We start from the raw sequence: 127060 nt of genomic DNA, 5'->3' as shown, positions 1-127060 counted from the left end.
TTTGAAGACGTGCCAGAGCTTGTAAGCGGCCGTAAGGTTTATCTTCGACGTGGTGAAGCTTTTGTTCCCAGAGAGCAAGTAAGATTCCTGACAAAAGGCATTTAATTACTTTTATTTGTTGCAGCTAAGCTTTTTGGTTGTTGGCCAATTTCGGTCTCGCTTGTCCAAAGCTCTCGTTCTAACTAACCGGTAAGCATCGATATCTACAACACACTACTGATTTAATCTGCCTGAACGCAGAAAGTGGATTTCTTTCATTGCTGGAGAAGAGAAAGATCGACTGGCACCGGTAAAGTTCAGAGTGTTTTTTATGGTTGACTTCACGCAACATGGCATTTTTTAGATGGTTGAGGCTTTGAGTACACGATATCTAGGACCTGACTATACTCAGGTATTGATGTTTGTAAAGGCAGCTCAATTTACGTTCGTTCGCAGCCAAAATCATCGAATGAGATCGCTTTGCAAGATCTTGATCAACTGGCAAAGGCTTCATTTCCACTGTGCATGCGAAGTTTATTCTTTCAGGTTTGGCCTATCTAGCAATCAGTTAACGGCTTTATCTTCGTTGTTTCAGCTGCGTGATGACCATCATTTGAGGCACGGCGGCCGGCAGCAACTTGGACTCTTCTTAAAGGTGAGATGCTTGTCTTTCGTTTGCTTCTTTATACTAAAGTTTCTACGGTGCAGGGGATCGGTCTAAAGCTGGAAGATGCCTTGGCATTCTGGAGAGCCGAGTTTTCTCGAAAGGTGCGCAAAAACTTGAAAAGTTTCGAGTATCTAACGGGAGTAATTTATTAGGTGGGTGTTGAAAAGTTCGACAAAGAGTACGCGTATAACGTCCGTCACAACTATGGAAAAGAAGGAAAGCGAACGGTAAGTTTCTTTAAGGTTTGTGGAAACAATACTTACATGTGGCTCCTCGTGCAGGACTATACACCTTATTCATGTGTGAAACTGATCATGTCAACTCCTGGCGTTGGAGATCATCACGGATGTCCCTATCGCCACTTCAGGTGTGGTCTGTCCAGTTTCAAAAAGACGCTCCCATTCATTCGTTGCTAGTGACACGCAGCGAGGACAAATTGCGTGCTTCTTTAGGTGGTCTGGGATTAAATTCCAGGCAAGTATCTTCCGCGCTTGAAAAGACCCGAAGCCAGCATTACCAGGTTCGTTCCGGGGACAAAGGCTTTAAAGCTCAGCTGCTAACTTTTCCCGTCCTTGGCAGCTGGCCTGTGCCGAAGTTTTCGAAGCCGTGCACGGGTGTTCTAGCGATGGCATCAACCATCCAAATCAATACTTCGAGCAAAGCCGAGCTCTCTTGCAGCAACCAAAGGTGAAGCAAATGTGTTCTTTCTCATTTAATGACACAGTGGAATTCTTTTCACAGGAAGAACCAGCATCAGGTGGCGAGAACAATAATAACGATGCCAACGAAGAGAAAACAACGCTGATGATATCGTAATAAGCTTGCTAATTCAAAGCCACGGCAGATATATTATGGAGCAAAACAATCACATACAATCAATCTCCCAGGTAGAAAAAAATTTGCATTCTTCTTTTGCTCTGCCTCACTAAGTATCGTGTTGGCTTGTTCCTTGCGATACGCCCGTCTCAACAGTGCTTCCAGGGAAGGGTATAGAGCCACAGCGGTGGTAGTAACCATTCTCATCATACTTGAAACGCTCCGAGAGGTGTGCCTCCATGATTTGGTAGTCGCCCCAGGTCTCTTCTCCAAACTTCGCGAGGATATCCGTGGCATCGAATCCCTTGTTCCTGTATCGACTTTTGCTGCGAGCAGCACAGAGTCAACACCCACAATCACAAAAAGAAAGGAAAAAGAACATGACTGACAGTACCTCCTTCTGTGGCTTGTGTTCATAACTGTCGCGTGCAACTGTCAGAGAAAAGAGAGATACTTCGTTAGAAACAATTGCAAAGCGAAAAAGCGAGCAATTTTTAATCTACCTTTAGTTCTTGCTCGCCATCTTTTCCAAGCACTAGGCCGGCTTCAACGAAAGCGTCAATCATGACCTCTGTGGTGATGAGATGCTAAGGAAATGGAGCTAAGAGCTGTTAGATACGATCTAAAGTGAAGAAAAGGCAAAAAAGAAAGGATACGGCAAGCTTTTGAAAGTCGACTTCCACCATCAGCGTCCGCCACCTTTGCAAACAGCACACGCGTGTTTTTGGGACTTCCCCTCATGATCTCCTGCAATTGTTTTTGCAAAAATCAAAGTCGATATTCCAAAGCAAAACAAGGACGATATTCCATACCAATCCCTTCAAGGACACCGAGACCGGTCTTTTGTCCAAAGTTGCAGCTACATCTGGCAAGCATTTCTGGGAGAGAAGAAACGAGTTAAGAAAACCCCGAGAATTTACGTGCATGAACTTGATTACCTCCAAAACGCCACGGGCTTTCTCCACGCGCTCTTCATTCCAGAGCTTCAGCATTAAAACCGTCAAGTGAAATCTCGTAGGCTTGATAAAGATTGATTTCTCGACTCCAGAATCTATGAAACCGGCTACGGTTAGCTGAGAGAGGAAAAACAATCACAGACCTTTCTTCTTTTTTAGCGTTAGAGGCACGTCTTGCAGTGGCTCGGTTCCTTCCGCTTTCTCTTCAGGCAAATCTGCGGTTGTTTCCATTTCCACCCGCACTTCAGCAACAGCATTTTGCTGTTCCCGTTCCGTATCCTCATCAGCAGCTACGGTTTCCAGGGTTTCTGATGCGGCGGTGTTATCTGTTTCCGTTACCTCTTCAGCAACAGTTTCCTCGGTTTCAGTGGCCAGTGTTTCACCTTCTACGTGCAACTGACTTCCTGATTCTGTTTCTTCCTCGCCTACGGTTTCCGTGGCTGCTGGTTCTTCCTCGACTTGTATCTCCGAAAGTACAGTTCCTTGAGTAGCGGCATCAGTTTCATCTCCTTCATTTGGCTGTATACCCAACGAACCGAGGACAGACTGACGAAACGCGTCCTCTACTGGTGCTTCGACCGAGCGAGTATCATCCACATGTTCCTCCACTCCGGAAGTCACAGTTTCTGCTGCTGCAGCTGCTGCTTCCTCTTCTGGCGCCTCCTGTTCTGGTGTTTCCTCTGCATCAGCTGCTGCTGTTTGTTCTTCATCAACGAGAGGAATTCCCAGCGATACTAGTACGGATTCCTGAAAGGCCTCCAGTTTTTGGACCAGAGAAGGATGGACGCTAAGTGGCAGAGAAAGGAAATGAGAGTACTGAAATTTCGCGTCGTTCACACCCTGCAAAAATGTGTTAGCAGATGAACAAGAATATCGACTTACACTTACTTCCTCAACTATTCTTTGTATCTCCTCTAGCGCTTTATTTACCGAATCCTCGGAAGATCCCTCCACAACTAAAACAAAAGCTCATCAGGCGCTAGCGTGAAAATATCTTACAGATAACGAATAAGCATACCGACAGGGTTTCCGAAGCGTATGGTTGTGTTTGTGTCTTTTTCAATCCGTTGTTTGACTTCATTCCTGCGGAGTAACAATAAGATCAGCTTACGCAACTGCACAATGAACTCACTTGTGTCCTTTAACTAGACGTAGCAGCTTCTTGTCAACCTGTAAAAGTAGTAGCATCAACACCGGAAGAGCAGATGAAATGCAGTATACCTGTATAGAGCCAGAGACCATTTCGCTGTCGTTCTGTTCGACATCACTGACATCTTTACATTCATCTGCTACGGTGTGCATGGTTCTCACTGTTAGCACATAATGCGCACAATCAGCTTTTAGGAAAAAAAACAGAGAGAAAGAAATTGCCTGCTTTCGGCATCCATTGCAAACTCCCACTCGCTAATCGTTTTGTCGAAGCTAGAACAATCCATTTCCAAATTAAAAATAATAAATAACAAAGGCATTTACCTGGGTTCAGAGAAGAGCTCCTACTGCTAGCAGACTTTTCCGTAACTGACTCAGCTTTGGTGTCTTTCTGACAGTTTTCCATGAGACACAAAAATGAACTCGAAAGGTACTAATACCTTGTCTATCACCGGTTGTAAAAGCCTTGTAGCTTGCTGCACGGCTTCGTCCGACAGACCCTCAACAACTAAAATTGAGAAGTTTAAAAAGAATAAAAAGTTACCAAGGGAGTCATACTGACCTATGTAGAATCCTGATTTTTGCTTCGAAAATGTCAACGAGGTATTGGATTCCGCTTCAATTTTTCGCTTCATTTTGTTTCTGATATTCACGGATGTTCAAGGCATTTTTCGAATAGCGTAGTACCTTTTTGCTTTGATTGACTGAATAACCGCTTGATTCACCTGTAAGAGTCATCTACTTGAGAAAAAACATTCAGTTCTTGGCTCATACCTCTACAGAAGCCGAGAACTTGTTCTCTGGTTTGTTGCTCGTGACATCTTCAAAAACGGCTGTAAGTTGGTCCAAGGATCCCGTGCTGGTAACAACATTTGGTTCCAAAGTTCCAGCATCTTAAACAAATCAAAGCGAATATCAGATGACCGAAACTGTGCCAACTTACCGGAAGATACACATTGAGCTGTGACTTTGGGCCTCCAAAGCTGCATTCCATGGTGCTTCATCGTTTGTCCAGTCGGCACTGCAAATATCTCTATGCTTCAATCTGATAAACAAATCGCTTTGGAAAATCTCCGAGAAAGTCACGAAAGAAATACCTGCATTTTGTGTCCTTCTCATTCTCTTCTCGGCGCGTACCACACCCAATGCAGCTCTTAGATCCACTTCACGATTCATATCCTTCCTTGTCATTGCAATATGGATGAATCAGAGAAGGTAAAAACCCGATCGAGAAGGCATACTCTTGCTACCGAAGACAAAGCGCGGATCGAAATACTCCCTCGCACGATCCTGCACGAAATCACTGGAAATTCGTGGGACTTCTAGCAGCGCCAAGCTCACCTGGTCACTGACGATGCAAAATCGCAAGCGCAAGCTGATATCATCTCCCGTGCCGCCGATGCGGCTCCTCGCGCTCTCGTCGAAGAACCCTAAGCACTACTTACGAACGTGCCACTCACAAAAAGGCAGTAAAGTAAATACTCGAGCAACCTGGTAAGAAAATGGAAAGTGTTTTACTCCAATTATTTACAAGTGTCCAGGCTATAATGCCGATGGTTCTTAGAGAAAGCGTCAAAAGAACTTGGAGCTCTCCATTAGACGTAACTATGTAGTGATTTTTCATCATAGTAGTTCTATCTATACTCTTTGTAAGTGTCCAAAGACTGCAAGCGCTGGAAGAGGCTTTTGTCTTGCCACCTGAAAATCACACATCATCAACGATGGAAGAACAACGAAAAAAGAGAAAAAAATTCATGGCTCGATTCTTATGCGTACCAATCGCAGAGGTTGTTCTTCGTCTTCTCGATTTTCTTTACACTCGGCGCTTTGCTGCTCCATAGTACTCGTGGCCAAGGGCGGCTTGAGCTCTGTTGGATACATCTCCGCCAAGAGCTTGGGATCCGGGTTTAAGGACTGGAACAGCTTCAAGCCAAAATTTCCCTGTAAGTTTTGCGTCAGATAAGCGCGGGGAGAAACTATGAATTCGTTACCTCTGATGTTATAAGCTTGCAAGCCAGGCCATCGATGGCGGTCACTGCTAGCACAGTCTAGCAAAGACAAAGAAACACTCTTTAGAAAACAAAGATTAAATCTTCCTTGCCTGCATGTAAGCCTCTATCAAGTCATCTAGCCCGATCCCGACACGATTAAAATCTCTGCTGTCCATCAGAAGCAGTCGCTCCGTTTCAGTTCCCCAGGTCCCGTCAGGATTCTTATAAAAAAAGTAGAGAAGTTTCGGTCGTCGTCAGCTTTTTCATTAAAAAAGAAGTACCTTGACGGACAAATTCGTCCCGAGCATGTCCCACGAGTTCATTCCTCGTTCCAGCTTCTCGGACAGAGGGAGCCGTGCCCGTCGAGCATAAATCGCCACAGGGAAAAAGCCTTCCGGGGATGAGCCAACCATGAGCCGGAGATCAGCGGCATAAATGTTCCCTTTGAGATTTGGAATTGTTCCGACATGATAGAGACGTCCACCATGATTTAAGCTGCTCCAACCGTGATTGCCGATCAAAGCCTGCGAACATATAACACCGGTGAATTCAAGTTTTCGCAATTGAAAGCTCTTACCTGGACAATGAAGCGATCGTAGCGATGGTCCATTCCCATAAACTCCTGAAGCTCACCTTCGTGAGTGATAGTCCAGACGCCAATACCGGCATTCGCGTAAGGAATTTTCACGACGGCGAGTCCTCCCATCCTCCGGACCCAAAGCGGGATCTCGGTCTTGGAAACGTCCCATATAGTATCCGGAGTCAGGATGCTCAGGCCACTCGCAGCTATCTCGGCATTGTGGAGATCATAAGCTTTGGCAGCCAGCATCTTGTTCCTTCCACCAGCCAAGCACGCGAGGATTGGATTAAAGACGAGAGTCCGCGTGAGTGGTGGAATTCTGCTCCATGGACGTTGTGTCACATATCTCAGTGCCGCTCGGACAGGCTCCCACACGGGCTCTGGAACGAACAAGCTCTTATCACCACCACCACTGCCGTTTTCTTCGTGAGACCTCCACAAAAGCTTGGCGGTGTTGATCATGATAATACCATCTTCGCGGCACTTCATCAAAGGATCGGGATCGTCCTCGTAGCATGGAACCAGGAAAACTGGCTCGCCCGCGAGCTCGGCTAGCGTAGCAGCATAGCCGGACGACTCCATCCTGTTCTTGTCGTATAAAACCGCGAGCCTGCCCTCTGGAAGCTGGTGACCATTGTAGCTCCCAGCGCGAATGTATGGCATGAGAGATTTCTCGAGCAGCGTGCGGTAGCCAGCAAACTCGAGTTCTTCGTTGGCTAGCGGCATGGCTTTCTGGCCGGATGGACACGAGTTCGTCTCGACGACCACGAAACGCTTCTGCCCGTGCTCGGTAGTCGTGGAAAACAAATCCGCCCCTCCCCACTGGAAGAATCTGGGAAAGAATTCTTTAAGACGATCGCAAGAGTCTCTCTAGAGAAGCTACATTGACAACAAAGAAACGCTACCTGGTCGAGAAGCTCAAGGCCCTGGCCACGGCGTCATGGTTTGCCTCCGGATGGAGATGGCAGTAGCGTTTCTTGATGCGATCGTTGCCCAGGGCCATGAAAGACCGCACCAGGGGATGAATCTGCGCGTTGAGGACCCGCGGATAGAAATGCTCCGACGGCTCGAAGGATCCGGGCTCGAAAACCTCGACGACGTGCTTCTTGCTGCCGCAATCCTTGCTTGGCGACGCCGGGAGATCCATAATATCGCCCGCCGCGATGCCGCTGGCACTCCTGCGAGCAAGATTTGGAGAATCCCTCTTTACCGATCGTGGGAGCTCAAGAAGAGTGCTGGTACGAAGGGAGAGTACGATCGCCAAAAGCCACCGCATAAGCGATTCATCCCTAATAAATGTGATGAGCAGCTTCACTCCCCAGGATTAGCAACCGAAGGAAGGATACGCGAGCGCATATTCTCGAACATAGGAACTGTTGATGCGAATAATTATCAAGTGCTTAATCTTAAGCAAGGGCCTCTACCTGTTCACGGAATATGCCGTCTTACTCAGTGTGGGCATTTGCAAAACCCTTGTTCTTGCGCGATGGAGCGCTCGTTGTGGTGGCTATGGCGCGCATTCTGGGAATGGAGGGATTCTCTATAGCAGCATACAGGTAAGCGCGTCCCTCGCTCAAGAAATCTCGCTGCTTGGTTTACTAGATTTTTCTCCGTAGTGATAGTGGTGGAAATCGAGTGACTTAGAGCGGGGATTTCTCGTTTCTAGAGGAGCTAGCGTCGTGAAACGAAGGGATGACTGGAGCGTTTTCAGTGGAAGTCCTGTCCGAGAAGCTTATCAAGCTAAACGCTTCGCAGCAAAGTATTGAAAGTAAGTTCGTTTCCATGAAATTCGTTCGCTTTACGCGGGTTTTCGTTTGCAGCTCTGTCACACTGGTGCATCTATCATCGCAAGCGAGCAAAGCAGATCGCCAAGACCTGGGAGAAGGAGTTTTTCTCGGCACCGAAAGAGAAGCGCGTCTCGTTTCTGTATCTCGCGAACGACATCATACAGAACAGCCGGAGGAAAGGATCGGAGTTTGTGTCGGAGTTTTGGAAGGTGTTGAACGGGGCTCTCAAGGACGTGAAAGCAAATGGAGACGAGAATGGCCGCAACGCAGTCTCTCGACTTGTAAGTCATTAGTTTGCTTTGAGCCGGAGTTTTAACGTTGTTTCTACATTGTTTTTGCGCAGGTAAACATATGGGAGGAAAGAAAAGTCTTTGGCTCTCGTGCACAAAGCCTCAAAGAGACTCTGTTGGGAAATAATCCAGTTCCGGACTTCGAGATCCCGGATAAAGAAAAGGAGAAAGGGAAGGACAAACCAACCACTTCTTCGAGTTTTATAAAGATCGTAAGAGACTATTCCCGAGCTCAGCTTCTAAAATCATAGCTTTTGTTTTTCGCTTCTACGTGACAGAAACTAGACGGTAGCATCCTTGAGAAGGTGGCCAAAGCATTCCAGGATGTAAACGACGGTCTCTCTAATGAAGAAGCCACGATCGAAGAATGTAACTCTATTAAACGGCGAATAGAAGCGTTAGGCAAGGAGGCTGCCAGCCACGGTGAGGAATACTTGTGCTTTGTTTCTCATAGCATTTTCGCTATGATTTTGCAGGCCAGGAAAATGAAAATTCCACTGTGCGCGATGAGCTGCAACAGCAGCGAGGAAATCTCTCGCAGCTGGTCGAGCAGCTCGAAACCATCGAAAGGAGTCGGTCTAAACTTGTAACTTACTTAAGGGAAGCTCTTGAAGACCAGGTAACACTCTTTCTTTCTGCGCTTGTTCCTGTAACAAATACAAATTTTTACTCGCACAGGAGAGAAAGTTGGAGCTCGTTAGATGCCAGATAGAGGTGAGAAATGTGGTTTCTCTTTTGTTGTCCTATAAGCATAAATCTTCGTTCTTTCAGGAATTTTCTTCTCCAGCCAAGCCGGTGACGAGAACACAAGCTCTCCCATCCGTGACACCGAGCCCGCTTCCTCCAGTCGTCCAAAGCATGGCTTCCATAGACGACGGAAGCAAGAAAGTCAAGGAAACTCCTACAGCGGCGGAGGTTGCAGCAAAACTCGCTGCCTCGTCGTCCTCGGCAGCCATGCTCTCGTCAATTTTCTCGTCACTGACACCGGAAGAGTTCGGCTTCCAGCCGGACAACAAGAGGCCCAAGCTCGTCGACTCGAGCAGCAGCGGCGGCGGCGGCGGCAGCACGAATCAAGGCCTCGCACAGCAGTTTATCCATCCAGCGTTTTCGCAAGCGCCACCTCCGCAAGCTCAACCTTTCCACTCGCAAGCACCGCCGCAACCGCAAGCTCAAGTTCTTCACTCGCAAGCGCCGCCGCCACCACAAGCTCAAGTTCTTCACTCGAGTTTCCAGCCACAGCACTCACAGTTCTTGAGCACCGCTAACTTGAGAATGCCGTATCCATATCCAGGGATGGGACAACCTCCGCCGCCGCCACCGCCGCCACAGCAGCCGCCGCCTCAACTCCCGCCGCTCCCGCCAGGCCCTCCGCTACCACCGGTCTGTGCTCCAGCGCCGTCGTATCACTCGCTTCAAATCCCTCCAGGAATTAACTTCTATCCTCCAGCGCCTCAAGTTCCTCGCTAGAAAAACTTCTGTGGTTTGTGTTGTTAACTAAAATGTGTATTTTTGTACTACCAAACTCTTGAAGGTTAGTGGTCTAGCATTTATAAAATATCTCACTGCTTCAAGTTTTTTTTAATCAAAATGCATGTTTATTTATAAATATCTATCACAATAAGGAGGAACTTTCTGGGCCGCCGGATCCAGCCAATCACAGCCGTCTGATGGGGGGGTAACTGTAAAGGGGTTATTTCTTTAACTACGTGTTAGCGAATAATTGCGCTGATGTTTGCTCCCGGGAGGCGGCCAAGCCAAGTGGGGCAAGAGAAGAAGGTGTGGCAACACGTGGCACATGCAAAGTGTTGACCAGAATTGTGTCTTTCCTGAAATTGCTATCATCGTCCAAACTTACATACAGATTTTTCTTGAGATTTTTTGAATTTTAAATTTTCCTGCAAAAACCCTCCCAACATGAAGCACCACTGCTTTAGAGAAAGGGCAAGAGAGCGATGCACTCAAGTAAATGGCTAGTGAAGCTGCGGCTCCCAAATCTCCCAGGTAAAGATCCCACTCAATCGCCACAGCAATCCCTGCGGGAACAAGTGCTAGCAGCAGATCCGGAGCTTGATGGGATGCCTTTCTATAGTCTCGCCACCATTGCTCCTAGCATTCTCCACTAGTGCTTGAGGGAAAGGGCATAGTGCTAAAGGAGAGCGAGTAAATGGCTAGGTGTAACGCATGGGATCATGGGATGACTGTCACCATGGATTTTTGGAACTTTGGAAGATAAATGGGGATAAAATAACCACTAAGGGCTCTTTTATCAAGTAATTGCCCCTTTTTTAGTTGGTTTAATGGGAAAGAGATAAGGTGCGCTCCAGTTGGTATTGGAGCAAATGGCACGGGTCGATTCCCATTGATTAGTGACTACTTAAAAATATAATATATCCTTGAGCAAAGTATATTTTTACCCCTAAATTTGAAATCATACATATTGGGCATCCATGCGTATGTCCTTCCTCTTGTGTGGAGTATCTATCCATGTATATGTCTTTCCTCTTGTGTGGAGTATCCATCCATGCGTATGTCCTTCCATGCGTATGTCTTTCCTCTTGTGTGGAGTATCCATGAACGAATGTACTATGTCCTTCCTCTTGTGTGGAGTATCCATCCATGCATATGTCCTTCCTCTTGTGTGAAGTATTCATGAACGAATGTACTATCTCCTTCTTCTTGTGTGGAATATCCATCCATGCGTATGTCCTTCCTCTTGTGTGGAGTATCCATGAACGAATGTACACAATAGAAGGATTGGTAGATTTAGTGTGGAAATGGAGGTGTTGGTTCCCCTTGGCTCAGTAAGGGTTGTTAGTCAATAGTCAATAAGATTTAGATATACTGTCACCGTGGATCCTTGGAACCTTGGGGGATAAATGGGGATAAAATAGCCACTAAAGGCTCTCTCATCAAGCAATTGCTCTTTTTCCAGTTGGCTTAAGGGGAGAGAAATAAAATGCACTACATTAGTGAAATTGCGGCTCCCAATCCCTGCCAACAGCAGATTTGGAGCTGCGGGCTCTAGATCCACTCCCAAGCCCCTAGCGGCAGCAACGGCACCTCCGCCAATGACAACAGAAGTGAGCGTGGCCACTAGAGAAGAGCTCTCATATGTTTTTCTTCTTTGTAATGATTATTAATGATGTATTGATCGGGCAATTATAGTAATGACATGGGCATGAAACTTACATTTTAAACATGAGGTTAACAGTTACCATTAAACACCTTTATGAATATTTATTTTTAAGTGAACATTTTTAATGCTTTACTAATAAATTAATCAACTTTATCGCCAAGTGTATGGCTATGATGCCATATACTAATATTAGTGTAGTGGGATTTTGGTAGCGGTTGGATTGGTTTCAATCTGGACCAGTTGCTCTTGTATATAAGCTAGAGTTTTTAGGCTAATTGATATGCACATTTCTGTATTCCCTTTCCATATTCCATGCACTCACATTGGTGGAGATGAGGGGCATCTTTGATTGTCCTTGGAGAGTGCTTAGATTTGGGATTTCGGTTTAGATCTAACTTTTGCATTGTCTAGATCTAACTTTTTTCATTTCCTTTCTTTTGTTCTTTCCTTTCAGGATTTTGGTTTAGATTTAGTTTTTTGCATTGTCTAGATTTACCATTTCCTTCCAGCTTTTTGTCATTTCTCTTCTTTTGCTCTTTCTTTTTCATTCATCTTCATGGTAGATCAGCAATCTCCCCCTTTGACTTTAGAGCAGCAGTTGGTTCAATTGTTTGATGCTATATGCTTGCAATTGACCAACCAAACTCAATTAATGGCGGCATTCACAGCATGTGGTCCAACTTCTCTTGCTCTTGGTGCCAATCCTTGTGTTCGGCCAGACTTCTTTCATGGGAATCTTGGGGATGATGTGTACCATTGGTTCAATCACTTCACAGTGATTGCCACATATCATTTTTAGGATGATGCTCAATGTTTGCGTGAGTTCCCCATGTGTCTCCAAGGGACGGTGTTGCAGTGGTACAATGGATTGAGCGCAGCCACTTGTGGGGATTGGAGTGTTCTTCTGGACATCTTCAAATGCGCCTTCAGACATGCCGATGATTGTGATGATGCCTTCCAATAATTGCATCATCTTCGCCAAGGGCCATCTAAGTCAATGATGCAATTTGGCGTTCATTTCCGAAGTCTTTTGCTTCATACAGAGCCCAATATGTCGGAGTGGATCAAGCTAGGAATGTTATGGTCAGCACTTCGTCAAAATCTTGTCAGATTTATGCATGCACTTACTCCTGCCACCCTTGATGATGCTCTTCGCTTGGCACAACGTTATGAGACATCACCTCTTCCACTTTTCGCTACACGTCCTTCAGCTCCATTTCCTATGAGTGATGGTCCTGTTCCAATGGAGGTTGATGCTGCTGCTACTCGAGTCCAAGGATAAAGGCGAGGACGTGGTCGTGGCCATGATGTTCATTGCTAGGCATGTGATGAAGTTAGTCATACTTATCAATGTTGTCGGCGCTTTTTGGATTGGCAACCTCCATTTCCTGGGTGGAGACCTTGGCGTCAGCAACGTCTCGTTGGTGCTGCTGCAGTGGAAGGCTTGGACATCGAGGTGCATCCGGGAAATGGGGAGTCGTGCGAGTAACAAAGGGACCTTGTGCAAATAAGTTAGTGACCTCTCCATCTTTCTTTCGGGAGTATCATCAAGGGGTTCACTCGGCATTGGTTCATCCAGTGTTTACTTTCCAAGCTCGTTTTTATAACAAGAGGTCTCCTATTATTCTCTCCATGTTGGTTGATACAGGTTCGAGTTTATCTTCTATTGCTTGACCTATTGCCACACGTTGTTGTCTACACTTGTGTTGTGCGGCGGATTCAGTTTTCATTCTTTATGGCAACGGCCGTACACATGCATGTGCACAAGATGAGGTGGACTTGGTTGTGTGTGTGGACAATCTCGAGCTTGAGTTGCAATCGTTGCGGGTGGTGCCAAGTCAAGCTTTTGACCTCATTCTTAATATGGATTGATTGCAGCACAATCATGCCAAGTTTGACTTTGAGGCTTTTCCCCCTTGTCTCATACTTCTTTATGTTTCATCCATTCCTCTCACTTCCGTACCTCTTCGTCCCTGTATTTCTACCTCTGCTTCTATTACCTTTGTTCCCCCACTATTTCCTCCTGTGTTTCCATCTTATTCTGCTCTTCCCTTTTCCGATCCCTCTGATGATTTTTGTGTTGCAGCTGTTGACCAGCTTATCAAGGAGTATTCTGATCTCTTTGAATTTGACTTATCGTCTGGGGCCAAGATTGCCACACGTCATCCGATTTCCATCGGGGATGCTCGTCCAATCAAGATTCCTGTTCGTCGTCAGTCACCTATGGAGATCAAGATTTTACGTGCAAACGTCAAGGAAATGTTGGAGAAGGGTGTTATTCGAAAGTCGCGAAGTCCTTGGGCATGTGAACCTCATCTTGTGACAAAACCTGATGGGAGTATTCATTTCTGCATTGACTATTGTCAATTAAACGAAGTGACGATCCCGGATATGTACCCTCTTCCTCACACTGCTGATCTTTTGGATCGTCTGGGCCAAAGTCGTTGGTTCACTAAGCTAGATCTTGCTTCTGGGTACTGGCAAGTACCGATGGTTGAAGAAGATATTCTTAAGACTACTTTTTGTACATCGTTTGGTTTGTATGAGTTATTGGTGATGCCGTTTGGTTTGAACAATGCTGTAAGCTCCTGAGTTTGGACTTCCCGGGAGGTCACCCAGCCCAGTACTATTCAAACCCAAGGACGCTTAACCCCAAATATCCCAAGACCCTTAACTGATTGGAAAAGGGGGTGCACTCTTATTCATGGGCCCTTTCCCTCTATATTTGAACCTCATGGATCGTCTCTCAAGTCGTTCCCTTTAGTTGCTTACAATCCACCACGCTTCCCTGCAAGTTCACGCCCTCGTGAACGGAAGCTGAGAGCCGCAGCTCTCCCGAGAGCCCTGCTCTCTTGACACCCTACCCCTCGGGTCGAGCCTAGCGGGAGCAAACTGGACCAGCCAGATGTCAATCAACATATGGTGTGATTCCCTTAGCCAACCAACAGAGTCAGACCCGAGACTGCTCTGATACCAAATGTAAGCTTTTTGAGTTTAGACTTCCCGGGAGGTCACCCAGCCCAGTACTATTCAACCCCAATGACGCTTAACTCCAAGTATCCCAAGACCTTTAACCGATTGGAAAAGGGGGTGCACTCTTGTTCATAAACCCTTTCCCTCTATCTTTGAACCCTAACGGATCATCTTTCAAATCATTCCCTTTGGTTGTTTACAATCCACCACGCTTCCCTGCAAGTTCACGCCCTCGTGAACGGAAGCTGAGAGCCGCAGCTCTCCCGAGAGCCCCGCTCTCTTGACACCCTACCCCTCGGGTCGAGCCCAGCGGGAGCAAACTGGACCAGCCAGATGTCAATCAACATGTGGTGTGATTCCCTTAGCCAACCAACAGAGTCGGACCCGAGACCACTCCGATACCAAATGGACCAGCCAGATGTCAATCAATATGTGGTGTGATTCTCTTAGCCAACCAATAGAGTTGGACCCGAGACCGCTTCGATACCAAATGTAAGCTCATGAGTTTGGACTTCCCAGCAAGTCACCCAGCCTAGTACTATTCAAACCCAAGGACGCTTAACCCCAAATATCCCAAGACCCTTAACTGATTGGAAAAGAGGGTGCACTCTTATTCATGGGCCCTTTCCTTCTATATTTGAACCTCATGGATCGTCTCTCAAGTCGTTCCCTTTGGTTGCTTACAAATGCTCCAACAACTTTCTAGCGGATGATAGACGAAGTTCTTTGTGATATGCCAAAGGTGACTGCTGACTTCATTGATGATGTCTTGATTCACGAAAGGGACGTGAGAAGAGCATATTTGTGATGTGTGTAAAGTGTTGGATCGGCTACGCAACATTGGTTTAAAGCTGAAGCGGTCGAAGTGCGTGTTTGGGTCCAAGGATGCAACTTATCTTGGGTACCGTATTTCTCGTGAGGGTTTGCAAGTTGATCCTGACAATCTTGTGGTTGTTCTAAAGTTCCCTACTCCGAAGTGTGTGAATGATGTGCAGTGCTTCTTGGGCAAGGTGCAGTATCTCGGTCGTTTTGTGGATCATCTTTTTTATTGCACTGCACCATTGCAAGTGTTGCTGAAGTCATCAACATCATCTTTCATCTGGTCTCCAGGTTGTGAGCGGGCATTCGGGGATCTCAAAGAGCTATTGACAACTCCTCCCGTTTTGGCATATCCTGACTACACTCGACCTTTTATTTTACACATGGATGCTTCTGACTTTGGTCTTGGAGGTGTGTTGATGCAAGAGAGCTCAAATGTGCCTGGTTAGCACCATCCCATTGCGTATATAAGCCGTACATTACAATTAGCGGAAATGAACTACTCCACGATAGAGAAAGAGTGTTTAACAGCAGTTTGGGGTTTCGAGAAACTTCATGTATATCTATTCTCGAATGTTACTTGAAAGTGATTATGCTGTTGTTACTTCATTATTGAAGCAGGAGAACTTGGTTGATCGTTCTGCTCGATGGGTTTTGAAACTTCAGATATATGATTTTGATGTTGTTCATCATCTAGGGAATTCTATGGCTGATGCTGATGCCCTTTCTCGAGCTCCTTTTCCTTTTTCATTCTCTTCTCATGTTTCTGATAAGCCTATTGTTCCAACCTCTATGGATTTTCTAGACGAGGATTCTGTGCCATTGGCAGTTGCTGTACCTGACGTTTAGTGTCCACAAGGCGCAAAGCAAGATCTACCTTCTCTTGATGAGGTTTGCGAGGCTCAAAAGATTAAGCCATGGATTCGAAGGCTTCAAGATGGGTTTGAGAATCTTGCATCACTTGCTGATGACTTGCCTTTTCGGCATTTACATTCTCAATATCACCTTGAAGACGGCCTTCTTTATTTTGTGGGGATGGATCCTGATAATCATTTATGGCTGGTGGTGCCTTCTATCTTTATTCCGCAGTTTCTCCATGCCTACCATGATTCTCCTGTTCTAGGTGGGCATATGGGACATCGTTGTGTAACCGAGAAGCTGCGTAGGTCTTTTTATTGGCTGGAGATGCGATGTGATATTATTCAGTATGTGCGTAGTTGTGTTTGGTGCCAAGCTCGTACTACTCCCCCTCAAGCTGCGGAAGGACGGTTGGAGTCAATTGCAGTTTCCCGTCCATTTGAGTTGGTGGCGTTTAATCTTATGGGACCTTTCCCACGGTCAACTACTGATAATGAGTATGTTATTATTGCTTCTGACTACTTGACTCGTTAGGTGGAAATTGGTGCTTTTGCTAACACCTTTGCAACTGCTGTTAGATACTTCGTCCTTAATCGAGTGGTGTTCCAACATTCTTGTCCTAAATGGATTCTTTTGGATAATGGTCCTGGATTTATGGTTGAGGCATTTCATGTTTTGATGTCTTGGTTAGGGATATGCCACACTTTCACGAGTGTTTATCATCCACAATCAGACGGTCTGGTGGAACGGCTCGTTTGGACATTCAAGGGGATGATTGCGAAGTATGTGAACTTTTAGCATTCGAATTGGAATGGTTATTTGCCGTCTCTTCGGTATGGATATGTCACAAAGGTGTAGAGTTCTATAGGTGCTTCACCATATAAACTCCTATATGGTCATGATCCAATATTACCAATGGAGCGGGGTTTACCTTTGCGATTGCCACGACCTGCAGATGCTAGGTCATGGGATCAGTATTTGATGAGCATTCTTCCACTTGTCCGAACGGAGTCTGCCGAACACTTAGGCTGCGTACAAGTGGGACAACAATGGCGGTACAACTTTTATCATTGTCCACCTGCGGAGTACAATGTGAATGATTTGGTGTTAGTCTGTTTTCCCCATCTTATGGTATGTGGTTTATCTAAGGGGCTCCTTGCACAGTGGAAAGGACCATATCAAGTGTTGCAGCAAGTTAGACCACAAGTTTATAAGGTTTGGCATGATGTTCAGCAGGCTGATCCTCTAGAGATTGTGCATGTGCAGCGATTGAAACGTTTCATACAAAGGGATCATGAGCAGTTAATACCACCTACAGATCTGCCGATGCCTCCTCCTAATGTTCCTCCAGATCCCAACCCGTCTACAAGAGAACCCTAATAGTCTTCCATTATTCCGAGAGGAGGGGATGATGTGAGGGCCAAGTATACAGCTATGATGCCGTATATTAATATTAACATAGTGGGATTATGGTAGTTGTCAGATTGGTTTTAATTCGGACCACTCGCTTAGGGTTTTTGGGCTAATTGATATTCACATTTCTGTATTCCTTTTCCATATTCCATGCACTCACATATCTAAACTTATTCTATTTTATAAATTATTATAATCTTTGAATATTTTAGGTCACAATGAAATTTTATAATTTAAGTTAACAGTATTTGTAAATATAATAAGAAAACTGTATTCTAGGATAATCTTATTTTGTAAGAATAAACTAAAATATATTCGATAGCCTATTTAAATATCACTATAACATATTAAACCCAACACCAAATAATAGTATATCAAATGTGGGTTGACTTAGTTTTATAGATGTAGTTTTATAAATGTGTAGGATCATGATCAAAATTTCAAGCATCAACAATAGGAGTATATATTATATTTTTTTTATATAGCCCTAGCTACTTACAATCTAGCTCATTCAGAAAAACTAAGATAATGTATGCAACACTTGATTAAAGCTGTAATATTTTAAATTCTTATTCCTAACTGTAATGATAGTTTATTAGTACATAATACTATGGAATTACAATTTCTATAGCATATATATTTACAAAATATTTTGTTAGTAATTATTTTCTTGACTGGATATGGGTCATAATATATTAATGTAAACTTATTGTTTAAGTAAAAAGCATAATTAAGTAATGTCTTGCTAATAAAAATGAGTAATAATTATTCTTAGTAATTATTCTTTTCTGTTTGATAAAATCTTAATATAAGTTTATCCCAACTAGAAATAAAATTTACATATAACATATTTTTAATAATATAAATTTCATTTTTACTTTTTCTGGGTAGGGTATTTTTCCAAATATATTCATATTTCCAAATAATAATTTGTATCTAATATTTTTGTTAATGAATATTTATTCTTACTTATTTTGTTGTAAATATTTATATTATTAAGTTTACAAGAATTGATTTTTATATTCACCCAATTCTTCTTTCAAAGTGGAATACAATATTTGTTTTTTTGATACTATTCCAATTTCGTTTTTAATATATAAAAAGTATTTTGCTAACTAGGCAACATATGCTGGGCAAATGCTAGTAAATATATGAAACTGAGAATTAAATAGAAATAAAAATATTTCATTGAAAATGTTATAATATGCTTAGCTTCTTAATTACATTTTATACTTTGAAATTTATACTTTTTTAGTAGACTCTCAAAATAGACAGTAGATATCAAACAAACCCTTCAAAAGAAAAAGAAAGGTTACCTTTGAAAGTTGAGGCATGGTTCTTTCCTCATTCTAGGCCGTACAAAGAATATCTTATAGTATATACAACAAAAATCCTGGCCGTCCTTTCAAAACCAAATATTTTCAGATCGACGGCAGCGGTTTTGCAGTAAAGCCCTAACCCTAGAAGCCGCTCTCTAGGGCTTACTGCTTTCGAAAGCGCCGCGCAGGGAGGAGGAGGAGCCATGGGGTAAGCCAGCTCTAGAATCCATTGTTTGATCCGAGCTGTTCTTCAGGAAGACGCGCGGACAGGGAGCCGGTCGTAAGCTCAAGAACCACCGCCGGGCGCAATTGTGGGCGGACAAATCCTACAAGAAGCGCAACCTCGGCAACGAGTGGAAGAAGCCCTTCCAGGGCTCGTCCCACGCCAAGGGGATTGTCCTCGAGAAGATGTAAGCAAAGTCGCTTCTCGATTCGATTTCCCTCGATTGATCTGTTTTCGCGCAGTGGTATCGAGGCCAAGCAGCCCAACTCCGCCATTCGAAAATGCGCGAGAGTTCAGCTCATCAAAAACGGCAAGAAGATCGCGGCGTTCGTCCCCAACGATGGCTGCTTGAATTACATCGAAGAGAATGTAAGTTTCTTGCTCCAGATCCTCTTGATCTTCGCTCGCATCTCACCGGTTGGATCCAACTCCCCAGGACGAAGTGCTCATCGCTGGATTCGGGCGAAAGGGTCACGCAGTGGGAGATATCCCCGGAGTGAGATTCAAGGTCGTCAAGGTCTCTGGAGTCTCGCTTCTAGCGCTCTTCAAGGAGAAGAAGGAGAAGCCACGGTCTTAGAAGCCTCGAGCTCGAAAAGATTCGTTTTGATCCCCTCCAATGTTGTTCTTTTGTTAACGAGATTCCACAAACAAGGGCGTTTACTTTTTCTAGTAATAGCAAGACTGGGTTTACGTCCAAGCCTTTGACAGTGGAGTAGGGTTTTAGTGAAGAGCAGGGGCGGGCGCGCGCGCGCTATGATCCCGTCGCGGAGATCCATGGATCCGCGGCAGCAGCAGGCTTGCTCCTGCCACTCGTGCGCCACGAAGCACGAGTACAGGGGCAAATCGCACAAATTCTTTTGCGAGGCGGGAGGAGCGGCGGCGGAATCTGGGCACTGGAGTGGCTGCGGCGGTGGCGGGATGCTCTTCCCGGCCACGCCGCTCAAGCGGGAGATGACGCTGCGGAGGGATATCGCAGTGGAGTCTCCTCCTTGTAGTACTGGCGACAGGGCTTCTTTGTGGCGGTGGCCGTGCTCCATGCCGAGATATCGACCGGAGAACCAGGTTTGCTAGAGATCTTTGTTCTGGGAGATTTTGCTTGTTTGAGTGGGTTTGTTTAAGAAGAGAGGAGATAGGAGGGGTTCTAAAAAATTCCAGGTAGAGTTTGGTTGTGGAAAGCTCTGTCTTTTTTGTCGTCCGGTTTTCTCTTTGCTGGTTTTTGAGTTGTTCTATCGTTCTTTCCAGATCGTTCTGCACAAATGGTTTCTTATCAAGCTCGAAGAATCCGACACTACGTCCGGAAGGTTGCAAGTAGCCTTGGGTGGCTTTCAGTACGGGTAAGTTCTTCATTTGCTATCGGGATACTTGTTGAGCATTCTATGCTTTAGGATGGACTCGGAATTCGTAAAGACTGGCCCGATTGCCCAGCGCACTGACAAGAGCAGACTGAAAACTTGTGATGGAGTTGAGGTTCGTTTGATGGGGTCCATGGACGAGGAAACAACTATTGCCAATGGGTTTTCAGCCTGGGTAAGCTGGTCTAGTTTGGCTGTTCCTTCACTTGGTTCTTACTGCAAATTTCAGGTCGCTGATATATTCTATTCCGGTTTCCCGTGTACGTGGGAGAGAGTTCTCCAAGACGACACCGAAGTCTCGAGAATGACCAAGAAAGTCGGCGACACTAAGCGCTCGCTCGGGGGATCAAGTCCCTGTAGCAGCAAAGGGGCAGCTGCGAGTGAGAGTCAAGCCGCATCACCAACAACAGAAACACAAGTGGTCAGCAAAGAGCCAAGTGTGGAGACGAAGACTACCGTTGCTCATGGCGACACAGAACCTATTATAGTAGTGACTGAGGTCCAGAATGAGGTGGCTACTGTTGCAGAGATTACTTGCAAAGAACCGGTTGCCGAAGGTGAGGCTGATGTTGCTGCCGAAGCCATCGTGGAGGAACTTTTCGGGACAGAGCGAGAACAAGACGTGGGAACAGAAACTCGAGAACGTACAGTGGCAGAACTTACTCTGAAACAAGCAGGTGCCGGATCTCCGGAACATACCGTGGCTGCTGAAGTCCACGAACGGCCAGGTTCCGAGAAGCCGCCGAGCCCAAAGCCGAGAGATACCGTCGAGGCCCGGGCCGAGTCCGTGGTTGAAAACAACGACACCATTGCCGAGCAGCGGAAGAGCATAAAGCCATCACCGGCGAGGGGACGGAAGAGGCCCTTGTCGAAGCCGTCAGGAAAGCGTGGCCGGCCTAGGAAGAACAAGCTTCCACAGGAGGAAGCGGAAGCTCCGGCACCACCTCCAGTGGACTCGGGAGAGCCGAGCTCTATCGAGGAAGATAAAGAGGCTCGTGAGCAAACTGAGCAAGCAGGATCAGAGTTGCTTGCTACTCCTCAAGAAGTGGGACAGGATAGCATGAAACAGCAGGTGGTCTCTGGCACTAACAACCAGATTGAAGCCGGGGCGTCTACTGCCCAGTCGAAACGTACCAAGCGGAGACCAAAGCGCTCCTCCGTAAGTCCAATCTTTTCCTTGTGCATGTCCCTGACTTGATGTGTTCGCAGAATGTGCCCCCGCCGCTGCCAGCGTCCCGTGTGAAGCAAGACGAGGTGATCGAGGCTTATGGTTTGAAGACTTCCAGGAGTGGTAAGCACTTTCGAATAAAAGCTGGATCATTTCGGTGACGGCTCTAGAACATTTACAGGAAGGCTGCTTGTACCTCCACTGGCGTACTGGAGAAATCAGACCATAGCTCACGACAAGGTAAGGCTGCTTCTTGATCCTCTTGGTTCCCGAACCGGCTTCTCCTCTTCGTTGCAGGACGGAGGCATCATTGCAATCCTTGATGGTTTTAAGGAGACTCCCTCGGACACAGGTGATCACAGCAAAAGCTTGGAGATTCATCCATCTTGTTCTCACTCTTTTGTGGTTTGATGGCTTCCTTCCAGGCTGTTTCAACTTCAAGCCTCCCACGGAGAAGCGGCAATTGCAGCAGAAGCTGTGCTCTGCTGCTTGGGATGTCACGGAGAAGGGAAAGAAGAAGGCTCGAAAGTAGTATAACCAGAAGGCTCTTGACAGTGTACAAAGACTGCCACCCTCACAAACCTCTTACCTTCTCAACAAGTAGAATGCAGATAACACTAGGAGAAGAAGATCCTCGTTTGACAGATGCAATTTACATTTATAGTGTCCCTCTTGTGCCAAATGTAAGAAATGAAACATTGCTGCTGCAGCTAGGTACTGTAGGAAAAAACAATCAGATGACATCAAGAGCTTAGTCCACATCCCGCAAGCTATCATATTCCTCGCCACCCCCAGACCCAGACGCTTCACTCCCCAATAGCCATGGAGGCACTGGGACCCGATACGGATGGCCCCGGAGAAATTCTCGGCCCCTGCGACCACCTCCTCCGCCACTGCCAGCAGTCCCAGGCATCCGAGCTTGGTTATAATCTGCATCATCCGTCGCTAACTCAAACCGGCACACCGGACACGAGTTATGCTGCTTGAGCCAAGGAAGTATACAGTCCGGGTGGTACAAATGCTTGCACGGCATCTCGCGGACCTCTGTTCCCAACTCAAATTCGTCTTTGCAAACCGCACACGGAGCGGAATCCTGGGCCAGGTGCTCGTCTGTGATCTTCATAGTCGGCATGCCTTCCACTGCTGTCTTGGACGCGGGCGGAGTGCCGTAGCGGTTTAAATCATTCTCGGCAAGCTGTTGGAGAAGGTGATCATAATCTGCGCCAAAGAAGTAGTCCCCAAAGTTGCCAAACGTGCGGCGCGAGCCCGGGTTGGCGCCATTGTCGGCAACGAAACCCTGGTTGCCGACATGGTCCACAACGAACTCTACGTTCCCAACTCCACCACCTGGGAAGAGGCAAAGCAAAGAACAGCGTAAACAATGCATGGAAGAAAACCAAAAAAAAAAGATTGAAGAACCTTGCATCAAGGCTGTCAACGTTTGGATAAACATATGGCGCTGTGGAATAACTCTGGGTGGATACTCAGGCGCTGTGGATCCTGGCCCTGGCGGAGGAGGAGGAGGAGGAGGAGGAGGAGGAGCGGCGCTGCCAGGGGCGGAATTCGTGCTTGCGGCCACCGGAATTTCCTCATCGCTAGAGATTTCCTCCACAAAACCCCCCTGGCAAAACGGGCAGATCACATCGTCCGTGGTCACTGCGCGCACCGAGAGATTACACCCGTGGCAGAAATGCGTCACCGCCGGCTGATAAGACTCTGCGTATGCCGACATGGCTCCTTCCCTGCTCGAGAAACCCTAGAAATCGAAAAATGTAGAGCTGCCGCGTGAATCCACGCGCCGCCCGGATCCCTCGACTGCGCACTACCTACAAGAGGGATCGTTTCCCTCTTTACCCCTACTCAAGAACCCTAAAGGTAGCTCCTCTATAGGTAGCTCTCTGGAATCGAGCCGGAGACCCTTCTTTCCTTCCATTTTGACGGGCTGGTATACAAGCATGCGTTTGGCGTCACTCGCGAGAATCGTTCTTAAAGCTCGAATTCGCGAGAATGCGATACAGTTTTTAGGTCTGGGATCGCTGACTCGCGAGTCGCGAGCGCGCTTTGGGGCGGGGGAGGGATCGTATTGCCCTAGCTAGCTCCCATGGCGACGGGGCAGCTCTTCTCGCGGACGACGCAGGCGCTCTTCTACAACTACAAGCAGAGCCCCGTGCAGCGAATGCTCGACTACGATTTCTTGTGCGGTAATGTCAGGCGGCTCGAGAATTCTCTCCCTTGTCCATCGATCTCTCATTCGATTTCTTTCCAGGCCGCGAGATTCCTTCCGTGGCCGGCATTGTCAATCCCGGATCGGATGGATTCCAGAAGCTCTTCTTCGGGCAAGAAGAGATCGCTGTTCCTGTCTATGGGAGGTATGTAACTTTGGATTGGATGGATCACATTGTGGATTGGTTTCCTCGTTCTTTCTTCTAGTGTTCAAGCTGCGTGTAGAGCTCATCCAGTGGCGGATGTGTTCATCAATTTTGCATCGTTTAGAAGGTGATAGATCTGTTTTTTGGTTCCTTGGTTGGTCTTTACTTTCTCTTGGCCCTTGCAGTGCCTTTCAGTCGTCCATGGACGCTCTGAAGCAGTCTACAATTCGTGTGATCGTGATTATAGCGGAAGGAGTTCCGGAAGCTGACACAAAGAAGCTCATTGCGTTTGCTGCCTTAAATCACAAAGTAGTAACGAAAAATTCCTGTTTTTTACGTTTGTTTGTTTCTGATGGAATGAATTATACTCAGGTTGTGATTGGTCCTGCTACAGTGGGAGGCATCCAAGCCGGAGCTTTCAAAATCGGAGACACGGCTGGTACCTTAGAGAACATAATCCAGTCCAAACTCTACAGGCCCGGATCAGTTGGTTTCGTCTCAAAATCGGTAAAATGATTTGGAAAAATGGATCTTTCCTCTGATTGACAACGACTTTTCTTTTCACAGGGTGGCATGTCTAACGAGATGTACAATGTCATAGCGCGTGTAACTGATGGACTTTATGAAGGTATGTCTATCAAGCATTTGAGTTTGAGTTTGCATTGAGTTTGACGAAATCTAGTTTTTGTTCAGGAATCGCTATCGGTGGGGATGTTTATCCTGGGTCAACTCTCTCAGATCATGTACTACGATTTAACAACATCCCCCAGGTAAGCAGGCGATCATAAAGGTTGCTGTGTTTGTGTTTGATTTTGCTCCTTACAGATCAAGATGATCGTAGTGCTTGGAGAATTAGGCGGAAGGGACGAGTATTCTTTGGTTGAGGCATTGAAGCAAGGCAAAGTGACGAAACCTGTCGTCGCGTGGGTCAGTGGAACCTGTGCCAAACTCTTCAAGTCAGAAGTGCAATTTGGACATGCCGTAAGTGCTTCAAGACCGATTCTCGTTTACGTCACTGCCTTCTTTCGCGTTTGTAGGGTGCTAAAAGCGGTGGTGATATGGAATCAGCACAGGGAAAGAATAAGGCCCTTCAAGAGGCCGGTGCAATTGTGCCTACGTCATACGAAGGATTGGAAAGTGCTGTCAAAGGCGTATACGACAAACTGGTATTTCTCAAGTACTATTTCCGATTCCAAATCCTACGTATTGTTGTCCATATCTCAGGTTTCGAACCAGACAATTGTTCCCGCTCCCGAGCCAAAACCGCCAACCGTGCCGGAAGATCTTCACGTTGCTGTGAAGAACGGAAAAGTTCGAGCTCCGACGCACATTGTCTCTACAATCTGCGATGACAGAGGTTCGTTAGAAACTATGGAAGGCTAAAGAGCTAATAATTCGCCTGTTATTCCTGAAGGTGATGAACCAACTTACGCTGGTGTACAAATTTCCACAATCATTGAAAAGGACTATGGCCTTGGTGACGTAATATCGTTGCTCTGGTTCAAGAGAAGCCTTCCAAAATACTGCACAAAATTCATTGAGGCATGTATTGTCTTTGTAGACTCGCGTTTAAATCTTCGTTCAAATTTTGCAGATGTGTATCATCCTCTGTGCAGACCATGGTCCCTGCGTTTCTGGCGCGCACAATACGATTGTAACCTCCCGTGCTGGCAAGGATCTAGTATCATCTCTAGTCTCAGGTTCGTGTGACTCCATCGGTATTTTTACAACTATTTTCTTGTGCAGGCCTTCTTACAATAGGACCTCGTTTTGGCGGAGCTATTGATGATGCAGCCCGCTACTTCAAAGATGCTTACGACAAGGTGGAACCCTCTCTTCTTCTATTTTTTCGTCACAGTGCGTGTTCTACAGAACTTGACACCATATGACTTCGTGGAGTCCATGAAAAAGAAAGGAATTCGTGTACCAGGGATTGGTCACAGGTACTTGTCGTTGTGTTCTCGAAATATATGATCTCTTATACTTCATACCTGCAGAATTAAGAGAGGTGACAATCGTGACAAGAGGGTTGAGCTACTCCAGCACTATGGCCGAACTTTCTTTCCGTCGGTCAAGTACATGGAGTATGCAGTTCGTGTCGAGAGCTACACACTATCCAAGTCGAACACCTTGGTGCTCAACGTGGACGGTGCCATTGGCTCGCTCTTCTTAGATCTTCTCGCGAGCTGCGCAATGTTCAGCCAGCAGGAAATAGATGAGATCGTAGGAATCGGATACCTCAACGGACTTTTTGTTCTTGCTAGGACTATCGGCTTGATCGGGTATGGCTGATTCTTCTTTTCTTTCACATTTTTACAACGCGTGCTTTGCCAGGCATACCTTCGATCAAAAGAGATTAAAACAGCCACTCTACAGACATCCTTGGGAAGACGTGCTTTACGCAAAGTAAATTTTCTCTTCCACTAATATAATTAAGCTGGTAAGTGAATCACCACGCTTGAAGTTCTCAACTATTTCTTATTTCGATTTTCGGTTTATTTTCAGGAAAGCTGAGTACGTTGGCAGTTTGATTGTATGATTGTTATCTCACACTTTTCTGATAAGCTGAATTACTTCCTCAATTGACGCGAGCTTGGATCTCGTCTTGAGCAAATCTTTTGCAAAATTTAACGCGCGTCTTTCACATTGTGACCGCAACTCTGGGTTTTCGATCGATTCGAAATCCTCTACGTGTGCAATGCCCACGATTCTCCTGCTTGCACAAAGTTTACGTTAACAAAGATTTACAAAGCTTACGAAAGAACTTATTGTTGTTACCTTATCATCTTTGCCCCGGCAAAACCCAGCGCATCTTCGAACAAGTCCCTGAGATAAATCTTCTGGGCCAGTTTATGAGTCTCAAGCGACGTGTAAACGCCAGCCGGATATGCGTCGCCCATGCTCTGGGATTTGTCTGTCCACAAGAGAAGGAACTTCTCTTTGAATAAATTCCAGGTATCCTGTAGAACTTTCAATATCCATTCTTTGTATTCCTGAAGAAGCGGTGGACGTTTGCGTTAAAGGCCTTGCAAGTTTGAGCAGTGACTTACATCTCTATTGCTGTTGTCAGACGTATGACCGTCTTGTGAAAAGTACGCAAGAGCAAGGTTCCCGAGAAAGGCTCCAATGTCAAACCCCATTGGCCCGTAGAATGCGAACTCTGGATCAATCACTTGTGTCGACTCCTGAGTGACCATCACTGATCCCGTGTGTAAGTCTCCATGAATCAATGCTTGTGACTTTTCACAAAACCTGCAAACAACAGCAGAATGAATGTAGGTGCTGTGCAAAAGAAAGCACGAAAGGCTTACTTGGACTTCAGCGAGGCAATCTCGAGCTTTAAATAATCATCTTCGCGGATGGACTTAGCGTCCTCATCTAGCTGAGGTGTTGTCCAGTGATTGTTTGACGCGATCATATACGGCTCCGTGAAGACCACCTGTTCTGTCAATCTGCAAAGCTCGACGTTCCCACAGAACTTGGCGACTGCACATGACGACGTGATTCCAAGGTGAATGGAAAAAAAAAGAAAAGAAACGAGGATATAACCTGCCGCCTTGTGTTCAGTTGTAGAAGTTGCCAAAAGCGAAGTGTTGAACAACGTCCTGGCCATGTAGTCCGACATGTGTTCCGCCAGTAAGGGATACTTCGTTCCAGCGATTAGTCCTTTCCGCAAAATGATATGCGGCGGCGCTAGATAGCGCATTGCAAACAATGCCATCGGGTGGTCGAAGTGATACACTTCCGGGACGTGTTCTGGGCAGTGCTTTCCGTGCTCTTGCAAAGCCGTAACTTCAAAATAAGCACGCTCCAGTGACAATGGCCAGCTATCGCCAACACATCGTACATAAGGAAGGGCCTGTGGATGGAGAAAACAAGAGCCATTGTAATGGATGAATGCTGCGATAAATCTTACCTGTTTTAAGACGAAAGAGCCGCTTGCACCCGTAACAATGTAGACAAAGTTGAGATTGCCATCTCCAACTTCTTTAACCGCCCAGTCTTGTTTACTACCCCCAAGTCGCTTCGCAAGGTGCGAAACACTTTGCACGTAATCTGCCACAGTGTTCTCGCTCAGGGGACGAAAACTGGTGGCTTTTCCGGGAGCGGTTGTTGTTAAGCTCTTCACAAATGCAGGAATGTCAAAGGTGCCGGATTCATCAGCTTTCGTAATGACACCCTGCACGTAGAAAAACATCACTTTCGCTTTAGTTGCATGGCGGGTGACATGTACCTTATCAGTTATGATGGCGGAGATCAAGGCTGCTGGTGTTACATCAAACGCCGGATTCCACACCGATATTCCCTCGGCAGCAACTCGATGTCCTTGTCCACCCTGAGTATGAGTCAGTTCCAAAGCTGACCTCTCCTCGATAGAAATCTGGTCGCCGGACGAGATAGACAAATCCACCGAAGTCAATGGCGCTGCTACGAGAAACGGTATCCCGTGGCGCGAGGCAGACACAGCCAGACTGTACGTTCCAATCTTATTTGCGGTGTCACCTGAAGAAACAAAAAATCACGGAGATGAAACACAATGCTAGGCTTTACCATTCGCCGCAACTCTGTCAGCGCCAACTATGACAGCATCCACACGCCCGGAAGATTGAAGCGACGCTGCTGCAGAGTCTGCAACGAGCACGGCGGGGATATTGTCGTGCACCAGCTCAAAGGCTGTCAATCGCGATCCCTGCTAATTATCGATTACCACCAATACAAAGTTCTACGAGACGTCTTTCGCACCTGGTTGTACGGCCTTGTTTCTGTACAAAATGCCGTATGCAAGCGGTTCTGCGAGTGTAAAGCTCTAATGACTCCCAGAGCTGTCCCATACCCGGCAGTAGCAAGACTGCAGGAAAGTAAGAAAGTGTTACGTAAAACACGCAAAAGAGGTCGTTCTCACCTCCCAGTATTGCAATGCGTTAGAACAGCCAGCTTGCGAGACTCGTCAGCTCCATTGAGAAGAAACGCCGAGCCGTAGTCCCCAATCGCTTTGTTGGAAGAGACGTCTTCTTCGAGAAAAGCCTCCGCGGCTTCAATGTATGCCTGCATCCATGGATGGATCACAATGTGGATGGACAAAGTGCTCGAGTACCTGGAACACATCCTGTGCGCTAGCATTATCGGTACTAGCTGCCACTGAAGCCACTTTCTTAAGTTTCTCTGCGGCATCCGCGAGATTGACGGCTGTTGGTCGGCTACAAAAGAAAAAGAAGGATTCCAAAGTGGAAAAAAGGAAGGAACAATGAATCATACGTACCTCGAAACCAAATAGTCGAGACGCTTCTGCAAAAGGAGGAGAGCGTCTTGCGGAGTCGTGACCTTGCCAGGGCGAAGATTGTGGACCTCCACAGCCAAAGACAAGGCTGCGGCAATGGCAATCGCCGGAGCTCCACGAACAACCATATCTTTAATTGCTTTCCTGCCAAAATCACACCTCACTCAGAGATCCCTCGCGGAAAGAATCATCGATTCTAACCATCCAGTGCCGGAATCGTTCACATCGAGGTACACAATCTTGAAAGGGAGCTCCCTCTGCCAAGAAAACAGAGAATTTCGGGCTTAGTGTCGCTCGCATCCAATCCACACCTGGTCAAGAAGGCGCAAGCTGCCCCGATTGTAGACGATCGCTCGCAACGCGCCATCGCCTTCCATCGCGAGGAAGAACCCTAAATAAACCCAGTGTAGTGGTAGTGTCCTGGACACCATAAGACAGGAATGTAAGAAAGAACATGATATTTACACTAAAGAAGGACACGTCAGCAAGTAGCGAAAAAGGAGATTTCAACGGCTGCCCAAGAACCCTAGCAATGATGAGCAATGCGCGAGGATTTCTTCCAAGGTCTCTACCGCCCTAGCGCGCTGTGATTCCACCTCCATTCATCTCTCTCGCTGTATTTCTCCAGAGGATAATGATTCGCGAGGAAGATGCTCGGCGGCAACAGTGCGTTGATCGCTGGAGGCGGGGGCGACGCGCCTCCTCCACCGGATCAGAATGAGGCTGCCGCGGCGGTGCTAGTAGCGGCGCAGGGAGGGGCGGGATTGGGGAGCTCGGCGGCGCCGTCTGGATCGCCTGCTGAAGCTGATACCAGCGCCGCCAACAATTTGGCTGGTTCTAGCAGCAGCAGCAGCTTGATCAGGAGCAATCCATGGACGCCGCCTTCTCTGCCCGTTCCTATCGCGCCATATCCATCACATCCTCCTCTTCTCCCATTCCTTCCTCTTCCAGGTTTGTTCATTGGTCTCGATCGATAGAATAGATGCCATTCGTTCTATTTCTACTTTCGTTGCTTGGTAGAATAGTTCTTAGCTCTTGCTACTTTCGTTACCTGATAGAAGAGTTCTTGTTACTTGCATTGCTTGGTAGAATTGTTCTTAGCTCTTGCTACTTTCGTTCCCTGATAGAAGAGTTCTTGTTACTTTCATTGCTTGATAGAATAGTTATCGCTGTCTATAGCAGTTCTTACTGAATCATTGTTAGAATAGTGACCTGATGTAAATTCTTCCAGGTGCTCAAAGCCAGTTGATTTGCAGTGGCTGTAGAACACTTCTCATATATCCACATGGAGCAACCAACGTCCGGTGTGCTCTGTGTAGCTGCATCACGCCAGTTTCACCGCAAGGTATGTTCCACTTCCTCCTTTGGATTGCGGATGTCTGGGTTTCTAGTTGTGAACGTCCAGGACCAGAGATGGCACAACTTGTGTGTGGAGGATGTCGGACTTTGCTTCTCTACATCCGTGGAGCGACGAGCGTTCAGTGCTCGTGCTGCCACACAGTAAACGTTGCAATGGATGGTAAGTTAAGTTTGTAGATTTTTCCGGTCCTTGAGATATCTTTTCTCTTCCTCGCAGCGAACCAGATAGCGCACGTAAACTGTGGAGGATGCAGCACAACGCTTGTTTATGCGTTCGGGGCACAATCGGTGAAATGCGCTTTGTGCCAATACATCACACCAATCACTGTAAGGATCCTTTCCATCGGTGTGTTTTTCTCTGATCTCTCTCGCCAACAGATGAGCAATGTGAGGTTTCCTTTCCCGCCGCACACGCCTCCTCCATACATGCCGCTGCTCCAAACTCAGGAATTGGTAACTATTCCTTGCAGTTTCTGGAGAATGATTTGCTGTTCTTGTTGCTTGTGCAGCCGCAGCCTCGACCACAGCCTCAGACAGTCGTCGTTGAAAACCCGATGACGATTGACGAGAGTGGAAAACTGGTACGTCCGTGCGTTTTGATCCTGCGACCATGTAACGAGGATGCTTGATAACAGGTGAGCAACGTCGTCGTGGGCGTTGCAACGGAGAAGAAATGAAACAAATGTATATACAATCATCGAAAGAAATGATTACGGAAGAATCGTTAAATAGATTATAGCTTTGTCTTGTTCTTACTACATGGAATCCATTCTGCTATGTACATTTTACATGATAATGTATAATGTACATACAGTTTCTTTGTGTCTTGTTCTTACATAATCTTGCAAATAAAGTTCCTGGTAAACAGCTCGCTGGTGTTGTTCACGATCCAGGGGTGACCAAGCACTTGCTCCACCGTCAGCCTCCGGCTCGGATAAACCTCCAACATCCCCATGATCAAATCCTTTGCCTCGCTCGTCACATCACTCCAATCCAATGCAAACTCCACATTGTCCACGCTTTTCAGCAATAACTCCACATAATCAGAGTGGTACTCAGGGAACGCCACCCTTCCGCTAAGGAGCTCATATAGAATGAGTCCGAGCCCCCAAACGTCCACCGCTTGAGTGTAGTATTTCGGCCATCCGCCCTCACCAGCCCTGAGAACATCTGGCGACATATACCCAGGGGTGCCACAAAGGTGGTGCATCTCGTCGGCCCGGTCAGTCGCAACCCCAAAGTCAGACAGCTTCACCTCGTAAGGTTGCGCTGGATGCGTCAGCAAAACGTTTTCCAGCTTCATATCCCTGTGCACCACCCCAAGGTTGTGCATCTCCCTCAGCGTCTCGGCCAGGCTCTTGGTCACAAACGCCGCCTCGTCATCCGCCAGCCTCCCCACCATCTTGAGCCTGTCCCGGAGCGTGCACGAGCAGAGCTCCAAGATTAGGGATCCCCACCAGCGGCCCTTGCGCTCCTCCTCGACCATGTCGTAGATCTCTAGTGTACCATGGCAACCGTTGAGTTTGAGCATGATTTCCTTCTCTCTCTCACCCGACCTCTCGAAGCTCTTAGCCGCTAGCAACTTACCACCCATTCTAAAGCTTACAAGGTGTACAGTGCCTTGCCCTCCCTTTCCAAGCTCAAAACCCACATCGTACATCTTCCTCAACGACGAGAGCTCCTCGCTCACAACCAACTCACCAGTCTCGACCGCTCTCCACACAGTCATGGCGATTAAAGGATTGGTATGACCTAAAAGGCGGCTGCCTTTGAATCTTAAAAAGGCACATTGGATTATGATTCGAGCGTAAATATAGAGATTGAGATCTGGATCTTGTGATGCAATACAAGATCTTTAACGTTTCTGTTGGACCTCACACTCCCAAAGACAATATTCCTTGCCTCCGAATATGCCACTAAAAGCGTCGTCCAGGAGAACACATCCGGTTGTACCAACCGCATCTTCCAGCTGCCCGTTCTCGGCATATGCTGTTAACATAGCGTTCCAGGAGACCACATTGCGCTCTGGCATCTTTTCAAATATTTCCTTGCAGGATAAGGTAATGCAAAGCATGGATATCATACTTGAAGGGGCGAAGATATTCTTTTGATCATTAGGGACATCAACATGGTGTATCTTATTCTTGTCTCTGCATGGCGGCAATAGCAATAGTAAACAAAAATGGTATGTACTCATTTTTTATTAAAAGAATGGGCTTAGACTTAGGAAATTTACTCAAAACCTTGAAAGAATCAAACAGCAACTTAGCAGACGCAGACTTGCTTGTAGTGGCTGGGTCTACCATCTGGATATCTCATCAGCATCATTCTATAGCCTTCACGCTTGAGAAGCAACTGTTGACTCAACTGGAGTTGCTCACATGCCATTTCTCCAGCATGCACACTTGAACCTCGGATGACTTTGGAATGCAGCAGCATGAACTTGCCATCAGCCAGCTCCACCACCGCATTGTGCCATGGGGTTGGGATGTGGAAGTTCTTCTCCTCGGAGGATCGCTGTGCTGCCACTAGAGAAGAATGGATGATGTTGATGCCATACTTAGGGCCTCTGTTTGGATGTGGGTGGATGGAGATGCGCAGCTGCAACGGGAAGAGCCACTCCACCATGGCCGAGAAGGCACGGTTCCTAAGGATCATGAGGAAGGCAACCTGGCTACACAGCTTCTTCTTGGCCGACTTTGACGGAAGGTTCTTGCAGCTCTTGTGTTCGTACAAGTCCTCGAGCATGAATCTGGAGAAGCCACGATAAAGATTGCGAGTCTCCGGGTCATCCTTGATCTCCTTGGTGACAGTTGACTCGTCACATCCAAACAAGCACATGAGAGCTCGCCTGGCATTCTCTGCATTGGCGGTGAGCTCGGTAGCAACGGGATGTTCCACGGTGGTGTTGGATATAAGCTTCGTAATGCTGTCCTCGCTGTGGTTGTCCAGCAGAAACTCATCCAGGCGGAAGAAACTGACCAAGCCGGGATACAAGTTGTGTGCCATCTCCGAAAACATCTCGCCATAAGACTCCACAGCAGCATCGTCAGAGCCGACGAGATCGGAGAAGACATGGCCATCCGAGACGACGTTGTAGTGCACGCCTGGAGGGTATACTGCCTTGATGAGATCGGCCACGATCTTCATGGAATAAATGGCCAGCTCCTCGGCTTTGTCCGGGCACATTCCCAGTGTCTTGTCAGGATTACACGACTTGACTGGAAAAGCCGGCAAGATGAACTCGAGCGGAATGTTTCTTGCGACGTGGTAACTCAACTTGTCCGCAAACCTCTGCTTGCCCCCACTGGTGAACCACTGGTCGTGGTTTGGAAAGTGGATGTAATTCTTCTCGATGATGTCCACAACTTGGGAGGTGATGTCGTCCACCTCTTGAGGTGTGTGTGAAGTGAAGGGCTCCAGGAGACAATCCCTGGTCATGACGCTGTTTTCCAGCAGGAGAGAGGCCAGATAACTCATCTCGCTAGCCTCCTGGAGAGTACCCTGGCTGGGATCCTGGGTGAAAACCACACCCTCGAAACCATTGCCAATGTATCTCTCATAGACTGTGCCTTCCCAGGAAGTGCGGGAATCAGCTCCAATCATGGAAATGGTGTACCTGTTCATCTCCGGAGCAATGGAACGTGTGCCTTTCTTGACCTCCTCTAAATCTTCTGCACTGCTGCTTGCAACAATGGAAGAAAACGTGAAATCACTCCGGGTGCCGGTAACTGGGACATATTGCGATGCAGACTGTGACATGAAGGCAAGCTCGCCACTCTCTGTGTGGATATACAAGAAGGCAATCTTGTCCTTTGGATAGGCCATAGATACCATAGAATGGATAGATCGACGTAGCAGTGCTGTGAATTCGGTATTAACCCAAACTTGCAATATTGCTCGTGGTAGATCACTGAGAGCACTGGCTAAAGGGATTCTGGATTGCTATGCTGGATTTGCCTCGTCTTCTTCTTTATAGAAGGTCTGGCCGTCCAATTCTGACGAGGACGAGCATGGGGTCGCGTATGGCAGAATTGTTGTCTTGTATATATAAATCACGTCTATTTCGATTGAGACTTGCATCCAAAAAGGATAGCCTGGTATGCTAGTTTCCTAAACTTAACAAAGAAAAAAGACGTGTTATAATGTGTGATCAAGCGGAAGCATAAACGTAGAGTCAAGCAAAACGAGTAGCAAACATTCTTTGACCACATAATCTGGCTTGAGAATTGCAGAAGCCAACGTATGACATTGTCGTGCATTTACTGGTCAAGCACATCCTAAAATTCTCAAGACCAAGTCTAGTTCTTTATTGAGAAAAAACTCCAGTAGTGTTGAAAGAAATGCAATGCGAGGATCACTCAAACAAGGCATGCGAACGTGTTGGAATCTACTTGGAAACTTGCATGTTATTAGTCGCAATTTGGGACTATCATTGATGGGGAAATATCAGTCCACATTACAAGGAAGAACATTTGGAACTAGACAAAGCTTCCGCGGTGTTTTAAATTTTTTAAGGTTTGAACACTAAAAGCATGAGACCGAGCATAAGATTGATGGAGCTAACAGACAATAGCTTGACCATCTTTATCAAACGAGAATAATATCGTGTAAAACTTGATTATGAGCTCAAAAAAAGCCCAAAGCTCAGTTGCTGGTTGCTTCATCGTCTGATGATGCCATTGCCAAGGTGAATTCCCCCTCGCAAACCACATTCTTGCCAACGTACGCCTTGCCTTCCATCTTGACGATGCCAAATCGCTTCTGGAACTTGACGAGGTTCATCCTCATCACCAGAGTGTCACCGGCGATCACTGGCTTGCGGAACCGGACCTTGTCCACGCCCGCAAAGAAAAAAATCTCCTTGGAGCCGCCAGCTTCGGGCTTGAGCATCACGAGCCCACCAACTTGAGCCATTGCCTGGACAGAAATTTCAAAAGCATGAGAACTACGCAAGAAAATTCTCTGTCTCATCGTTTTCTACCTCAACCATGAGAACTCCAGGCATGATCGGTCTCTCCGGAAAGTGGCCGGGGAAGAAATTGTCATTGATCGTCACGTTTTTAATCCCTACTGCCGTGACACCGGGTTGATACTCGATCACTCTGTCTACTAGCAAAAATGGATATCTACGAGCAAAACAAGAGAGATCAAATGAAAAAACAAGAGCCAAACAAGAGAGATACAAATACCAAGGACAGTATAAACACTGTACCTGTGAGGAAGAATGTCCCGGATCTTGTTGATGTCTAGCACAGAAGGAAATTCTTCAAACCCTGATCCAAAGAGCATGAAATCAAGGACATGCAAAGGAAAATATCGAAAATCGAGAGGGAAAATCCACTCACTCTTCTCGATCGGCACTTGCTCGACGTCCACATTCGCCGCCTCTCCTGCGCTGCTACATTTGCCAATCCCAAGATCCCTGCGTCCGATCGACGACGAAGAAACGCTCAGCGATCCACCGATCCGCGCGCGCAGAGGAAACGCCACGGCCGAGGAGGAGGAGGAAGAAATTTGCGACGGCAATGCGGGCGCCGCTCGAGCGCCACGGAGATCGGCGCACAGCGACGATGGGGACGCCATAGCCAAAAGCTTGAAACAAAGAGAGGTTTAAGAAACAAATCCGACGGTCGGGATGGGCTTCACATCGGAGAAGCCGTCCACCGTCCGATAAAAAACCATTTTCCTATTTTCCTTTTAATTTGAAGGCAAACAATCCAACGGCCCAGATGCTTTCCTCGCTAAACTTGGAGGAGCTTCTCAAACTTGTCCATCTCCGCCGGCTCCAGCGCCAGGTACGCATTGAGCCCGCCATCCTGTTTACCATTGTGGAGCAGTAAAACAAATTCTACCCGGTCGTTTACCACGGGCCCCGCGTAGAGCGGCCGCCCCCACCCAAAGTCGAGCTCCTGGAAGGGGATCTTCCACCACGGGGAGATGAATATCCCACCGTGGAGCGCCGGCACGCCGCGATAGAGCTCCCCGTGGTCGATGGACGACCGTACGTACTCGTCGGTCACCGAGGCGATGGCCTCCTGGACCTTCCGTACGCAGTAGCCCAGCGAGTTCTCGCGGACGTCCCGCGCGAGAGTTTTCACGCAAGGCGCCGAGAGGACGCCATTCCCAGCGAATCCCTTTGGCAGCGGAGGATCTACCTTGTTGCGAATGTCCACTGCGAAGAAGAGCTTGGAGGGCGAGTCGGGATCCATCTCCACGGCCCGAGTTCTCGCCTGCCAGAGATGGGCGACGATCACCTCGAACGAAGAACACTTGTCGATCGTCGCGGTGGATTCATCGACGACGGCCTTCTTGAGCTGGGCGATCCGGTCGGGAGTGAAGGAGAAGCTCTTGTAGACGTGCTTTTGTGGGGCACGGGTGGTGGCGTTGGCGGAGTCCGGGGTGGTGAAGGCGGTGGCCTTGGCGGCGGCGGCGGCGGCCATGAGATCGCTGAGCTTCACGTACTCGGTGTGGTCGAAAGTTACTTGCGGTGGCGAGCGAGCGGCGAGCATCGTCCGGTCCGGCTTTGGGATGACTTGCATGCCATCGCCGCGGGCAACCGAGCAGTAGTTCATGAAGAACTCGAGCGCGCCGATGCCATCGAGCGATGCGTGGCTCATGTAAACGCCCATTGCGAAGCCACCGCACGAAAACTTGGTCACCTGGAGTGTGGAAAGAAAAAAAAATGGATTTTTTAGTCGAGATCGGTCAAGCACTGACGCAAAGTCCAAGAATTCACGTAAAAACGCGAAGGAAAGATCAAGAGTCACGACTAGAAAATTCACGAGTAAAGAATCCAAGCACGCTGATATTAAATGCGGTCCTGCAATGCAAAAGAGATGCCTGGCAAGAACAGAAAACCACCGCATAAAAAAGTGTAAAGCCAGCAACCAAACGATCATCATGCATTAACTGCATTTCAACACCCAAAGAAACCAAGCTCTATCCAAGGAAGAACCAAGAACAAACGCTAGAAAAACAAGGAACGAACCTGGATTGTGATGAGAGGAGCATCGTTGAGAGCCTTGCCTTCGTCCGGAAGGAGAACGAGATTGCGGAAGAGCGGATTTGGAACACTGATATCGCCCAGATCCGAGACTCGCAGCTCGCAGCTCGCGGCAGCAAAGGAGACTCCTTCGCGGTTGCATTCCAGCTCCATCCTCCCCAGCTTGGGATTGAGCTTGAATCTCCCAGCCAGGAAATGGTAGGGGACAAGAACTCTCCCAAGCGCCTCCTGGAGAAGTTCCACCGCGGCGTCACCCCCCTTGTCGTAGAAGTAGACCGTCTCGACGTAGTAAGCCAGTACCTGGTCGATGTTGGACATGAAGAGCGTGCATTGCTCGGTCTCTCCAGCTGGAACCACCGTCGAGATCTTGTGGACTTTCACTTTGAGATCGCTCAATCTTACTTCTCCCTGTAGACCCATGAGATCTCTTCCTGCTTGCCGCGTTTGCTCGAGAGAAAATCGAAAGACTCAAGAGAAAAAATGAGACCTTGAGTGTGGAGCTCTTCTCTCTCTTGTCTTTCCCTCTCGGAGTTTGTTGTTCGTCCTGGAAAGATGCTTTAAATGGCTGAATATGCAGTGGGATATTCGCACGGTAGATAAGGTAGCCGCGTTCCCTTATGAAGTTGGTGTAAAATTTTCTTCTAGCGGCGGCAGCAGCGGCAGCGCGGGATTTTTGAGGGCTCTGCGAATCCACCGCCAGATCGAGACTTCAAACCAAAGAAAACTCAAGTAAAGTTTGAGCAAAAGATCTTTAGTTACCTGGGCTGGATTGGATCTGATCGGATCTTAAAACGAGCTTTTCTAGCGGAGATTGTCGCTCTCGGAAGACACAACAATTGCCAATCTCGAGCAAACCTGGAAGAACACAAAAATGTGAGACGGACGAGATCACGGACCGAGAAGAACTTGCCTCGGGAAGGCAGGAAGAGATGGTCCCGGCCTGTGTAAAAGCAAAGTACGAAGCTTTTAGAGCGAGTTTGGCGAGAGCGTACCTGAGGTGACAGATGTTTTTGCTCCAGTTTTGTATCCATAGCGGTGTCATACCTGCGGATTGATCGATCGTTAAAGAGATTTTCGAGGAAGTATGAGATGAAAAGTACCAAGATTGAGGAAGTCCAGCTGCCTCTCTCGCTTTGTGGTTGAATGGACCTCTCAGCTCCACGTTCAAGCTCGTCATTAATTCTGATCGATCGTAACAAGGAAAACAAGGAAGAGATCAGATACGAAATCGAAGAAAAGATCTGTACTAGTTTATCCACCTTTAAACCTCGCCGCTGGATCGCACTCTAGTCTCCTGCAGACATCCAGGAACCACGAGACACCAACAGCGACATGCGCAAGCTCTTCCTGGGAGATTTGTTCCACAATATTGGCACTTCTATCATCACCGAGCTGCTTCAGTCTTTCCACCAGCCTCGGCCCAGCGTCCAAACCCCGAGCTTCCTGAAACAATAGAGAAACTCGAATAGAAAAGTTGGAGAACTAAAGAACAGAAAAAAACAAAAAAAACATATAGGCACCTGGACCATTGGAATAACTGCGAGACGAGCATCCACGCTTCCAGAAGTTTTCTGGCAATCCTTCCAGAGCAAATTGTGCGCTGGAACATCTCCATAACTATGATAAAGAAACGATAAATGAAGAGAAAACTACAAGTTTCTAAATACCTGGAACCAAGCTCGTTCAATCGCTGCTCGCACCAGCAGAAATGCCGGCTCTCGTCGTCCGCAACGTGAGCAAAATCCGCGAAAAACTGCGAATCGAGCTCGCCACCCGACGCCGAGAAGCGCACCACAGTGTCCCATGCAAGATCCACGGCGTTGAGCTCGATGTGTGCCAAGTTATGGATCATATGAACGCTGGGAGATATCCCCAGAACTTTGGCTGTTGGAACTCTCCTTGGATGCACCTATAGGCACAGCAAGAACAAACGAATGTCTAGAACTTCGAGAGAAAAGAAGAAGAATCTTACCAGCTGAGGCTTCTCTGGCCTTGCGGGAGAATCCATGGCGACCGCTACACCAATCGGAAGAGCACCACTGCACCAAAGCTTGTAAGCGTGGTGCGTCAAGTGGGATTTGGAGAGTGGACGAGGGGTGGCGAGGATCAAGGCGCCCCATTCCGCGAGGCTGCGAGGGGGAGGAGAGAAAGAACCAGCGTGATCTAAGGGAGTCGCCACCATCTCAGGGCCGGCATCCCCCCAGCGGCGCCGCTCATTGGGTGGCGCCGCCGGGGACCTCCACGACTGGAGCCCCGCCCACTCCTGGTGTTGCTGCATTGCCCACGAGCAGCTGCTAAAACCTTTAAACCCCCTCATCAAAATCTCCCAAGATTCATGCCACTATTTTTCTATGTATCTAAGAAATGGATGAGCATTAGCGACATCATCGTCCTCCATTTTCTTATCCATGCGGTCAATGAAGACATTGGCAGCCCCCTCTTAAGCTCTTTTCGCCATTGTCGGAGGCACCATAAGGTTTGAAGGAGCCACAGCACTGCTAGAGAAACGAGCAAAAAAACAAAAACAATCTCTGTAACAAAGGAAATTGTAAATCTATCACATTAAAAAACTAAGTCTGGAGCCATTTGCACCTGCTCTTTATTCTTGAAATGTGCTAAATTTAAGTGATGAATACATTTGCACTATGTTTTAAAATAAAGTAAATTACTTTACATTAAAATTTAGGATATTTTCTTAAAACATTTTGATTCGCACATAGTGTTAACTTTAACACAATGTTTTCACTTTTTAAAACATTCAGACCAATTTTAAAAGATGGGGGGAGGGTTCTTTTAGACTTAAAAATATTTTTAAAAGGAATCTCCAAAATTCCCCAAAGATTCCAGCACCCTGATTAGGGCATTTCAGATTTTTGCCATGAGCTGCGTGAGCGCTCAGGCATTTTATGGCGGGGGAGCCGACATCATCGCCCTAGGGTTAGATCCTGTTGGGGATTCAGTGGAGGAAGGAGGAGGAGCTGATTTTGGGGAAGGAGGAACTGTAGGGTTTGACGAGATGGTGCGGGTTTGGGGCAGTGGCATCCAGCGAGGAGGTGCTGCTCGTGGAGTGAGGAGCAATCGTGGTGGAGGAGCATTTGGGGCTGGAGGACGAGCACCAGGCCCAGCTGTTGCTCGAGGAGGCAGGCTGCCTCAGGGCCGAGGCCATGGAGATGCCGATCTCTCGAATTTTGGCCTCAATCAGGGCGGAGTTGGAGCTGGAGCGCAGGGAGCTATAGCACGGGGAGTTGGAGCACGAGGAGCTGTAGCACAGGGAGTTGGAGCCTCTCCCCCCACGGCTTCTAGAACTCAATTGTTCTCTGAATTCTCTTCTACGACAACCAACGAGGTAAGCTTCAAACCAAGTTTAGCTCAGATTCTAGGAGAGTGGTTTCGGGTTTAGGGTGGCGAAGTAAGTGACCTGAGTCACTAGGACAGCAGTATATGCAGTTCTGGTTTCATAACTTGGAGGAGCAGGATGTTGCCGTTGAACAGGAGGTGGAAGAAGATGATCGGGGTGATGAAGAGGAAGGCGATGACGACGAGGAAGGGGAGGCAGGTGTTCATGTCGTGAAGAAAGTGAGGAAGAAACGCAGGAAAAACTGGGGGGATGATGAGACGGCTTCCCTCATTGACTTCAAACGGGAAGATCATCTTGGAAAGATCGGGGCAATGCGGGGCAGCGAGGAGATGACGTTGACAGCAACTAATCGCTGGAAGAGGATTGCGAAGAAGATGCAGGCTGCTGGCATGCAGCGAGACTGGAAGGTTTGCCAGACTCGCTGGAACAACCTTTGCAACAACTACAAGTGCGTTTACAATTTCCAGAGGAAAACTGGGAACCCCGACTACTTTAATGAGGATGCGAAGCGACTTATGCTGGTGAAGTTGAACTTGAAGGTGTTCCCAGTCGAGTACTTCAACATCATGGATGAATTCCTAGCAAAGCAAGCATCAACATCTCCAACATTTCTTGCTGATTCAGATGCTCCGGAAGAGGAAGCTTACGAGGAGGATCCCGCAGATGGTGTTGATCCTCCTGGAGATGCTACACAGGTGCCAGGGAGTTCAGGAAAGCGGAAGAACCCGAAGAAGGCCGAGAAAAGAATGACAACTTTGCTCGCTGAGGGGAATGCTCTTGCTGCTGCTCGAAATGAGCAGAATCTAGCGTGGCAAAAAGAGAGCATTGTTTGCATGAAGGAGAATAGCCTGGCTGAGAAGGAAAAGGCTGCAACTGCAACAGTTTTAGCTGGAGCCATCTCCAACCTTGCAAGCTCCATCTTCAACTTCTTGAACGGGGCTACATCCAGGAGTTAGCCGTATTGTTTTCGGGATTTTAGGGGGACGTTAATTATTAATATTAAACTAAACTATGTTTAGGCTATGATATTTTAGATTTTTTCTAACCATTTTTTTTTTCAGGATCTTGCAACAGTTCAACCTGAGGAAACAGAAGATGCTTCCGGGGAAAACAAAAGAGATGCTTAGGAGGAACATGGCTCTTTCAACAATCAAGCAGCAGTCATCGATGCCTTATTGAGGAACAAGGTAATCTTGCTTATTTTGCAAGTTTTGTTTCTCACTATGGAGGCTTTTCAATCCATTATCGATGACAAGACCCCAGTGGCACAAACTCTTCCGGACGAGGAGGAGGACGAAGACAAGCTTCAAGCAGTCTTGTCCAAGCGACTTGACACCGGTCTCTAGTGGGTGAAGCCGCGGTGTATGACAACATGGAGCAAGTTCTTCATGGAGTTGTATGACCCTGGTCGATGGAAGCGGAAGCTGAGGATGGAGAAGAAGACATTCTTCGGGCTTTGTGACACTCTAGAGGCTGAAATCTGCAAGCAGGATACAAAGTTTAGAAGAGCGGTGCCAGTGGATGTTCGTTTGGGGGTCACCTTGTACAAGTTGTTCAAGAACACCGACTACTCCGACCTGTCTAACAAGTTTGGGATCGGGGAAGCCACTGCACATGACATTGTGGTGCAGACAACTGCTGCAATCGTCAAGTGCCTCAGGTACAAGATTCGATTCCCAAAGACAGCAGCGGAGGTTAGAGCTGTGGCGGCAGATTTTCAGCAAATCACCAAGACCCGTCTCCCTAATGTGGCTGGGGCGATTGACTGTACACATTTCAAGATTATTCCACCAGTTGGCCCGAATGGTGAGGGCTACTTTGATCGAAAGCAACGGTACTCGGTGATCTTGTGATGCTCAGAAAAGGTTCTTGAGTATCTATGCAAGTTGGCCAGGTAATTACTTTTAATTTTTTTCTTCTATACATCTAATTGGTTTTTTTTTCCCAAGGAGTGTTCATGACATGAGGGTTTTTCAAAACTCCAGGCTATGCCACAAGATTCAAGCGAGGGAATTACTCACAGTTCCTCAGGAGTTTGCTTTTGATGAGTGGATTGAGCCATACCTAGTGGGAGACAAAGGCTATCAGCTACAACAGCACTTGATGATCCCTCACTTAGATAAGCTGTTTGTTTTTTTTTTTTTTCTCAATTATTCATTTGAAACAAGTTCCTGGTTGATGGTGACTGAGGCGGAGTACAACCAGCAACACCATCTGGCCCGGATTGTTATTGAACAAGCATTTGGACTCTTGAAAATGAAATTCAAATGCTTGGATAAAAAAAAAAGGATCAAGCCGAAGTACCTGCCGAACATCATCAAAAGTTGTTGCATCTTGCACAACTTATTGATTGATGTTGGTGAGACAAACATCAATGCCGAGATCAAAGCATGGGAGAAACACATTCAAGCCTTGAAAGAAGCAGAGATTTTCGAAGATTACGGGGATTCTATTGTGGCTGAGAGAGAACCACAGCAAGACTTGCGTGGGCCGGAGGATGCACAAAAGGTCCAAGAGAACTTAACAGACTTCCTATGTTTGCGGCGTCGTAGAACTGCGTGATTGCTATGTTCAAGTTTAATATTTGAAATTTGAAATTTGAAATTGAAATTTAGGGTTAGCATTTCGAATTTGAAATTTTAAAATATTTTAAAACATGTTCGAATGCTATTTTGAAGACATTTTAAAGTAAGTCAAGTGCAAAGTCACTAGTGTTTTACGTTAAAGTTTTACTACAAAAACTTATGCAGGTGGGAATGAAAATGTTTTAAAATGCATACTTAAAGCTTAAAACAACTTAAAAACTACTGAAGTGCGAATGCAACAGTCACAAAAATTAAAATATACGTTTTAAAATATTTTTATATAAAGCACAGGTGCCAATGGCTCCTCTTTTATCTATATAAAGTGTACCCATACGTATTAGCAGCAAAGCTGATAAATAAAATGACAGGAGTGGCTCTCAGAGGAATCCTCATCCCTTGGAACAGCTTTTTCACGTAGTAACCAACGATTAAAACTAAAGACGCACCCATTATTGACCACGATGCCTTCGTTGCGCTGATGTCATAGACAACATACAGGAGGCTGAAGAGGAGTGGCACCAGCATCGTAGACAAGCTCACAAACAAGATCATCGAAAGAGAGGACATGAGATTGTCGAGCTCCTGAGCATTTCTTTCCTTGTTATCAACAATTGCTATCATACACCCTGCCATTCCAAATACGGAGATGGTTGCAGCCATAAAGAGGTGGAAACAACGCCCCTTCTGCGCGGGCGTTGCACTGTGGTCGATGAGGGAGATTCCCGACTGGAGACATGTGGAAGCCACAAAAGTGAAAGGTGTAATCAGCAATTTGGCCAGCTTCAATGATTCTTTCCCGTTAGCCTCATTAGAATTAGCAACCGTTGCCCCTTCTGCCATGAACTTAAACGTAAAAAAATTGAAGCAGAACGCACACAACAGTCGAGGATAATTTGTTCAGTCTCTCAAGTATAGAACTGTGCATTCCATATATAGTCCCAGCTGCACCACACAGGGCATATCAAAAAATGTGTGGACTACAAAAAATTGAATTCCCATATAAAGGAAAAAAAACAGGAATGACATCAGACACGAGCAATACTAGTTATCTTTATCTACCTTTAAACCTCGCAGCTGGATCGTACTCTAGTCTCCTACAAACATCCAAGAACCACGAGAAAACAACGACGAGCTCTTCCTGCCAAGTTTTGTTCCACAATCTCGTCGTCACCGACCTTCTTCAGCCTCGGCCCAGCGTTAATGGATCGATGCGCTCACGTATTTCACGTGTACTCTGGTATCTATCTATTTATCTATGATATGGAGAGTGCTAGGCTAGAGCATTCTACACATTGGGGCAAATGGCCTCCTCTGGAATTGGGATCTTCTTGATCATCCTGGCATTAGCGACATCAACATCGTCCTCCAAGGTATAGACTCCATTTTCTTATCCATGCTTTGCATTGCTAGTCAAGATCTTAAGAATTTCTACCATCTGGATCTTGTGAAACAGTGCAAGACCTACACCTTCCAAGGCCAGTCCCTGTTTACGGACACGGGGATCAACCAAAACGAGTTCTACGTTCTTCCCAAAGACAACGCTGGTAGACCCGGATCAATGCAGACATTCGCAACAAGGAAAGCAAGGAAGAGATCAGACACGAAATCGAAGAAAAGATCTGTACTAGTTTATCCACCTTTAAACCTCGCGGCTGGATCGCACTCTAGTCTCCTGCAAACATCCAGGAACCACGAGACACCAACAGCGACATGCGCAAGCTCTTCCTGAGAGATTTGTTCCACAATCTTGGCACTTCTATCATCACCGAGCTGCTTCAGTCTTTCCACCAGCCTCGGCCCAGCGTCCAAACCCCGAGCTTCCTGAAACAGTAGAGAAACTCGAATAGAAAAGTTGGAGAACTAAAGAACAGAAAAAAAAAAACATATAGGCACCTGGACCATTGGAATAACTGCGACACGAGCATCCACGCTTCCAGAAGTTTTCTGGCAATCCTTCCAGAGCAAATTGTGCGCTGGAACATCTCCATAACTAATGTAAAGAAGGACACGGGGATCAACCAAAACAAGTTCTACGTTCTTCCCAAAGACAACGCTGGTAGACCCGGATCAATGCAGACATTCGCAGCCCCATTCTCGGTCTCCACCAAGGGCTATACCAGGTTATCCATGGGGACATACATGGGAATCCTCGCAAACACCGGCCTGGGGAGCTTCCAGTCCTCGCATTGCTCCTTTGCTGATGGTAGCAGCCTCGAGTTTCAAGGCGAGGCCGGGAGCTCGACCGCTGGATCTCAAGCTCTTTTCGCCATCGTTGGTGGCACCGGAAGATTTGAAGGAGCCACGGGCACAGCGAAAGAAACGAGCAAAGGAAACAATCTCTATGTCGTGGAATTCACCGCAAAGGTCTGCAAGTCTTGATCATAACTCAATCTGGTTTGATCAAGACTTAAAGGCAGTTCCCTTTAGGTCACGCTAACAATCGTTGTTTAATCTCGCCATGACTGTGTGGAGAGCGGTCGAGACTGGTGAGTTGGTTGTGAGCGAGGAGCTGTCGTCGTTGAGGAAGATGTACGATGTGGGTTTTGAGCTTGGAAAGGGAGGGCAAGGCACTGTACACCTTGTAAGCTTTAGAATGGGTGGTAAGTTGCTAGCGGCTAAGAGCTTCGAGAGGTCGGGTGAGAGAGAGAAGGAAATCATGCTCAAACTCAATGGCTGCCATGGTACACTAGAGATCTACGACATGGTCGAGGAGGAGCGCAAGGGCCGCTGGTGGGGATCCCTAATCTTGGAGCTCTGCTCGTGCACTCTCCGGGACAGGCTCAAGATGGTGGGGAGGCTGGCGGATGACGAGGCGGCGTTTGTGACCAAGAGCCTGGCCGAGACGCTGAGGGAGATGCACAACCTTGGGGTGGTGCACAGGGATATGAAGCTGGAAAACGTTTTGCTGACGCATCCAGCGCAACCTTACGAGGTGAAGCTGTCTGACTTTGGGGTTGCAACTGACCGGGCCGACGAGATGCACCACCTTTGTGGCACCCCTGGGTATATGTCGCCAGACGTTCTCAGGGCTGGTGAGGGCGGATGGCCGAAATACTACACTCAAGCGGTGGACGTTTGGGGGCTCGGACTCATTCTATATGAGCTCCTTAGCGGAAGGGTGGCGTTCCCTGAATACCACTCTGATTATGTGGAGTTATTGCTGAAAAGCGTGGACAATGTGGAGTTTGCATTGGATTGGAGTGATGTGTCGAGCGAGGCAAAGGATTTGATCATGGGGATGTTGGAGGTTTATCCGAGCCGGAGGCTGACAGTGGAGCAAGTGCTTGGTCACCCCTGGATCGTGAACAACACCAGCGAGCTGTTTACCAGGAACTTGATTTGCAAGATTATGTAAGAACAAGACAAAAAGAAACTGTTTGTAGGTTATTGGATGTAAAATCAAGTGACACTTGCCGGTTTGCAGCGATTTGTTTCCCTTAATGCTATTCATGTAGCAAAATGCCAGAATCAGTTTGACTTGTAAGAAAAAAACAAAGAAACGTATACATATGATTATTTGTGGCAAGTCGTGGCAAGTCGCTTATCGTGCGGCAAATACCGATTCAAGGCATTCCACGGAATCTAAAGAATATATAATGTGTTTTGCTGGTCGATCAAGGCCATGTGATCCAGATTAGCACTTCATCATCCCGCTCAACAAAATCGGCAGCTTGCAGGGGAAGGACTTTGAGTTTAATGGAAGAAGCGGGAAAGATTGCAGAAGCTAATGCTGCCCCCAACAAAGAAGCATTGAAGTTTGCCAAATTGCTGATTACGCCTTTCACTTTTGTGGCTTCGACATGCCTCCAGTCAGGGATCTCCCTCATCAAAAAGGATGCCACACCAGTGGAAAAGGGGCGTTGCTTCCACTTTCTTCTCGCTTCAATCATCTCGGCATTTGGATTGGCAGGGTGTCTAATAGCATTTCTTGATAACGATCAGGGAAAAGCTCTAGAGGCCAAAAAGCTCATGCTCTCTATGTCGATGATCTTCTTTACGAGCTTGTCCGTGATGATGACACCACTCTTTTTCAGCTTCTTCTATGTTGCCTACGACTTTAGCGAAGCGAAGGCATCGTGGTCGACCATGGGTGCGTGTTTTCTCGTCGGCATTCTAATCCTCGTTGGTTCCTACGTGAAAAAGCTGATCAAAATTCCTCTGAGGGGCACTTATATCACGCTCCTGATCATCATCGCTGCTAATTCGTATGGTTCCACCCTATACAACAAGTGAAGAAAGAACACAAGAATTTCATTTCGTGTGGTAAATCGCCTACAAAAAATAAATCCAAAAGCCTTTGTTTGTTGTAACTTGTGAGAGCTAGCAAGCAGACTAGCCCTTCGTTGTCTCTCCCTGCGCTGGAGGAGGCTTCTTATTCTTCTTGCTCTTCGATTTCTTGTCCTTGGCTCGCCGCTTCTTCTCGTTCACGTCCACCCAGGTGTAGTCACTGGGGATGAGAAACGGATCCACCAAGTCGGGCCCGTGATCGTCCGACACCGCCGACGAGCTTGCCTGGCTGTGAGGTCGCATCCACGAAAACCATGAACTCGCCGATGATGCCTGTGCTTGCGGAGCATCGCCCTCCTTGGCTTTTGCGTCTTGGAAGTGGCGAGGACTCGAGAGTGGCGTGGAAAACTCCTCCGACGGCGCGCGGATCTCGTCAAAGCGAGTGAAAGTCACGACGACTCTGATGGTGGGCACTACTGGTATGGCCAGCTGAGACGAAGCAAAAAACAAACAAAGTTTGGTCACCGAAGAACTGGAGAAACGAGAAAAGAAAATAAACTTACCTTGACTGGAAACGTTCCAGTCGGTAGCTTGGTTGTCAAGAGCTCACGTAGCCTCCGAATCGCTTTCACTTTGTTGGACAGGATGTCCAGCAGCGGCACAAACTCCTCAGTGCTCAGAGGAAAATCCGGCGTGAGCCACAGCACCGGCCTCAATCCCTTCTGGTACTCGTTTTCAGCGCCAGCCTTTCCAGGCTTGTGAATCGACTCCCTGCTTACGCTCTTCCTGGCAGGCTTGTCCATGTATCCCTTCTTGAGCTCGAATGTGTCCTCCGCTCTATAATTCGATGGTCGCCTGTCGAAAGACCTCTGCTGTTATTCCTGCCACCCCGCTCTACTTCTACGCTGAGAGACTTCCTTGCCGGCTCCACCTTCTTTGCGTTTTCATGCTTGACGCTCTTCTTCCCCCAGCTAAACCAGCTCTTCCTGTCCTCCCTGTGGATATCCGAGCCAGACGAAGCACCACCTACGCTCATATCATCGTCGAGCAATCCGTCCAATATAATATCATCCCCCCCGTTCTCCAAGCGCCTGCGAAGCTTGCTGTTGTCCTTGCCACCCTTGTCAAATCCCTTCTCGATAAACTCGCCATTCTCGGCCTTGAGCGCCGAGTCCAGTTGCTGCTTCTCCTCCTCGGTTAGAAGATCGGTGTAGTCTTCGTCGTCCTCTCCCTCGGCCTCTTCTGAAGCGAACAGCTCCTCGTCTGTCATGGCTCCTGGAACCCTTCGCGACCGGACACTGACAGTCACATGATGCATGTCGTATATCTTCGCCTTCCACGAGCCCACCATCTCGGTTTTCTCTTGCCTCCTCCACGTCAAATGCGGCTGGAGCTCGGCCTGTGTGACATCGATCCCCGGCCTGTAGATATTGGTTTGTGACAAAACCGCCACCTCTTGCGCGATCTCGGACTCCGTGGGCTGGACTCCGGCACCGTCCAAAGCGTTCATGATCTCCTTCTCTTTGTGGCTGAGAACACAGAGGGTCCCGGAAGGGAGCTTGCTGTCGTCGCTTCCATCGCCCAAAAAGGGAACGCTCTGGTCCGACCTCTGGATCCTGAAACCATCGAAGCCCGCGAGTGTCATGTCCGCCCTGAGATTGGCAAGAATGGGGCTGCGAATATCTGCATTGATCCGGGTCTACCAGTGTTGTCTTTGGGAAGAACGTAGAACTCGTTTTGGTTGATCCCCGTTTTGCCATTCCTTCTATTTCTACTTTCGTTGCTTGGTAGAATAGTTCTTAGCTCTTCAAGTGGAAGCGTATAGGCACCTGGACCATTGGAATAACTGCGAGACGAGCATCCACGCTTCCAGAAGTTTTCTGGCAATCCTTCCAGAGCAAATTGTGCGCCGGAACATCTCCGTAACTATGGTAAAGAAACGATAAATGAAGAGAAAACTACAAGTTTCTAAATACCTGGAACCAAGCTCCTTCAATCGCTGCTCGCACCAGCAGAAATGCCGGCTCTCGTCGTCCGCAACGTGAGCAAAATCCGCGAAAAACTGCGAATCGAGCTCGCCACCCGACGCCGAGAAGCGCACCACAGTGTCCCATGCAAGATCCACGGCGTTGAGCTCGATGTGTGCCAAGTTATGGATCATATGAACGCTGGGAGATATCCCCAGAACTTTGGCTGTTGGAACTCTCCTTGGATGCACCTATAGGCACAGCAAGAACAAACGAATGTCTAGAACTTCGAGAGAAAAGAAGAAGAATCTTACCAGCTGAGGCTTCTCTGGCCTTGCGGGAGAATCCATGGCGACCGCTACACCAATCGGAAGAGCACCACTGCACCAAAGCTTGTAAGCGTGGTGCGTCAAGTGGGATTTGGAGAGTGGACGAGGGGTGGCGAGGATCAAGGCGCCCCATTCCGCGAGGCTGCGAGGGGGAGGAGAGAAAGAACCAGCGTGATCTAAGGGAGTCGCCACCATCTCAGGGCCGGCATCCCCCCAGCGGCGCCGCTCATTGGGTGGCGCCGCCGGGGACCTCCACGACTGGAGCCCCGCCCACTCCTGGTGTTGCTGCATTGCCCACGAGCAGCTGCTAAAACCTTTAAACCCCCTCATCAAAATCTCCCAAGATTCATGCCACTATTTTTCTATGTATCTAAGAAATGGATGAGCATTAGCGACATCATCGTCCTCCATTTTCTTATCCATGCGGTCAATGAAGACATTGGCAGCCCCCTCTTAAGCTCTTTTCGGCATTGTCGGAAGCACCATAAGGTTTGAAGGAGCCACGGCACTGCGAGAGAAACGAGCAAGTAAACAAAAACAATCTCTGTAACAAAGGAAATTGTAAATCTATCACGTTATAAAATTAAGTCTTTTATTTATATAAAGTGTACCCATACTCATTAGCAGCACTGATGATAAATTAAATGACAGGAGTGCCTCTCAGAGGAATCCTCATCCTTTGGAACAGCTTTTTCACGTAGGAACCAGTGAAGACTACAACGACCAAAACTAAATACGCACCCATTATTGACCACGATGCCTTCGTTTCGCTGATGTCGTAGACAACATACAGGAGGCTGTAGAGGAGCGACAACAGCATCGTAGACAAGCTCGCAAAGAAGATCACCCAAAGAGAGGACGTGAGATTGTCGAGCTCCTGAGCTTTTCTTTCCTTGTTATCAACAATTGCTATCATACACCCTGCCAATCCAAATACGGAGATGGTTGCAGCCATAAAGAGGTGGAAGGAACGCCCCTTCTCTGCGGGCGTTGCATTCTCTCTGATGAGGGAGATTCCCGACTGGAGTCATGTGGAAGCCACAAAAGTGAAAGGTGTAATCAGCAATTTGGCCAGCTTCAATGATTCTTTCCCGTTAGCCTCATTAGAATTAGCAATCGTTGCTCCTTCTGCCATGAACTTAAACGTGAAAAAATTGAAGCAGAACCCTGGTTCTTGGATGTTTGTAGGAGACTAAAGTACGATCCAGATGCGAGGTTTAAAGGTAGATAACTAGTATAGGATCTCATTCCTTTTTTTTTTTTCCTTGTTATCGTTCCAATTTTATCTGGTGTCTCCGAAGAGACTTTTTCCTTGTTATGTCTTTTTGAGATTATATGGGAATTCAAATTTTTGTAGTCCACACATTTTGATATGCCCTGTGTGGTGCAGCTGGGACTAATATGAAATGCACAGTTCTATACTTGAGAGATCGAACAAATTATCCTCAACTGTTGTGTCGAGAAACCAACGGCGACATGCACGAGCTCTTCCTGCCAAGTTTTGTTTCACAATCTCGTCCTTCTTCAGCCTCGGCCCAGTGTTAATGGATCGACGCTCACGTATTTCACGTGTACTCTGGTATCTTTCTATTTATCTAAGATATGGAGAGCTCTAGGCTAGAGCATTCTACATAATAGGCCAAATGGCCTCCTCTGGAATTGGGATCTTCTTAATCATCCTGGCATTAGCGACATCAGCATCGTCCATCAAGGTATAGACTCCATTTTCTTATCCATGCTTTGCATTGCTAGTCAAGATCTTAAGAATTTCTACCATCTGGATCTTGTGAAACAGTGCAAGACCTACACCTTCCAAGGCCAGTCCCTGTTTACGGACACGGGGATCAACCAAAACGAGTTCTACGTTCTTCCCAAAGACAACGCTGGTAGACCCGGATCAATGCAGACATTCGCAGCCCCATTCTTGGTCTCCACCAAGGGCTATACCAGGTTATGCATGGGGACATACATGGGAATCCTCGCAAACACCGGCCTGGGGAGCTTCCAGTCCTCGCATTGCTCCTTTGCTGATGGTAGCAGCCTCGAGTTTCAAGGCGAGGCCGGGAGCTCGACCGCTGGATCTCAAGCTCTTTTCGCCATCGTTGGTGGCACCGGAAGATTTGAAGGAGCCACGGGCACAGCGAAAGAAACGAGCAAAGGAAACAATCTCTATGTCGTGGAATTCACCGCAAAGGTCTGCAAGTCTTGATCATAACTCAATCTGGTTTGATCAAGACTTAAAGGCAGTTCCCTTTAGGTCACGCTAACAATCGTTGTTTAATCTCGCCATGACTGTGTGGAGAGCGGTCGAGACTGGTGAGTTGGTTGTGAGCGAGGAGCTGTCGTCGTTGAGGAAGATGTACGATGTGGGTTTTGAGCTTGGAAAGGGAGGGCAAGGCACTGTACACCTTGTAAGCTTTAGAATGGGTGGTAAGTTGCTAGCGGCTAAGAGCTTCGAGAGGTCGGGTGAGAGAGAGAAGGAAATCATGCTCAAACTCAATGGCTGCCATGGTACACTAGAGATCTACGACATGGTCGAGGAGGAGCGCAAGGGCCGCTGGTGGGGATCCCTAATCTTGGAGCTCTGCTCGTGCACTCTCCGGGACAGGCTCAAGATGGTGGGGAGGCTGGCGGATGACGAGGCGGCGTTTGTGACCAAGAGCCTGGCCGAGACGCTGAGGGAGATGCACAACCTTGGGGTGGTGCACAGGGATATGAAGCTGGAAAACGTTTTGCTGACGCATCCAGCGCAACCTTACGAGGTGAAGCTGTCTGACTTTGGGGTTGCGACTGACCGGGCAGACGAGATGCACCACCTTTGTGGCACCCCTGGGTATATGTCGCCAGATGTTCTCAGGGCTGGTGAGGGCGGATGGCCGAAATACTACACTCAAGCGGTGGACGTTTGGGGGCTCGGACTCATTCTATATGAGCTCGTTAGCGGAAGGGTGGCGTTCCCTGAGTACCACTCTGATTATGTGGAGTCATTGCTGAAAAGCGTGGACAATGTGGAGTTTGCACTGGATTGGAGTGATGTGTCGAGCGAGGCAAAGGATTTGATCATGGGGATGTTGGAGGTTTATCCGAGCCGGAGGCTGACGGTGGAGCAAGTTCTTGGTCACCCCTGGATCGTGAACAACACCAGCGAGCTGTTTACCAGGAACTTGATTTGCAAGATTATGTAAGAACAAGACACAAAGAAGCTGTTTGTAGGTTATCGGATCCCCATGTAAAATCAAGTGACACTTGCCATGTTGCAGAGATTTGTTTCTCGTTGCTGCTCATGTAGCAAAATGCCAGAATCAGTTTGACTTGTAAGAACAAAACAAAGAAAAGTATACATGTTATTATTTATAGAAAAGTATACATGTTATTATTTATTGTGGCAAGTCGCTTATCGTGCGGCAAATACCGATTCAAGGCATTCCACGGAATCTAAAGAATATATAGTGTGTTTTGCTGGTCGATCAAGGCCATGTGATCCATCTTAGCACTCTCATCATCCCGCTCAACAAAATCAGCAGCTTGCAGGGAAAGGACTTTGAGTTTAATGGAAGAAGCGGGAAAGATTGCAGAAGCTAATGCTGTCCCCAACAAAGAAGCATTGAAGTTTGCCAAATTGCGGATTACACCTTTCACTTTTGTGGCTTCTACATGCCTCCAGTCAGGAATCTCCCTCATCAAAGAGAATGCAACGCCCGTGGAGAAGGGGCGTTGCTTCCACCTCTTTATGGCTCCAACCATCTCCGTATTTGGATTAGCAGGGTGTATGATAGCAATTGTTGATAACAAGGAAAGAAAAGCTCAGGAGCTCGACAATCTCATGTCCTCTCTTTGGGTGATCTTCTTTGCGAGCTTGTCTACAATGATGCTACCACTCGTCTTCAGCCTCCTGTATGTTGTCTACGGCTTCAGCAGAACAAAGGCATCGTGGTCAATAATGGGTGCATATTTAGTTTTGGTCGTTGTAGTCTTCACTGGTTCCTATGTGAAAAAGCTGTTCCAAAGGATGAGGATTCCTCTGAGAGGCACTCTTGTCATTTTACTTATCATCTTTGCTGCTAATACGTATGGGTACACTTTATATAAAAAATGACTTTGATAAATTTACAGTTTCTTTGTGTTATAGTGAGTTTTCGAACTTTATAGAGCTTTTTTTTTTTGTGTTTGCTCGTTTCTGTCGCAGTGCTGTGGTTCAAACCTTACGGTGCCTCCGACAATGGCAATCGTCGACGAAGAAACGACGCAGAGGAAAGCCCACGACGGCAATGCGGGTGCCGCTTGAGCTCCACGGAGATCGGCTCACAGCGACCATAGCCAAAAGCTTAAAGGAAAAGAGGTTTAAGCGACGAATCCAACGGTCGGGATGGGCTTCACATCGGACGCCGTCCACCGTCCGATAAAAAACCATTTTCCTATTTTCCTAGGGAAAACAATCCAACAGCCAAACTTGGAGGTCTCTGCCGGCTCCTGTTTACCATTATAGTAAAACAAATTCTACCCGGTCGTTTACCACGGGCCCCGCGTAGAGCGGCAGCTCCTGGAAGCGGATCTTCCACCACGGAGAGATGAATTCCCACGGTGGAGCGCAGACGACCGTACGTACTCGTCGGCGATGGTCTCAGAGAATCCCTTTGGCAGCGGAGCAACCATACGATCCTCATGCATTCCAACACCCAAAGAAACCAAGCTCTCTCCAAGGAAGAACGAAGAACAAACGCTAGAAAAACAAGGAACGAACCTGGATTATGATGAGAGGAGCATCGTTGAGAGCCTTGCCTTCGTACGGAAGGAGAACGAGATTGCGGAAGAGCTGATTTGGAACACTGGTATCGCCCAGATAAGAGATCCCTTCGAGGTTGCATTCCAGCTCCATCCTCCCCAGCTTGGGATTGAGCTTGAATCTCCCAGCCAAGAAATGGTAGGTGTCTCGACATAGTAAGCCAGTACCTGGTCGATGTTGGACATGAAGAGCGTGCATTGCTCGGTCTCTCCGGCTGGAACCACCGTCGAGATCTTGTGGACTTTCACTTTGAGACCGCTCAATCTTACTTCTCCCTGTAGACCCATGAGATCTCTTCCCTGCTTGCTGCGTTTGTTCGAGAGGAAATCAAAAGAATCAAGACTAAAAATGAGACCTTGAGTGTCTCTCTCTCGTCTTTCCCTCTCGGAGTTTGTTGTTTGTCCCGGAAATATGCTTTAAATGGCTGAACATGCAGTGGGTAGTCGCATTACCTTATGAAAGTTGGTGTAAAATTTTCTTCTAGTGGCATTGTTAATAGTGGCGCGATTGGCCAAATTGCTGATTACACCTTTCACTTTTGTGGCTTCCACATGTCTCCAGTTGGGAATCTCCCTCATCGGGGAGGACTCTCCCGGGCCCAAAGCACGTGGAGAAGGCGCAGGCTGAGCCTCAGCCTGGGAGGGGGCCGCCTGCCACGTGGCACAGAAGATCAGAGAGAATGCAACACCCGCGGATAAGGGGCGTTGCTTCCACCTCTTTATGGCTGCAACTATCTCCATATTTGGGTGTATGATAGCAATTGTTGATAACAAGGAAAGAAAAGCTCAGGAGCTCGACAATCTCATGTCTTCTCTTTGGGTGATCTTCTTTTCAAGCTTGTCTACGATGATGTTGCCGCTCCTCTTCAGCCTCCTGTATGTGGTATACGATTTCATCGGAACCAAGGCATCGTGGTCAATATTGAGTGCATATTTAGCTTTGGTCGTTGTAGTCTTCACTGGTTCCTACGTGAAAAAGCTGTTCCAAAGGATGAGGATTCCTCTGAAAGGCACTCCTGTCATTTTACTTATCATCTTTGCTGCTAACACGTATAGGTACACTTTAAATAAAAGACTTAATTTTTAACGTAATAGATTTACAATTTCTTTGTTACAGAGATTGTTTTTGTTTTTTTGCTCGTTTCTCTCGCAGTGCTGTGGCTCCTTCAAACCTTATGGTGCCTCTGACAAAAGAGCTTAAGAGGGGCTGCCAATGTCTTCATTGATCGCATAGATAAGAAAATGGAGGATGATGATGTCGCTAATGCTCATCCATTTCTTAGATACATGGAAAAATAGTGGTATGAATCTTGGAAGATTTTGATGAGGGGGTTTTAAATGCTCGTGGGCCAGCTTCGTCCCGTTAGCCTCATTAGAATTAGCAATTGTTGCCCCTTCTGCCATGAACTTAAACGTGAAAAAAGTGAAGCAGAACCTGGTTCTTGGATTTTGTAGGAGACTAAAGTGTGATCCAGCTGCGAGGTTTAAAGGTAGATAACTAGTATAGGATCTCATTCCTTTTTTTTCCTTGTTATGTCTTTTTGAGATTATATGGGAATTCAAATTTTTGTAGTCCACACATTTTGATATGCCCTGTATGGTGCAGCTGGGACTAATATAAAATGCACAGTTCTATACTTGAGAGATTGAACAAATTATCCTTGACTGTTGTGTCGAGAAACCAACGGCGACATGCACGAGCTCTTCCTGCCAAGTTTTGTTTCACAATCTCGTCCTTCTTCAGCCTCGGCCCAGTGTTAATGGATCGACGCTCACGTATTTCACGTGTACTCTGGTATCTATCTATTTATCTAAGATATGGAGAGCTCTAGGCTAGAGCATTCTACACAATGGGGCAAATGGCCTCCTCTGGAATTGGGATCTTTTTGATCATCCTGGCATTAGCGACATCAGCATCGTCCTCCAAGGTATAAATTCCATTTTCTTATCGATGCTTTGCAGATCTTAAGGATTTCTACCATCTGAATCTTGTGAAGTTGTGAAACAGTGCAAGACCTACACCTTCCAAGGCCAGTCCCTATTTTACGGACACGGGGATCAACGAAACCGAGTTCTACGTTCTTCCCAAAGACAACGCTGGTAGACCCGGATCAATGCAGACATTCGCAGCCCCATTCTCGGTCTCCACCAAGGGCTATACCAGGTTATCCATGGGGACATACATGGGAATCCTTGCAAACACCGGCCTGGGGAGCTTCCAGTCCTCGCATTGCTCCTTTGCTGATGGTAGCAGCCTCGAGTTTCAAGGCGAGGCCGGGAGCTCGACCGCTGGATCTCAAGCTCTCTTCGCCATCGTTGGTGGCACCAGAAGACTTGAAGGAGCCACGGGCACAGCGAAAGAAACAAGCAAAGGAAACAATCTCTATGTCGTGGAATTCACCGCAAAGGTCTGCAAGTCTTGATCATAACTCAATCTGGTTTGATCAAGACTTAAAGGCAGTTCCCTTTAGGTCACGCTAATAATCGTTGTTTAATCTCGCCATGACTGTGTGGAGAGCGGTCGAGACTGGTGAGTTGGTTGTGAGCGAAGAGCTGTCGTCGTTGAGGAAGATGTACGATGTGGGTTTTGAGCTTGGAAAGGGAGGGCAAGGCACTGTACACCTTGTAAGCTTTAGAATGGGTGGTAAGTTGCTAGCGGCTAAGAGCTTCGAGAGGTCGGGTGAGAGAGAGAAGGAAATCATGCTCAAACTCAATGGCTGCCATGGTACACTAGAGATCTACGACATGGTCGAGGAGGAGCGCAAGGGCCGCTGGTGGGGATCCCTAATCTTGGAGCTCTGCTCGTGCACTCTCCGGGACAGGCTCAAGATGGTGGGGAGGCTGGCGGATGACGAGGCGGCGTTTGTGACCAAGAGCCTGGCCGAGACGCTGAGGGAGATGCACAACCTTGGGGTGGTGCACAGGGATATGAAGCTGGAAAACGTTTTGCTGACGCATCCAGCACAACCTTACGAGGTGAAGCTGTCTGACTTTGGGGTTGCGACTGACCGGGCAGACGAGATGCACCACCTTTGTGGCACCCCTGGGTATATGTCGCCAGATGTTCTCAGGGCTGGTGAGGGCGGATGGCCGAAATACTACACTCAAGCGGTGGACGTTTGGGGGCTCGGACTCATTCTATATGAGCTCGTTAGCGGAAGGGTGGCGTTCCCTGAATACCACTCTGATTATGTGGAGTTATTGCTGAAAAGCGTGGACAATGTGGAGTTTGCATTGGATTGGAGTGATCTGTCGAGCGAGGCAAAGGATTTGATCATGGGGATGTTGGAGGTTTATCCGAGCCGGAGGCTGACGGTGGAGCAAGTGCTTGGTCACCCCTGGATCGTGAACAACACCAGCGAGCTGTTTACCAGGAACTTGATTTGCAAGATTATGTAAGAACAAGACACAAAGAAACTGTTTGTAGGTTATCGGATCCCCATGTAAAATCAAGTGACACTTGCCATTTTGCAGAGATTTGTTTCCGGTTGCTATTCATGTAGCAAAATGCCAGAATCAGTTTGACTTGTAAGAACAAAACAAAGAAACGTATACATATGATTATTTGTGGCAAGTCGTGGCAAGTCGCTTATCGTGCGGCAAATACCGATTCAAGGCATTCCACGGAATCTAAAGAATATATAGTGTGTTTTGCTGGTCGATCAAGGCCATGTGATCCAGATTAGCACTCTCATCATCCCGCTCAACAAAATCGGCAGCTTGCAGGGGAAGGACTTTGAGTTTAATGGAAGAAGTGGGAAAGATTGGAGAAGCTAATGCTGCCCCCACAAAGAAGCATTGAAGTTTGCCAAATTGCTGATTACGCCTTTCACTTTTGTGGCTTCTACATGCCTCCAGTCAGGGATCTCCCTCATCAAAGAGAATGCCACACCAGTGGAAAAGGGGCGTTGCTTCCACTTCCTTCTCGCTTCAACCATCTCGGCATTTGGATTGGCATGGTGTCTAATAGCATTTCTTGATAACGGTCAGGGAAAAGCTCTAGAGGCCAAAAAGCTCATGCTCTCTATGTGGATGATCTTCTTTGCGAGCTTGTCCGTGATGATGACACCACTCCTTTTCAGCCTCCTCTATGTTGTCTACGACTTTAGCGACGCGAAGGCATCGTGGTCGACCATGGGTGCGTGTTTTCTCGTCGGCATTCTAATCCTCGTTGGTTCCTACGTGAAAAAGCTGATGAGAATTCCTGTGAGGGGCAATTATATCACGCTCCTGATCATCCTCGCTGCTAATTTGTATGGTTACACCCTATACAAGAAGTGAAGAAAGAACACAAGAATTTCATTTCGTGTGGTAAATCGCCTACAAAAAAAAAATCCAAAAGCCTTTGTTTGTTGTAACTTGTGAGAGCTAGCAAGCAGACTAGCCCTTCGTTGTCTCTCCCTGCGCTGGAGGAGGCTTCTTATTCTTCTTGCTCTTCGATTTCTTGTCCTTGGCTCGCCGCTTCTTCTCGTTCACGTCCACCCAGGTGTAGTCACTGGGGATGAGAAACGGATCCACCAAGTCGGGCCCGTGATCGTCCGACACCGCCGACGAGCTTGCCTGGCTGTGAGGTCGCATCCACGAAAACCATGAACTCGCCGATGATGCCTGTGCTTGCGGAGCATCCCCCTCCTTGGCTTTTGCGTCTTGGAAGTGGCGAGGACTCGAGAGTGGCGTGGAAAACTCCTCCGACGGCGCGCGGATCTCGTCAAAGCGAGTGAAAGTCACGACGACTCTGATGGTAGGGACTACTGGTATGGCCAGCTGAGACGAAGGAAAAAAGAAACAAACTTTGGTCACCGAAGAACTGGAGAAACGAGAAAAGAAAATAAACTTACCTTGACTGGAAACGTTCCAGTCGGTAGCTTGGTTGTCAAGAGCTCACGTAGCCTCCGGATCGCTTTCACTTTGTTGGACAGGATGTCCAGCAGCGGCACAAACTCCTCAGTGCTCAGAGGAAAATCCGGCGTGAGCCAGAGCACCGGCCTCAATCCCTTCTGGTACTCGTTTTCGGCGCCAGCCTTTCCAGGCTTGTGAATCGACTCCCTGCTTACGCTCTTCCTGGCAGGCTTGTCCATGTATCCTTTCTTGAGCTCGAATGTGTCCTCCGCTCTATAATTCGATGGTCGCCTGTCGAAAGACTTTCTGCTGTTATTCCTGCCACCCCGCTCTACTTCTACGCTGAGAGACTTCCTTGCCGGCTCCACCTTCTTTGCGTTTTCATGCTTGACGCTCTTCTTCCCCCAGCTAAACCAGCTTTTCCTGTCCTCCCTGTGGATATCCGAGCCAGACGAAGCACCCCCTACGCTCATATCATCGTCGAGCAATCCGTCCAATATAATATCATCCCCCCCGTTCTCCAAGCGCCTGCGAAGCTTGCTGTTGTCCTTGCCACCCTTGTCAAATCCCTTCTCGATAAACTCGCCATTCTCGGCCTTGAGCGCCGAGTCCAGTTGCTGCTTCTCCTCCTCGGTTAGAAGATCGGTGTAGTCTTCGTCGTCCTCTCCCTCGGCCTCTTCTGAAGCGAACAGCTCCTCGTCTGTCATGGCTCCTGGAACCCTTCGCGACCGGACACTGACAGTCACATGATGCATGTCGTATATCTTCGCCTTCCACGAGCCCACCATCTCGGTTTTCTCTTGCCTCCTCCACGTCAAATGCGGCTGGAGCTCGGCCTGTGTGACATCGATCCCCGGCCTGTAGATATTGGTTTGTGACAAAACCGCCACCTCTTGCGCGATCTCGGACTCCGTGGGCTGGACTCCGGCACCGTCCAAAGCGTTCATGATCTCCTTCTCTTTGTGGCTGAGAACACAGAGGGTCCCGGAAGGGAGCTTGCCGTCGTCGCTTCCATCGCCCAAAAAGAGAAAGCTCTGGTCCGACCTCTGGATCCTGAAACCATCGAAGCCCGCGAGTGTCATGTCCGCCCTGAGATTGGCAAGAATGGGGCTGCGAATGTCTGCATTGATCCGGGTCTACCAGTGTTGTCTTTGGGAAGAACGTAGAACTCGTTTTGGTTGATCCCCGTTTTGCCATTCCTTCTATTTCTACTTTCGTTGCTTGGTAGAATAGTTCTTAGCTCTTCAAGTGGAAGCGTATAGGCACCTGGACCATTGGCATAACTGCGAGACGAGCATCCACGCTTCCAGAAGTTTTCTGGCAATCCTTCCAGAGCAAATTGTGCGCCGGAACATCTCCGTAACTATGGTAAAGAAACGAAAAATGAAGAGAAAACTACAAGTTTCTAAATACCTGGAACCAAGCTCCTTCAATCGCTGCTCGCACCAGCAGAAATGCCGGCTCTCGTCGTCCGCAACGTGAGCAAAATCCGCGAAAAACTGCGAATCGAGCTCGCCACCCGACGCCGAGAAGCGCACCACAGTGTCCCATGCAAGATCCACGGCGTTGAGCTCGATGTGTGCCAAGTTATGGATCATATGAACGCTGGGAGATATCCCCAGAACTTTGGAGAATCTTACCAGCTGAGGCTGCTCTGGCCTTGCGGGAGAATCCATGGCGGCCGCTACACCAATCGGAAGAGCACCACTGCACCAAAGCTTGTAAGCGTGGTGCGTCAAGTGGGCTTTGGAGAGTGGACGAGGGGTGGCGAGGATCAAGGCGCCCCGTTCCGCGAGGCTGCGAGGGGGAGGAGAGAAAGAACCAGCGTGATCTAAGGGAGTCGCCACCATCTCAGGGCCGGCATCCCCCCAGCGGCGCCGCTCATTGGGTGGCGCCGCCGGGGACCTCCACGACCGGAGCCCCGCCCACTCGTGGTGTTGCTGCATTGCCCACGAGCAGCTACTAAAACCTTTAAACCCCCTCATCAAAATCTCCCAAGATTCATGCCACTATTTTTCTATGTATCTAAGAAATGGATGAGCATTAGCGACATCATCGTCCTCCATTTTCTTATCCATGCGGTCAATGAAGACATTGGCAGCCCCCTCTTAAGCTCTTTTCGCCATTGTCGGAGGCACCATAAGGTTTGAAGGAGCCACAGCACTGCGAGAGAAACGAGCAAACAAACAAAAACAATCTCTGTAACAAAGGAAATTGTAAATCTATCCATATGTATTAGCAGCAAAGATGATAAGTAAAATGACAGGAGTGCCTCTCAGAGGAATCCTCATCCTTTGGAATAGCTTTTTCACGTGGGAACCAGTAAAGACTACAACGACCAAAACTAAATACGCACCCATTATTGACCACGATGCCTTCGTTTCGCTGATGTCGTAGACAACATACAGGAGGCTGAAGAGGAGCAGCAACATCATCATAGACAAGCTTGCAAAGAAGATCACCTAAAGAAAGGACATGAGATTGTCGAGCTCCTGAGCTTTTCTTTCCTTGTTATCAACAATTGCTATCATACACCCTGCCAATCCAAATACGGAGATGGTTGGAGCCATAAAGAGGTGGAAGCAACGCCCCTTCTCTGCGGGCGTTGCATTCTCTCTGATAAGGGAGATTCCCGACTGGAGTCATGTGGAAGCCACAAAAGTGAAAGGTGTAATCAGCAATTTGGCCAGCTTCAATGATTCTTTCCCGTTAGCCTCATTAGAATTAGCAATCGTTGCCCCTTCTGCCATGAACTTAAACGTGAAAAAATTGAAGCAGAACCATGGTTCTTGGATGTTTGTAGGAGACTAAAGTACGATCCAGATGCGAGGTTTAAAGGTAGATAACTAGTATAGGATCTCATTCCTTTTTTTTTTCCTTGTTATCGTTCCAATTTTATCTGGTGTCTCCGAAGAGACTTTTTCCTTGTTATTTCTTTTTGAGATTATATGGGAATTCAAATTTTTGTAGTCCACACATTTTGATATGCCCTGTGTGGTGCAGCTGGGACTAATATGAAATGCACAGTTCTATACTTGAGAGATCGAACAAATTATCCTCAACTGTTGTGTCGAGAAACCAACGGCGACATGCACGAGCTCTTCCTGCCAAGTTTTGTTTCACAATCTCGTCCTTCTTCAGCCTCGGCCCAGTGTTAATGGATCGACGCTCACGTATTTCACGTGTACTCTGGTATCTTTCTATTTATCTAAGATATGGAGAGCTCTAGGCTAGAGAATTCTACATAATAGGCCAAATGGCCTCCTCTGGAATTGGGATCTTCTTAATCATCCTGGCATTAGCGACATCAGCATCGTCCATCAAGGTATAGACTCCATTTTCTTATCCATGCTTTGCATTGCTAGTCAAGATCTTAAGAATTTCTACCATCTGGATCTTGTGAAACAGTGCAAGACCTACACCTTCCAAGGCCAGTCCCTGTTTACGGACACGGGGATCAACCAAAACGAGTTCTACGTTCTTCCCAAAGACAACGCTGGTAGACCCGGATCAATGCAGACATTCGCAGCCCCATTCTTGGTCTCCACCAAGGGCTATACCAGGTTATGCATGGACACATACATGGGAATCCTCGCAAACACCGGCCTGGGGAGCTTCCAGTCCTCGCATTGCTCCTTTGCTGATGGTAGCAGCCTCGAGTTTCAAGACGAGGCCGGGAGCTCGACCGCTGGATCTCAAGCTCTTTTCGCCATCGTTGGTGGCACCGGAAGATTTGAAGGAGCCACGGGCACAGCGAAAGAAACGAGCAAAGGAAACAATCTCTATGTCGTGGAATTCACCGCAAAGGTCTGCAAGTCTTGATCATAACTCAATCTGGTTTGATCAAGACTTAAAGGCAGTTCCCTTTAGGTCACGCTAATAATCGTTGTTTAATCTCGCCATGACTGTGTGGAGAGCGGTCGAGACTGGTGAGTTGGTTGTGAGCGAGGAGCTGTCGTCGTTGAGGAAGATGTACGATGTGGGTTTTGAGCTTGGAAAGGGAGGGCAAGGTACTGTACACCTTGTAAGCTTTAGAATGGGTGGTAAGTTGCTAGCGGCTAAGAGCTTCGAGAGGTCGGGTGAGAGAGAGAAGGAAATCATGCTCAAACTCAATGGCTGCCATGGTACACTAGAGATCTACGACATGGTCGAGGAGGAGCGCAAGGGCCGCTGGTGGGGATCCCTAATCTTGGAGCTCTGCTCGTGCACTCTCCGGGACAGGCTCAAGATGGTGGGGAGGCTGGCGGATGACGAGGCGGCGTTTGTGACCAAGAGCCTGGCCGAGACGCTGAGGGAGATGCACAACCTTGGGGTGGTGCACAGGGATATGAAGCTGGAAAACGTTTTGCTGACGCATCCAGCGCAACCTTACGAGGTGAAGCTGTCTGACTTTGGGGTTGCGACTGACCGGGCAGACGAGATGCACCACCTTTGTGGCACCCCTGGGTATATGTCGCCAGATGTTCTCAGGGCTGGTGAGGGCGGATGGCCGAAATACTACACTCAAGCGGTGGACGTTTGGGGGCTCGGACTCATTCTATATGAGCTCGTTAGCGGAAGGGTGGCGTTCCCTGAATACCACTCTGATTATGTGGAGTTATTGCTGAAAAGCGTGGACAATGTGGAGTTTGCACTGGATTGGAGTGATGTGTCGAGCGAGGCAAAGGATTTGATCATGGGGATGTTGGAGGTTTATCCGAGCCGGAGGCTGACGGTGGAGCAAGTGCTTGGTCACCCCTGGATCGTGAACAACACCAGCGAGCTGTTTACCAGGAACTTGATTTGCAAGATTATGTAAGAACAAGACACAAAGAAACAGTTTGTAGGTTATCGGATCCCCATGTAAAATCAAGTGACACTTGCCATTTTGCAGAGATTTGTTTCACGTTGCTATTCATGTAGCAAAATGCCAGATTCAGTTTGACTTGTAAGAACAAAACAAAGAAACGTATACATATGATTATTTGTGGCAAGTCGCTTATCGTGCGGCAAATACCGATTCAAGGCATTCCACGGAATCTAAAGAATATATAGTGTGTTTTGCTGGTCGATCAAGGCCATGTGATCCATCTTAGCACTCCCATCATCCCGCTCAACAAAATCAGCAGCTTGCAGGGAAAGGACTTTGAGTTTAATGGAAGAAGTGGGAAAGATTGCAGAAGCTAATGCTGCCCCCAACAAAGAAGCATTGAAGTTTGCCAAATTGCTGATTACGCCTTTCACTTTTGTGGCTTCTACATGCCTCCAGTCAGGAATCTCCCTCATCAAAGAGAATGCCACACCAGTGGAAAAGGGGCGTTGCTTCCACTTCCTTCTTGCTTCAACCATCTCAGCATTTGGATTGGCAAGGTGTCTAATAGCGATCGGTGAGAACGAACAAGGAAACGCTTCTGAGGTGAAAAAGCTATTTGGATGATCTTCTTTTCAAGCTTGTCTACGATGATGTTGCCGCTCCTCTTCAGCCTTCTGTATGTGGTCTACGATTTCATCGGAACCAAGGCATCGTGGTCAATAATGGGTGCGTATTTAGTTTTGGTCGTTGTAGTCTTCACTGGTTCCTACGTGAAAAAGCTGTTCCAAAGGATGAGGATTCCTCTGAAAGGCACTCCTGTCATTTTACTTATCATTTACAATTTCTTTGTTACAGAGATTGGTTTTGTTTTTTTGCTCGTTTCTCTCGCAGTGCTGTGGCTCCTTCAAACCTTATGGTGCCTCTGACAATGGCGAAAAGAGCTTAAGAGGGGGCTGCCAATGTCTTCATTGATCGCATAGATAAGAAAATGGAGGATGATGATGTCGCTAATGCTCATCCATTTCTTAGATACATGAAAAAATAGTGGCATGAATCTTGGAAGATTTTGATGAGGGGTTTTAAAGGTTTTAGTAGCTGCTCGTGGGCCAGCTTCGATGATTCTTTCCCGTTAGCCTCATTAAAATTAGCAATTGTTGCCCCTTCTGCCATGAACTTAAACGTGAAAAAAGTGAAGCAGAACCTGGTTCTTGGATTTTGTAGGAGACTAAAGTGTGATCCAGCTGCGAGGTTTAAAGGTAGATAACTAGTATAGGATCTCATTCCTTTTTTTTCCTTGTTATAGATTATATGGGAATTCAAATTTTTGTAGTCTATGCCCTGTATGGTGCAGCTGGGACTAATATGAAATGCACAGTTCTATACTTGAGAGATTGAACAAATTATCCTTGACTGTTGTGTCGAGAAACCAACGGCGACATGCACGAGCTCTTCCTGCCAAGTTTTGTTTCACAATCTCGTCCTTCTTCAGCCTCGGCCCAGTGTTAATGGATCGACGCTCACGTATTTCACGTGTACTCTGGTATCTATCTATTTATCTAAGATATGGAGAGCTCTAGGCTAGAGCATTCTACACAATGGGGCCAATGGCCTCCTCTAGAATTGGGATCTTCTTGATCATTGGCATTAGCGACATCAGCATCGTCCTCCAAGGTATAGATTCCATTTTCTTATCGATGCTTTGAATCTTGTGAAGTTGTGAAACAGTGAAAGACCTACACCTTCCAAGGCCAGTCCCTATTTACGGACACGGGGATCAACCAAACCGAGTTCTACGTTCTTCCCAAAGACAACGCTGGTAGACCGGATCAATGCAGACATTCGCAGCCCCATTCTCGGTCTCCACCAAGGGCTATACCAGGTTATCCATGGGACATACATGGGAATCCTTGCAAACACCGGCCTGGGAGCTTCCAGTCCTCGCATTGCTCCTTTGCTGATGGTAGCAGCCTCGAGTTTCAAGGCGAGGCCGGGAGCTCGACCGCTGGATCTCAAGCTCTCTTCGCCATCGTTGGTGGCACCAGAAGATTTGAAGGAGCCACGGGCACAGCGAAAGAAACAAGCAAAGGAAACAATCTCTATGTCGTGGAATTCACCGCAAAGGTCTGCAAGTCTTGATCATAATTCAATCTGGTTTGATCAAGACTTAAAGGCAGCTCCCTTTAGGTCACGCTAACACTCGTTGTTTAATCGCCATGACTGTGTGGAGAGCGGTCGAGAGTGGTGAGTTGGTGGTGAGCGAGGAGCTCTCGTCCTTGAGAAAGATGTATGATGTGGGTTTTGAGCTTGGAAAGGGAGGGCAAGGCACTGTACACCTTGTAAGCTTTAGAATGGGTGGTAAGTTGCTAGCGGCTAAGAGCTTCGAGAGATCGGGTGAGAGAGAGAAGGAAATCATGCTCAAACTCAATGGCTGCCATGGTACACTAGAGATCTACGACATGGTCGAGGAGGAGCGCAAGGGCCGCTGGTGGGGATCCCTAATCTTGGAGCTCTGCTCGTGCACTCTCCGGGACAGGCTCAAGATGGTGGGGAGGCTGGCGGATGACGAGGCGGCGTTTGTGACCAAGAGCCTGGCCGAGACGCTGAGGGAGATGCACAACCTTGGGGTGGTGCACAGGGATATGAAGCTGGAAAACGTTTTGCTGACGCATCCAGCGCAACCTTACGAGGTGAAGCTGTCTGACTTTGGGGTTGCGACTGACCGGGCAGACGAGATGCACCACCTTTGTGGCACCCCTGGGTATATGTCGCCAGATGTTCTCAGGGCTGGTGAGGGCGGATGGCCGAAATACTACACTCAAGCGGTGGACGTTTGGGGGCTCGGACTCATTCTATATGAGCTCGTTAGCGGAAGGGTGGCGTTCCCTGAATACCACTCTGATTATGTGGAGTTATTGCTGAAAAGCGTGGACAATGTGGAGTTTGCATTGGATTGGAGTGATGTGTTGAGCGAGGCAAAGGATTTGATCATGGGGATGTTGGAGGTTTATCCGAGCCGGAGGCTGACGGTGGAGCAAGTTCTTGGTCACCCCTGGATCGTGAACAACACCAGCGAGCTGTTTACCAGGAACTTGATTTGCAAGATTATGTAAACAAGACACAAAGAAACTGTTTGTAGGTTATTGGATTCCCATGTAAAATCAAGTGACACTTGGAGATTTGTTTCGCTTAATGCTATTCATGTAGCAAAATGCCAGAATCAGTTTGACTTGTAAGAACAAAACAAAGAAACGTATACATATGATTATTTGTGGCAAGTCGCTTATCGTGCGGCAAATACCGATTCAAGGCATTCCACGGAATCTAAAGAATATATAGTGTGTTTTGCTGGTCGATCAAGGCCATGTGATCCAGATTAGCACTCTCATCATCCCGCTCAACAAAATCGGCAGCTTGCAGGGGAAGGACTTTGAGTTTAATGGAAGAAGCGGGAAAGATTGCAGAAGCTAATGCTGCCCCCAACAAAGAAGCATTGAAGTTTGCCAAATTGCTGATTACGCCTTTCACTTTTGTGGCTTCTACATGCCTCCAGTCAGGGATCTCCCTCATCAAAGAGAATGCCACACCAGTGGAAAAGGGGCGTTGCTTCCACTTCCTTCTCGCTTCAACCATCTCGGCATTTGGATTGGCATGGTGTCTAATAGCATTTCTTGATAACGGTCAGGGAAAAGCTCTAGAGGCCAAAAAGCTCATGCTCTCTATGTGGATGATCTTCTTTGTGAGCTTGTCCGTGATGATGACACCACTCTTTTTCAGCCTCCTCTATGTTGTCTACGACTTTAACGACGCGAAGGCATCGTGGTCGACCATGGGTACGTGTTTTCTCGTCGGCATTCTAATCCTCGTTGGTTCCTACGTGAAAAAGCTGATGAAAATTCCTCTGAGGGGCACTTATATCACGCTCCTGATCATCATCGCTGCTAATTCGTATGGTTCCACCCTATACAACAAGTGAAGAAAGAACACAAGAATTTCATTTCGTGTGGTAAATCGCCTACAAAAAATAAATCCAAAAGCCTTTGTTTGTTGTAACTTGTGAGAGCTAGCAAGCAGACTAGCCCTTCGTTGTCTCTCCCTGCGCTGGAGGAGGCTTCTTATTCTTCTTGCTCTTCGATTTCTTGTCCTTGGCTCGCCGCTTCTTCTCGTTTACGTCCACCCAGGTGTAGTCACTGGGGATGAGAAACGGATCCACCAAGTCGGGCCCGTGATCGTCCGACACCGCCGACGAGCTTGCCTGGCTGTGAGGTCGCATCCACGAAAACCATGAACTCGCCGATGATGCCTGTGCTTGCGGAGCATCGCCCTCCTTGGCTTTGGCGTCTTGGAAGTGGCGAGGACTCGAGAGTGGCGTGGAAAACTCCTCCGACGGCGCGCGGATCTCGTCAAAGCGAGTGAAAGTCACGACGACTCTGATGGTGGGCACTACTGGTATGGCCAGCTGAGACGAAGGAAAAAACAAACAAACTTTGGTCACCGAAGAACTGGAGAAACGAGAAAAGAAAATAAACTTACCTTGACTGGAAACGTTCCAGTCGGTAGCTTGGTTGTCAAGAGCTCCCGTAGCCTCCGGATCGCTTTCACTTTGTTGGACAGAATGTCCAGTAGCGGCACAAACTCCTCAGTGCTCAGAGGAAAATCCGGTGTGAGCCACAGCACCGGCCTCAATCCCTTCTGGTACTCGTTTTCGGCGCCAGCCTTTCCAGGCTTGTGAATCGACTCCCTGCTTACGCTCTTCCTGGCAGGCTTGTCCATGTATCCTTTCTTGAGCTCGAATGTGTCCTCCGCTCTATAATTCGATGGTCGCCTGTCGAAAGACTTTCTGCTGTTATTCCTGCCACCCCGCTCTACTTCTACGCTGAGAGACTTCCTTGCCGGCTCCACCTTCTTTGCGTTTTCATGCTTGACGCTCTTCTTCCCCCAGCTAAACCAGCTCTTCCTGTCCTCCCTGTGGATATCCGAGCCAGACGAAGCACCCCCTACGCTCATATCATCGTCGAGCAATCCGTCCAATATAATATCATCCCCCCCGTTCTCCAAGCGCCTGCGAAGCTTGCTGTTGTCCTTGCCACCCTTGTCAAATCCCTTCTCGATAAACTCGCCATTCTCGGCCTTGAGCGCCGAGTCCAGTTGCTGCTTCTCCTCCTCGGTTAGAAGATCGGTGTAGTCTTCGTCGTCCTCTCCCTCGGCCTCTTCTGAAGCGAACAGCTCCTCGTCTGTCATGGCTCCTGGAACCCTTCGCGACCGGACACTGACAGTCACATGATGCATGTCGTATATCTTCGCCTTCCACGAGCCCACCATCTCGGTTTTCTCTTGCCTCCTCCACGTCAAATGCGGCTGGAGCTCGGCCTGTGTGACATCGATCCCCGGCCTGTAGATATTGGTTTGTGACAAAACCGCCACCTCTTGCGCGATCTCGGACTCCGTGGGCTGGACTCCGGCACCGTCCAAAGCGTTCATGATCTCCTTCTCTTTGTGGCTGAGAACACAGAGGGTCCCGGAAGGGAGCTTGCCGTCGTCGCTTCCATCGCCCAAAAAGAGAAAGCTCTGGTCCGACCTCTGGATCCTGAAACCATCGAAGCCCGCGAGTGTCATGTCCGCCCTGAGATTGGCACCCTTCTTCCATATCCTGTAAGTGTCGCTGGGAGCAATCCTGGAGATGAAAGGAATGACCGAGCTCTCGAAGTGAAACGTGAGCTCCATGTAGAAGTCTCTCATCCGCCGCATTGTTCCCACCACTCTCGGCAGCCGCCGGAGCCACTTCGCCCAAGCCATGGGCTGATAGTACCTCGTGATGATCATGGCTATGCCTTCCTCTCGCGCGCACACCGCCTCCTGGAGGGCGCTCCATCCCTGCGCGTTCTGGAGGCTCCAATCCGCCCCGGCTTGCATGAGCATCTCCACCGACGTCTCGTCGCCCATCTTGACCGCCAAATGCAGTGGCGTCTCCCGGTTGGGCACATCTCGGCGATCTATCACCGCCGCGATGGCATCGGCCTTGACCTCCGCCTGGATCGACTCGATCTCCGTGCGAACCTCGCCAGGCTTGGCGAGGCGGGGAAGGCCACTGAGAATCCGCTTGAGCGCCGCGTAATCGCCCCTGGCAACGGCCCAGTGGACGGGGCTGTGGGCGTACTGGTTAATCTCCTGCCCCATCGTCTTGCTCATCTCATACTACCCCGCAAGAACCAGGGCTTTCGGGAGATCTAGCCCACGGATCAGCTGGATCCTGGGGAGAAGATCACAATGCCTTGCAAACCTGGTACGCGATTACGCCATGGTCGAAATCCAGCAGCACGGGAGGGAAGAATGCGCACAGCCGCGCAGAGAAACCAGCTGGGGTAGGAGAGAATGCGAAACCCTAGCAAGAAGGCTACCCTGGCTCGCCTTCTTTCTTCGTTGGCTATGGCGGACTGGGCACCAAAACGAGCAGCGAATCTCGGCCGTGCAAACGGCATCACTCTTTGCCTGCCGGACGAATATTCCGTTATTTTCGAGAATAGAATAATTTCCGCTCAACGACGACTCGACGGCGCGGGGTAAAGTTTTGGCAGTAACTGTCAGGTAATTTTCTCATAATTTTGGCACGTACGTACTACTGCTATCTTTGATTCATGTGTGATCCTCAAATTCTAAGAATTTTTTTACCGGATGGAGGTAAGATATTTGTAGCATTAGAAAGAGCTATGGCTATTTTTCTATGATCGCCAAGAACAAACAAAACTACGTGAGTTACAAACCTTAGAAAATAGTTTCTTCGCAGTGATCACAGTGATTTTCCTCACAAGAACCAAAAGCTGGATTCCAGATGGGCCATGTGCAATCAAAAACCTTAACTTACAAGCCCCATTTCTGTGAAAGTGCGAGCTCATCTTTACATTACAAGCCCCGAGGAGACAAGCGTCCCGGTGTTGAATTCCACAAAAATTCTCCCCCTCTCTCGGGAAGAACAAAAGGAATCTGCTAGATGAAGGAAAATCGATGAAGTTATAGCAGCTCTCGAGCGATGGATTCACGAACCACCAGTGTCAGAGGTGGTGGTGTGCGTGCTTTCCCTGTCACTGTGCTTGACGAGAAATTAAAACCATATATGTGAGTGATAGAAGGTAGATATCACCTCGTCACCACCGTAGCTCTAGCCATTTTGAAGCCTTCTCGTAAACGACGAATGTGATGGCAGCGGCTGGCGCAGCTTTTATAACTGACGGATAAGTCCCCTTGTAGAGCCCGGCCAGGCCTTCTTGCTGTACAATCCGGCGGATCGCGTCGACCATGCTTTTGTAGGCCTTGAGTTCTATTCTAGCACCGTAGCGTGGGTGACGAGCTAGGCCTTCCACCTGGGTGATTGAAAACAAGAGAAAACAAGGGTGTTTTTACACCGGAAGAAGATGAAAAACGAAAGCGATTGACAGAGACTTCGCACCTGGAATCGCTTCTTGACAACGTCTAGTGGATGGCAGCACGTCTTGGAGAACGTACCCGCAGCTAGACCACACCAAAAGTGTTGCATGCCTGAAAGCTCCGGGCGGTCTACACCCCTCCACTGATCCAGACGCTGCACAACGAATGAGAGAGAGAGAGAGAGATAAACTTTAAGTGACACCAAAGACAAGTCTTCTTACATGTGCCCATCGCTTGAAGGTGTCATACGAGCCGAATTGGAGCCCGGCATAAGGTATGATTTCAACCAGGGAAGGAGTTAGTCCGGCGTAGAGGCCTCGAAATCCTCTTGTTTGTAGTATATCTACGAATGCGTGTCTCATAGAACGATAAATCTGAAGAACATATACATCTTTCAGCGGCAAAACACGGGAAAGAAAATATTCACCTTTGGTTCACCTTGCGAAGCGAGAATCGTACGTAGAAGATCAAAAGGATAGGATCCAATAGTTGCAGCACACCCCGCAGCAGCTCCACTCACGTACGACAGGACGGGACTAACATCACCTGCACACAAACCGCTAAAACTTAGGATCAAACTCCAATGGTGATAAAAAATCGATGCTGGAGAGGCACGTAGTAAAAGAGACGAAAGAAGAGGATGCTCTATGCAAAGTTCTAGAGAAGATGCCGACCTCCCTTGGAGAAAGTGGATCGAAATCCTTGCAGCGCGACGAACTGTATAGCAGTGTACGGCATGACTAACAACAAAGCTGGAACATTTCCCCTCCATAGGCCCTATCACATGCAACGCGATCTATCTTCTATCCCTTTGTTAGAAAGAAAAAGGATTTTTTCTCTTACCGGGATCCCTTCCTCGCGGAAAATGTCTCGCATAGCCTGTGCGATGCCCGTGTATTTCGAGACACCGCCTGGAAAGGATGAAGATCCTTGGCTCAATCGCCGGCTCGTCGGCTCTAGCTGGACCTGGGAAGCGAGAAGACGATGCGATTGAGCCTGTGAGCGAGGAAATCGCCTTACCTGGAACCGGATTTTGATCACATCGAGCGGCGCCACGATCGTCCTGGAGATTCCTCCAGCTACAGCGCCTGCGACAGCATCGATCGTCGCTCGCTTCACGGATCCTCCCATGTCCGCCCCGCCCATTTCCCTCAAGCCCTATAATATTTCTCCAGTGGCTTTAAGTAGTGGAAAGAGGGAAAAGGGAGTAAAAGGGGAGGGAGCGGCATTCTAGGTTATTTGCTGGGGAGCGATGGCGAGGCGCCGGAAATCTCCCTCTCCTTCGTCCGAGGAGGAGGAGGAGGAGGAGGAAGAAGAGGTAGTGCCACAGAATGACGAGGAGGAGGAGGAGGAACTCGAGGAGATCGAAGAAGCAGCGCGGCCAGAAGATGTGGAAGCTGAGGACGTCGAGTCAGCTGGCGAGGAGGAAGAATCCATGGCGGACGAGGCCGACGGGGACGACGATTCCGACGACGAGGTCTGTTCTAGACTAGTCAGAGTGTTCTTCCGTACAAAAATGTAGCTATGTTTATCGGTTCGAGCTTTCTCTCTGCGTAGCTTGGCTCGCCTTCCAAGCGCGAGATTGCGAGGAGGGAGAAGGAGAGGCTCAAGGAGCTCAAGGAGAAGAAGAAGAAAGAAGTGGACAAGTTTCTCAAGAAGCAAAACTCCCTCGTTGATGCGGACATGGCAAGTTTCCGTTGTTCTTTGGATGCTTTGAAACGAATAACGTTTTTTTCTTCTTGTTCAGAAAACGAAGGCGAAAGGCCGGCTCAAGTTTCTGTTGGAGCAGACGGAGATTTTTGCTCACTTTGCACAGGGAGCCGAGAAAGCCAAAGCGAAAAAAGCTGGCGGCAAGTAAGGTTCATGAGATTTTTCGTGAGCATTTTTTCACGACTGTTTTGCTCGTTAGGGGTAGACATGCGTCGAAGATGACAGAAGAAGAGGAGGACGCTGAGTATTTGAAGGAAGAAGAAATTGCTTTGGGTGATGGAGCAGGGGGTTCCGGAGGTACAAGGCTTGTCGCACAACCAGCTTGTAAGTGCTTCCTTTGCTGTTTACGATTCACTAACTATTGCTTCAGGCATTATTGGAAAAATGCGGGACTATCAACTTGCGGGTCTTAACTGGTTGATAAGGCTTTACGAAAACGGGATAAATGGAATTCTCGCCGACGAAATGGTAGCAAATGTTCTGTTAGTTCTCTCAAACTCTTTTCTCTGTGACTGCAGGGGCTTGGCAAAACGTTGCAGACGATATCTCTTCTGGCTTACCTCCACGAGTCCAGAGGCATTTCAGGTCCACATATGGTGGTTGCACCGAAATCAACTCTAGGCAACTGGATGAATGAGATACGGAGGTTCTGTCCCGTGCTACGGGCTTTCAAATTTCATGGAACACAAGACGAAAGGGTAATAATAAAACTCGATTTATTTTGTTTTGTGCGCTCAACAGCTGTCTACTTGTATTGCAGGCACAACAAAGGGATTATCAGCTTGTTGCTGGCAAGTTCGATGTTTGTGTAACAAGCTTTGAAATGGCAATAAAAGAAAGGGCGGCCTTAAAGAAATTCAGTTGGCGCTACATCATCATCGACGAAGCTCATCGCATCAAGAATGAAAACTCTCTGCTTGCGAAAACCATGCGTTTATTCTCCACAAACTATAGGCTTCTTATTACTGGAACACCGCTTCAGGTACAAGATAGTTGTGAACGTGCTTATTTATTTTACCCTTTTTCCTTGTTTTCCCATTTTTATACCACAGAACAACCTGCACGAGCTGTGGGCGCTCTTGAATTTTCTCCTGCCCGAAATCTTTAGCTCTGCTGAGACCTTTGACGAGTGGTTTCAGATTTCTGGAGAAAATGATCAGCAGGAGGTCATTCAGCAACTTCACAAGGTACTTATCCAGCATTTATAAATCAACCATGAGTAACACTTTTTCTCAGGTCTTACGCCCATTTCTCTTAAGACGTCTCAAGTCGGATGTTGAAAGAGGATTACCCCCAAAGAAGGAGACAATCCTCAAAGTTGGGATGTCTCAGATGCAAAGAAATTACTACAAGGCTTTACTTCAGAAAGACATCGACGCTATTAATACAGGCGGAGAGCGTAGACGGTTATTAAACATAGCCATGCAATTACGTAAATGTTGCAACCATCCATACCTCTTCCAGGGTGCCGAACCTGGGCCTCCGTATTTCACTGGGGAGCATCTTGTGGAAAACTCTGGTATGCCGAATTTGCATGACTGAAGGTTTACAAAACGAACTTCTGCAGGCAAGATGGTACTTCTAGACAAGCTTCTCCCAAAACTCAAGCAGCGAAGTTCTCGCGTACTAATATTTTCTCAGGTATGAGCTGAGCTTGATGTGCTCCAATGCTTGACACACTACACATTTCTAGATGACGCGTCTTCTAGATATTCTAGAAGACTACTGTATCTTTCGAGGATATCCATCTTGCCGAATCGATGGTGGAACTAGCGGTGAGGACCGGGAGTTTGCCATTGAGGCTTTCAACAGAGAAGGAAGTGAGAAGTTTATATTCTTGCTTTCGACCCGAGCCGGCGGTCTTGGTATCAATTTGGCTACTGCCGATATCGTTATTCTCTATGACAGTGACTGGTAATAATAATGATTTGTTCTGAGTGGCATGTTTTTAGAAATTATGCTGCAGGAATCCTCAAGTCGATTTGCAAGCGCAAGATCGAGCACATCGGATTGGACAGAAAAAAGAAGTTCAAGTTTTCCGATTTTGCACGCAGGTAAAAGGATGACTTGTGTGTTATTTCTTTGCTGACTCGTTTTCTGTTTCTCAGTATACTATTGAAGAGAAAGTCATTGAACGCGCGTACAAAAAGCTTGCACTGGATGCTTTGGTGATCCAACAGGGTCGACTAGCTGAACAGAGAGGTTCCTCAAACTCTGTTTGAAACTCTGTAATCATTCCGTTTCGCTGCAGCTGTCAACAAAGATGAGCTCTTGCAGATGGTAAGATTTGGCGCGGAGATGGTATTTAGCGCCAATGACAGCACTATCACGGAGGAAGATATTGATCGCATCATTGCAAAAGGAGAAGAAGCCACTGCTGAACTTGATGCCAAGATGAAGAAATTTACGGAGGACGCCATCAAATTTAAGATGGACGACAGTAAGTTCTAGTGCGTTTTTGTGTTCTCCTTATCTAGCGTTTCGTTTAACAGCTGCCGAATTTTACGACTTTGATGGCAACGATGACAAGGTTAGAGTATCGCGTTGTGCCTAGTAGAAAATAATCAAATTGCCTGTGTGTGCAGGAGGAAGGTAAAGTTGACTTTAAAAAACTAGTTGCCGATAATTGGATTGAGCCACCTAAGCGAGAAAGGAAACGCAAGTGAGTCTTTCTTCGAATAAACAACCTTTTCTCTAATGCTCTTGACTATTGTAGCTACTCTGAATCCGATTATTTCAAGCAAGCAATGAGAACCGGTGGATCGAGCAAATCTAAAGAGCCACGAATTCCTCGAATGCCTCAACTGTATCCTTTACGTAAAATGCTGTTGCTTTACTTGGGGGCCTTAATGTTACATAGACACGATTTTCAATTTTTCAACATTCACCGGCTGACAGAACTGTACGAGAAAGAAGTCAAGTTTCGCTTGGTAATTTTCATGCGATTTGTGAAAGTTCTAGCTCTGACTGATATTTGATCAGAAAACTCAAAAAGAAGGAAACGCCGAGACAGAAGAGATTGAAGGTTGGTCTTTTGAATTGAACGAGTCCTCTCTTAGCATTTTTTAGCAGATGGAGAGCCTCTCACGGCAGAAGAGCAAGAAGAAAAGGAGCAACTGCTTCAGGAGGTACTGCCACTGGATGTGGTTCATGAAGTTTAACCATTCTGCATTGTCAGGGATTTTGTACTTGGACACGTCGAGATTTCAATGCTTTTGTAAGAGGTTGCGAGAAGTATGGGAGATTCGACTTTGCAAGCATTGCAAATGAAATGGAAGGAAAAACCGAAGAGGAAGTCGAACGATACTGTAGGGTATTTCAAGAACGCTACAAAGAGCTCAATGGTAAGCTTTTCCTTGTCAAGAAACATATTGTTTAAGCTGTTCTGCTACTGTAATTTAGACTACGACAGAATTTTGCGAGCCATTGAACGCGGGGAGGCTCGCATCGCAAGAAAAGATGAAATCATGAGAACTATTGGGAAGAAGCTGGACCGATACAAAAATCCGTGGCAAGAGCTGAAAATCCAGTACGGTCAGAACAAGGGTAAACTATACAATGAAGAATGTGACAGGTTTTTGGTAAGCTTGTTTGGTTTTGATACCACAAACCGTACCGATCGTTTTCTCCAGATCTGCATGACGAATAAACTCGGATACGGCAACTGGGACGAGATCAAAACCGCCATTCGCATGTCACCCATTTTCAGATTCGACTGGTTCATCAAGTCGAGAACCCCGGGAGAGCTCGCAAGGCGGTGCGACACGCTGATCCGCTTGATCGAGAGGGAGATTCAGGAACTAGACAGACATACAAGGAAAGACCAGAAGCTCGTCAAGGTAAAACAATACTATTCCTCTTTTCTGTTAACACGTTCTTACACATGCATCAAACACGTTCCAGAATGCGTCTCCAGCAAGGAGATCATGGCCAAAGCTCTCTGGCAGCGATGGTGAAGACGAGCCACCGCCAACGAAGAAAAAGAAGCAATCGGCAGCAGTGGATGCTGCGTACACACCTCATCCTGTAAGTTCTTGCAAGTTTCGTTTTTCTAGTTCTTCGCGAGTTCACTCACTTGTTTTTGTTTCCTTGCGGTGCAGAAGAAGAAACGAAGGTAGCAAAGCAGCAGTGTTTCTGAATGGTAACGATAATGTAATGTAAGTTTGAAGAAATGAAGCTTTCTTCTTTAAAGAGTTACTGCCTTTATAGGGATTTTGTGGCTTCGTTTTAATTCTGGCTATGGCGGCATTGTTGCTCCTCCCCTCGTTGTTCACAGGCGTAGATTGTCTCAGGTCTGTGAGCCAGCGCCGGAATGGCAGGCCCATTGCCATTGGCAGGAGGGAACCGAGGAAGCGGGAAACTGTGGCATTTGCTTCAGGGAATGGGAGCGCTGGAAAGCGAGCCGTGGACGACATGGAACAATACTTGGAAGATTTGTCGCTGGAATACGAGAGCGTTTGGGATACAAAGCCTGCCTGGTACGTCTTGAAAGCTCCTTCTTTGTTCTACTCTTGCTACTTGCTTCCAGGTGCCAGCCTTGGAGCATTGTAGCCACAGGAATGCTGACGATTGGAGCGTCTTGGCCAGTTTTCCACTCCATTCCGGTTACTTCTTTCGTCACCTTGGTGATCGCAGCATGGTGGTTTGTGTTCCTCTACTCGTATCCACAGGTAAACTTTCAGAAGTTTTTCTAGTTCTATCTTTGTTTGTAGCACTCACTGTTCTTCCCGCGCAGGCATACACACAGATGATCGCGGAGAGGCGAAAGAAAGTCGAGGATGGCGACGAGGATACATTCGGCAATCCACAGGTGCTTGGCCAGAATTCTACGTGCTGAAAAACACTTAGCTCTGTTTTCTTTTGTTCCTTCCAGTGACTTTACAAAGGCTTCATACTGTTTCCTTGGCGGTCTCACCGTCTTTAGCGCTACTCTCGGCTGTAAGTGGTGCATCTCCTGCACAGGAGTCCTTGACGTCTTTCATTATAAGCATTAGCAGAGGGATGCTGAGCACCAAGAGTCCCCAGTTGACGAGCAGCTGGACTAAAAACCTGACCTTGTGTGCGTCCAGTTGCCATGCCACCGCTGCTCCAGCACTTTGCACTCCCTTGTAGAAGCCAGCATAGCGACTGAGCGCTAGAGCATCGTCAGTGAGAGCTCCCATCGTCCAGTAGCACAGCGTCTGGTACATAGCGTCGAGCAGTCCATAGCAGACGAACAGGATAAACGGTCCGGCATACTCAGGTCCGCTCTTAAAGTCGAGCTCGGGAGGGAGATCATACCGCGAGTACTCCAGCTGCTTGGCAAGGCCGCCACCCCAGGTAACCATCCCAAACACTGCCACCACAGCGATTCCGACGAATCCTCTAACTTTCCTCCTCGGGTGGCAGGCGTCGAGGAGAAATCCAAGAACAGTGGCTCCCAGCATCTGAGCTCCCCAGTAGAAGACACCGTTGAAGCCGCGGGTTCTCACGTTGAAGAGCGACGCATTGAAGCCGTTGAACTGGTACGTGTAGAAGAAATTGCTAGCGACGCAAGCAGGGGCCAGGAGCAGCAGCTTGGGTGTTAGAAACAGCTTGAGGATCTCCCATCCCTCGGTGAAAGGATTGGAGTAGCGGATGGCAGTGACTCGGCTTCCATCGTCTCGGACAACTCGGTCGGGCGTGAGCAGGGCCAGCGTGAGCAGCGAGCCGAAGGACATGATCACCATGAAGCCGATGTAGGTGGCGTCGTTCACGGACTGGGCATTCGGCCGGTTGTAGTTGAGGCCGAAGGGGAGGAAGCCACCGATCATAGCTCCCAGGTTGAAGATGCTCCAGAAGATGGATATGTAGCGGCCTTTGAGCCTCTCGGGGGGGTAGGACATCATGATCGCTCCCTGGCCAGCCCAGAGTAGCCCGGCTCCCATGCCGAGGAGAGCTCCGGCGGTGATGTTGAAGGCGTCACCTTTGGCGTCTTGGTGGTGATTGTAGAAGAGATACGAGCCGGCGAAGAGCACGTAGAAGCTGGAGCCGAAGAGGAGAGTGAAGCGGGGGCCGAGGAGATTGTAGATCCCGCCGCCCAAGACTCCGAACACCGCGAAGGTTGCGTAGAGGGCGGTGTTGGCGTTGTTGGAGGCGGTCTTGGAGACTTGGCCTCCGCCTCCCATGCTGTTCAAGGCATTGAACATCCCGGGGCAGCAGAAGCAGACGAAGCCGATGAGGATCACCTGGACAAGAGGGCTGTTGTAGCGGAGGCGTGGCGCCGCTCGTTTCTCCGACTCCGCTGCTACTGCCACACCCATGGCTTTTGACTTTGGAGCTGCTCGAGTGGAGGAGAGGAACTCGAAAACTCAAGGTGGGAGGAGATATATTCTTGGGGCTGCTGTTCTACTGTTCTTCCAGCAACTTACTCAATCATCGCAGGAGCTGTTTCGCCGGCGTAGCCATCGAAGAACAAAACGTCAAGATAGGTTTGTTTTTACTCTGGATGATATTTTTCTCTTCCTCTCTCCCTTGAAGAGCTATGGCGCAGATGGTCCACAGCGTGAAACAAGACATGCAGTGCCTGGCGGCGATGTGGTTTGGGAGGATCACTGGTGACACTCACAAGGAGCGGCTCCAGGCATTCTACAGCTCGCAGGCACAGGCATGTAAGTATCCTCTTTCGTTTGTCTGCTTCTTTTCTCTTGAGAGAGAGGAAGGACTGAGATGATGGTTAACTGCAGACGACGCTTTTCGTGCCGGCTTTCTCCACGGGAGAGAACAAATGCTGGTTGAGTGTGCGTCACGGCTCCAGGGACGATCCGGGATGGTGTGGGTCGATTTGGGAGGGGGCACCGCCGAGAACGTGAGAATGCTATCCAGGTGCCTGGACCTCTCGGCTTTCCAGAATATTTACGTGGTTGATCTTTGCTCCGCCTTGTGCGATGTGGCTGCCGCAAAGGTGGAGGGATTCGGATGGACCAACGTCGAGGTGATTGAAGAGGACGCTTGCGAGTTTCGGCCTCCGGCTCCCGCAACTCTCGTTACATTCTCGTACTCCCTGTCAAGTAAGCGAGAGCAGACTCTTTCACATTTGTTTTGTTTCCGAGCTCGCCGTGACACTCAAGTTTTGCTTCGTCGTCGTTCATGACAGTGATACCGCAGTTTATCAAGGTGATAGACCGGGCTCTGTCCTATCTCGACGTGGATGGAATCGTGGGAGTGGCCGATTTCACGACGTCTGCAAAGTTTGACAAGCCCGAGCGGCAGCACTCTTGGCTCCGTCGTTGGTTTTGGAGGGCCGTGTTTGATTTGGATTGTATTGACTTGGGACCTGAACGACGACAATATCTCGAGCATCGACTTGCAACTGGTAAAGTCTTTTCTTTCCAATGGCTAACAATCTTTCTTCAGTCTACGAGGATAACAGCTTTGGCAAAATCCCATACGTTCCTATTCTGAAGGTGCCGTATTACATTTGGATTGGCAAAGTGTGATTGGTAGTTACTTTTGGAATATTAGAAATACTCTTTAGATATTTTCCCCGGCTAGATACGGGGGAATAAGATGGATTTTATGTGTATTGTTAAAGCATAACTTAACTTCAATTTGAGATTTTTGAGATTTTGAGGTTTAAATCAAGAGTTTACATTTGGTATAACAAGTGATTTTATTTATTAGCTTGAAAATTATATTATATATTGAGATTAACATTTAGCAATCTAATCTGGTTTGGTTGACATTTGGCAATTTAGTTTGGTTTGGTTAATTTGACCCAAAGGGTAGAGTGACAAAAGAATAATGCTTTCAAAGTTTTTAAATTTCATTCACAAAAGCATAAACTTGCAAAGAAGTATAATAAATTAGAAAAAACTAAAGAAAATAACTCAAAAAGCAATTTGTAAAGGACCAAATATAGAGGAACTTTCCTCCTATTTGAAATCCACCAATATAAATTTTGAGATTTGTGATGGTAGGTTTTGGTAGGAGTAACTCAGGTGGGCAGCCTTGTAAAAAAATGTAAAAGTTTGTAAGATATATAAAATTAACACAAATTTGTATTTGAATTGTTATACACATATATGTCAACACAATGATTTTTCTATAGATAGAATATAGTCATCAGCTTTTTTGACACATCAACAATAGGGTTTAGACTTTGTAGGCATAACATTTTTCAGTATACAAGCTAAATTTTAAACACAAGTTGAGTTTGCCATCACAGGGCATTGAGGGTAATAAAAAACACTTTGTAATTGAATGGTTTTGTAACAAATAAAGAAGTTTTTGTATGGTGAGTGTTAAATTGAGGGATGGATTGATGCACATTGCATTGGTATCTTAAAATTATAGGTTGGGAAGAGATGTATCCTCTCAAGAGTGTTTCTATGGTTCACTTGAGGAGCTTTTCTTATAATGTGTGATATGGGGGATTATGGGCAAACAAATATACACAGGATATAAAATGGATTAGAGAGTGATAAGAGTTGCATTAACTCATAGTTGCCTAGAGTGATTTTTGCAAAGTTGATTCCCCATATGGTTTCAGCATGCAGTCATCTATGAAACTCTAATGTATTGACAGTAAATTTCCCTTAGCACATTGAATATATGGTCTTGACATAATTTTTTTACACTGTATTGCAAGCTAAAGTATTAGGGCATCTACTTACACAGCATCATTGACACCAATAAGTGTCTAAAGAGTGGTCAAATAATACCATATACTTGGTGAGCCACACTGTCACAATTATGAAACTCTTTATAAATATTATTGCAAGATAATTGGCCATATATGTATGTATGTATATGTATATACATATTTATATTTATATAAAGGATTTAAGTAAATAATATTAAAATCATTTTAAATGAAATTCTATCATATCTAAACTATAATTTTTATGGATCTTCTAGAGACACAATAGAAACATTTTCATTTATAAAAGGCATATATATATATATATATATATATATATATATATATATATATATATATATATATAAAATTGCTCTAGATGTCTCATAGGACATTTCCATTTTTTCTGGATATTACATCAATTTTGTATAAAATAGAATATTAATGAATAAAAAATTTGAAAATAAATTTTAATTATTTTTTAGTTTTAAATATGAGAGCTAGTTTTTAAAATAGAGGGAAAACACTACAAACCCAATAATTAATTTTTAAATTCCTTTAACATATGGGGGCTTAGAGAGCCAAGTCTCCAGGGAGTTAGAATTAATTAAATCAACTATAAAGTTCATAGCAAAATCAGTCTTATACTTTTTATTTTTGATTTTATAATCTAATTTAGAATCTTATTATTTTGCAAAAACATTAAAGGCCTTTGTCATAGATGTCATGTGGTTACCTTTGCAACATGAAAGACCTTCTCTCCTCATAAAACCATTATAACTAAAGACATAGAGAATTGTTTGACTTTACTGATTCTATTAGTAACATTTTTATTAGATTATAAACCCAAAATACTGCCTTTAATCTCAGCCCTTAAAATAATATAAATTCAACATTAAAGCAATTTCACCCACTAGGTTTACCAGTCAAGGTTTTACTGCCGGCTTTGTGAATCTGTGCTGCACTGCACAGCTTGCATGGCCATGGCACAACTTCACCTGTTTAGAGCAGTTTGCTGTTTCCACAGCTTCATAGTGACAAAGGTGGTGAAAGCAAGTGTTTCGGCTGACTCTCAGATCTCCAAGACTCTTTGCACCATCTCCTACACTGCATGGGTAAGGGATCTCAACTTAGAGTTTTCCACTCAGCTTGCAACCCTTACAACACAGCTTTCGGCTTTGTGTGACCTAAACATCACAGAGTTTAGAATATTGGTGCAAGTTCCTGACTTTGGCATCTAGAATGACAGAAGACATCCAGCATGTCTTGTGTTAGAGCTTCCAGCCCTCTACATCCTCATGACACATCATCTCACTGCCATCTCTACTGCAATGACTTCTTCCCCACTTTCTTTTCTCTTTTTTTTTTCTCTTTCTTTGTCTTACTTTCAAATCTGAAGTCATAGGTTCATTGTGAAGCAATCTCTTGTTTAGGTAATCTTGATCATCTAAAAGCTCAAGTTTTCCCAAGTTTTGCTACATTCATCAATTTTTTTCACATCTCTTTCAACCCTCTCTTTTCACCATCTACACACTTTTCACAGTCCTATTTTTCTTCATTATTCATTCTCCACAACATTGCTTATTCGTCCAACTGTTCCATCTTTCATCTTTCTCTTTGGTATTATGAGGACTTTCTCCAATGCAATACACTTTATTTATTGTAGAGTTTTAGTGTTTTGGCATAATTCAACTATTGGTTTCCATATGTCCCCCACCTGGAAATTTCTCCACCCTAGAAAAAAAAACTCCCCTCTTCTAAAATCTTAAGGTTATATGTAACCCACCCTTGAAAATGCCACATGATAATATAGTTTTTGCCAACTCAGCTAAATTCATTTTGTCTTTTCTAAGTAATGATTATTATTTTTACACGTAGCACTATTTTATTGACTTGTTCTACCAGGTTCCAGGCACCTGGAGAAATTTTCAAAGAGGACACCCAATTGCCCCCTTCCTCCCATTTCCACTACCATGTCACTGGTGGGGTGCATGGAACAAGGGGTTAAAAGTTTCCCCCCTTAAAAAACTTCCTCTAGAGGGACACATGGAACCAAGCCTTATGACTTTTGGCATTTAATTTTCCATCCACTTCTCTCAATCATCCCACTTTGTTGCACTTATTACCACTATAGAGAAGCTTTTCAGGGTACTTCTTGGAGGTTTGAAGTGATCCAGATATGAGAGTCTTAAACCTTACTATGATACATGTATAGAAGCATAGAAGAAAGTTAAAGGTATGTTTGTAAGTCTATCCAGAAAGTTAGTAAAATTGTAATGTTTTACTTCTAATTCTTAATAAGAATATTTAACAATTTAATTACAGAGTTAAATATGGTAAATAGAGAAAATTAGTGAAAAATTGAGTAGAAAAGAATTAGAGAAAAGAATGTACTTATATATTCTAGGAAAATTTTACACCCAAGAAAACCAAAAGTAAATAAAAGTCATTATTAAGTTTATTGATAGCTTAAAACAAATTTACTGTTAATTTAAACATCCAGTTTAATCAATTATATTGGTAGTCCACCAAACGTTTCTACTATGTATTATATAAGATACCAAATTACAATTATCTTCCAATTTAATATAAGTAAATAAAAAACAATTTGGACTACTAGAACAGTATTGATTAATAGACCACATTACTCTATTTGTTTTTGTATATAGTACAAGATTACCATCAATCTGAAGTTTTAGAAAGCACAAACCATAGTAAGTTTCTTTATTATTTGATCTCCATAAAGTATTTTTTCCAGAATATAATGAAACTTTACAATTTGATTCAATTAATAATATGTTTTTTCCATTTGTAGATCTTAAAAATTGCCCTGTATAAAGAATATTATTTTCAAATCCAGCATTTAAGGTTGTTAGGCATTTATCTTTTATAGCTATTTTATTATCAAATAAGTCTGAGTTTAATAAATTTTTATAAAAAAAGAAAGAGTATCGAATTTGATATGTATAACCATTAATTTGACAAGAATTTGAACGAGTATTTATTATATCATTCTTATATATATTTAATAAATTATGTAAACTTCTAGAAAGTGAGGCTCCATTTACAAAATTTGTATTTCTAATTAAACAATGTTGATAATTATTTGGTATACGTTCAATTTGTGTAACAATAACACCTCATAAAAAATCAAAAGATAAAGAATTTTCATAATCATGTGGATAGTATCTTGTTGTTATTATTTCTGATATAAGATTATTTATTTGAGTTAAAACATTTTCAATTTCTTCTTCATTTAAAGTGTTATTTCTGCCCCATAAAACAGTTCCTTTAGGAATAAAACAATATATACTATATAAGATATTTACACTAAATATAAAGATGGTTAAGATTTTCATGTTTAATGACGTTTTAGATAAATTCATAACTATTGAAACTATATATTTTAGCTTCTTTAATTGAAACTTTCTACTAAGGTTTCTAGTCTTAAAATATTATAATTATAAGGAAGTTTATAAAATATTTAAAAGCTAAAAAAAGTTAGTACTTTATATAAAGAAATTATTTTTCTTTACTATTCCTTGTTAATTGCTATATAAAAAATTAATAAACATAAAAATATAAAACATGTAATCACTTTTAGTTTAGTTTAATTCTGTACTAATTAAAGATGTATATCTATGTAATATGTCCTAGTGCACTAGGATAATCCTAATTGTATTTGTTATCCTTATATATCTATATCTATACACCATATAATAGTTGTGTTTATACATATGTATATATATCTTATAACATCAAAGGTGTGCTATTTAAGAATGAGTAAATTATATATTCCAAATATTATACCATAGATTTTTACTGATCTTCAGTAAATATGTAAATATAATGTATTCACCTTTCTGTGCTTGTAACAAAATTTGAATCCCATACAAATCAAATGTTGACAGAAGCACAGTAGAGAAAGGGTATGTTATATACTAAGTCTGTAGTCGCATCAATAAACCTCTTAGAAAAGTCTACAGAACAACAGCAACAAGGAAAAGAATGGATGGATCATTGCGAACATTCTATAATAGAAAAGAAGTTCGTTGTCAGAAAAAAATGGATATCCTCTCACAGTTGAGATCTAAGATGCGAGCCGACTACCCAGAGTCCAGCGATCTTAGATGCTCAATTACAGTTCCACTCATGTCGCTCACGCATTGACCCCTCCATAGTAAGTGTTGGCAAGCAGCACGTAGACAGATCCATTGCTGGGGTCGGACTCCACAGCTCGGCTTGTCATCCTGGCTCCTCTCTCAAGATCGTTGTAACTCTTGCAGGCCGCAAGCAAGCATGTCCACTCCAAAACCTTTGGAACAAAAGGCATACTTGTGATAAGATCCTCGGCCTCGTGAAGGTATCCGGCTCTCGCAATCACGTCCAGAAGACAGCAGTAGTGCTGCTTCAAAGCTCTTATTCTAAAATCATATACCATGGAAACGAAGCGAGTCCTTGCGTCATAAACTTTCCCAGCTCTGCTTGTTGCGATCAGCACAAGAATAAAGCAAATCTCATCCGGTATGGTTTCTACTTTCATGCTATCAAACAATTGAAAAGCCTCGCGGGTATGCCCGTTCTGGGCATACGCAGCCAATACTGAGCTCCACGATATCACATTTCGTTCAGGCATTGCATTGAAAAGTTTCCACGCACATTCCAGGTGACCGGCCTGTGAGTATGCGAACACCATTGTATTCCAAGACACGGAATCACGCTGTGGCATCCCGTGGAATAACTGAAGTGCATACTCCAAATGCCGTGACTGGGAATATGCCGCAAGCATTGCGTTCCACGACACTTGGTCCCTTTGAGGCATCGTATCGAAGATGTACTTGGCCTCTTCTACATGCCCATGCTGTACAAAGACAGCCAACATGGCGGTGTACGACACCACATCTTGTTGAGGCATTTTTACAAAAATGCCTCTAGCCTCTTCAAGATGCCCGTTTGCGGCATATGCGCACAGCATTGCGTTCCACGATACAAGGTCCTGCCTGGGCATATACTCAAACACGCGCTTGGCATCTTCAAGATGCCCGTAATGGGCATATGCCGACAGCATCGCGTTGCACGCCACAAGGCTCTGCTGTGGCATTTTCTTGAATATCCCCTCCGCCTTGGCCACGTCACCAGAAGCGGCGTATGCGCCGAGCATCGTGCTCCAGGACACGGCATCGCCACACGGCATCTGGTCAAGCATATTCTGTGCATCTTTGAGGTGCCCATTTTGGGCATATGCCGAGACCATGGCGTTCCAAGATACTCGGTCCCTGACTGGCATCTCATCAAACATTTCCTTTGCTCTTGCAAGATGCCGGTTATGGGCATATGCTGCGAGCATTGCAGTCCAGGCAACGGAATCACGCTGTGGCATCAAATCAAACAGTCTCTTTGTGGCTTCCAGGTCGCCGCTCTGAGAAAACCCGCCCAATAGAGCCGTGCACGAGATTAGATCGTGTTCTGGCATTCGATCAAAGGCATCTCTCGCACGCTCAATATGCCCAGTTTGGGCATGCGCTGTAATCATTGCATTCCAAGAGATTATGTCTCTTTGCGGCATCGCTAGGAAGACTTTCTCAGCCTCACCCGTTTCGCCACCTTGCGCAAATCCAGTTAACAAAGCATTCCAGGAGATCAAGTCCTGAAGTGGCATTGCCTCGAAAACTTTCTTAGCTTTAGAGGGATGCCCGCTATGGGCATATGCTGCCAGGATGGAGTTGCAAGACACGAGATTGGGTGAAGGAATGCGATCGAAAAGAGCCTCGGTTTCGTCGAGATTCCCGTTCTGGGTGTAGGCAGCGAGGATGGCGTTCCAGGAAACGATGTCTTTGCACGGCATGGAGTCGAAGATCTCTTGGGCTCTGCGGAAATGCCCACTTTGGGCATACCCCGAGAGCATGGTGTTCCAGGTCGCTAGCTCCGGTTCCGGCATCGCGTCGAAGAGGTCTTGCGCTTCCTCCAGGCGGCCATTTCGGGCGTAGGCGGAGAGCATGAGATTCCAGGAGAAGGCCCGCTTGGTTGAGAGGCTGTCGAAGATCTCGCGGGCCTGCCTCACTGTGCCGCAGCGCGTGTGCATCTGGATGAGCTTGTTGCACAGAAAATAATCGGTGGAGCGAATCGAGTTGCGCAGTTTTTTGTGGAGCTCCTGCGCTGCGGTGAAGCTCTTGCAACTCTCGATGAGCTCCACGCATTGGCTTCTTTCCATGAAGATGCATGAGATCCACCTTATAATCCAAAAAAAAGCTAGAGCTCTGTATAGTATTCGGGAGTGCCTCTTGAGAAAAATAGCTGTGTCAAATAGCACAGCTCTCATAAGATAAAACATCTATAGAGGAAATGATCCAAACCTTCACAAACTTCGTCTTCTCGCGCTTCTCCTACTTAGTGATCCTCAGGGCTGTAAATCTCCGCTACGAGCCTATACACATAGGATGGATTGTGGCCACCACTGCACAAAAAAAGTAATGTGTGACTCAAATCAGTTCACAGATCAAACAACTCATGGAAACTTACGAGTCGGTGATGAACAGGCTGATGAGTTCTGGCGGCACGTAGTCGAACATGGGATTCACCACATGAACTGGAGAGCCGTCGGTGCCATCCAGGCAGTCGGACATCTCTCCGAAATCCAAAACTTGCGAAGGCGACTTTAGCTCGTTCAGTACAACCGATGGATTGTGTGGGTACAATGGACAGAGCTGGATCGCGTAGGCAGACCGTTAGGATATACATGTAGTGAGTTTCTCGCTCACCTTGTGGAGACCTGTGAGAACCACGAAAGGAACCGCGTGACGACGAGCTGCGAGAGCCACCATATGCATGCCAACCGGGGCGACTATCCCACCATTGGCCATAACAGCATGAGCGCCTACAATAACCTTCCAGAGAAAATTCTCAGCTTCCAGTATCTACAGGATACGCTCCAACGTTTACCATATTGACGCGAGAGATCAATGCAAACACAGCAGAGTCTGTGATAACTGTTGTTTGTAGCTCCATTGCAGCAAGCTCTTTGGCGAATTTATGTCCTTGGTACCTGCCTCTGGAATCAGTAAATGTAGAATGTAGATTAAGTTACCTTGGAGCTCCTTCAGCTACAAAAACCTGAAACGATCTTTTCTTCTTCGCCTCTCGAAAAAAGTGAAGCAGTGACCTTGATCGTCCAAGCGTGAGGATCACCTCGCTGTAACGGACGAGCAGAGAACATTTACACGTCAAGGCCAGAGAAAGTAAGGACTTGCTTTTGGTGTATATGCTCCAGCGCTTGCTCTGAAATCTCCGAATGATAGTTCTCGATTTCGCCAAGAAGGAGACCAATGGCGTCGATTACACCGTGCTTCAGCTTCCAGCTCTTAGAGTTCTTGTCACTCGCTGCACAAAAACTACAAATATCAGCAGCGATTGCAAGTGAAATAAAAACACTTACATCTGCTTTTGGTATCGGACTCGGGCACAGGTTCCACGTTAGCTCCGGCAGAAGTTGGAAGTGATTCCAGCAGATTGTGAAGCGAAGGAGCTCTCAGAGCAGTTCTATTTGCAGCTGCCAGAGCAACAGCCGAAAGTCCAGGAACACCATCGACGTCCGCATCGTCATCACTGTCGGACACGGGAGTAACTCCAACTTGAGCCGCAACAATCGTGGCTTCTTCTTCGCGAATTATGTGTAGAACTCGACGAACCATGTTACCGACAGCAAGCTCTGCAAGAAAAAAAAAAAAAAATCTGAGGAAAAGAGAAGAGGGAGAAAACAACACACTGACCCATGGAGTTGGCTGCTATCAAGCGCGATCCCACAGACTTGACAGCATCAATCAGGCTCGAAGCTGGGCCGGACGAGGGAATTCTTTGGTGCGAAACCACTTGCCTAAGTAGAAGCACAGTCGATTTTGCGGTGGCCAGAGACCCCTCCACTTGTCTGATCATCGAAGAGAAAAATCAGGTGAGCGAGAAGCATTTGCGCCAGCCATTAAAATCCACAAGCCATCAGGATTCCACCAGGAAATACCGATCTAGAAGATCGAATCAAACGAAAGAAAGGAGGATTCTCACACCTGCGTTTGAGCTTGATGACGAAATCGTCGACCGCAGCTTGAAGATCCGGCATTGCTGCCGCGACCATCGCCCTTCGTGGCGCTCCAAAAACCCTAGCCCTAGAGACAAAAAACGTATATTACAACTCAAATGTCCCGCCAAAATGCTGCGCGACAACGTAAGTTTGGTTTGCATGTCGATATCTACGTCGCCCTCCATTAATCGTGTGCCATGCTTTCTCTAGTGTCATAGACTCGTAGATGAATAGATAGATGGAGATAGAAAGATCTATGCTCAAAAGGAGATGCTATAGTCGATAGAAGTAAAAAAAGAGGGGAAAAAAAGAGAGGAGAGAAGCAAACATGATGCAAGATTCTCTGTGTGGAACAAAGGCGCTCATCGATCCAAAAGCCGAGATCTTCGAGCTGGATGATGCTTGTCTCCTCCAGTCCCCGGATTCGTCATGGATGGATCTCATGGACGATCTTCTCGAGCCCGAGAGCCTCCACCAGATTCTCCCAGAGAGAAGTTTCGAGCAGCTTGGCTTTGACGAGGAGGTGATCAAGCCGCCACCATCGTCCGGAGATGATCTAGCATCGATCGTCGGAAGAACAGCCACACCACCACCATTGCCACCGAAGTATGATCGCATCTCTGCTGCTGGATCGTCCAGTTCCTCGCCATCGCAAGAACACTTTGGTAATTACAGCGCGGAATTCGAGCCTTTGTTCCGCGAGCCCATGTTTAGCAGCGACTCGGGGCTGCTCCATAAAGTTCCCAGTGCTCCTCACTTGGAGAGTTTCCAACATACCTCTTCTTCTTCTCCTTCTTCTCTCGCGACCACCAAGAACCTATCGAAGACCAAGTCGTTTTGTTCTTCAAATACTACGAGCATCGCCGTAGCTCCTCGATCCCTGCCAACTTCTCTAAACCACTCGACGTCGCCTCTAAATCACCACCACTCTCCGGGAGGAACTTCCAGCAAGAAAATGGCTGCTCCACTTCCAGCTCCTCCATCTCCATCTTCACTCACAAGCCCACTGCAGGGACTGTTGGACCAGGATCCTTCGACACTGCTGCGAGCTCAGGTAAACACCTCCTCCAATCCTCTCGGAAGAATGCAAAAACCAGATTTTGGCTTGCTAAATCCTCTCTACAGACTGTTCACGTCGGTGGGCTTCAGCTGATCCACATGCTGCTCGGCTGCGGCGAGAAAATCGACCAAGAAGACTACATCTACGCTGGAAACCTCCTCCACCAACTCAAGCAGCTCGCCTCTCCAACCGGCGATTCCATCCACCGAGTCGCAACTCACTTCACGGACGCTCTTTACGCTCGTCTCAACGGAACCGGCTATCGATCCTACACTGCCCTGCGAGCCTACGATCCAGCATCCCTGGAAGAAATCCTGGGAGCTTACCACATCCTCTACCAAGTCTGCCCCTACATCAAGTTCGCGCACTTCACCTCAAACCAGGCGATCTTCGAAGCTTTCGAGGGCGAGCAAAGCGTCCATATCATCGACCTGGAGATCTTGCAGGGTTATCAGTGGCCAGCCTTCATGCAAGCACTCGCAGCCAGGCAAGGAGGAGCTCCACACTTGAGAATCACGGGCGTGGGAATGCCGCTCGAGGCCGTCCAAGAAACTGGGAAGCGACTAGCCGACTTAGCCGCGACTCTACGCGTCCCGTTCGAGTATCACGCCGTCGGGGAGAGGCTCGAGGACTTGCAGTCTCATATGTTACACCGGAGACACGGCGAGGCACTGGCAGTGAACTGCATCGATCGATTCCACAGGCTTTTCACCGACGACCATCTAGTCGTGAATCCGGTGGTGCGAATCCTCAGCATGATACGCGAGCAAGCGCCGAGGATCGTGACGCTGGTCGAGCAGGAGGCGAGCCACAACACGAACTCGTTCCTCAAGAGGTTTCTCGAGGCGATGCATTACTACTCGGCGATCTTCGACTCGCTCGAGGCGACGCTGCCGCAGGTGAGCCCCGAGAGAGCCAAGGTGGAGCAAGTGGTGTTCTCGTCCGAGATCATGAACATTGTGGCTTGCGAGGGGAGCCAGAGGATCGTGAGGCACGAGAAGGTGGACAAGTGGTGTAAGATCATGGAGAGCATTGGCTTCTACAACGTAGCACTCAGTCCCAGTGCTGTTCATCAGTCCAAGCTTCTGCTCAGGCTCTACCAGACGGATGGATACACGCTTGTGGAGGACAAGGGCTGCTTGTTACTCGGGTGGCAAGACCGAGCGATCATTGGAGCGTCGGCATGGAGGTGCTAGAGAGGTGCTAGAGAGGTGCTAGATCAGAGAAAGAACCAAGCAAAAACGAGAAAACACAGCCTTAGAACCATTCTTAGTGGATGTTCAATCGAAAACACCCACACTAGAGATAGAGAGGCATTTGGATCGAGCATTCAATCCCAGACCATGAAAAACTTCATGAAAAAACGAAAAAATAAAGCGAGAAAAAAAGTTATAGGAAGAACAGTTATGGTTTTGGGAAAGAAAAGAACGAACGAAGGGCGCGACAAAAGAACTAGCTCGGCCGTTACATAGCAAGTAGTGAGAAAAATTAAGCTGCCTGGTTTGATACGCTCACCGGTTTGTTGCTATCAAATGCGTCAATCGGTGCTTTCGCCTTGCCCCGGTCGCCAAATGCATATTCCACTTTCTTTAGGGCAGCTTTTGAGGGGCTTACGGGGGTAATGGCGACAGGTATGTTTCCACCGCTTTCCAGCGAGATTGATTGATCTTGGAGTGTCTAGATCCAGCTGCGACGCTGCTGTGCGAGTTTCTGGAAGCCGCCGTCCATCTACTGCTCTCGATTCGTGGATTATACTCTCCAGGTGAGAAGCATTTGAGATTCGCAATGGTTTGGATCTTTGTGGCGGCTCTATTCATCTGCATTTTCGTTTCTTCGCGCGTTTGAATCTTCCGCATTAGAATCACTTCCTGCGTGCTTTACTAGTTGTGATTCCAAAGATCTCATGGCGTGCTCATTACAGAAGTTTTCGAGCGGCGGCGCTACATGAATTGTCTCATTCACTGGGCTCGCCATCCCGGGCTTCAGCAATACATCCATGACGTTGTGTATAGTTTGCACACTTGGATCACACAGGTATCTCAGTATATCGCATTGTTTTCCTTTCTTCACTCATGCCTTGAACAGGGTGTCGTCGACAAAATAGCTCTCGTGGTGCATAATAAGGAGAACGTAGCAGTGGAAAAGTTCATCTTTAAACTGCAAGTGGATCTTTCTTTCGAGGGGGAGTTTCGGTTAAATGACTTGGAGCCGGATCTGCGAGCGTTTTTTATGAAGATTGGCGCTTCTCGTCATTTGTTGCTACCTCTACCTCCAGGTCCTACTCCCTGCGTTTTTTTTTTTTGTTTCTTTTGCTTGTTCTTTTGTTCTGTCTCACTTACAACTATCTCTACAGATTGCTCTTGGGAGCTAGTTGCGTATTCAAAGCAGATGCAAACTACTGAAAGCAGCGGTGATCTTGCCTGGATTCCCACGGAAATTGGGGCTTGGGCGCATCCACCCCTCATCACGCCCATCAAATCGATGAAAAGTCAGTTTCTCAACGTACAACTCTATGTAGAACAACCGAAAGTGTGAGCGGAATACTTCTACACAAGCTCCTTTAACTCGCGACACGTTGTAGTCATGAACAGGTATGAAGTCTCCTTGTCTCGTGTTCCTGTTTTAATTGGCACGTTGTTTGTGGAAATCCTGCGTGTTTAGAAACAACAGCTGCTTAGGATGGTGCCTTGACTTTCTTGTCAACACGCAAGGTAAACAGATCAGCAAGAGCACTTTGGATTGGCATGTTTTTAATTGTTTCCAGGAAGTCGAAGAACAAGCTGAAGCAATGGCGCTTCGTATCCAAGGCTGGAACCCGGCGGCTCACTTTCCCGTGAAGAGCCATCTTGCGAGATTTCAACGAAGCAAAAAATTGTTTCTCCCGTGCGAGAAGAGGGAAAAATCCCCGCAAGAGTACCTCAAACAGGTGGATCGTGTTATAAGGATCACATTCCAGGAGCCTGCTCGTGCGCAGCACATTGAAGGATCACTCTGGCGAGCTCGGTTGATAACTGTTTCAGTTTTTTCTATGTCAGCTACACCCGTCTGTGATTTCAAGTAAGCTCTTCTTTGTTTTTGTTTTCCACAGGGATCTAATCATGGTTCTCGACTCTTGATTGACACGCGCAGGGTGGATTTTGACGAAGCCTTGCAACTTCTTAAGATCCAGTCGCAACAGTTGTACGTCAAGCTCCATGGAGGCCCCGATCTCGACATAAACTTCTCGCTTCAAGGAGAGCTCCGCGTAGTAAAACAGCGCCAAAGGTATGGAGCTTTACTTCCCAGGACAGATGAAGGAGAAGAGCCACATTCTTTTGAGGGATTTCTAACACTGGCTCTGGCGATTGACTTGCCGTCGATCCTCCCGCATCAAGCAGTGAAGCTCGCCGGCGATGTGGCAATGGAGACAATCCTGGCAAGCCTGGAGCGAGATCTATCCAAAGGAATCGTCCAAGACTATAACTCTTGGTGCCACGAAGAAGATGATGTAATAAGAAAGCTTTAACCGCCAATAAACCCGGTACCGCATCTGACACTGTTGGATTATCTAGCTTCGTGCCGATCCAACGGCTCACGATTTCTTCTTTACTAGGTATCTAGGGTTCTCAGTTAGGTCGTCGTTTGTTCGTGCGTCGGAGAAGCGCCATGAGGTCTGTTCTTTGTGAATCTGTGGCGCCTGGAGAGAAAATCTGATGGTTTTGTGAGCAGGCATCCAGAGATTGTGTGGGCGCAGCATTCAGAGCGCGTGTTTCTCACCATTGAACTGCCCGATGCCAAGTCTCCGGTTGTGAAGATTGAGCCGCAAGGGAAGCTCAAGTTCTCCGCGACGGCTGGAGCTAGCGATGAGAAATACGAAGTGGAGCTGGAGCTGTTCAAGGAAATTAACGTGGAGGTGAGCTCTCCTTTCCCTCATTTTCTTCCTCTTCCTTGTGTTATTAACAATAGGGTGTTCTTCACTTGCAGGCGAGTAAGATTAGCACTGGCGCGCGGCAGATTTTCGTTGTCATTGAAAAAGCAGAGAAGATGTGGTGGCCGAGGCTAATCAAAAGTGAGGGAAGAGCTCCTCCTTACTTGAAAGTGGACTGGAACAAATGGGTTGATGAAGATGAGGAGAACGAGGTTGGAGGTGGTGGTGGTGGTGGTGAGTGATCTTTTTTCCCTTTTCTCTTCTGTCCTTTCCAGTCTTGATCTAACTTCTTCTCGGATAGCGGAAGATTTCGAACTAGGCGGGCTTGGTGATCTCTCGGTATGCTTGTTTCTCGCATTCGCTCGTCTTGAATCTTACGTTTCTTTTGCTTCCGTGTTTAGAACTTCGACATGGGTGGAAATGAAGCCGATAGCGACGATGAAGGTTTGTTTTCTCCTAGTGTAGTCTTCTCTCTAGTTTCCTCATTTCATGGTTTTGCTAGATCCAGAGACTCTTCCGGACGCCTCGAAAAAAACCGACACAGCGACGACGCTGGAGAAAACAGCTGGTACTCTCAGAAAGATCGTAAAAAAGAAAAACTGATTCTACTGTCTGCAGATCCGGAGGAGCTTCCAGACGCTGCGAAAGCCGAGAGTTGACCCGCTCGCCTCGCCCAGGATTTTGATGACAAAAGATCAAAGACGAGCGCGGATTGTTAGCTAGAACTTTAGGATTATTCTAGAGACTCCCCCAACAAGTTACAAGTTTTTCTTTCTTTCGCGAGCTCGGGTTTATAGCTGCTGCTTCGGCCATGGATTTGATGAATTGGTTCCTACGCAGTAAATCTATATGCATGAATCAAACGTAAGAATATGCCCACACTTTGAAAAAGCAGCATATGCCAAGGGTTCTTGAAAGCAGCGCTCAATGCAGGGATCCCATTTAGAACAAGAAGCACGGCAGCCGTCGGATCCACAGATCCGACGGCCACAATCGTCTATTAGCTTCGAGTGGTGCCTGTGTTAGGGTTTATAGAACAGATTCTCGGACCCAAGATTCACTAACAGCCATAGGCGCTGCGCGGCGGCGATCGCTGGCGGAAGATTGGCACAGCGGGAGCGGGGCGCTCAACGCTCTACCCATGGTGAGATTCGTAGCGCCTGAATTGTGTGTCTCGCGCCGCCGCGAGAATCAGTGGTGTTCTAGGCCTAATTCGTGCCACGAATTGGCGAATTCGAGCCTCTTGGCGTCTCGGATCGCTCGTCGTCTTTCTTTTCAGTTTTGTTAGTTACGAGAGGGAGGGTTTTCTCCGTGCGTGGGGCTAAAATTTTTTTTTTCTCTCAATTTTTTTTTTGTGTTCTTTCGTTTCTTGGTTAGACAATGTACGAGGACAAAAAGCTCTCGCCCGCGAGCTTGCTGCAGCCAACGCAGGAGACCCCCGACATCGTTTCCGAGGACAGTGGTCCAAACAGCCCCGGCATCTCTGGAGCTGGGAACTCCGTCAAGCAGCGCCTCCGCTGGACGCCCGACTTGCACGATCGCTTCGTGGACGCTGTGAAATCTCTTGGTGGTCCTGACAGTAAGAAAGCGCTCCCTCTTTCCTTTTCTCTTGTTCCTTTCGATTCAAGCTTAAGCTTTTGCTGCTTTCTTCTTTTTGTTTGTGGTGTGTGTGTGAACAGGAGCAACGCCCAAAGGTGTTTTGAGGTACATGGAGGTGAAAGGACTGACGGTCTATCACGTGAAGAGCCATTTGCAGGCAAGTGTTTGGAAAATAAAATCATTTTTTTACTGTCGCTAAGCGCCGTCGTCGATCACAGAAGTTTAGGCTCTCGACTCCAGGCGCTATGATAGAAGGTGATGATGAATGAGAAACTTTCTAGCTCTCTGACATTGTGGACGTTTTGTTCCAGGAGGCGACCATGAAAAGAAAATGGACGACATGGTTCCCCACATTGACTCGTACGTTTTCCTTTTTTCTTTTTCCTCCGTTTTTGAGCTTTTCCTAATCGCCTTACAGAGCCTTCGATCTTGCGGAAGCTGTGCGGGTACAAGTCGAAGTCCAGAAACGCCTGCAAGACCAGCTGGAGGTTAGAAAAGCTTTCGTTTCCTTTTGAAAGAAAGAGGAAACATGTCGCCTTACAGGTCCAACGACAATTCCAGTTACGGCTGGAGACGCAGACCAAGTACCTCGAGAAACTGATCGAGGAGCACGAAAGGCTGAACGAGCAGCTGAGGATCCAGACGAGGGGCATTCAAGGCTCGGACAAGAAGGCCGATGCCCCAGAAGAAATAAAAGAAACTGGGAATCCACCCCCAGCGAAGCGGTCACGGATGAACGATCCAGCGAGGAAGAGCGGTGGCGAGCAGCAGCAGGCAGTGTACCCAAAGGTGGACTACGAGGCTAGTGTCCAGGATTTCCCGGAGTACTCCGAGACATACCTGGACGATGCGAACAATCTCCAACAAAGCGCTGGTGCCGAGTGAGCGAGAACTTCTTCGTCGGTCCATGTAAAGGTATGCTCGAATAGGAAGGAATGCCGTCCTGCTGTGAATGTTAACTCTCCATTGTGGAAAAGGAAACAAAGCAAAGTGACTAAAAAGACTCATAGGCAAAATATTCGTAGCATATCCTTTAAGATTGAATATTCGTAGAATAGTTTTTTTATCTCTAACGGCTAGTGACTGTTTTAAACGGAATGTGTTCTATTTGGATGAAAAAAACAGCCATTGATGGTTGCCATGGCTGCTCCAGATGCCCTGAAGATACTTAAGAAGCCCCGTGTAACAATCTTTTTCTTTCTTTGTGGCTAGGGCTTTCACTCTATCGATCCGGGATAGACATGGGGTGCGCGTCATCGCGAGTGATGCATTTGCAGGCGGAGCGCGAGGATAATCCCGGCGTCAGCGCCACTCCCAAGAGATCGAGGAAGAGGTCCCGCGCAGCGGATGAGGATCTTGTTGACGATCGCCAGCAGCAGCGCCAGCGGAACCACTTTGTGGCGCTCACATCCAGTACGTATGGCGTCCTTGATCGCGATGGCAAGCAGGAGAAGAAGGATCGCCCAGAGGTGATCAATGCCGTGGAGCTCATGAAGGGGCTGGAAGGCGATGATAATCGCCAGGAACAGCAGCAGCAGCAGGATTTCTATGCTCTCAGCCAGACCTCGCATCACCCAAGGGGCTCCAGCAGCAATTCCTCCACCTCTACATACGACATCGTCCGCGAGCTTCACAGATCCGACCAGGAGCTCGAGGAGCAGCCGCGGCAGCAGTGCCAGCACCACCACCAACGCTCAAGCAAGAAAATGCGATGCATCTCGTCCAAGGCTAGCAATTCGATCGTGGAGACAGCCACCTCGTCCAGCAGCACCAGCACGAGCCGGAGCCTGTTCGATCCGGATCTCCTGGGGAGCATCGAGAGGGCTTTCGAGCAAATCTCAGAGGAGGACTGGAACTCGAAGAAATCTCCATCGGATGTTAGCCAGCGGGATCTTTCAGCAGCGAGGCCTCTCGATTGCGATCCGAAAGACGATCCGAGGTCTCTAGACGAGAATCCAGTGGAGCTTCGCGATTTCCAGCTCCTCTGTCCTCCGGCTGGCGAATCCAAGGCCGTGGTCTACTACACGAGCCTGCGAGGGGTGCGAAGAACACACGAGGAATGTAGCACGGTGCTCGAGATCGTCAGGAGCTATGGCGTGAGCGTGGACGAGAGGGATCTATCGATGCATCAGGCGTTCCGGCAGGAGCTCAAGGAGCTCTCGCAATCCTGCGCGGTTCCCAGGCTGTTTGTGAGGGGGCGATTGATCGGCGGATTGGAGGAGGTGTCGAAGGCTCACGAGAAGGGGCTGCTGGCGAGATTGCTCCAGGGGATTCGGCGAGAGGATCACAGCAAAGCTTGCGATGGCTGTGGCGGCGCTCGATTCATGCTGTGCCTGGATTGTAACGGTAGCTGCAAGATCTTGGCGGAGGATGGGAGTGGAGAGAAGATCCAGTGCCTTGAATGCAACGAGAACGGACTTATTCGATGCCCTATTTGCTGCTAAAGCATTTTTGCCCTAACTCTGGGCATTTGTTTAGTTTAACAGTAGTTTGTTAATGTATACTAATCTAATCCATTCACTGTTAAAATTAATTAGAGCGGGAAGAGCTAGGGCTTTTATTGTTCCGGGCGATGGCGGCCTTCGGCAGATCGATCTCCAGGGCTAAGAAGACGCCAGCAAAGGCGAATCCGGCGCACGATTTCTCTGTGAAATCCGTGCCGAGAAAGGGGAGGAATGCGACCAACGGCGATGAGGTCTGTGCAAAGAAGCCGGAAGCTCTCGGGATCGAGGATGATCAGATCTCGATCCTGGAGGAAGGCGCCGCGGAGATCAGGCTCGGAGATGTGGAGAAGCAGCTCAAGGAGCTCGAAGTGTCTTCCCTGACGAGCGAGGTTTCTTTCGGCGAGTCGACGGCTGGGAGCGATAAGACGGCCGCGGAAGGTCAAAATCTTTCCAGCGCTTCCTCGGCGGGCAAGGGAAGCTCCAGCATGTCCTGCCTGAAGAATGTGATATCTGTCATTCTCACCGTCCTGGCGACCATCGCGACGCTAGTTCTTGCAATCTACGTGAAGGTGACTCTCGAAGGACTCGATTTGGGGCCATTTCCAACATGAAGAAGCTAAGAACAGTCGTGACATGAGCTAAAGGTAAGACATTCCTTCTACTCCAACTAGAATTTCACATGAATTTTAACTAGCGATTTTTCCAGGTAACAAGAAGCCAGCTCTTTTACAACCTCAGAGGTAAGCTTACGAGAACTCTCTTTCATTATCATTAGCTTTTTATTCTTCTTGGAGAGCGCTCAGTATGATCGAACTTACAAACAGGCCTCCAGCTCCAACTGCGAAGAAGGATGCTACCACATTCTGCGTCACTACAAGCACGGTAGAATCATCGGGAACGAAGACGATCGTGGCAATGGCAGCGACGAGCAAAGGCAGGCAAAGGGAGGCCAGAGCAGCAGGGGACGAAGACGCAAAATTCTCCGCGAGGCTCAGTAAGCCCAGATCCTCGGCTTTGGAGAGAAGTCCCAGCTTCTCGATCTGGGAGAGGCTAATCCCGGCGCTCTCAGCTCTGGACAAGAGGCCGGCCTTTTCCACTTGGCTCAGTAGCTTCTTCTTTTCCAGCTTCTTCACGATGTTAACGGGCTCATTTTCCGCGTCCTCGTTGAAGATCCCCGCGCCAAACCATTGCTTGCTCCAGTCATCGTCGTAGGCGTTCACCTTCAATGGGGGCGAAGTTCCATCAGATTTTCAAGGCCGAAGAATTGGAATGGAGTACCTTGTTCTTGGGAGCCATGGCAAAGACGTGGAGCTGGGATCCCCTGGAAGTGGACGAGGAGGGACTTTGTCTGAGGGCATTGAGTCTTTGGGAACCTCCAAAGACTGGGCTGTCGCCTGAGGCGAAGGTGCTGCCCAGCCTTGTGACGGTCTTGCCGCACTGAAGCGGGGACGCCATATCCAACAACGAGGCCACAGCTTAGTTTAATAGGAGAAGAAGCTTGTGGTGGAGAATGACTCTGGTGAAATCTTGTTTCCCAATCAGAAAGCTTGTCCTACGACCACATGAGATGAGCTTTGTTTAATATTTTATATACTTAGATCCCTAAAATTTATTACTGATATAATAGGAAATTATCACATCTACATAAGCTGATTGTTATTTGTGCTAAATCCTTAAAAGCTACAATATTATGATTTGTTTGATTAAAACTAGAAAACATAGACAACGGTTTGATGTTTCTCTTGTTTATTATCAACCAGATAGTTTCTTTCGCTTGCCTTATGCCTTTCTATTCCATGTATTGTCAACATGGATCATTGATGTCTAAAGAAGCAGTTATTTGGAATTTTTTTGACCGTGATGATACCATAAACATACCCTGATCATAATCAGCCTCCTTAACTATATCCTTGAGGAATTGTAATGAACTTCTTTAATAGCTCATTATTATGACTCTTTCCTTATTTGTTTTATAAACTAACACTATCTCATTCACTTTGTGCTTCTTATGTGACAATAATAAAACTTATAACACATGTGATTTTTATTTTTTACCTTATAATGGTTTACTATAGAATAATTACAAAGTGAAACTTTAACCTTTGGACATATGGGAGTAGAACTTGAGTTTCAGGGTTTTGAAGCCAAACTTCTAAAAATTAAACTCTTAAGTATATAGTCAAAGAGTGAAAGGATAAGAGTATGGAATGACATTAAAACAATTTTAGACTATTTAACATCTTAATGATAAAAGTATGATGCAAAATAAAGTTAAACAAATTTTAATATATTAATGGCCTAACGCAAAGACATAAGTACTCCACTAGCTATCATAATATGGAACTTAGGTTTAGATCTAAGCCAACAGAATAAAGATAGACATATTTAGTAGGGAGCTAAACAATGCCTTATATTAGTTGGTTATACCCAACCTACCCACTTACTATACCCCCTACCCCCTATATAAAAGCATGTATTAGTATATAGGCCTTATTTGTAAATTTAGACACTTTCTATAATAGCTAATAGGACTATATGGAACATAGAGAGTGATATCTTGGAGGACATAATAAATTACCATGCAGGGACTAGACTTAATATTAGGGGGGTGGGGGGTTCCCAACATTAGCTAGTGAAATTTAACAACATGAGTTTATCATTATTTGTGTTAAATATACTTAACTAAATGACAACTTAGTAGTGCTCTTTTGCATGTATGTAGCACACATAAATTTGGAGCTAAACTCGAAGCCCGTTGCGCTATGAAACGAGGGTTCGGTACAATCCCACACAATCTAAGTGCATATATGCTAATTAGTTACTCAACTTGGATAACTAATATAATTTAAAATGGTTTTGCAGAGACTAATAAAGAGTTTTGCAATACTGATCTCCTACTATTGTAGTAGTAAAATGAAAATATCTTAAAAAACTAACTAAAATGTAACTTTTGATACTTGTAGTTACATTTATGACACACTCCCCTCCTTTTTAAAATATTGACATCCTTGTTGATGCATACTCTAGTCTAAACCACTGCCAAAAAAATAACTTTATAAAAAGTTCATTGTGTTCATATTTTGTGAGAAATGTATCAAATGAAATGAGTTCTGGAGCAACTCATTTATCTAACCTAAATGTGCTACCACTTAAACACCTTCTGACAGTCATTAACAAAGAATTAACTAACAAAGTTAGCCATCTTTGTTACTCTAGGTGTCACATAACTTACAAAATATGATATACCTCTGTTTGTAGATAACACAAAGAGATAAATTAAAGGTTTTAACCCTCTTGAGGAAACAATCCAAACCCATTAGTAAAGTTTAGATAGACTACTATAAAAAAAATAATTAGAATTGTTTACACAATTATGTCATTTTAAATAAAATTAGGAACATTAAGAAAGAGGCAGTTGATATAACCAATTTCTAATAGCTACTCTATGACTAAAGATTTTACCATACATACAAAATGCCAAAGCCAAGTTGCCTATACTAGCCTAAACATTAAGATCAATATGATTGACCATATTAAAGTTATAAACAAAATATCTTAGAGATATGGAATTATTAGTGAATAAATCTTAAATTAGAACACAAGAGTATTCTAATTAAGTTATTATTTTAAAAACTAGTAGAGGATAGGAACCACTAAGATTATTATTATTTAAAAACCATCTAACAAAATATAATAGCAAGTGTATTATTAGACTCAATAATAAAGCTTAACTATCAAATATTATTGATAGCATGTTAAACAACTTACATAATAGAACTCAAAGAACACAAAGTATCATTGACTGGATAAGCAAAATGCTCACAAATATATTACTTGAAGGAAATGGCATTCTAATATATCATAACTAACCTTAGTAAAATTAAAGTTTCTAAAGTAAGTGTCAATAATATCCTACTAATACTTTAAACCTAATCCTAAATAAACCATAAAAATATGTAGTAAGATAAAAAGCCAAAAGCTATATAAAATAAAAAACTAAGATCAATCATCTTATCAAGAGAGATTATCTCAAATATGACTTCAGATATGGAAGAATACTTATTAGCCATCCTTACAAACACTCTCTCCTTACTGCCATGATGGTAGGAAGTCGGTAATGCTAGTTACCTTTGTTAGCCCTTATTGTTCAAGTGTTAGTAAATTGGGTTTAATATTTATATTTAGCTAAATGAACATAAAGTAGGAACATCTATGTATTTTTGTTGAGTATTTTTGGTTTAGCTTTTAATTCTCTTTTACTCTATTTTACACTGGCTTGGCAAAAACCCTTATAATATTGAATTTAGTTCCTTAATATTGCTACATGATAGTTTATTGTGATTGCCATTATAGATCATTGTTATTATGCCCTATGTATTGGTTCTATTTCAGATCCATATAATATTTATAATAAGTGTCTAAATTTGTTCAAAAGGCATATTTATAGAATGTAAAAAGTGCTTTAAACCCTCACTATCATACCCTATATGTTGGTCTTGTTCCAGATCTATATAATATTTATGATAAGTGTTTAGATTTGCTTAAAATGCATATCTACAGAATATAGAGAGTGTATTAAACTCCATGGTATTGTTCCTACATCTTAATTTGCAATTTAACACTATTCCATATTTAGTAAGTTTCATACTTATCCTAAAGACTAACTCTTGAAACTAAGGTGAAGCCCAAAGTGTGCATTCCTCAAGGGGGAACCAACTAAGATATTACTTTGGCTCTTGCTAAACTCCTTCTATATTTGGTTTGGGATTAAATCCAAGCTCTATGTTGCTGTAGTTCTTCTTGTGTTAGACCACTAATATACCAAAATTGTGCCAAACAACATTTGATATATAGGACTTGCATACAAAGAGCTAGTGAAACCAACTAAGATATTAATTTAGCTTTTGCTACATTATATCTCCTTGTTTTATGTTTGGTTTGGGATTAAGCCAAGTTCTATGTTGCTCTAGTCTTCTTCGTGTTAGACCACTAGTATGCCAAAATTGTATTAGACACCATCTGACACTATTTTGCATGTAAGAATTGCATACAAAGAGTTGGTGCTCATAAGGGATATTGAATGTGTGTTTTGTAATGTAATAAGCTTAGAGTTCAATTCCAAATTTATGTGCACTATAGAGATGCATAATCATTATTGAAGAATAATCTACCATCCTAAAGAATAGATCACCAACAATAATTAAGAAAGACTCTAATAAGGGTAATAAACTATCTAAAATGACAATTAATCATTGCTAATGATTGCTAAATGAGAAACTAACTCAAATATAAAAGCTTATGAGCTAAAACACCTTCTTTGACAACTCTTAACAAATAGAATAATGAATATGATAACTAAAAAATTAAAAACTTGAAAAAGCATATATTCAAGTCCTATAAACCAAGATCACAAGTTTTGCACTAACTACCTTTAATGCCCAAGAAGAAATCATGGTACAACTTATAATATCTCCTTTAACACTTTCATAAGCTAAAATTTCATAATGCAAAAGTTAATAAAGAACATATCTATATCAATCCAAAAGTTAAACACATTAAATTATGCTTAATAAATAATCACATAATGATTCTTCATGAATTTATTTTCTATAATAAGACATAACTCACTTCATAACAAATGCAAAGACCAAACGGGAAAAGAGAAAATAATATAAACAATAGAATGTGAAGTGATATTAGTCCACCTTTAAGGGAAGTTGACATATAGGCATTACTAAACGTTAGTAAAGACTTTATGGTAGAAATGGATGCCTTAAACTTTGCATTAAATGTGATCTTAAAATAAAACAATCATCCGATGGCATTTTTTTCAAAGCAGTTGAATAAGATTTAATAAAGATGGTCTACTTATGAAAAAAATTGTTTCCAATGGTCAAAGCACTTAAGAAGTGGTAGCATTACTTTAAGAGACACTTTAAAGTATATATAAATAATATGACAATAAAACACTTTTTATCATAACTTGACCTTCAAGGAAAATAGAATTAATGGGCTAATGTTTTAGTCAAGTTTGATTGCGAGATCCTTTATAAACTTGGGAAGAGCAATATTATAGCAAATGCTTTATATACTCTACTATATTGAAAGCTGGCTACTCCAAATGACAACACAAGGCAATTAACATGAACTATACCTTCCCCAAAAGGAGATTGAAATGTTTTAGTTCACTTTTTATATGAAATTGTTTAAATTGGGACTAGAGTTCTCCATAGCATGACACTTATAATCATCAATATTGATGATTTATAACAGGCTGCTACTACTAATAGTAGTGGGGTGAGATTTAATTATATTGATTGGATATATTTAGAATAATCGGTTTATTCAAGATATTTATTTTTCTTATTTTTCCAATTTAAAAAGCACTAGCAATAAAATCACTTGTAGAAGAAAAAAAACTTTTAACAGTAATAAAACAATTAGTTTTAGAAATTATGGTAATTAATTACTAATTATAGTTTATTATAATTATTCAATACAATATATTTACTAATCATTAAGCTACAAGTTATGATTATAAATTATACAATAAACATATTTATTATTATAAATTTCCAGTTTTAATCACTAATCACAGTTAAAGATAACTAAATAAAAATATATTCTTAATATTTAATTAAAATTTAGATAGATGTTAATTAATTAAGAAGTTGCATAACACTTATCTGGTAAATATAAATCTTGAGGTTTAAGATAATTATTTTCACTATAAGTAAGTTCATCTCGAGTATGAGTTATCATTAATCTCATTGACCCATCAGTAAGAATGACATGACCTCCAAATTCATTTTGTGAAAGACATATTTCCCATATATCTTCAATACCTTCAAGAAAATCATTTCTTGTTTGATCATGAAAGCGTCCAATGTTTAAAAAAACTCCAAGTGTACCAATTCTAAAGCTATAATATCCAGGTGCAAAATTAGCTAAAGCAAATTTAATCCAAACAAATGATGCACAGTTACAATAATCTCCAACATCAGTTCTTACATAATTTCTTTCAATGCAGTCTACAATTGATGGACTTGAGTAATTTTGAAGAGAGCCTTTCAATATAGCAAACCATAAAATGAAATAAGCTAATAATTTCATTTTTATATTTTGATTTATTAATATACTTAATGGTTTTGTTCTTCATTTATATAAATTTATTTTTGTTTTTATAACGTTTTCAAATTTATCCTTTGAAAAAAGATTCTGATGTTTAACTTATATTGAAATTCTTCTACATAAAATTTTTTATTATTAAATAAAACATTTTTATCTAATTCAAGGAAGGAAGCTATTGAAGGGGAGGTAACGATTCAACAGAAAATATAAGAATAATGGCTAGAAAAAAATTAATTAGCTATGTATATTATTGTGCCAAGAGAGATTTTAATTAATAATAATATAGTAGACTAATAATTGGATTTAAAAAACCTTAAATACTACATAGTTTGTAAAGTTGATACATACAGTTATTATATGTGCTTTTTAGGTTTAAGGTTTGCATTGTGGAAGCTCTGGATCTGGCCCCAACACTAATTTGCTATTATATGCAACAATACTCCTTTGAGTTTTTATTTATTATGCAATTTACATTTAATTTTCTTGTTATTAATGAAAATGTTATGTAATAATAACATCACCCTGATAGAACTATCTCTTAAATTTGGTTTTAGCTTTGTTTTATTTTATTTTCTCTCAATTTTTTTTGCAACTTATACAACTCCATTTCTCTTGCCATTTCTTCCATATCATGGATCCTTTTCTCATCTCTCTTTTAATGTGGCACAACCTAAATAAGTGTTTTCGGTCATAATTGTATCCTAGAAGCCCTAGGTTGAGATTTTGAAATTTTTTTGCACAATCTATCACTATTTTTTATCATTTTTTTTTCTATTATATCATAAGTGAAGCTAGAGTGTTTTTTCTTTAAGAATCCACTATATAGTCTTATTTTAGAGAGGAAAGAGAGTTCTTGAGAGCTTCTTTGTAAGAATCTTTCTATAGAGTTCTTATAGCTGTGAAATACTACTTCAAAGGCATCTATGATAAGGGTGAAAAGGGGCTGATTTAACATAATTTAATAGCAACTTTTCTCCTTTATGAGTGGTGCTTTTTGAGTTCTGAGACAAGGATTGAAGATAATACCCAAGTGTATTAGACTAGATGAGAGGAATCTTCCAGCTTCAAGTGAGAGGAATGAAGAAAAAATGAGGGAGTATGAATCAAGAGGGAAAATCCTCAAAGTTATATTTGGTATGATTGTGTTGTAATTAATTTATGCCAATGATAAGGTTACTTTAATTCAACACTACTTACAATGACTGAAGTTCAAGGTCAAAATCACTTCTATATACAATTAAGTTTACCTTGTCTCATGCATATGTATATAGGTGTTGTTATAGAGAATGAAAATTAAATTTACTACATGATGCAAATGTATACAACAACATATAATAATAAGTTGAAAAATAGAAAATAAACTCAAACCTGTATAGAAAAGATAACAAAGGACCACTATTTATAAAAATGAGCTTGGAAAGTTAACACTTCAAATTTATGCTAAAATTGTTTTTTGATGGTACTTTTAAAATAAGGATGAAAAGGTCATTGACATATTTGTACAAAAAGCCTCCACTAATCTATATTTCAACAACATTAATATGACATTGCTGCAAAAAATGGAAAATGCTTATTTTGCCAACAAAAAGAGCACCACTATAATTACATTTTCCAATGAGCGATCCTTACTTCTTTGTTCTCTATTTGTATTTAGGTGGAAGAAATTGCAGGTTGGCAAGATTGCTATGGGATTTGGCCTCTTGCAGCTACATTTGACACCTCCCGAGAGAGATTCCAAGTCTGAAAAGCCAAAGAAAATCAAGAGTGTTGAAGGTCCCCAGAAAAAAATGAAGCTTGAGAGCCATGGAGGAGTGGAAGAAGAAGCGGCAAAAGTACGAAGCTCCAGGTAACAGTTACCACTGCGTAGATGCTGCGAGTGGCTCCCAATAAAAGAGCTGTGGTTATCTCAGCCATTAGCACGCGAGGAAACTTTCAGCTCCTGCTATTTTTGTTGGACTCATTTGTTATTTCTATTTGCTAAATGAAATCCGACAGGCAAAGAAAACGAACAAGAAAATTTAGGGACAAAAGTGTTTTTACATTTACTTTAGCTTACTCGCTAAGTTAAACAGCTTACTTTTTGAGTATCTTCCGATGGTAAGAATAACAAGCTTGTACAAGAGGCTCTAGAACTCGAGAGGATAGCTATCGAAGGGAGAAAATTCAAGGGGACAAAAATTCGTTGCAAAACCTGACACAAGAAACAAAGAGCTCAATGCTTAGTAAGCTTGAAATTTACACACCTTTACTCAGCCTCAAAGGCCGCTTGGAGAGAAGCTTGCACTGCTAGATAGATGAACACCAGAATGTTCCCCATTTTGGTCCGGAACTTGTTGAGCGTCAGCTCCGGCATTGTGTCCACAAACACCTCCGACTCCACCACTTGATGCGCACTGGCATGCAAGCGCCGGGGGATCGATCTGGCATACTCGAGCCCCACGGTGAGCCCTGCATCGTTTAACAATGCCACGACTCTGAAAGAAATAAAAATCACATGTAAGTACTAGTTGACAGAAGAAAAAAAGAAAAAGAAAAACTTACCCTGGAATGTTGAAAAATGCATTCCAATTTGTTTTTCCATCGGCTGCGAGTGGGATCTCCACATCTGCTTCTCCCACAAGCCTCACGCATTTCTCCCGAGCCTGGCCTCACAGAGCTTTTGCAGAAGCACTCGCTCGACCATGCACAATGGAGATAACCTCTGCTCCAATGCTGAGAGTTGACGGCCATGGGCTGAAAGCTGACGACTCTGGTCTGTAAGTTCCTCCTCAAGCTTTGCCACTCTCTCCGTGAGTTTCTCCTCCTTAAGGCTAACGATCTCCCTTGAGTCCTTCTGCAGCTCTTGGATTTTCTCAGCTTGCTTCTGTGTTTGTTTTCTTCATATCTTCTTTCTGGTTGGTGACTTGCAGGATCAACGTGGAGTTCAGGGCTTTGAGTCTCGTGTTTGTGCCCTCCAGTCCCAGGTCTTGTTGATCTGGCTTGGGAAAAACCCTGATGTCTGTCTGGCCCATGCCTCAGGCTTCAGGCTCGAGTTCTTGTAGCTAGGATCACTGATTTTGGCCTCCAGATCTTTTTTCCGCAGGTTGAAGTTTCGCTGCCGCATCCACCGCAAAACCAAAAGCGCCATCCAGAGATTTCTTCCAGTCACCCACTGGAAGAGGCCATGCAGACAGAGTGCACTCCACGTCAGGAAGCACGGACGATTCTCTCCAGACGCAATGTAGTTCCCTGATAAAAAAACGAGGATTCCAGGACAAAGAGCCTTCGCAGCTTCGAGGGGGAATTCCATACCCTAAGCGAATACTATCATCTAACGGGTCATAAGATTAATTTTTATTTAATGGCTGTTGTAAATACGAAAATCACTTTTGTTAAAACTGAATTAATATATCAACTATTATTTGAAAACTTTGTGATATACGTACCGTCGCCGTACCACAACTTTACAAAGATCATCTAAAGTGCTCATGAACTGCATTGATAAATTCTTTTGCAGGCTTCCTGTCCCCAAAATAAAAAGCTCACAAAACAATTTACAAATAACGTAGTGTCTGACCTGCAACCATAGTGAAAACTTGCCGATCATTCACGACCACCTATAAGAAAATATATAGTTCATCTATGCATAGAGAAACGAGAAACCACGAACCAGAGACTTGAGATTCATCAGAACAAGTGAAATGGTTGCATTCTTTGTGTGATTCAATCCGACGACAATGGAAAGAACGTTCATATAGAAGTGATAAAAGAGAAAATTCCAAGTTGAGTACCTTCTCCAGGTTCTGCCAAAAGCTCGTCTCCTATAATATCTACCAGTTCGTCTACAAACTTGTGCTCCTAGATAAACAGCACAAGAACACGCATTTGAGACAAATATTACTCGAGAGCGCTACTCACAGAAGATGTGCGGATCCCAAACAAGCTGGAGTCATTGTATACAGAAGTAAAAGCACTAAAATTTTCCACATGGGATGGACAGCGAGAACACGAGTATCTGGACGTCTGTGCCAAATTAAACAAGAACACAAAAACCAAACCACGATTCATACATACACAATCTGGAATGGATGCCCTTGCCTGGGCCCCTGGTTGAAAACGAGCCGACTAAAACGCTAAAAAAATAAAAGAAACACAAAGTTTGCATAAACATGTTCTTCCAGCAAACTTGAGAAAGAAGGGGAATCTTTACCTGTAACACAGTTGCCGCAACAGCATCGCATTCATTTCTCCAGCCACCAGGGATTCAAAAGCGATGGAAACCTGTCTGGTTAAAAATGAAAGAGCTAGATCCATTTAGACTTCCAACAAAGAGAGAACGCAAAAATGAAAGAAAGGAAAAACTCTTACATCACTCTTGCCTTGAAGGGGCCACTCGCCACCAACATACTCAGACTTTGCAGGCTCTGGAGGCGCCACCAGAGGCATGTCCTCAAACAACGGTTTCACCAGCGAGAGAAAATAGTCGTGCTCAATGCCAGACCCATCCGTGAAGTTGTTTAGTTTGCCTCCCTGCTGTTAGAAAAACACAAGAATAACAAAAGCAGGAAGACATGAGAAAGCTAGAAACTTGTGAAGAGCACACGAGTTGAGTTTATCCAATGAGGACTTGCTTGCCATCAGCGCTTTGCCAAGAGGGCCCTTGGAACTGGAAGCATTGCTTGAGGATCTTTGGCAATATCTTTAATCTCTTCTCTCAAGATGTCAGCCTGTGGATCCAATCAACCCCATAAGAAAAGAAGAAGAAGAAGAAAAAGAAGAAGAATGAAAGATATGGACAGAAAGCCAGGTTCCAAATGCTATCGGCAAGAAGCTCCACAATCTCGGGAACAAAGCTCCTTATCAATATAAGGCATTTGCTCTCACAAAGCAAACACAAAAATATTACTGCTGATGGCTTCTGCTTCATAGACAAGCCTCAAGTGTGTCCTGTTTTGCGTGCTCTTGAAAGCCATGTCAATAGTAACTCATTATTTAAACCAGATATATTTATAGCATTTACATGTTTCTAGAGTTTTCCATATAAAACGAAATGAATTTCTATATGATATTACTAAGAAACAAAGTTTTGGAAAATATGGATTTGTGAGTGCTTGGAATATGGAAAGGGAATATAGAAAATGTGCATATTAATTAGCCCAAAAACCCTAGCTTATATACAAGAGTAAGTGGTCCAGATTGAAACCAATCTGACGGCTACCAAAATCCCACTACGCTAATATTAATATATAACATCGTAGCTATACACTTGGCCTTCACATCATCCCCTCCTCTTGGAATAATGGAAGACCATCAGGGTTTTCTTGTAGATGGGCTGGGATCTGGAGGAATGTCAAGAGGAGGTATTGGTAGATTTGTAAGTGATATTAACTCCTCTTGATCCCTTTGTACGAAGTGTTTCAGCTGTTGCACATGCACAATCTCTGGAGGATCGGCTTGCTGAACGTCATGTTGAACCTCATGAACTTGTGGTCCAACTTGCCGTAACACTTGATACGGTCCTTTCCATTACGCAAGAAGCCTTTTAAATAAACCATGTATCGTAAGATAGGGAAAATGGACTAACAACAAATCATCCACTTTGTACTCCGCAAGTGGACGATGATGGAAATTATAGTGCCATTGTTGTCCCACTTGTATGTGGCCTAAGTGTTCGGCAGACTCTACTTGGACAATTGGAAGAATGCTCATCAAATATTGATCCCATGACCTAGCATTGACAGCTCGTGGCAATCTTAAAGGTAAACCCAGCTCTATTGTTAATATTGGATCATGACCATATAGGAGTTTATAAAATGAAGCACCAACAAAACTCTACACCCCTGTGATATATGCATACTGAAGAGACGGCAAATAACAATCCCAATCCGAATGTTGAAAGTTCATATACTTCGCAATCATCCCTTTGAATGTCCGAATGACCCGTTCCACTAGACCGTTTGATTGTGGATGATAAACATTCATGAAAGTGTGGCGTATCCCCAACCAAGACATCAAAACATGAAATGCCTCAGCCATAAATGCGGGACCATTATTCGAAAGAATCCGCTCTGGACAAAAATGCTGGAACACCACTCGATTGAGGAGGAAATATCCAACAACAGTTGTAGAGGTGCTAGCAAGAGCGCCAACTTCCACCCAATGAATCAAGTAGTCAGAAGCAATAATAATATACTCATTGGCAGTAGTTGACCGTGAAAAAGGTCCCATAAGATCAAACACCACCAACTCAAATGGATGGGAAACTGCAATTGACTCCAACCATCCTTCTGCAGCCCGAGGGGGAGTATTACGAGCTTAGAACCAAACGCAACTACGCACATACTGGATAATATCATGTCGCATCTTCGGCTAATAGAAAGACCTGTGCAGCTTCTCGGTGACATGATGGTGTCCTATATGCCCACCTAGAATAGGAGAATCATGGTAGGCATGGAGAAATCGTGGAATAAAGACAAAAGGCACCATTAGCCGTAAATGATCATCAAGATTCATCCCCAGAAAATAAAGAAGGCTGTTTTCAAGGTGATATTGAGAATGTAAATGCCGGAAAGGCAAGTCATCAGCAAATGATGTAAAATTCTCAAACCCATCTCGAAGCCTTCAAATCCACGGCTCAATCTTTTGAGCCTTGCAAACCTCATCAAGAGAAGATAGATCTTGCTCTGCACCTTGTGGACATTGAATGTCAAGGACAGCAATCTCCGATGGCACAGAATCCTCGTTTAGAAAATTCATAGATGCTAGAACAATAGGCTCATTAGAAACATGAGAAGTGAGTGGAGAAGGAAGAGGAGCCCGAGACAAGGCATTAGCATCAGCTATAGAACTCCCTGGGTGATGAACAACATCAAAATCATATATCTGAAGCTTCAAAGCCCATCAAGTAGTATGACCAATTAGGTTTTTTTGCTTCAATAATGAAGTAACAGCAGCATGGTCACCTTCAAGTAATGTCCGAGAACCATATAGATATGCATGAAGTTTCTCGAAACCCCAAACTGCTGCTAAACACTCCTTCTCTGTCATGGAGTAGTTCATCTCCTCTAGTTGTAATGTAGAACTTATGTATGCAATGGGATGGCACTGACTAGGCACACTCAAGCTTTCTTGCATCAACACACCTCCAAGACCAAAGTCAGAAACATCCATACGCAAAATAAAAGATTGAGTGTAGTTAGGATATGCCAAAACCGGAGGAGTAGTCAATAGCTCTTTGAGATCCATGAACGCCTGCTCACAATCTGAAGATCAGATGAAAGATGACGTTAATGACTTTAACAATGCTTACAATGGTGTAGTGCGATCGGAAAGATTATCCATAAAACGACTGAGATACTACACCTTACCCAAGAAGCACTGCACATCAGTCACACACTTCGGAATAGGGAACTTTAGAATAGCCACAAGTTTGTTAGGATCAACTTGCAAACCCTCACGAGAAATATGATACCCAAGATAAGTTGTGTTCTTGGACCCAAACACACACTTTGACTGCTTCAGCTTTAAACTAGCGTTGTGTAGCCAATTTAACACTTTACAAACATCACGAATATGCTCCTCCCACGTCCCCTCCGAGTGGATCAAGACATCATCAATGAAGTCAGTAGTCACCTCCGGCATATCGCAAAGAACCTCGTCCATCATCTGTTGGAAAGTTACTGGAGTATTGTTCAAACCAAACAGCATCACCAAGAACTTGTACAAACCAAATGGTGTACGAAAAACAGTTTTAGGAATATCTTCTTCGACCATCGGTACTTACCAATACCCAGAAGCAAGATCTAACTTAATGAACCAATGACTTCACCCCAAACGATCCAAGAGATCAACAATGTGAGGAAGAGGGTACACATTTGAGATCGTCACTTCATTTAACAGACGATAGTCGATGCAAAAATGAATACTCCCATCAAGTTTCATCACAAGATGAAGTTCACATGGCTAAGGACTCCACGATTTCCGAATAACACCCTTCTCCAACATCTCCTTGATGTTTGCACGTAAAATCTTGATCTCCTTAGGTGATTGACGATGAACAGGAACCTTGATTGGACGAGCATCCCCGGTTGGAATCAGATGATGTGTGGCAATCTTGGCCCCACACGATAGGTCAAATTCAAAAAGATCAAAATACTCTTTCATGAGCCAGTCAACCGCTGCAACACAAAGATTGTCAGAAAGATCGGAAAAGGGAAAAGCAGAACAAGATGGAAACACAAAAAGAAATAATGGGGGAACAAAAGTAATGAAAGCAGAGGTAGAAGTCAAGGGATGAAGAGGTACGAAAGTGAGAGGAATGAATGAAACATAAGGAAGTATGAAACAAGAGGGAGAAACCTCAAAGTCACACTTGGCATGATTGCGCTGCAACCAATCCATACCAAGAATGAGGTCAAAAGCTTGACTCAGCACCACCCACAACGAATGCAACTCAAGCTTGAAATTACCCACATGCACAACTAGGTCCACCTCATCCCATGCACATGCATATATACAGCCGTTGCCATAAAGAATGAAAATTGGTTTCGCTGCACGACGCAAGTGTAGACGACACCGTGTGGCAACAGGTCGAGCAATAGAAGATAAACTTGAACCTATATCAACCAACACGGAGAGAATAATAGGAGACCTCTTATTATAAAAACGAGCTTGGAAAGTAAACACTGGATGAACCGGTGCCAAGTGAACCCCTTGATGATACTCCCAAAAGAAAGATGGAGAGGGCACTGACTTATTCACGCAAGGTCCCTCTATTACTCGTGCGACTCCTCATTTCCCAGATGCATCTCGGTGTCTAGACCTTCCACTATAGCAGCACCAACGGGATGTTGCTGACGCCAAGGTTTCCACCTAGGAAATAGAGGTCGCCAATCCGAAAAATGCTGACAACGCTGATAAATATGACCAACTTCATCACACACCCAACAGCGAACATCATAGCCACGACCATATCCTCATATTTGTCCTTGGACTCGAGCAACAACAATATCAACCTCCATTGAAATAGGATCATCACTGGAGCGGAAGGATGTGCAACGAGAAGTGGAAGAGGTGACATCTTATAACATTGTGGCAGGTGAAGAGCATCGTCAAGGGTGGCGGGAGCAAATGCATGCACAAATCTAACAAGATCTTGACGAAGTGCTAGCCACAACATTCCTAGCTTGATCTGCTCCAACATATTTGGCTCCGCACGAAGCAAAAGACTTCAGAAACAAACACCAAATTGCATCACCGACTCAAATGGCCCTTGGCAAAGACGATGCAATTGTTGGAAAGCATCATCACAATCGTTAGCATGTCCAAATGTGCATTTGAAGACGTTTGGGAGAACACTCTAATCCCCATGAGTGGCTGCGCTTAAACCATTGTACCACTGCAACGCCGTTCCTTGGAGACACGTGGGAAACTCACGCAAACGTTGAGCATCATCCCAAGAATGATATGTGGCAATCATTATAAAGTGATCAAACCAATGGTACACATCATCCCTAGGATTCCCGCGAAAAAACTCCAGCCGAACGCGAGGATTGGCACCAAGAGCAAGAGGAGTTGTACCACGTGCCATGAACACCACCATCAACTGAGTTTGGTTGTTCAATTGCAACGCATAGCATCAAGTAATTGTACCAACTGCTACTCTAGAGTCAAAGGAGGAGATTGCTAATTTGTTATGAAGATGAACGAAAAAGAAAGAGCAAAAGATGAGAAATGATAAAAAGCTAGAAGGAAATGGTAGATCTAGACAACGCAAAAAGCTAGATCTAAACCAAAACCCTAAAAGGAAAGAACAAAAGAAAGGAAATGAAAAAAGCTAGATCTAGATGATGCAAAAGCTAGATCTAAACCAAAATCCCAAATCTAAGCATTCTTTAGGGACAATCAAAGATGTCCCTCATTTCCACCAATGTGAGTGTTTAGAATATGGAAAAGGAATACAGAAAATATACATATTAATTAGCCCAAAAACCCTGGCTTATATACAAGAGTGAGTGGTTCGGATTGAAATCAATCCAACGGCTACCAAAATCCCACTACTCCTAATATTAGTATACGGCATCGTAACCGTACACTTGGCCCTCACAAATTCATGATGTCCAAATATACAATTATAATATTATATACTAATATTAGCATAGTGGGATTTTGGTAGTCATTGGATTGGTTTCAATTCGAATCACTCGCTTTTGTATATAAATTAGGGTTTTTGGGCTAATTGATATGCATATTTTCTATATCCCATTTCCATATTCTATGCACTCACATTGGTGGAGTTAAGAGGTAATTTTGATTGTTCTTGAAAAGTGTTAGATTTGGGATTCTACTGTAGATCTAGTTTTTGCATTGTCTAGATCTACTTTTCTTTATAGATTTTTCAATTTCTTCTTTTTTGTTTTTTTTTTTCCTTCTCATTTATTTTTATGGCAAAGTAGCAGCCTCCTCTTGCTTTGATTCAAGAGCAACAATTGGTGCAATTGCTCAATGTTATGTGGTTGCAGTTAAACAATCAAACTTAGTTGATGGTGGCATTTATGGTGTGTGGTATAGCTCTTCCTACTCTTGCTACCAATCCTCAAGTCCAGCTAGAGTTCTTTTGTGGGAATAATGGGGATGATATGTAGCATTAGTTCGATCACTTCATAGTGATTGCCACATATCATTCTTAAGATGATACTCAGCATTTATATGAATTTTTTATGTGTCTCTAAAGGATGATGTTGCAATAGTACAATAATTTGAGCACAGCCACTTATGAAGATTAGAGTATTCTCCTGGACGTCTTTAAATGTGCATATGGATATGCAGACGATTGTGATGATGCTTTTCAACAATTGCATCATTTTTGTCAAGGGTTGTTTGAGTTCGTAATGCAATATGGCATTTAGTGATCCACTCAAAGGGGATGCGGAAAGAATACGTCTATGATGTTTGTAATGTGTTAGATCGATTATAAAAAGTTGGTTTAAAGTTGAAGTGGTTGAAGTGTGTGTTTAGGTCCAAAAACACGACTTATCTTGGGTACTGTATTTCTTATGAGGGTTTGCAAGTTGATTATGATAAACTTGTGGTTATTCTAAAGTTCCTTACTCTAAAGTGTGTGAATGATATATAATGCTTCTTGGGCAAGGTGCAGCATCTCAATCATTTTGTTGATTATCTTTTTAATTGCACTGCACCGTTGCAAACTTTACTAAAGTCATCAACGCTATCTTTCATTTGGTCTATAGACTGTGAGCGGGTTATGAGACATAAATCCCTAAACCCTAAAGTGGAGCAAAAAGGATGCCACATGGTAATGGTTAAAGTAGAATTCCAACAAACATAACATATTTAGACCAAATGCTCCAACTTGGAAAGTCAAGAGTGGGAGTGGAGCTCCAAACAAAGTGCTCGATGAATGAGCATGAAACAACTGGTGAATGAGTCTTTAAAAAGGGACACAAGAAGGAGACACATGGAAGTGTCAGGAACAAGTCTAAAAAGGAGTTCGAGAAAAAGTTCAAGATTGAGTTTGAGAAGGAATACAAGTTGGAGTCCAAGATAGAGTCCGATATGGACTCAAGATGGACTCAAGAAGGAATTTGAGATGGAGTTTGAGATGGACTTAAAATAGACTCAAGATGGAGTTTGAGGTTGAGTCCGAAATAGACTTAAGATGGAGTCTGAGATATACTCGAGATTGAGTCCAAGATGGACATAAGATGGAATTTGAGATAGACCTAAGATGGAGTCCGAGGTCAAGGCCAAGAAAGAGACCAAGACCAAGATCAAGATCGAGACCAAGACTGAGACCGAGATTGAGTCTAAGTCCGAGACCGAAACCGAGTCCGAGTTTAAGCCCGAGTCCGAATCTGAAGGTAAAATCCCAAAGCGATCATCTTCCAAATCCTAGGGGGCTTGGTGAGCTCCAAAAGTATAATAAAGGGAGGACTCTAGTGGAGCCAATTTGACTAAGAAGGGTTAATGTGAACAAAGAAGGTTATATTCACATGTTAGGTGATGATATATCCATTAAAGAGTCCAAGGCTACAATGAATACAGACAAACAAGCAAAGTAATTAAGTGAAGTGTTTAAGAGTTGACTCTATCTCCCCCAAGAGATCGAATGGTCAATACTCCCAATCCAAATGTAGATGGCACTACCTACTTGAATACTTGGTATAGCTCATTAGAACCTTGCTCTAGCCACATGGCTAGGGCACTTTAGGGCGAAAGGTGGGGAAAGTACCTATAAGGCTCATGTATGACCATGGTGTTTGGAAATGTCATTTCAAAGTCTCAGATTATATAAAGGAAGAAGAGTAATCCTTTGGTGTAGTGACTAAGGATACAGTCATATGGTGAGGAAGTCCCAGAGGTTAGTAGGACTTAGAGGTCGGGCTTCTAAGCCTTGACCCATTGGCAATATGCGAGTATGGCCATGAATAAAAAAGGACTTAATGGGAATGAAAGAAGGGACATTAAGGAAGAGTGTTTTTCATGTCTTTGGGCATTTTAAAGGTGCTAAGGTGTGGTCAAGGGATGACCACTTATGAACAGATGGCCTAGGCTTTGAGAGATGAAATTGTGATATAGGTGGTCTTGAACTATGGATGTAACAAAGGTGAATAGGCATAACTTTAGAGTAATAGGTTGATATGTCAGTGGTACTTTTGCGTGTTAGTCATGGGATTAAACTCGTAGAGCACTTGGACTAAGTGCAAAGGTTAAGTGGCATAAATGCCATTCATGGGGTTAACATGTCCCCAAGTTAGAAATAAAATTTATGGAATTCATAAGTGAGATTCCTCTAAGTGGTCAAAAGTGTGGTTAAATGGCTAAAGTAGAATGGAAAAATTAGTCACTTATAGAAGCCATTCACACCTACTCTTTATTTTTGAAATGTGTTAAATTTAAGTGATGAATACAGTCGCACTATGTTCTAAAATAAAGTAAATTACTTTACATTAAAATTTAGGATATTTTCTTAAAACATTTTGATTCACACATAGTGTTAACTTTAACACAATGTTTTCACTTTTTAAACCTTTCAGCCCGTTTTTAAAAAATGAGGGGGGGGGGGGGGGGGTTTCTTTTAAACTTAAAATATTTTTAAAAGGAATCTCTGAGATTCTCCAAAGATTCCAGTGCCTTGATTAGGGCGCTTCAGTTTTTTGCTGCAAGCTGCCGTGAGCTCAGGCATTTTATGGCAAGGGAGCCGACAGCAGTCATCGCCCTAGGGTTAGATCCTGTTGGGGATTTGGTGGAGGAAGGAGGAGCAGCTGATTTTGGGGAAGGAGGAGCTGTAGGGTTTGATGAGGAGATGGTGCGGGTTCGGGGCAGTGGCATCCAGCGAGGAGGTGCTGCTCATGGAGTGAGGAGCAACCGTGGTGGAGGAGCATCCGGGGCTGGAGGACGAGTACCAGGCCCAGCTGTTGCTCGAGGAGGCAGGCCGCCTCGAGGCCGAGGCCATGAAGATGCCGATCTCTTGAATCTTGGCCTCAATCAGGGCGGACTTGGAGCTGGAGCACGGGGAGCTGTAGCACGGGGAGCTGGAGCACAGGGAGCTGTAGCACAGGGAGCTGGAGCCTCTCCCCCCACGGCTTCTAGAACTCAATTGTTCTCTGAATTCTCTTCTACGACAACTAACAAGGTAAGCTTCAAACCGAGTTTAGCTCAGATTCTAGGAGAGTGGTTTCGGGTTTAGGGTGGCGAAGTAGGTGACTTGGAGCAGGAGTAGTCACCAGGACAGTAGTACATGCAGTTCTGGTTTCATAACTTGGAGGAGCAGGACGACATTGCCATTGAACAGGAGGTGGAAGAAGATGATCGGGGTGATGAAGAGGAGGGCGATGACGATGAGGAAGGGGAGGCAGGTGTTCATGTTGCGAAGAAAATGAGGAAGAAACGCGGGAAAAACTGGGGGGATGATGAGACGGCTTCCCTCATTGACTTCAAATGGGAAGATCACCTTGGAAAGATCGGGGCAATGCGGGGCAGCGAGGAGATGACGTTGACAGCAACCAATCGCTGGAAGAGGATTGCGAAGAAGATGCAAGCTGCTGGCATGCAGCGGGACTAGAAAGCTTGCCGGACTTGCTGGAACAACCTTTGCAATGACTACAAGTGTGTTTGTGATTTCCAGAGGAAAACTGGAAACTCTGACTACTTTAGCTTGAGCCACGAGGATGCGAAGTGACTTATGCCGGTGAAGCTGAACTTGAAGGTGTTCCCAGTTGAGTACTTCAACGTCATGGATGAATTCCTAGCGAAGCAGGCATCGACATCTCCAACATTTCTTGTTGATTCAGATGCTCCGGAAGAGGAAGCTTACGAGGAGGATCCCGCGGATGGTGTTAATCCTCCTGGAGATGCTACACAGGTGCCAGGGAGTTCAAGGAAGCAGAAGAACCCGAAGAAGGCCGAGAAAAGCATGACAACTTTGCTTGCTGAGGGGAATGCTCTCGCTGCTGCTCGAAATGAGCAGAATCTAGCATGGCAAAAGGAGAGCATTGTTTGCATGAAGGAGAATAGCCTGGCTGAGAAGGAAAAGGCTGCAGTTGCAACAGTTTTAGCTGGAGTCATCTCCAACCTTGCAAGCTCCATCTCCAACTTCTTGAACGGGGTTGCATCCAGGAGTTAGCCGTCTTGTTTTCGGGATTTTAGGGGGACATTAATTATTAATATTAAACTAAACTGTGTTTAGGCTATGATATTTTAGATTTTTCTAACCATTTTTTTTTCAGGATCTTGCAACAATTCAACCCGAGGAAACAGAAGATGGTTTTGAGGAAAACCAAAGAGATGCTCAGGAGGAACGTGGTTCTTTCAACAATCAAGCAGCAGTCATCAATGCCTTATTGAGGAACAAGGTAATCTTGCTTATTTTGCAAGTTTTGTTTCTCGCTGTGGAGGCTTTTCAATCCATTATCAATGACAAGACCCCGGTGGCACAAACTTTTCCAGAGGAGGAGGAGGACGAAGACAAGCTTTGTCGAGCAGTCTTGTCCAAGCGACTTGACACCGGTCTCTAGTGGGTGAAGCCACGGTGTATGACAATATGGAGCAAGTTCTTCATGGAGTTGTATGACCCAGGTCGATGGAAGCAGAAGAAGACGTTCTTTGGGCTTTATGGCATTCTAGAGGCTGAAATTTGCAAGCAGGATACAAAGTTTAGGAGAGCAGTGCCAGTGGATGTTCATTTGGGGGTCACTTTGTACAAGTTGTTCAAGAACACCAACTACTCCGACCTGTTTGACAAGTTTGGGATTGGGGAAGCCACTGCACATGACATTGTGGTGCAGACAACTGCTGCAATCGTCAAGTGCCTCAGGTACAAGATTCGATTCCCAGAGACAACAGTGGAGGTTAGAGTTGTGGCGGTAGATTTTCAGCAAATCACCAAGACTCGTCTCCCTAATGTGGCTGGGGCGATCGATTGTACACATTTTGAGATTATTCAACCAGTTTGCCCGGATGGTGAGGGCTACTTTGATTGAAAGCAATGGTACTCAGTGATCTTGCAGGGGGTTTGTCATGCTTAGAAAAGGTTCTTGAGTATTTATGCAGGCTGGCCAAGTAATTACTTTTAATTTTTTCTTCTATACATTTAATTGGTTTTTTTTTTTCCAGGGGGTGTTCATGACATGAGGGTTTTTCAGAACTCTAGGCTATGCCACAAGATCCAAGCAAGGGAATTACTCACAGTTCCTCGGGAGTTTGCTTTTGACGAGTGGATTGAGCCATACTTGGTGGGAGACAAAGGTTACCAGTTGCAACAGCACTTGATGATCCCTCACTTGGGTAAGTTGATTGTTTTTTTTTTTTTTTTCAATTATTCATTTGAAACAGGTTCCTGGTTGACAGTGACTAAGGCGGAGTACAACCAGCAACACCATCTAGCTCGGATTGTTATTGAACAAGCATTTGGACTCTTGAAAATGAAATTCAAATGCTTGGATCAAAAACAAAGGATCAAGCCGAAGTACCAACCGAACATCATCAAAAGTTGTTGCATCTTGCACAACTTCTTGATTAATGTTGGTGAAACAAACATCAATGCCAAGATCAAAGCATGGGAGAAACACATTCAAGCCTTGAAGGAAGCAGAGATTTTTGAAGATTACGGGGATCCTATTGTGGCTGAGGGAGAACCACAAGAAAACTTGCATTGGCTAGAGGATGCACAGGAGGTCCGAGAGAACCTAATTGACTTCTTATGTTTGCGGCGTCGTAGAACTGCGTGATTGCTATGTTCAAATTTAATATTTGAAATTTGAAATTTGAAATTGAAATTTAGGGTTAGCATTTCGAATTTGATTTGAATTTGAAATTTTAAAATATTTTAAAACATGTTCGAATGCTATTTTGAAGACATTTTAAAGAAGTCAAGTGCGAAGTCACTAGTGTTTTACATTAAATTTTTACCACAAAAACTTATGCAAGTGGGAATGAAAATGTTTTAAAATGCATACTTAAAGCTTAAAACAACCTAAAAACTACTGAAGTGCGAATGCAACAGTCACAAAAGTTAAAATACACTTTTTAAAATATTTTTATATAAAGCGCAGGTGTGAATGGCTCCATAATTTGGTATTAGAGCTATTCTTTAGTTTAACTTTTATTGATGGTTAAGTATATCACCACTTGATATTGGCATCAGAAGGTCCCAGGAGTGGGTTTTCCTTGAGGAGTAGCATCTTGAGAGGGCATGACTCTCCACCTTAGTTGTTATGATCTAGCGTGACTACATTACACCTCCTCTTGAGGTTCCTTGCCACCTAACCACCCCTAAGCTACCTCAAAAGCTCCTCTATGCCGCCACTCCACTGTGAGCCTTAGGGTAGGTTAAGTCCCTTATCCTAATATGCCTTAATATACCCTTGAGCCTCCCTTTGACTAACATTGACCATGTGGTCAAAGCTGGCATCCAACAATTCTCCCCCCCCCCCCCCCCCGGGTCTAATTAAGATTTTGATTGAAAAAAAAGTTGTACCAGTGATTACCCTTTCTGGGGAACCCTGCTCAAGCTCTTAGTCCATCTTCCATAGCCGTATATATCAAGGAGGCATTGAGCCCATCACTTCAAGATAGTACACCTTTCAACTGGCTGACATAAAATATTAGATGAATTTTCACCCTAGTTAGTAGCCACACCTGATAAGCCACTTTACCAATGTGCTCTAGCACTTCATATGAACCAGCATATCGATGGGAAAGTTTATCACTCTTCCCTGTCCGTAAAGGCACCAAGGTGTTTCGCCACTCATTTGACGTAAAGATCACTCACACAAAGACGAGATCACCCACCTTATATTCCCAGAATTAGTAATACTCATTAGCAAACTTCTCCGCTCTATCCTGAGATGCATGCAAATTTTGTTTGCACACCACCAGAATCTCATCAAGTTCTATGGCTAGATCAATTACCTCTAAATCAAATTTATTTTGAATGTTCTTACTCAAATGCAATCCCAACTCCACTGCTGTTTGGGGGTGCCTTTCAAACATGGCAATGTAAAGACTTAGTTTGGTTCCACTATGCTGGCTATTGTTGTAAACAAATTGCACCAATAGAAGATATAAATCCCACTATCCTTGCCTTTGACCAATGCTACAACGTAGCATATCCTCCACCACCTGATTCACATGCTTGGTTTGCCTATCCGTCTAAAGATGATTGCCACTCAAGAGTTTCAAAGTCACTTGCATAGCCTTCACAAAGCTCTTCCAAAATTCACTTGTGAACTTTGAATCTCGATTACTAATGATATCTTTCGGCAAACCAAAATCAGGAAAAACCTTCTCCAAGTAGACCGCAGCCAAGTTTGAGGCAGTGACAGTCTTTCAAAGATCCAACAACCGAACATACTTCGTCAATCGATCCACTATGACCCATACTTGTTCTTTTTGCCTCTGTGTTCGTGGTAAATAAGTGATGAAGTCCATAGAGATACTACACCAACAGTTGTAAGGAATAAGTAAAGGTTGCAAAAGTCCCCTTAGCTTCTCCTTAACTCATTGACAGAGCTCGCATGATTTACAATACTCAAGGATATCAGCCTTCATATTCCTCTAATAAAAATTGTGTTTAATCAACTCATATGTCTTTTTCCCCCCAAAATGACCGACCTCTAAACGATCATGATAGTAGAATAAAACTTGAGTAATTAATGCATCTACTCGTGGCAAATAGACACGACCATTGTAGTAGAATCCCATCCACCAATGAGAAAGGGGCTTCCATCTGATCTTGCAAAGAGGCCACCTTAGCATCTTGAGCCTGAGCATGCTCAACCAACTGCCCAAATTCGTTGACCATCTTACTCAAATGATGATCAAATCGTGTTTATAACGCCATCACATGACAAATATGAAATAAGGCATCTGCCACCACATAACAATACGAAACACTAGAACCTCGCTCAACAACCATTTCAGCGCCACAAAACTCTCCTCTTGTGGCTTCTTCCACTAGAAAGGCACATTTTTGCGTAACAACCGTGTCAAAGGAATAGCCACTTCCGCAAACTTATGTTGGAAACATCAGTATTAACTACCCATTCCAAGGAAACTACATAACTTTGCCACTGTAGTTGGTGTAGGCTAATTCTCCACCATAGCTACCTTCCTTGGACCTTTAGATATCACAATATGGCTTAGATATTCCATCTCTGACTTTGCAAACTCACATTTGTTCTTCTTCGCATAAAGTTTGTTGTCAAAGAGTAACAAAAGAACTTTGCACAAATGCACCTTATGCTCTTCCATATTCTTGCTGAAAACAAAAATATCGTCCAAGAAAATCTTCACAAACTCATGAAGATAACACCCAAATACCTCCATCATCAATCGAGTAAATGTGGCTAGTGTATTTGGCAAACCAAACGGCATAACTGTAAACTCAAAATGCTTAAAGCTTGTATTGAATGTTGTATTGAAGATAGATTGCAATTTAATGATATCCACTCCTTAGATCAATCTTGGTAAACACTCATGTTTCACCAAGTTTGTCTAAGATATCATCCATATGTGGCATTGGCATCTTATCTTTCACCTTCTTTTTATTCAAGGCATAATAGTCAATACACATTTGCATTGAACCATCCTTCTTCTTCACAAGCAAGACTGGAGCACCAAACAAAGACTTACTTGGCTAAATAAATTCAAACTCAAGTAACTCCTTGAGTTGTCGTTGAACTTCTTGCTCCTTTGCATAACTTAACCGAAATGGACGCTGGTAAATTGGCCGTGTCCTTGGCTCCAACATAATCCTATGCTCGACACCTTGTAATGGAGGCAACCCATGAGGAAGTTCAGATAGAAAAACATCGGAAAACTCATCGAGTACATCCCGTACTACTGCTTCTCTGCCACAAGTGCCTTGGTCCCCCAAGTCACGAACAAACAATAAGTAACTTGAAAGTGTTTTTCCATTACGACAAGCTCACTTCAAAGATGTAGCAGAGAGCATAATAATTGGAGGTTGAATTCCCTCTCCAAACCACACATTTTTAATGCCACTGTACTCCAGTGAGACACACTTAATACTCCACTTTATCTTCGGATTCACTTTCACCGGCCATGTCATCCTAAGAATGAAATCCACACAATAGATATCTATGAGATAAAAAGTCTCCACAAGTATGGTTTTGCCAATTAACACTTCCAGCCCCTCTACACAAGCATCAAAATGCTAAGTAGAGGTAGTTGCACCTTCCACCATATATGGAGGAACTCCGCGTGTGACCAAGCCATGATCTACAACAAACTTTGCCGAAACAAAGTTGTCAGGGGGGGGCTATGGGGGGTTTGAAATGTTCCAGTTCTAGACCATGCTAAGTGGTGGAAGCTCCATTTTGCGTGCTGGTCCTAGCATTGGGATGCTGGATACTCCAAGATTGTTCTAAGTCGCTCCATACTTCTATCCTTTCGCTCTTTGGGTTATATGCTCGGGAGTCATCCTGTGCTCTAGTGCCATTGCTTCTTGGCTCCATGATTGGGAGTTTAGCACCATTCCTTCATTCAATGGCCCAAGGCATTGAAACTTGAGTTCCACACCACTGTTCTTTAGAGATGTGGTATATGATATGTGGCACATGGAAAGTTTAGGTTCCGCTTCTGTGGTTATCCTATGGTAAATCACCATAGGATAAAGGGTCAAAACCACATGCGCTACATTTGGTATTAGAGGGCATGAGTCTCAGCAAGTACTATCCAATGAGATTGGGCAACTAATCTCATTATATATGCAGAGATGAAAACGATAATCTGAATGGGTACACATTTGGGTGCAAAGGCTTTGCAATTGTTCCTTGGGTATGGACTTTGTTACCTTTTTGTACCATAATAATGTGAGCTTGCTCTTCGGCTTATAAAAGGGATTGAGTTGGCAAGATGGATTTAAGGTGTACCATTTTGCATGAGCTTATGCTTGGGCTCGTGAATGAGGCACATTAACAACTCAAGGTTACACTTTGAGTTGGCAGAATTAATGTTAGTCTATTGGTGGTTCCATAAGTTGTTCCATGTACCTTGGGTGAAAGTAAACCTCCCTTAGGTTTGCTATGAGTGGCAAATAGGCTGGTCCATAGCTGTTTAGCATAGCACTAGTGGATCCTTCCTAGGCATGATTAAAAGTGGATCAATCAAAGATTGTAAGGATGAGTCTATTAATTCAAGTACTCATTGTCGTGCTCTCTCATAAACTTTTTTTGGATTGGATTGAAGGCAGTGTGAAAGCAAGTTTGAGGTTTGGTCCAAAGTAGTAGTAC

General features: G+C 45.4%; 32 protein-coding genes, 1 long non-coding RNA gene and 1 pseudogene across 54 annotated transcripts; 19 read left to right on the top strand and 15 right to left on the bottom strand.

Annotated features, from left to right (window-relative positions):
* LOC9661570 overlaps window positions 1–1477 on the top strand; it is a 2380-nt pseudogene extending 903 nt beyond the window's left edge.
* Window positions 1457–5009, bottom strand: LOC9662125. Of its 4 annotated transcripts, XM_024666080.1 has the most exons (21): window positions 4909–5009; window positions 4809–4857; window positions 4665–4746; window positions 4511–4588; window positions 4342–4460; window positions 4255–4292; window positions 4130–4209; window positions 4008–4075; window positions 3892–3958; window positions 3790–3840; window positions 3640–3728; window positions 3551–3588; window positions 3437–3501; window positions 3307–3374; window positions 2562–3258; window positions 2401–2513; window positions 2275–2340; window positions 2119–2209; window positions 1966–2033; window positions 1857–1894; window positions 1457–1788 (listed from the first exon to the last, which is right to left on the bottom strand). In XM_024666080.1, the coding sequence occupies exons 1-21, from the start codon at window positions 4950–4952 to the stop codon at window positions 1572–1574; spliced, it is 2226 nt and encodes a 741-aa protein (XP_024521848.1). In that variant the 5' UTR covers window positions 4953–5009; the 3' UTR covers window positions 1457–1571. The 4 variants fall into 4 exon arrangements, with proteins under 4 accessions (XP_024521848.1, XP_024521846.1, XP_024521847.1 ...); XM_024666078.1 differs by having other exon boundaries at window positions 1472–1894; XM_024666079.1 differs by having other exon boundaries at window positions 1472–1894; window positions 4665–4750; window positions 4909–5005.
* Window positions 5010–5065: 56 nt separating this feature from the next.
* LOC112343111 lies at window positions 5066–7414 on the bottom strand. Its single transcript, XM_024666036.1, has 7 exons — window positions 7044–7414; window positions 6136–6970; window positions 5840–6082; window positions 5669–5779; window positions 5559–5615; window positions 5344–5508; window positions 5066–5265 (listed from the first exon to the last, which is right to left on the bottom strand). The coding sequence occupies exons 1-7, from the start codon at window positions 7412–7414 to the stop codon at window positions 5206–5208; spliced, it is 1842 nt and encodes a 613-aa protein (XP_024521804.1). The 3' UTR covers window positions 5066–5205.
* A 168-nt stretch (window positions 7415–7582) lies between these two features.
* On the top strand, window positions 7583–9786 carry LOC9662124 (regulation of nuclear pre-mRNA domain-containing protein 1A). 3 transcript variants are annotated; one of them, XM_024666106.1, is made up of 8 exons: window positions 7583–7694; window positions 7755–7906; window positions 7959–8206; window positions 8269–8427; window positions 8494–8638; window positions 8692–8834; window positions 8894–8929; window positions 8987–9786. In XM_024666106.1, the coding sequence occupies exons 2-8, from the start codon at window positions 7831–7833 to the stop codon at window positions 9680–9682; spliced, it is 1503 nt and encodes a 500-aa protein (XP_024521874.1). In that variant the 5' UTR covers window positions 7583–7694; window positions 7755–7830; the 3' UTR covers window positions 9683–9786. The 3 variants fall into 3 exon arrangements, with proteins under 3 accessions (XP_024521874.1, XP_002992425.1, XP_024521875.1); XM_002992379.2 differs by having other exon boundaries at window positions 7593–7694; window positions 7805–7906; XM_024666107.1 differs by having other exon boundaries at window positions 7593–7694; window positions 7761–7906.
* A 9053-nt stretch (window positions 9787–18839) lies between these two features.
* On the top strand, window positions 18840–22185 carry LOC9662123 (40S ribosomal protein S23). Of its 3 annotated transcripts, none has more exons than XM_024666039.1 (10): window positions 18840–18941; window positions 18988–19143; window positions 19199–20018; window positions 20199–20290; window positions 20342–20483; window positions 20538–21467; window positions 21518–21599; window positions 21658–21716; window positions 21774–21828; window positions 21902–22185. In XM_024666039.1, exons 3-10 carry the CDS (start codon window positions 19710–19712, stop codon window positions 22006–22008), a joined length of 1776 nt encoding a protein of 591 aa, XP_024521807.1. In that variant the 5' UTR covers window positions 18840–18941; window positions 18988–19143; window positions 19199–19709; the 3' UTR covers window positions 22009–22185. The 3 variants fall into 3 exon arrangements, 2 of the variants coding, with proteins under 2 accessions (XP_024521807.1, XP_002992424.1); XR_002991172.1 differs by having other exon boundaries at window positions 18841–18941; window positions 21647–21716; window positions 21902–21963; XM_002992378.2 differs by lacking the exons at window positions 20199–20290; window positions 20342–20483; window positions 20538–21467; ... (2 more) ...; window positions 21774–21828; window positions 21902–22185 and having other exon boundaries at window positions 18844–18941; window positions 19199–19325; window positions 19393–19650.
* LOC112343112 (E3 ubiquitin-protein ligase RING1-like) lies at window positions 22099–23340 on the bottom strand. Its single transcript, XM_024666040.1, has 2 exons — window positions 22896–23340; window positions 22099–22823 (listed from the first exon to the last, which is right to left on the bottom strand). The coding sequence occupies exons 1-2, from the start codon at window positions 23206–23208 to the stop codon at window positions 22228–22230; spliced, it is 909 nt and encodes a 302-aa protein (XP_024521808.1). The 5' UTR covers window positions 23209–23340; the 3' UTR covers window positions 22099–22227.
* Window positions 23341–23492: 152 nt separating this feature from the next.
* Window positions 23493–26609, top strand: LOC9661569 (ATP-citrate synthase beta chain protein 1). Its single transcript, XM_024666038.1, has 17 exons — window positions 23493–23677; window positions 23743–23845; window positions 23907–23972; window positions 24031–24154; window positions 24218–24352; window positions 24413–24473; window positions 24539–24615; window positions 24671–24826; window positions 24883–25011; window positions 25070–25202; window positions 25260–25387; window positions 25440–25545; window positions 25592–25668; window positions 25718–25788; window positions 25843–26127; window positions 26180–26285; window positions 26351–26609. Exons 1-16 carry the CDS (start codon window positions 23578–23580, stop codon window positions 26253–26255), a joined length of 1827 nt encoding a protein of 608 aa, XP_024521806.1. The 5' UTR covers window positions 23493–23577; the 3' UTR covers window positions 26256–26285; window positions 26351–26609.
* On the bottom strand, window positions 26304–29541 carry LOC9662122 (methylthioribose kinase). Its single transcript, XM_024666037.1, has 14 exons — window positions 29435–29541; window positions 29325–29380; window positions 29106–29267; window positions 28941–29043; window positions 28749–28891; window positions 28589–28694; window positions 28397–28535; window positions 28080–28348; window positions 27762–28025; window positions 27395–27704; window positions 27157–27331; window positions 26896–27097; window positions 26624–26838; window positions 26304–26558 (listed from the first exon to the last, which is right to left on the bottom strand). The coding sequence occupies exons 1-14, from the start codon at window positions 29498–29500 to the stop codon at window positions 26393–26395; spliced, it is 2376 nt and encodes a 791-aa protein (XP_024521805.1). The 5' UTR covers window positions 29501–29541; the 3' UTR covers window positions 26304–26392.
* A 98-nt stretch (window positions 29542–29639) lies between these two features.
* LOC9661567 (protein LSD1) lies at window positions 29640–31317 on the top strand. 3 transcript variants are annotated; one of them, XM_002992376.2, is made up of 7 exons: window positions 29640–30074; window positions 30355–30468; window positions 30529–30642; window positions 30700–30809; window positions 30861–30935; window positions 30992–31063; window positions 31118–31317. In XM_002992376.2, exons 1-7 carry the CDS (start codon window positions 29774–29776, stop codon window positions 31157–31159), a joined length of 828 nt encoding a protein of 275 aa, XP_002992422.2. In that variant the 5' UTR covers window positions 29640–29773; the 3' UTR covers window positions 31160–31317. The 3 variants fall into 3 exon arrangements, with proteins under 3 accessions (XP_002992422.2, XP_024521839.1, XP_024521841.1); XM_024666073.1 differs by having other exon boundaries at window positions 29650–29687; window positions 29752–30074; window positions 30355–30642; XM_024666071.1 differs by having other exon boundaries at window positions 30355–30642.
* Window positions 31315–32211, bottom strand: LOC9661566 (serine/threonine-protein kinase PEPKR2). Its single transcript, XM_024666091.1, has one exon. It carries the CDS (start codon window positions 32209–32211, stop codon window positions 31315–31317), a length of 897 nt encoding a protein of 298 aa, XP_024521859.1.
* Window positions 32212–32747: 536 nt separating this feature from the next.
* LOC9661565 (spore wall maturation protein DIT1) lies at window positions 32748–34310 on the bottom strand. The gene has a single exon (XM_002992334.2). It carries the CDS (start codon window positions 34308–34310, stop codon window positions 32748–32750), a length of 1563 nt encoding a protein of 520 aa, XP_002992380.2.
* Window positions 34311–34982: 672 nt separating this feature from the next.
* Window positions 34983–36224, bottom strand: LOC9661564 (3-hydroxyacyl-[acyl-carrier-protein] dehydratase FabZ). The gene is made up of 4 exons (XM_002992333.2): window positions 35831–36224; window positions 35698–35758; window positions 35467–35611; window positions 34983–35402 (listed from the first exon to the last, which is right to left on the bottom strand). Exons 1-4 carry the CDS (start codon window positions 36066–36068, stop codon window positions 35130–35132), a joined length of 717 nt encoding a protein of 238 aa, XP_002992379.2. The 5' UTR covers window positions 36069–36224; the 3' UTR covers window positions 34983–35129.
* Window positions 36095–55040, bottom strand: LOC9661563 (omega-hydroxypalmitate O-feruloyl transferase). The gene is made up of 3 exons (XM_002992332.2): window positions 54905–55040; window positions 37474–37788; window positions 36095–37144 (listed from the first exon to the last, which is right to left on the bottom strand). Exons 1-3 carry the CDS (start codon window positions 55022–55024, stop codon window positions 36227–36229), a joined length of 1353 nt encoding a protein of 450 aa, XP_002992378.2. The 5' UTR covers window positions 55025–55040; the 3' UTR covers window positions 36095–36226.
* On the bottom strand, window positions 37913–50372 carry LOC9662121 (uncharacterized protein HI_0077). Of its 3 annotated transcripts, none has more exons than XM_024666055.1 (9): window positions 49940–50372; window positions 49635–49876; window positions 49488–49584; window positions 45069–45252; window positions 38589–38670; window positions 38481–38532; window positions 38399–38428; window positions 38248–38343; window positions 37913–38195 (listed from the first exon to the last, which is right to left on the bottom strand). In XM_024666055.1, the coding sequence occupies exons 1-8, from the start codon at window positions 50282–50284 to the stop codon at window positions 38290–38292; spliced, it is 1086 nt and encodes a 361-aa protein (XP_024521823.1). In that variant the 5' UTR covers window positions 50285–50372; the 3' UTR covers window positions 37913–38195; window positions 38248–38289. The 3 variants fall into 3 exon arrangements, with proteins under 3 accessions (XP_024521823.1, XP_002992377.2, XP_024521822.1); XM_002992331.2 differs by lacking the exons at window positions 45069–45252; window positions 49488–49584; window positions 49635–49876; window positions 49940–50372 and adding exons at window positions 38748–38931; window positions 39009–39105; window positions 39156–39397; window positions 39461–39910; XM_024666054.1 differs by lacking the exons at window positions 45069–45252; window positions 49488–49584; window positions 49635–49876; window positions 49940–50372 and adding exons at window positions 38748–38931; window positions 39009–39105; window positions 39156–39397; window positions 39461–39910 and having other exon boundaries at window positions 37913–38170.
* LOC112343115 lies at window positions 44460–45885 on the top strand. Its single transcript, XM_024666056.1, has 4 exons — window positions 44460–44649; window positions 44706–44801; window positions 44885–44997; window positions 45510–45885. Exons 1-4 carry the CDS (start codon window positions 44632–44634, stop codon window positions 45808–45810), a joined length of 528 nt encoding a protein of 175 aa, XP_024521824.1. The 5' UTR covers window positions 44460–44631; the 3' UTR covers window positions 45811–45885.
* A 1357-nt stretch (window positions 55041–56397) lies between the features above and the next one.
* LOC112343128 lies at window positions 56398–57255 on the top strand. Its single transcript, XR_002991179.1, has 2 exons — window positions 56398–56664; window positions 56734–57255. It is a non-coding gene; the product is annotated as an uncharacterized LOC112343128 (long non-coding RNA).
* A 52-nt stretch (window positions 57256–57307) lies between these two features.
* Window positions 57308–59017, top strand: LOC9661559 (probable myosin light chain kinase DDB_G0292624). Its single transcript, XM_024666090.1, has 2 exons — window positions 57308–58081; window positions 58595–59017. Exons 1-2 carry the CDS (start codon window positions 57308–57310, stop codon window positions 59015–59017), a joined length of 1197 nt encoding a protein of 398 aa, XP_024521858.1.
* Window positions 59018–62796: 3779 nt separating this feature from the next.
* LOC112343127 lies at window positions 62797–63493 on the top strand. The gene is made up of 2 exons (XM_024666103.1): window positions 62797–62900; window positions 62984–63493. Exons 1-2 carry the CDS (start codon window positions 62832–62834, stop codon window positions 63395–63397), a joined length of 483 nt encoding a protein of 160 aa, XP_024521871.1. The 5' UTR covers window positions 62797–62831; the 3' UTR covers window positions 63398–63493.
* Window positions 63477–64373, top strand: LOC9662116 (serine/threonine-protein kinase PEPKR2). Its single transcript, XM_002992371.2, has one exon. It carries the CDS (start codon window positions 63477–63479, stop codon window positions 64371–64373), a length of 897 nt encoding a protein of 298 aa, XP_002992417.2.
* A 3964-nt stretch (window positions 64374–68337) lies between these two features.
* LOC9661557 (ankyrin repeat domain-containing protein 13C) lies at window positions 68338–70817 on the bottom strand. Its single transcript, XM_024666099.1, has 2 exons — window positions 68898–70817; window positions 68338–68823 (listed from the first exon to the last, which is right to left on the bottom strand). Exons 1-2 carry the CDS (start codon window positions 70551–70553, stop codon window positions 68440–68442), a joined length of 2040 nt encoding a protein of 679 aa, XP_024521867.1. The 5' UTR covers window positions 70554–70817; the 3' UTR covers window positions 68338–68439.
* A 343-nt stretch (window positions 70818–71160) lies between these two features.
* LOC9662115 (mitochondrial thiamine diphosphate carrier 2) lies at window positions 71161–72936 on the bottom strand. 2 transcript variants are annotated; one of them, XM_024666101.1, is made up of 8 exons: window positions 72807–72936; window positions 72630–72752; window positions 72461–72563; window positions 72214–72332; window positions 72008–72160; window positions 71809–71940; window positions 71503–71722; window positions 71161–71446 (listed from the first exon to the last, which is right to left on the bottom strand). In XM_024666101.1, exons 1-7 carry the CDS (start codon window positions 72930–72932, stop codon window positions 71507–71509), a joined length of 972 nt encoding a protein of 323 aa, XP_024521869.1. In that variant the 5' UTR covers window positions 72933–72936; the 3' UTR covers window positions 71161–71446; window positions 71503–71506. The 2 variants fall into 2 exon arrangements, with proteins under 2 accessions (XP_024521869.1, XP_024521868.1); XM_024666100.1 differs by having other exon boundaries at window positions 71161–71722.
* Window positions 72937–72979: 43 nt separating this feature from the next.
* Window positions 72980–77689, top strand: LOC9661750 (ISWI chromatin-remodeling complex ATPase CHR11). Its single transcript, XM_024666098.1, has 25 exons — window positions 72980–73263; window positions 73344–73472; window positions 73534–73640; window positions 73696–73820; window positions 73867–73964; window positions 74015–74194; window positions 74257–74478; window positions 74549–74683; window positions 74733–75015; window positions 75064–75137; window positions 75190–75410; window positions 75463–75550; window positions 75605–75698; window positions 75748–75936; window positions 75989–76026; window positions 76082–76158; window positions 76213–76302; window positions 76357–76426; window positions 76479–76521; window positions 76569–76624; window positions 76675–76840; window positions 76899–77077; window positions 77129–77335; window positions 77400–77522; window positions 77597–77689. The coding sequence occupies exons 1-25, from the start codon at window positions 73039–73041 to the stop codon at window positions 77612–77614; spliced, it is 3237 nt and encodes a 1078-aa protein (XP_024521866.1). The 5' UTR covers window positions 72980–73038; the 3' UTR covers window positions 77615–77689.
* LOC9661556 lies at window positions 77478–78481 on the top strand. The gene is made up of 6 exons (XM_002992368.2): window positions 77478–77522; window positions 77597–77653; window positions 77706–77974; window positions 78025–78166; window positions 78232–78306; window positions 78370–78481. The coding sequence occupies exons 3-6, from the start codon at window positions 77736–77738 to the stop codon at window positions 78370–78372; spliced, it is 459 nt and encodes a 152-aa protein (XP_002992414.2). The 5' UTR covers window positions 77478–77522; window positions 77597–77653; window positions 77706–77735; the 3' UTR covers window positions 78373–78481.
* LOC9661749 (UNC93-like protein 1) lies at window positions 78324–79795 on the bottom strand. The gene has a single exon (XM_002992324.2). The coding sequence runs from the start codon at window positions 79775–79777 to the stop codon at window positions 78386–78388; it is 1392 nt and encodes a 463-aa protein (XP_002992370.1). The 5' UTR covers window positions 79778–79795; the 3' UTR covers window positions 78324–78385.
* On the top strand, window positions 79725–81075 carry LOC9661555. The gene is made up of 5 exons (XM_024666102.1): window positions 79725–79830; window positions 79899–79945; window positions 79995–80125; window positions 80201–80524; window positions 80611–81075. The coding sequence occupies exons 3-5, from the start codon at window positions 79999–80001 to the stop codon at window positions 80916–80918; spliced, it is 759 nt and encodes a 252-aa protein (XP_024521870.1). The 5' UTR covers window positions 79725–79830; window positions 79899–79945; window positions 79995–79998; the 3' UTR covers window positions 80919–81075.
* A 5020-nt stretch (window positions 81076–86095) lies between these two features.
* Window positions 86096–88445, bottom strand: LOC112343117 (pentatricopeptide repeat-containing protein At4g02750-like). The gene has a single exon (XM_024666061.1). It carries the CDS (start codon window positions 88424–88426, stop codon window positions 86255–86257), a length of 2172 nt encoding a protein of 723 aa, XP_024521829.1. The 5' UTR covers window positions 88427–88445; the 3' UTR covers window positions 86096–86254.
* Window positions 88330–90283, bottom strand: LOC9661748 (translation initiation factor eIF-2B subunit beta). 2 transcript variants are annotated; one of them, XM_002992323.2, is made up of 10 exons: window positions 90153–90283; window positions 89862–90016; window positions 89528–89800; window positions 89343–89472; window positions 89180–89284; window positions 89035–89137; window positions 88854–88979; window positions 88615–88799; window positions 88449–88549; window positions 88330–88389 (listed from the first exon to the last, which is right to left on the bottom strand). In XM_002992323.2, exons 1-9 carry the CDS (start codon window positions 90218–90220, stop codon window positions 88483–88485), a joined length of 1212 nt encoding a protein of 403 aa, XP_002992369.1. In that variant the 5' UTR covers window positions 90221–90283; the 3' UTR covers window positions 88330–88389; window positions 88449–88482. The 2 variants fall into 2 exon arrangements, with proteins under 2 accessions (XP_002992369.1, XP_024521830.1); XM_024666062.1 differs by having other exon boundaries at window positions 88377–88549.
* Window positions 90284–90494: 211 nt separating this feature from the next.
* On the top strand, window positions 90495–92560 carry LOC9661747 (scarecrow-like transcription factor PAT1). Its single transcript, XM_002992366.2, has 2 exons — window positions 90495–90930; window positions 91194–92560. The coding sequence occupies exons 1-2, from the start codon at window positions 90495–90497 to the stop codon at window positions 92420–92422; spliced, it is 1665 nt and encodes a 554-aa protein (XP_002992412.2). The 3' UTR covers window positions 92423–92560.
* Window positions 92561–92825: 265 nt separating this feature from the next.
* Window positions 92826–94774, top strand: LOC9661746 (DNA polymerase zeta processivity subunit). 2 transcript variants are annotated; one of them, XM_002992365.2, is made up of 8 exons: window positions 92826–92857; window positions 92908–92988; window positions 93148–93260; window positions 93312–93501; window positions 93580–93817; window positions 93888–93937; window positions 93991–94283; window positions 94356–94761. In XM_002992365.2, exons 1-5 carry the CDS (start codon window positions 92848–92850, stop codon window positions 93759–93761), a joined length of 576 nt encoding a protein of 191 aa, XP_002992411.2. In that variant the 5' UTR covers window positions 92826–92847; the 3' UTR covers window positions 93762–93817; window positions 93888–93937; window positions 93991–94283; window positions 94356–94761. The 2 variants fall into 2 exon arrangements, with proteins under 2 accessions (XP_002992411.2, XP_024521831.1); XM_024666063.1 differs by lacking the exons at window positions 92826–92857; window positions 92908–92988; window positions 93148–93260; window positions 93312–93501 and having other exon boundaries at window positions 93771–93817; window positions 94356–94774.
* A 26-nt stretch (window positions 94775–94800) lies between these two features.
* On the top strand, window positions 94801–96012 carry LOC9661745 (uncharacterized protein At3g03773). 8 transcript variants are annotated; one of them, XM_024666070.1, is made up of 7 exons: window positions 94801–94876; window positions 94935–95118; window positions 95190–95367; window positions 95435–95472; window positions 95535–95577; window positions 95642–95701; window positions 95770–96012. In XM_024666070.1, exons 1-7 carry the CDS (start codon window positions 94872–94874, stop codon window positions 95790–95792), a joined length of 531 nt encoding a protein of 176 aa, XP_024521838.1. In that variant the 5' UTR covers window positions 94801–94871; the 3' UTR covers window positions 95793–96012. The 8 variants fall into 8 exon arrangements, with proteins under 8 accessions (XP_024521838.1, XP_024521836.1, XP_024521837.1 ...); XM_024666068.1 differs by having other exon boundaries at window positions 94802–94876; window positions 95190–95361; window positions 95752–96012; XM_024666069.1 differs by having other exon boundaries at window positions 94802–94876; window positions 95636–95701.
* A 131-nt stretch (window positions 96013–96143) lies between these two features.
* Window positions 96144–97748, top strand: LOC112343129 (myb family transcription factor PHL7-like). Its single transcript, XM_024666105.1, has 7 exons — window positions 96144–96277; window positions 96511–96712; window positions 96813–96889; window positions 96951–96987; window positions 97044–97092; window positions 97151–97220; window positions 97276–97748. The coding sequence occupies exons 1-7, from the start codon at window positions 96275–96277 to the stop codon at window positions 97615–97617; spliced, it is 780 nt and encodes a 259-aa protein (XP_024521873.1). The 5' UTR covers window positions 96144–96274; the 3' UTR covers window positions 97618–97748.
* Window positions 97749–97973: 225 nt separating this feature from the next.
* Window positions 97974–99176, top strand: LOC9661554. Its single transcript, XM_002992363.2, has one exon. The coding sequence runs from the start codon at window positions 97974–97976 to the stop codon at window positions 99174–99176; it is 1203 nt and encodes a 400-aa protein (XP_002992409.2).
* A 128-nt stretch (window positions 99177–99304) lies between these two features.
* Window positions 99305–99979, top strand: LOC112343121. The gene is made up of 2 exons (XM_024666088.1): window positions 99305–99820; window positions 99883–99979. Exon 1 carries the CDS (start codon window positions 99305–99307, stop codon window positions 99785–99787), a length of 483 nt encoding a protein of 160 aa, XP_024521856.1. The 3' UTR covers window positions 99788–99820; window positions 99883–99979.
* Window positions 99859–100713, bottom strand: LOC9661553. Its single transcript, XM_002992322.2, has 2 exons — window positions 100455–100713; window positions 99859–100396 (listed from the first exon to the last, which is right to left on the bottom strand). The coding sequence occupies exons 1-2, from the start codon at window positions 100629–100631 to the stop codon at window positions 99956–99958; spliced, it is 618 nt and encodes a 205-aa protein (XP_002992368.2). The 5' UTR covers window positions 100632–100713; the 3' UTR covers window positions 99859–99955.
* Window positions 100714–127060: the final 26347 nt, after the last annotated feature.

Source organism: Selaginella moellendorffii, unplaced genomic scaffold (assembly GCF_000143415.4).
Source record: "Selaginella moellendorffii unplaced genomic scaffold, v1.0 SELMOscaffold_134, whole genome shotgun sequence".
NCBI lineage: Eukaryota > Viridiplantae > Streptophyta > Lycopodiopsida > Selaginellales > Selaginellaceae > Selaginella > Selaginella moellendorffii.
Note: the sequence above shows the minus strand (reverse complement) of the source record. Positions and strands in the feature narration are given on the sequence as shown.

Excerpts from the sequence above, each read along its gene's own strand:
- LOC9662125 (XM_024666078.1), bottom strand. The coding sequence starts at position 4,952 with ATGATATCAGCTTGCGCTTGCGATTTTGCATCGTCAGTGACCAG. Across the intron at positions 4,747-4,808 it reads CTTTGTCTTCGGTAGCAAGA|GATATGAATCGTGAAGTGGA; the intron begins GTATGCCTTCTC and ends ATGACAAGGAAG. Across the intron at positions 3,259-3,306 it reads TACAAAGAATAGTTGAGGAA|GGTGTGAACGACGCGAAATT; the intron begins GTAAGTGTAAGT and ends ACATTTTTGCAG.
- LOC112343111 (XM_024666036.1), bottom strand. The coding sequence starts at position 7,414 with ATGCGGTGGCTTTTGGCGATCGTACTCTCCCTTCGTACCAGCACTCTT. Across the intron at positions 6,971-7,043 it reads GCCTTGAGCTTCTCGACCAG|ATTCTTCCAGTGGGGAGGGG; the intron begins GTAGCGTTTCTT and ends ATTCTTTCCCAG. Across the intron at positions 6,083-6,135 it reads ACGATCGCTTCATTGTCCAG|GCTTTGATCGGCAATCACGG; the intron begins GTAAGAGCTTTC and ends ATATGTTCGCAG.
- LOC9662124 (XM_024666106.1), top strand. The coding sequence starts at position 7,831 with ATGACTGGAGCGTTTTCAGTGGAAGTCCTGTCCGAGAAGCTTATCAAG. Across the intron at positions 8,428-8,493 it reads CTTCGAGTTTTATAAAGATC|AAACTAGACGGTAGCATCCT; the intron begins GTAAGAGACTAT and ends TCTACGTGACAG. Across the intron at positions 8,835-8,893 it reads GGGAAGCTCTTGAAGACCAG|GAGAGAAAGTTGGAGCTCGT; the intron begins GTAACACTCTTT and ends TTACTCGCACAG.
- LOC9662123 (XM_024666039.1), top strand. The coding sequence starts at position 19,710 with ATGATCCCGTCGCGGAGATCCATGGATCCGCGGCAGCAGCAGGCTTGC. Across the intron at positions 21,468-21,517 it reads GGAGACCAAAGCGCTCCTCC|AATGTGCCCCCGCCGCTGCC; the intron begins GTAAGTCCAATC and ends ATGTGTTCGCAG. Across the intron at positions 21,829-21,901 it reads GGAGACTCCCTCGGACACAG|GCTGTTTCAACTTCAAGCCT; the intron begins GTGATCACAGCA and ends GCTTCCTTCCAG.
- LOC112343112 (XM_024666040.1), bottom strand. The coding sequence starts at position 23,208 with ATGTCGGCATACGCAGAGTCTTATCAGCCGGCGGTGACGCATTTCTGC. Across the intron at positions 22,824-22,895 it reads GTTGACAGCCTTGATGCAAG|GTGGTGGAGTTGGGAACGTA; the intron begins GTTCTTCAATCT and ends GCCTCTTCCCAG.
- LOC9661569 (XM_024666038.1), top strand. The coding sequence starts at position 23,578 with ATGGCGACGGGGCAGCTCTTCTCGCGGACGACGCAGGCGCTCTTCTAC. Across the intron at positions 24,827-24,882 it reads AAGTGCAATTTGGACATGCC|GGTGCTAAAAGCGGTGGTGA; the intron begins GTAAGTGCTTCA and ends TCGCGTTTGTAG. Across the intron at positions 25,203-25,259 it reads TACAATCTGCGATGACAGAG|GTGATGAACCAACTTACGCT; the intron begins GTTCGTTAGAAA and ends TTATTCCTGAAG.
- LOC9662122 (XM_024666037.1), bottom strand. The coding sequence starts at position 29,500 with ATGGAAGGCGATGGCGCGTTGCGAGCGATCGTCTACAATCGGGGCAGC. Across the intron at positions 28,695-28,748 it reads ACGCATTGCAATACTGGGAG|TCTTGCTACTGCCGGGTATG; the intron begins GTGAGAACGACC and ends ACTTTCCTGCAG. Across the intron at positions 26,559-26,623 it reads GCCGGGGCAAAGATGATAAG|GAGAATCGTGGGCATTGCAC; the intron begins GTAACAACAATA and ends TTGTGCAAGCAG.
- LOC9661567 (XM_024666071.1), top strand. The coding sequence starts at position 29,774 with ATGCTCGGCGGCAACAGTGCGTTGATCGCTGGAGGCGGGGGCGACGCG. Across the intron at positions 30,936-30,991 it reads TGCTCCAAACTCAGGAATTG|CCGCAGCCTCGACCACAGCC; the intron begins GTAACTATTCCT and ends TTGCTTGTGCAG. Across the intron at positions 31,064-31,117 it reads TTGACGAGAGTGGAAAACTG|GTGAGCAACGTCGTCGTGGG; the intron begins GTACGTCCGTGC and ends GCTTGATAACAG.
- LOC9661566 (XM_024666091.1), bottom strand. The coding sequence starts at position 32,211 with ATGACTGTGTGGAGAGCGGTCGAGACTGGTGAGTTGGTTGTGAGCGAG.
- LOC9661565 (XM_002992334.2), bottom strand. The coding sequence starts at position 34,310 with ATGGCCTATCCAAAGGACAAGATTGCCTTCTTGTATATCCACACAGAG.
- LOC9661564 (XM_002992333.2), bottom strand. The coding sequence starts at position 36,068 with ATGGCGTCCCCATCGTCGCTGTGCGCCGATCTCCGTGGCGCTCGAGCG. Across the intron at positions 35,612-35,697 it reads CGGGACATTCTTCCTCACAG|ATATCCATTTTTGCTAGTAG; the intron begins GTACAGTGTTTA and ends TTTTGCTCGTAG. Across the intron at positions 35,403-35,466 it reads CTGGAGTTCTCATGGTTGAG|GCAATGGCTCAAGTTGGTGG; the intron begins GTAGAAAACGAT and ends ATTTCTGTCCAG.
- LOC112343115 (XM_024666056.1), top strand. Across the intron at positions 44,802-44,884 it reads CATCAACATCGTCCTCCAAG|TGCAAGACCTACACCTTCCA; the intron begins GTATAGACTCCA and ends CTTGTGAAACAG. Across the intron at positions 44,998-45,509 it reads AGACCCGGATCAATGCAGAC|ATTCGCAGCCCCATTCTCGG; the intron begins ATTCGCAACAAG and ends ATCAATGCAGAC.
- LOC9662121 (XM_024666055.1), bottom strand. The coding sequence starts at position 50,284 with ATGAGGGGGTTTAAAGGTTTTAGCAGCTGCTCGTGGGCAATGCAGCAA. Across the intron at positions 49,585-49,634 it reads TTGAAGGAGCTTGGTTCCAG|TTACGGAGATGTTCCGGCGC; the intron begins GTATTTAGAAAC and ends TCTTTACCATAG. Across the intron at positions 38,344-38,398 it reads TCTCTTCCTGCCTTCCCGAG|GTTTGCTCGAGATTGGCAAT; the intron begins GCAAGTTCTTCT and ends GTGTTCTTCCAG.
- LOC9661563 (XM_002992332.2), bottom strand. The coding sequence starts at position 55,024 with ATGGGTCTACAGGGAGAAGTAAGATTGAGCGGTCTCAAAGTGAAAGTC. Across the intron at positions 37,789-54,904 it reads TCATGTCCAACATCGACCAG|GTACTGGCTTACTACGTCGA; the intron begins GTACTGGCTTAC and ends AACATCGACCAG. Across the intron at positions 37,145-37,473 it reads CTCCTCTCATCACAATCCAG|GTGACCAAGTTTTCGTGCGG; the intron begins GTTCGTTCCTTG and ends TCCACACTCCAG.
- LOC9661559 (XM_024666090.1), top strand. The coding sequence starts at position 57,308 with ATGTACGATGTGGGTTTTGAGCTTGGAAAGGGAGGGCAAGGCACTGTA. Across the intron at positions 58,082-58,594 it reads TGCTTGGTCACCCCTGGATC|TCAGGGATCTCCCTCATCAA; the intron begins GTGAACAACACC and ends ACATGCCTCCAG.
- LOC112343127 (XM_024666103.1), top strand. The coding sequence starts at position 62,832 with ATGGCCTCCTCTGGAATTGGGATCTTCTTAATCATCCTGGCATTAGCG. Across the intron at positions 62,901-62,983 it reads CATCAGCATCGTCCATCAAG|TGCAAGACCTACACCTTCCA; the intron begins GTATAGACTCCA and ends CTTGTGAAACAG.
- LOC9662116 (XM_002992371.2), top strand. The coding sequence starts at position 63,477 with ATGACTGTGTGGAGAGCGGTCGAGACTGGTGAGTTGGTTGTGAGCGAG.
- LOC9661557 (XM_024666099.1), bottom strand. The coding sequence starts at position 70,553 with ATGAGCAAGACGATGGGGCAGGAGATTAACCAGTACGCCCACAGCCCC. Across the intron at positions 68,824-68,897 it reads CTGGAACGTTTCCAGTCAAG|CTGGCCATACCAGTAGTGCC; the intron begins GTAAGTTTATTT and ends CCTTCGTCTCAG.
- LOC9662115 (XM_024666100.1), bottom strand. The coding sequence starts at position 72,932 with ATGGGCGGGGCGGACATGGGAGGATCCGTGAAGCGAGCGACGATCGAT. Across the intron at positions 72,753-72,806 it reads TGATCAAAATCCGGTTCCAG|GTCCAGCTAGAGCCGACGAG; the intron begins GTAAGGCGATTT and ends CTCGCTTCCCAG. Across the intron at positions 72,333-72,460 it reads ATCCACTTTCTCCAAGGGAG|GTGATGTTAGTCCCGTCCTG; the intron begins GTCGGCATCTTC and ends GTTTGTGTGCAG.
- LOC9661750 (XM_024666098.1), top strand. The coding sequence starts at position 73,039 with ATGGCGAGGCGCCGGAAATCTCCCTCTCCTTCGTCCGAGGAGGAGGAG. Across the intron at positions 75,138-75,189 it reads GCGTACTAATATTTTCTCAG|ATGACGCGTCTTCTAGATAT; the intron begins GTATGAGCTGAG and ends ACACATTTCTAG. Across the intron at positions 77,336-77,399 it reads AAGACCAGAAGCTCGTCAAG|AATGCGTCTCCAGCAAGGAG; the intron begins GTAAAACAATAC and ends AACACGTTCCAG.
- LOC9661556 (XM_002992368.2), top strand. The coding sequence starts at position 77,736 with ATGGCGGCATTGTTGCTCCTCCCCTCGTTGTTCACAGGCGTAGATTGT. Across the intron at positions 77,975-78,024 it reads TGGGATACAAAGCCTGCCTG|GTGCCAGCCTTGGAGCATTG; the intron begins GTACGTCTTGAA and ends ACTTGCTTCCAG. Across the intron at positions 78,167-78,231 it reads TCCTCTACTCGTATCCACAG|GCATACACACAGATGATCGC; the intron begins GTAAACTTTCAG and ends CTTCCCGCGCAG.
- LOC9661749 (XM_002992324.2), bottom strand. The coding sequence starts at position 79,777 with ATGGGTGTGGCAGTAGCAGCGGAGTCGGAGAAACGAGCGGCGCCACGC.
- LOC9661555 (XM_024666102.1), top strand. The coding sequence starts at position 79,999 with ATGGCGCAGATGGTCCACAGCGTGAAACAAGACATGCAGTGCCTGGCG. Across the intron at positions 80,126-80,200 it reads CAGCTCGCAGGCACAGGCAT|ACGACGCTTTTCGTGCCGGC; the intron begins GTAAGTATCCTC and ends GGTTAACTGCAG. Across the intron at positions 80,525-80,610 it reads ATTCTCGTACTCCCTGTCAA|TGATACCGCAGTTTATCAAG; the intron begins GTAAGCGAGAGC and ends CGTTCATGACAG.
- LOC112343117 (XM_024666061.1), bottom strand. The coding sequence starts at position 88,426 with ATGTTTTATCTTATGAGAGCTGTGCTATTTGACACAGCTATTTTTCTC.
- LOC9661748 (XM_002992323.2), bottom strand. The coding sequence starts at position 90,220 with ATGGTCGCGGCAGCAATGCCGGATCTTCAAGCTGCGGTCGACGATTTC. Across the intron at positions 90,017-90,152 it reads GTCATCAAGCTCAAACGCAG|ACAAGTGGAGGGGTCTCTGG; the intron begins GTGTGAGAATCC and ends TTCGATGATCAG. Across the intron at positions 89,473-89,527 it reads GTCCGATACCAAAAGCAGAT|CGAGTGACAAGAACTCTAAG; the intron begins GTAAGTGTTTTT and ends GTTTTTGTGCAG.
- LOC9661747 (XM_002992366.2), top strand. The coding sequence starts at position 90,495 with ATGATGCAAGATTCTCTGTGTGGAACAAAGGCGCTCATCGATCCAAAA. Across the intron at positions 90,931-91,193 it reads CAGTGCTCCTCACTTGGAGA|GATCCTTCGACACTGCTGCG; the intron begins GTTTCCAACATA and ends CTGTTGGACCAG.
- LOC9661746 (XM_024666063.1), top strand. The coding sequence starts at position 94,015 with ATGGCGCTTCGTATCCAAGGCTGGAACCCGGCGGCTCACTTTCCCGTG. Across the intron at positions 94,284-94,355 it reads ACACCCGTCTGTGATTTCAA|GGTGGATTTTGACGAAGCCT; the intron begins GTAAGCTCTTCT and ends TGACACGCGCAG.
- LOC9661745 (XM_002992364.2), top strand. Across the intron at positions 95,119-95,189 it reads TCAAGGAAATTAACGTGGAG|GCGAGTAAGATTAGCACTGG; the intron begins GTGAGCTCTCCT and ends CTTCACTTGCAG. Across the intron at positions 95,473-95,534 it reads GCGGGCTTGGTGATCTCTCG|AACTTCGACATGGGTGGAAA; the intron begins GTATGCTTGTTT and ends TTCCGTGTTTAG.
- LOC112343129 (XM_024666105.1), top strand. Across the intron at positions 96,713-96,812 it reads ATCTCTTGGTGGTCCTGACA|GAGCAACGCCCAAAGGTGTT; the intron begins GTAAGAAAGCGC and ends GTGTGTGAACAG. Across the intron at positions 96,890-96,950 it reads ACGTGAAGAGCCATTTGCAG|AAGTTTAGGCTCTCGACTCC; the intron begins GCAAGTGTTTGG and ends CGTCGATCACAG.
- LOC9661554 (XM_002992363.2), top strand. The coding sequence starts at position 97,974 with ATGGGGTGCGCGTCATCGCGAGTGATGCATTTGCAGGCGGAGCGCGAG.
- LOC112343121 (XM_024666088.1), top strand. The coding sequence starts at position 99,305 with ATGGCGGCCTTCGGCAGATCGATCTCCAGGGCTAAGAAGACGCCAGCA.
- LOC9661553 (XM_002992322.2), bottom strand. The coding sequence starts at position 100,631 with ATGGCGTCCCCGCTTCAGTGCGGCAAGACCGTCACAAGGCTGGGCAGC. Across the intron at positions 100,397-100,454 it reads CCATGGCTCCCAAGAACAAG|GTGAACGCCTACGACGATGA; the intron begins GTACTCCATTCC and ends CCCCCATTGAAG.